A 144179-nucleotide genomic window follows, 5' to 3' on the forward strand; every position below is an offset into this window, starting at 1 on the left:
TAAAAGATACTTTTAAGAGTTTCAAAAGGTAAATCCCAGAAAAGGAGAAAATATTTGTCATACATGTATCCATAGAAGAACTATTCAATAAATCCTACAAATTAAGGAGAAAACAACAAACATTTTTTAAAGAAATAAGTGAAAAACTTGACCAGGCTTTTAACAAAAGAGGATATCCAAAAGGCCAATGAGCATATGAAAAAGTACTCAATGTTATAAATCATCAGGAAAGCACTAATTAAAACCACAATGAGGAGTGGGGGAAGGGATAAATTGAAAGATTGGGATTGACATATACACACGACTATGTACAAAATAGATAACAAATAAGGACCTACTGTACAGCACAGGGAACTCTACTCAATACTCTGTAATGGCCTATATGGGAAAAGAATCTAAAAAAGAGTGGATATGTGTATATGTATAACTGATTCACTTTGCTGTACACCTGAAACTAACACAACATTGTAAATCAACTATACTCCAATAATTTTTTTTTTTTTTAAACCCACAATGAGATACTGCTACGAATCTACCAGAATGGTTACAACTTAAAGAAGCTGACAGTACTGGTTTGTGGCACTTAAATGGATCAACGGTGCTCTCATACATGTCTGGTGTTATTGTAAATTGGTACAACAATTTTATAAAGCTATTGGCACTATTTTCCTTTATGACTAAATATTTGCATACCTTATAACCAAGCAATTCATGTGCAGCAGAGTCATGTACAAGAATTGTCACTAAGCACAATTCACAATATCTAAATACTGGAGATAACCATCATCAATTGTATAACAGAAAATACATGTTATATAATATATTCATGCAATGACCTAGTATATAGCAATGAAATAGAAAATACTATTTCAAGCAATAATACACATAAATCTCATAGACTCATGTTGAGCAAAAGAACCCCAAACACAGAATAGTGCATACTACATTATTTCATGTGTAAAAAGCACAAAATAGGTTGAAACTTATCTATAGTGTTAGAACTCAGACTAGTGGCTACCTTTGGGGGTATGTAAAGACTAAGGAACAGGAACAGGAGAGGCTTCTGGGGTACTTGTAATATTTTATACCAAGATCTCGGTACTGGTTACCCTGATGTATTCACTTTATAAAAAATTAGCAGCCCGCAAACTTAATATTTATGACTTCACTATATATATTTTGCACTCCAATAAAAAAATTACCAAAATTATTTAATAAATGACTTAAAACAAAAATATCGTGTGCAAGTATCTATAATCACTTCTCTTAATTAGATCAAACCACTGTGTAGATGGTTGCAACATTCAGTTCAATAATTAGTGTCCAAATATCTAGTTGTATTAACGAAGATTGACGTGTATTTTGAAGTAGTCAGTTACAGTTCATAAATCAGACAATTTGTAAAACTTTGTCTTCTTAATTTTTCCTTCTTGGTTATAATATTGCAAGATTTATAATCCAAATTTGTCAATTCCCTTTCAATTTTGCATAAATAAAGCAATGTTAATGGAGATCAAAATAGTCTTGATTCAATATTTATTTTGTGAGATAAATTTTTTAATAGAAAGAAAAATTCTATTAACACAAATCCACTCCTTAGCACTTAGTCACACAAGTATGCATTTTAAGCTTACATGCCTTTTCAGATCTGGTGGAAATAATAACAGTAAAATAATTTGATAGAATATTTATTATGGGGCATACACTAGGGCAAACAATTTCTACAATTATCTCCTTTAAAAATCACAGCACTCTGTAATGCAATTTTATTATTGTGTCTTATTTACAGATAAGGAAACTGAATTTTGAAGATGATACATCTGCCAGGTGCTGGTGCTTGGATTCAAACCCAAGCTGTCACTGCAGAAGCTCAGGCACATAACCATTTAGCTCAATGCTCAGTAACTATTCCTTAGAGGTGTCAGCCTTACTTAATTGCAGAGATGGTAGCAGTTAAAGATCAATGGTAGCATTTTGATGCTGTCTTTACATAGCTTTCTTCTTATTTACTTAAGTGGTCTCAATTTGTTTCTTATGCATTTAAGTGCTCAATTATGTTAATGCTGTTCCCAGGGGATTTACTCTTCCCTCTTTCTGCTTTTTGTTTAGGTGATCCCAGATGCTTCCCTTATTTAAATATAGGCTGAATTTTCTCCCTGATGAATTTATCATACCAAGCTTTTGGGGGCTGTATTCTCTGATATTGCCTTCCATTGTAGCAGACATTCAGATATGGGCACCGCTCCATTTCTGAAAATGTAATGGTTCTTTTACAAAATACTTATTAATCGATGCACATGGGTGTGGAAAGGTATTGCTAGTGTCCTTAACGAACAAGGATGGTTTTCACTTTGCTTCTACAGATGTTGCTTTTACGCTCAACCTAGTTAATTCTTTTGAGCAACTTTATCATTCATATTTAGAAAACTGTATCACCCGCCATTTAAGAAGTATTCAGTTTCTAAGGTCTCAGAATGAGAAGATTTATGCATTGTTTGCTTCCTATTGTTTAGGCTGATAATATTTGATTGAATTACAAAACATTTAAAATGCTGAAGGTATTACAGGCTGAAGAGTTAGTGTTAGCCTTGGGTGTTTTGACTGTTTGCTTGTTTGCATATCAGGTATGTACTCAGTGATGATATCACTCTGTCTTTACCTTTCATAAGAGTGTAATGCTGAGACTGGAAATAGCTACGCCAAATACTGGAAGAGCAAAGGAGCTTTTCTCTCTTTATTTTGCAACTAGAGCAGTGGACATGGAATACCAGCAGTGGCAAAAATTAAAATGATTAAAGGTTTGGTTACATCTTAAACATTTTATCCCACGCCCCACTCTCACTGCCATCCTACATCAATTTCCAAAAACGTTGGTGCAACTTTTTTGAACTGGAGACAATTACATTTTTATTGTTAAAATTTTCCTTTCAGCATCCTTACTTACATATTTCTATTTTTGCTCTGCCTCCATAACTAGAATACAATATCCTCAAAAATAGAAACTATACTTTTTTGTATATCTCCATAATTTCTAGTTTAGTCATGTGGTGGATGATATTAACAATAACGTGCCTTAATTAACATGGCAAGTGCATAATATGTCCCCGTGTGAGGCCCTGTGCAGTGAGCACAGCTGCCGCTTCATGTGTATCTGTGGCTTCTCCTTCTATCATGCCTTCAAGCATCTTGAATTCACATTTGTCAGAATACTACAGAGTGTCACATACTTCAGGCAATAACCCAGCCAGGCAATCTGTCCTGGAGAGTGAGGTGAGGTATCCCAGCAAGTCAGTGACTCACAGTTTTAGAGAATCTAGGTGACTTAGCACCAGAAATCTAGACAGCAAAGCAAGCAGTTTGAATTGAGGTTGTCTCTTAGGAGGTGGCAGGAACTTAGCTTCTGGTTTAGGTGTTGAATAGTAAAGGTGGGTGAGAGTTGAGGAGAAGGATAGCATGAAGAGGAAAAGAATCTTATTTCAATCATAAAAAGGCAAAGAAATATGAGGCATATCTCACAGGTAATGACAGAAGCATAGGGATCATAATTGGAAGGGTAAGGTCATAAGAGGGGCAGAGGAATTCAGTGGCAGGGAAAAGGCAGACACTGTTATCAGAGTGGGGTACCAGCTAAGAATCAAATCACAGTGAGGTTACCCTGATATTATTTCATGAGTGCTGGCATAGCTCCTCAAATATCTTTCAAATAAGAGTCAGCACAGGCAGTACAATGAGGCAGGGCTGAGCCTAAATGCTAAAGCCAAGTGATTCCCACTCTAGAGAAACTGATTCAAAGATCAGGAAAATGACAGTGCTGAAAGAAGGGAAAAATAATTATTTGTATTAATTGGAGCCAGGTCAGAAAGAAGTGTTTAAAGCAACTAGGAGCAAAGTTTAATGACCTTGGCCTGGTTGCTTAGCAGTAGTATAGTCAAACAAGAGTAAGAAAATATTCATGTATTCCTAGACTGAAACCTCTTTAAATTTTTCTCTAGTGTACGAGTATCTAACTGTAAGACTTGACAGAAATCCAGTTGCATTTTTCTTGAAGTCATTTACTTTTGCCTTTTTGCCTAACCTCATTCAACTAATCTTCTCTTGCCTTACAGACACGACCACAGATACTTTAGCAACTGCATTCTAGTTACCAGCTGTGGGTGATTTTCTTTTGCAATGGATATGACTTGCTTATTATGAGCCATGCTGACTGACAACACTAGTTTTGTGAGCTAATTCTCCTGATAGCAATTGGAAATAAATTACTCCATCCCTTAGCTATAGGTGCTCAAGACACTGCAAAATTCTGACAGAATTCAGTTATTGTCTGAGTGTTCTGAGTGAATTCAAGGATATATAGATTTACAATAGCGCATGTTGTAATAACAATAGTTTCAATAAAGTAGGAGTGCAACTGGTTTACATTTTACATAATTCATATAGACATTTTTGAATTGCTGTTTGTCAAAGTCTGCAAACAAACCCTAAACCAGTTCTACTTTTTTTAGAAAGCTACAAATTTACATAATACATTTTGGTTTCCACAGCCATATTTGTGAGCCTGAAGGAGGGACTTTAGTATTTAGGAATGCTACTAGAATTTGCAGTATTCAAAATTACTTCACAATTATAAATAGGTTGCCTAAGGTAATCATCTGGCTCGCCTTAATGATAAGAGTCACTCTGTCTCTAGGGAATTCTCAAGGTTGGAAGTTTTCAGAAATATGCTGAGAGAAAGAGAATCTTAAAAATGGAGGCAATCATAGCTTTAGACTGTGGTCCCCAAATTTTAGTGAGCATGAAAATGCCCTGGAGGGTTTTAAATACACATTTCTTGATCCCACCTCCAAAAGTTTCTTCACAGTATGTCTGAGATACAGCCCAATAATTGGCATTTCTAATAAGTTCCCAAGCAATATTATGCTGTTGTGGCTGACCACACTTCGAGAACTGACTTAAGCTTCATTCTATTCCAGAACATAGAATACAAAAGAAAAATTTTAAAGTCAGATTTAAAGAAATCAATAATGTATAACCTACAAAGAAATGAAAGCCATATTTGGGATAATTTGGGGGCTAGACAAAACTGGGTAAGGGTAATACTGACCTATACACTCTTTTTCTTTAATGCCAGAGATTTTCTGATCCAGAATGACCTGCTTATTTTCAAATGGTGATGGGTGTTAACATACACTGCTACAAATTCAGCAGGAATTGCCCTTACAAAATGCATCCCTATTTCGGACTGATATTTTCAAAAGTCAAATTTCTACCAAACTGTTTATAGTACATAAATTACTTCTTTTAATAGAAAGAAAAAACTTTCTTAAATGAGATAATCTTAAGCCAAGAAAAAATTATGTAGCTTTAAGTATAGATTAATTCTTCTTAAAAGAGCTATTTGGAATCAGCAGGATTTTTAACTTCGTGACTGTAATTATTTCATTGATTTGACAGAGGTTCCCACAGCTATGTATCTTGGTCCCCGTGTAGACTTCTCAACATTCAGAGTAAGCTACTGAGTCCCGGCCTGCATGAGGAAAGCACATACTACATTGTAGGAAGTAACATGCATTATACAGTCCCCTCAGTGTTGTGTAATGTGTTTTAAGTTTCTTTCCTCTTTCATCTTTCTCCCTCTCTACTTCTCTCTCTTAATATCCTACCTGTCCTTTCTCAAAAAGAAAGATGAATACCCTCCACCAGATAGCTGCACTAGACATTTCTTTAATTCTGTCTTTCCCTCTTCCCTGCTTTCTTTCATTATCCTGTCCTCATCTTTGCCTTTCCCAGTGACCAACCGCTGGCTCTGACAGGTGTAGTGGTTTATGGTTACTTTCATGATTGGGGCAATCAACGCAGGCAATTAAAACTCTACTTTGATATTTATCCCTATATAGCCACCTTTAATGTATTTCCCAAGGGACCACTGAATTACAAGGTGGTGGGAGTCTGTGAAAATATCTGTAGCTATTCCTATATGTATAGATCTATCTATCTATACATATATATATGTATGTTTTTAGAACATACTATGTGTGTTTGCCTGTGTGCTCATGCATCTGTGTGCAGGTAGCTAACACCTCATTATCTGCATCGTTAATATTGCTGATTTTTTCTTTATACTTAGTTTCTTTCAAAGAATTAAGATAATTTTATTAAGATACTTATATGATAAATGAATCTGATATCAGATTTATTTGCATTTGCTCTGACTTTATGCTAGAGGATTGATTTTTTTTTTTTTTTTTGCAGTACGCGGGCCTCTCACTGCTGTGGCCTCTCCCGTTGTGGAGCACAGGCTCCGGACGCGCAGGCTCAGCGGCCATGGCTCACGGGCCCAGCCGCTCCGCGGCATGTGGGATCTTCCCGGACCGGGGCACGAACCCGTATCCCCTGCATCAGCAGGGGGACTCTCAACCACTGTGCCACCAGGGAAGCCCAGGATTGATTCTTGATTTGAAGAACAATAGCACATGGATGAGACCTTTTGCTTCAATTCTTCTCTTTCAACGTTCCCTTTTACTGGGTTGGATATCTGTTCTATTTTCCTACTTCCTTTTTCCTTCCTTCCCCTTCCTGCCATGCATTCCTTAACACTAAAACTGTGATCAGCAGAAGGCAACTACTGGCCTCACTTGGAAGTTTGTCGTGAATGCAAAATTTCAGAACCCCTCAAAGACAATGAATTAGAATCTGAATTTTAACAAAATCCTCAGGTAACACCTACAGGCACTGAACCGTGAGAAGCATTAATCCATTATATCATCTATTGGCAGCCATCACCAACAGGTCCCCCACAGGCCACACGTGGCACACAGGCATGTGCTCTTCACTTTAAGCTGTATTTTAAAGTGTTTTAATTATTTGGGAACATATGAAAATTAGGAGAAATAATGTTGGAACATGCATCCCCAATTCTAGTAAAAAAATTAAAATATTTGAGTAACCTAGGCTAACATTGCCACATGGAAAAAATCTGTTTAAATTGTTGAACTTGTTCCTATTTAAATTGCTATATAAAGTACAAGAAGTCCAGTTAAATTTTAATTTCAAGTAAACAAAGAATACTCTTAGGATAATTATATGCCCAATATTGCATGTGACATGCTCCTACTAAAAAAAGGTATTCATTTTCTATTTGAAATTCAAATTTGACATCCTGTTTTGTTTTTGTTTTTCTTAAGTATAGTAATCCTATTCTCTATTGATCAGCATGTGATCATGAGAGAGTATTAAGTCACTTGATAAACAAATAGAAAGAAAACATCTGCACACAGGAAGGAATTAACAAAGTCTATTCTTTCCTTTTCCTATATAATTCTCCTGCATACCTGTGTCTTATAGCATCTGCAAAACCAAACCTAAGTTTAAAATAAACATTTTATTAAATTATATAATTCTGTGAAAACAGGAATGCTTTTGAAGCAGGAATATGTTTTTGCAGCAATTTGTACAAATATAAACAAAATTTATCTCCACTGTAGAACATTTGAAAACCCAAGAAATTATACAGAAGAAACATGAATCACACATAATGATGAAAGATAAATTCTACACACTTCAGTTTCAGTTATTTTCTATGACTATATATTACTATCAATTTGATTATGCCAAAAATACAGTATTAAATTCTATTTTTTAATCTAACATGTCAGGAACAGTACAAATGCTGATAGAATAAAAATATTTAATAGCATCCTATGGGTGAAATTAATTTGTGTAGTTACTTCTTATTGTTATTTAGGCTGTTACTGGCTTCCCAAATAACATAAAAATGTAAAATGTATAATATTAAACCATTAGAAAAAACTTCAATAACCAGTCTTTAAAAATGGTTATATATTTGGTTTAATGATATGAAATTGCTGATATTCAACTATTTTGAGATACAAACAGCAATTTCATATGGTTCAATCTAAAAATTGAGATGAATTCAAGGATGGGCTATCATATACCATTAAGAATCCTTAAAAATATTTATAAAATATGATGAAATGTTTATATCACTCTATTAAAACAGAAAAAATGTAAAAAACACCACAAATTTTTAGAAAGACCTCTCTGTGGTGGGTTCAGTGGTGTATTCATTTGGTTGTTTCTTTAAAATTTCTGTAACTTTCTATATTTTTTATCATCAATACATATTCCTTTTGTAATCAGAAAAACATCTCATTTTAAAATACTTTTAGTGACAATAGGAGTGGTTTAAAGTCAAAATTCAACAAAAGAGACTAACCACATACTGTCTGCCTCTGATGTTCTCTGATCTTGTCTACCTTATTCCAGGAATAGAGGTTTTCAAAAGATGAGCATTCTTAGTTCAATGTATGGAGAAACTTGGAAAAAAGTCTTTCCAAAAGTCATACGGTAAGTCTACAGTTGCACTGTGCAAGCAGTTGAGGACCCCGGCAACTCTTTTGTCACTTTCTAGTCTATCTGAGTATAAAACACATGTGTGAGACTCAACGTTTTCTCATCTGATTCATCTTTAACCTATGTGAAACTCAGGGGGAGGCTTATGGTTACCCCTACAATGTACTTAGTGGTACAGAAGTTTCTCCTCTCTCTACTTCCATCTCAGAGGAAATGTGTAGGTGTCTGTGCACAATGATAAGCCTTGAATTGGTTGGCTGAAAGTCAGGAATCTAATTTAACTATCAGGGCACTTTCATTCTTGGACTCCCTGGTGACCTTCATTTTTTTATGGGGATTTTACCAAGAAATATGTGTCTTTTCATATAGGAGCATTCTCAAACTAAAAACTAGGATCCTATTTTAGTTGGTCCTGAATTCAGATCACATTATATCACAGATATTCCAATATTTTGTCTTAAGGCAATGTAGTTGCACAGATAATAGAGTCTTCATTTCACTCTGGCTATTTAAGTAAATTGATTTCTTGACATCTTTCAGCTCTGAATATTTTATTCCAATTTTCCTTCTTTCTCTCAAATTATTTTGGAAAAGCTGTGCACTTTTTCACCTTTTGTTTTTCTTAACAATAACATTATAATTAGGCAAATTGATTTAATGCACATTGTAGATTTTAAAGTTCAGAAAATAATGAATATAAGAAAGTATTATAAATTCCATTTTACAACTGAGTAAACTAAGCAGTGAAGTGATCTTTCCTAGGACTCATGTACTAATAATTTACCACCTTAACCCCAAACCTTAGCACACTGCCTCACTATAGTAAATGCTAAAATAGCAGTTGTTAAGTTAATAATACTAACAGCAGTGCCTCAAAACAAAGGTTTTCTAATTCTAACTTGTGTTCTTTTTCATATATTCACTCAATAATTTTATTGAACATTTATTAAATAGGCCTCCAAAGAGATTTCAAGACATAAGTCAAGGTTACAGATGCAAGATTCAACTGCACAGAGGTGGTAGTTGAACCCATATAAGCGTATGCTGTCATTTAAGATGATCCCGTTAAAAGAGATGAGAAGAGGAACAAACGCATGATTTCACCAAGCGAGGACAAAGAGAAGTCACTGAAGGATACTGCATAGGATATAAACCAAGAGCAAATCATAAAGGTGGAGATATCGCCAAAAGAAAAACTATAAAATACATTCTTACATGTCAGTCTGCTTGAGTGGGATAAAAACAGATAGAAAGCCCAAAAAATGTTCACCAAGTAGATCACTGGTAGCCAGTGATAGGAACAGACATTGGACTCCAGGGAATGTAGACTACATATAAGAGATATTTGATAATTAGCTGATAAAAAAAATAGATCAGTAATTTAACAGATAGTAGAAGTCAGAAAATTGGGAATTGTTAGTTTTTTTTGTTTCTTTTTATTTTTTTGAGGGTACATATTTGTAAGCCAAGAAAATACAGATTGCCTACAGTACTCATTTGACTGAATCATTCCTCCATAATATCTGATAGCTCATAAGGACAACTGAAATCCTTGTTTGATGAGATTCATTCTTAGTAAAATATGGCAAACAAACAATATATGATCTAAACGGCAGCAGGTATAATGAAGAGAATATTATAGATTTGTGTTTTTCAGATGCAGAATGATGGCTTCACAAAAAAAATCACAGTCAACACAGTTAAGTGGTGAAAATGTAAAAGAAAACATAAAATTACATATTATGGACATAGATTGATATCCATAACATATAAAGAGTACTAATAAATAAATAATATAAAAACCCCTTTTAAAAATAGGTAAGGGAGATGTCCAAAACACATGAAAAAATGCTCAATATCACTAATTATTAGAGAAATGCAAATCAAAACTACAGCGAGGTATCATCTCACACCAGTCATAATGGCAATCATAAAAAATCTACAAACAGTAAATGCTGGAGAGGATGTGGAGAAAAGGGAACCCTCCTACACTATTGGTGGGAATGTAAATTGATACAGCCACTATGGAGAACAGTATGGAGGTTCCTTAAAAAACTAAAAATAGAACTACCATATTACCCAGCAATCCCACTCCTAGGCATTTCTCTCCACTCCCAGAGAAAGCCATAATTCAAAAAGACACATGCATCCCAATGTTCACTGCAGCACTATTTACAATAGCCAGGACATGGAATCAACCTAAATGTCTATCAACAGAGGAATGGATAAAGAAGATGTGGTACATATACACAATGGAATATTACTCAGCAATAAAAAAGAACAAAATAACGCCATTTGCAGCAACATGGATGGACCTAGAGATTGTCATACTGAGTGAAGTAAATCAGACACAGAAAGACAAATATCATATATCGCTTAAATGTGGAATGTAAAAAAAAAATGGTACAAATGAACTCATTTACAAAACAGAAGTAGAGTCAGGGATGTAGAAAACACTTATGGTTACCAGGGGATAATGGGGGGGGGGGGAGGAATAAATTAGGAGATTGGGACTGACATATACACACTACTATATATAAAATAGATAACTAATAAGAACCTGCTGTAGAGCAAAGGGAACTCTACTCAATACTCTGTAATGGTCTATATAGGAAAAGAACCTAAAAAAAAAAAAAAGAGTAGCTATATGTATACATATAACTGATTAACTTTGCTGTACACCTGAAACTAACACAAAATTGTAAATCAACTATACTCCCAGAAAAATTTTTAAATAAATAAATAAAATAAAAATAGGACACAAGCAGATAATTTTTTAAAGATTTTGTTTAAAAATGTGAAGACATATAGCTTCATTCACAACCAAAAATATATAAAATGAAATGAGAAATCATCTTATTTCTCTAATCAAAAAATTAATGATTTACTTTTTAAGAAATATTTAGTTTCATTTCCAAGTATTCTGTAAAAAAATTTTGCTGCCATTCCTTCTTTTATGATGAAGAAATTAAGAATATTTTCCAGCACATACAATCTTGTAATAATCACTGTCATACACCTAGTGGAAGGAAAATTCACATTTTCTGCAGGAAAATGTAATAGGTACCAAAAACTATGAGTGAATTTTTCTTATAATAATTTTCTCCATCCATATCATGCCCTCAAAACAATGGTTGTTCATCATAATTTTATTTATATTAATATGGTTAAGTAAACTATGAAATGTTCACACTTTGGAATACATCCACAATAGCTGACATATATATTCCTATATTTGGACTATCCGTTATAGGAATAAAGCAATTTATAAAGATGACATAGATGTAAATTTATTGACATGGAAATATGACCACAGTATTTTGTGTTGTGGGAAAAAAAGCATTCAAAGCAATGTGTACATTATTATTCCATTTTTTCTAAAAAGCCATATATGCCAGAAAATACATTTGGAAAAACATATACAGAATCATTAACAGTGATTATTTTTAAGTGTGGTACTATTATAAGCATTTTTTTCTACATTCATCTATTTGGTGTGAATTTTTATCAACAAGAGTGTTTTTCAATAACTACAAGCAAGCAAACCTACTATTATTTGGGGGAAAACAAAGAATTAACTTCCTTGGTCATTTTTATGATACGTTCATTGGTATTTTCTTTTTTCTATGACCAAATTTAGAAAAAACATAAAACATACTACTACCTCCGCAATTTATTCAGAACAATCAACATCCATTAAAATTTCAAGTTGGAGTTTGTGTGAATAAGAGTGGTCATATTACCATGTCATCTCTTACCTTTGTTCAAAGCCTAGAGCATCTATGGGTTTGAGTTCTTATTGTTAGAAATACGGAGGTTAATATTATTGTAATTAATCATTTTCAACAGAGAATTAAAAATAGGTAAGAAAAAATTAACCCAGTATTGATTTCCTTTAAAGCTTATCATCTTACATTTGCCTGAGATTATTTTCATAAGATTTATAAAAAATTAATTTTAAAATACTTATTACAGTAACAATCAATAAACAGTCACATTTTTGTCTGAAATCATGTAAAATGTTATGTCAGCATTTCAAAATTAATGGCCTTTCAGCAATCTTGTTATGGACAGTTCTAAAGCAAAGCTGTCATAATAAAATAAGTATCATGGGCAAATCGTTTAAAATGTGTTATTTAGAAGGTTTATATCAAGGCATCTCCCATATATTAGATGACTTTCAAAATGATGAGCTGCATTGCAACTAGCTAATGATAAGTGTTAGCAAGAAATATTTTTTCTTCATAAACTCACTTTTTTTTTTTTTTTTATGCCGTACACAGGCCTCTCACTACCGTGGCTTCCCCCGCCGCGTAGCACAGGCTCCGGACGCGCAGGCCCAGCGGCCACGGCCCACAGGCCCAGCCGCTCCGCGGCATATGGGATCCTCCCGGACCGGGGCACGAACCCGTGTCCCCTGCATCGGCAGGCGGACCCCCAACCACTGCACCACCAGGGAAGCCCTAAACTCACTTTTTATTGAGATTTCCACACAGCTTTCTGCCTGATGGGATCACTAAGGGTTGGAGTGTATGTATCTATATTCTCCAGTTACTACTCTTCCCCAAGAAGTAAGAATGGCTGATCCAAAAGTACTAGCCACTGGGCCACATTTCTAATAAGCAGACCAGTGTTCTCTAGTGCCCTGTTGTCACTGCTACCTCCTCTGTCACTGTCTTCCCATGACTCATTAAGATAAGCTGAGCTTCTAATAATTGTTCTTAAGCTGTTTAGGCTCTAAGGGAACGTATGATTGTACAGATCTCAAGGTTTAAATTGGGGAAGTAGAAGTTCTGACTCCAGTCCAGCTATTACCCAAGAGCTCTGTTTTTTTCGGTGTTACTAGTTAGGTCCTCCATTCTCTCTGAAGCCATTGTTATCACTATCCCCACCTCTCTCTTTCCTTGCTGGCTCACCTACATGCAAAAGATGTTTCCTCTGTCTGGATAGTCATTACCCAGGTATTCACACTTTACTTCTCTGTTCAGGAGATAACAAAGAGACCTACTCTGCCTGCTTTCTAGAAGAGTTGCCTCCTGCCCCATCACACTCTGTTCTCCTTAAGCTGCTTTATTACTTTTTCACAAAATTTATCATACCTGATTTTTTTAAAAAATGTTATAATCACACAATTGAATAGTTTGGCAAATGAAAAGTGAATGTTATGAGTTAATAAAGGGGTAATGGGTTGACTAGTTATTAATAAAGCAGGTAGTTTGGTCCATGTTTTCACTCTGGTTTATCTGCATGCCTTATTCATAACCCCTAGGAAATTTTTGAAGTATAAATTTAAAAAGTCATAAAGGGAAAATAAGCCAAGGTAGGATAATAAGAAATACACTGCAGGCCTGGGTTAAATGTTGGCTACCTAAAGGAAAAATTCCTCCTGTAAAAAGCTACCCTACCTGAGGGAAGAAAAACTGAGATAATTAGCATAAACAATAGGCGCTTTTGTATTTAGATGTCATAGATGTCATATCTCTTATCTTCCTCTTTATAACTCAAGGGAAGATGTTAAGCACATATATCTGTTCCAAAAAGCAAAGTATGGAAGAAAAGAAGGAGTTACACCTTTATCAAACAAAGAGTTTTCTTAGTGGGGAAGGCAAGAAGCCAACATAAAAAACAAGCAAAGTATTATAAAAGCATAGCTAGGTTGGCTTGAAAAGAGAATGCAAATGGCAATGGGTAATGGGATACAAGAGGCCCATCTCTGAATTTCCAAGAAAGCAGTAGTGTCTCAAATGCCATGGCTTCCTACAAATATAAAAGCCTTTTGTGAAAATGAAAATCTTGATTGTAGATTTTTCTTAGATGGGCAGAAGTTACGAGGTTTTTTTTTTCCTTTGTGCTTCATCTAGACATTGCACAAACTGAAGAACATACTGGCAGGGCTAAAACTTTCCTTTTTATGCATTCTTTTCCCCTTTCCTTCCCATATAACTCTGTTTCTGGATTATAAAAGCAATACTGATCTAGCTTGGAAATATAATTTGTTTGGAGAATACAATTGCATTTGGGATAATAGACACAGAAATTGAAATTTTTATTGTGTCTTCTAAACGTTGTTTGGATGAAGAACTTGCTCTGATGTTCTTATTTATACCCATCCTCTAAAATTTAGAAACATGAGTAATTTAGGATTGACGTAATTCAAATTTGGAAATTGCTAAGGAAACTCCTTTCACTCATTGGAAAAAACAAGGCTTAACCTTTTGTCCTGGGAAGAAAAAACTCATACTTGTACGAGTAGGAGGATAAACCTTAGCCTATTTTTATGCTTATTCATTCAGTAATTTATTCTTTTAAGAAAGTATGTTCAAAAGTAACAGAGAAGAATGAAACAGGCTATTAAAGCATATAATCAAGGTTCATACATGTGAACTGTGGCTATAGGACAAGGCCAGAACTTCACTATTGGAAAATGTCTCTTTAATAGTCTTTCAAAGAAGGAATTATCAATGGACAACAGCTAGCCAAAACATATAATAAAGAAAGTCTGAATTTGACACATCCATATACTCTGACATCTACCAAAATTGCTGTTGACCTAGAAGGAACAATAGCCAAGGGAGGTGTATTCATTTCCTATAGCTGCTGTAACAAAATACCACAAAGGTAGTGGCTTAAAACAACACAGATTTATTGTCTTCCTTTTCTATAGTTCAGAAGTCTACAATGAGTCTCACTATGCTAAAATCAAAGTGTGGGAAGGGCTACATTCTTATTTGGAGGCCCTAGGGGAGAATCCATTTTTGTGCCTTTCCAGCTTCTAGAGTCTAACTGCATTCCATGGTTCATGCTCCCCTTCTGCTATCTTCAAAGCCAAGAATGGCTGGCCCTGCCTTTATCACATTTACTCTGACATTCTCCATAGTCACATCTCTCTCTCTCTGAATACCTCTTCTTAATACACTGGACCCACCTGGATAATATAGAATTAACTCTCAAAAGTCAGTTGATTAGCATCTTAATTCCACCTGCAATCTTAATTCCGCTTTGGCATGTAACATAACATAATCATAGGTTTCAGGAATTATTAGGCTGTAGACAACTTTGGGGGAGGAGAGGACACTTTATTCTGCTGACAGTCACCAGCAAAGCCCATTAATAATTCCCAGGAAACAAATATAGTATCTGGGTAATAAAGTCGGACCTTTTTTTTTTCCTCTGTGCTTCATCTAGTTTTACTTGCTTGTAGGGTACAGAGGCCTTACACCCAGCACTTCAGACCAGAGTTCCTAGTGCAAAACCACTGTGCCTGACACCTTAGCTCTGCAGTCTGTGTGCAAAGACACCGTGCTGCCACTGTGACCTGGAGTGCTGTGAGAGGCACAATTGCGCAGATCTGCGAGAACTCTGCCCCCTCCCTGCTGACAAGAACTCTATAAAGCAGCCCTGCCCATGGCCTTTGGAGTACCCTGTAGGAATTCCTCGAGCTTTTAGCTGTCACCCGCCAGGAAGTCTGAAAACTCCTCCCTTTCAGCCAGAAGGAGGAAAGAGAACACCCTGGCCTCAGACAGCTGTGCCACCCCCTAATGAACCAAGTTGATCAGGAACTAACACGGCCAAACTGCTCTGGACTGGAGGCGGTCCCGTCTAACTTCCTGTGGGATATTCTAACTGAGGAGAGACTAACTGTCTCAGGCACGGGCTGTTACAAATTCAAGGGGGACCCCCAGTTATATCTTTTGGTCTTTCGAGGAATCCATTAACAGTTTGGTGCTGGTTACAAATTTCCTGAAATAGAAATCTTATTTGGGTCTTCCCCAATCTACACAAAGGAAGCATTAGACAAAGCCTGAAAACGGGGCTTCAAAAGAGATCTAGGAGGCCATGTGTGGCTAGTTAATGAACATGGGCAAATTCCTTTCCCCAAACTGCAGCTTGTCAAGCCATCAGGGAGGCTCATCAAGGAACTCACCACAGGAGGGAAGCCCTATGTACTTGGTTAGTTGAGGTCATGGTAACTCCTGACATAAAAAGTATAATCAGTCGAATTAACCACCCCAACACCAGACCCCTCAGAGGTCACTATATAAGGCCCATTCCGACAAGAGGGACATATCCTGGCCAAGACTGGCAGACTGATTTTCCTGTCCTGTCGAGAATACGGGGCAATTTCAGGTATCCCTTGGTGCTAGTAGACACGTTTTCTAGGTGGATAGAAGCATTCCCTGCTATAACTAAGACAGCAGCTGAAGTGGCTAAGGTTTTACTAAAGATAATAATCTGCAGGTTTGGGCTCCCCGGATCCCTACAAGTAATAATGATCCAGCATTTGTGTCTCAAGTGACGAAGGGGATGAGTGCCCTGGACATAAAATGAACCTTGCACTCAGCCTGGAGACCCCAATTGTCAGGGAAAGTAGAGAGATCCAATCAGGCCTTGAAACGGGCCTTAGCCAAGCTACGTCAGAAAACTCAAGAAAATTGGATTAAGTTGCTTCCATTGGCTTGCTCCACATTCATTTAGCCCCAAGGGGTAAGTTAAAGTTAAGTGAATTTGAACTCAGGTATGGTAGACCCACTTCCCATGCCCAAGAGAAGGGACATCTTAACCCCCTTGAAATGGAACAACTCAAGTATGCCCTCGAGATAGGAGAAATCTTGAAAGCTCTCACTGAATATGGTAACCAGATGCTGCCTGCATCCACTGACCTGGCCCTCCACCCCTTCCAGCCAGGAGACTGGGTGAACTTAAAAACCTGGAAAATCAGCAAGCCCAGGAGGTCAGCTCACTCCTAAGTGGAATGGGCCCCACTTGGTAATCCTAACCACCTACTGTGCCCTGAAATTGCAGGGATAACTCTGTAGCCATATCACACTCAAGTGAAGAGGGCCCCTGAGCCCCAACCTCCAGAGAGACAACCTGGGGCAACGGACCCCTTGACTACTCCTGTGAACCCCTCTCTGACCTGAAGCTTCTCTTCTGGAAAACAACAAAAGTATCACCAGGGAGATTCAGGCCACGGCAGTGAGCCTCAACATCAGGGCACACTTTTGCTTACAAAAGACCTAGATACCTTCATTTTCGGGAAAAAATTGACATGTGACCATTATTCTCTTCTAATATTTGCACCATTCATCTTAAATTGTCTGGTACCCTTTGTCTCCAAAACGTTAGACAAATGGTTGTCGCTCAGGGCAAACAGGGCTAAGGACTGGGGACAAGCAAACACATCTACAGGCAGCTGGAAAGTACCGCTCCTCAACCTGGGTTATGACGATGCCTCAAATCAGCAGACCCGCGTCCCTCAGTGCCTCTCAAGAATGAGGAACAGGACAAACAACAGAAGGCTTTGTCACCAGCAAAGTCCATTAACTCTCCTCTGGGAAACATAGAAACTGGATAGTAAAATATTGTATTTTTTAATAAAATAAAAAAGTCTAACCTTTTTTTTTCCTTTGCCTTTGTACTTCGTCTTGTTTCACTTGCTCTTAGGGCACCAAGTGCAGAGGCCTTGAACCTGGCACTTCAGACCAGAGTCCCAGTGGGAAGTGGCTGCACAGGATACTTCAGCTCCAAGCGGCGTGTTCCCAAGTGCTGGGCAAACACTGTGATTCAAGATGGCGGCGGCGAGCCGTGTGCAGAGGTGCTGAGTCAGAGGCTGCAATCAGGAGTAAGTGCTGGGAGCTGGAGCAGCAGCAGCACAGCTGTGCCGGATTCCCAAGAACTCCGCCCCCCTCTCCACTGAAAAGATCCCTGTAAAACAGCCCCGCTGAGGGCCTTTCAGGGAGATCTTGTACTCTGGAGCACTAGCTTGAGCCTCTCCATTCTTTGATCAAAGAATAAAGCTTTCCTTTGCTTCTGAACCAAACTCAGTCTCCTTCTACAGGCTCAAATGACACTGGGTAGGAGGACTCTTGTAACACAACCACAGGAAGACTGTCCATATTGGGGGAGATTTGTGTGTTTACAGATAAGACCAACTAGAACTGTCCCTTCCTGTTTGAAGATATATATATATATATATATATATATATATATATATATATATATATATATATATAAAATGTCCTTAGGAGAGACGTGAACTAGAGCACCTTTGTGATCCAGGCAGGCTTAGAAAAAAGAAGGCTCTTAAGATTATATAATCAGTATTGAGTTTTCCTGTGATAAGCTAATATGTAAATATCCTTTTGATATGCTGAGTTAACCAAGGTATAAAGACTTACACAGGCTTCCATATTTTTACCCTAATATATTATTAAACTTAATGCCAGTATTCCATAATATAATTTAGTAAAAGAGCCAAAACAGATAAATAAATAATAATGCTACAACACAAGCTATTTCTAAAAATGCAAAAATGCTAAAGTGTTCTGGAGCATTTAAACGGTAAGATTCTACTTGATTGGTAGCCTCAACATCATTAAGGAGCATTTTAAAGGGGTAGTTCTAAGTAATTTTGTGCCATTTTTGATTAGTTCAGTTAATTAAGGATTGAGAGTCAGCCTACTTTAGTGGAAAGAGCAGAGACTTTGAAGTGTTGAGAAACCCTTGAGAATTGAAACCCCAGCTGTTCTAGTTTTACCTGGTCTCTAGCAAGTCTTAACCCCTTCCCCAAGCCTAAATTCATCTTATATAAAATCAGAAAAATGATATGTAATCCCCAGGATTGTTTTAGAGATTAGATTAGAGACAAAGTGTCTAAAGCATCTAGAATACCACTTGCTATAAAATAGATTCCCACTGAGTAGTAACTATTATTTTAAGCTGCAATCTAAACCCCACTGTACTGGATTTTTAGTCCAACACCTTGAAAATATATATGCCTTTCACAGGCACTTATTATCTTCTCTATGAATTTTTATTTTTTAGATTACATATGTGCAATCATTTCACTGGAAACGTGTTTTCAAATCAGAGCATGGTTCTAGATATAAAATCTCACAAAACACCTGATTCCTTTGAGAAGTATATTGATTTAAGGTTAGATTGTATTCTTGTACTCAAGATGTAAGTATTCATAGTTAAAGCAAAACCATTAGAGTACATGAGACTTTGACATATTTAACCAGTACAATAATATCAAACATAGTAGGTGATTACATGTCTATGAAATAATTTTGAAATGTAAAAATAAAATAAATGAAGAGAAAGTGAAAATAAATTCTAATAGAGCTAGAAGTGGCATAATGCACAGGTGCCAAGTTTCAGTACGGCAGTTGTCTTTGGATCCTCAGTGCTTCTTAATAGAGCCTGGAATATCTCAGATGCTTAAAACTAAGTTTATGGAATTGAAGTTAGTGTTTTCATCATGTTCATTACCTCATCTTATTTTTGCATTGGTATTAATTGGTGCCTAACTAACATTTGTGGGAATTGTGACTAAACTGAATCAAATTTGATAGTTATATTTAACTTCTGGCCTTTAAATTCCTTTCACAGTTTCCTGATTCTGATTCATTATTACCCTTTTACCATTGATTTTTAGTATATGTGTTTCATTAGTACACCTGAAATCCTATGTTGAATTAGACTAATTCCCTCAAACAAATTAACTTTCAGGTAGTATTCTTTCAGGTACAGCTTAATTTCCATATCATCTCTGTTAAATAATAGCATTGCAAAATTAATAATATTTTATGGTTTCATGCATCTTTTGTGTTCTAATAAGGGGACATATTTTCTGTAAGCATGAGTATCCTGTTTGTCCCTGATACAAAGGAACTAGGAAATAAGTTTTAATGGCTTGGCCACTACCACTCATAGTAGGCTGTATTATCACCTCTGTGACTTTCACACTCCTCTTGGACACACTCATGGGTAAAGTGTACGTAGAATTCTCTCAGCATTTCAGGATGTGAAGAGACTACATGAGCAAATAATCACTTTCTGCAGTGTAGTGCAATTTATGTAGATTATGGACATTTTCTAATTTTCTTTTTTCAAGCTCTGATTTTTATCCTTTTTGTCTCTCATCCACTTTGTTATGCTCCTTTGCAGCTTCGAACCATGTAGTATCTAATTTGTGAAGCAGAGAAAACAGGTGGCCTATTTGAATTGTGGCTTTGAAGTCAGGTCTGGTGAGAAAGAGGGAAGCCTAACAACTGCTGTGGAAGGAGACTTGGATTAGGAGAAACCAGTTCAGACAAGAAATGTATGTGCAAAGTAGTCATTAAGCAGGTGTCTAAAACTGTCTTCCCATTAAGAGATAGTTTGTTCTTATTTGCAATGTATATAAGCATGTATTGTCAAGGGAGTCACGTTTCAAAGCAATTAAGTCTTTGAACTAGTATTCATTTATTTGTTCATTCACTCAACAAATATTTATCTAGTACCTACTGTATGCTAGTCACTCTTCAAACACCTGGGAATACCACACAAACTTACACAAAACAAACATGTCTGCATCGATGAAGCTTTTACTCCAGTGCAAGGAGCAGAAAACAAATATATCAGTAATGATAAAGGTTACAAAGCAGAATTAGAGGATGGAATCTGTGGTTACCATTTTAGATACAGTGGTCAGAGAAGTTCATTGCCTTTCATATATAACTGGGAAGAAAGATCTAAATCTAGTCTTTTCTACTTTCCAATGAATACTGATATAATTTTTATTAATAATTCTTAAAGATTTTTTGAAAAGTGCTAATGTCACTCCCCTTATTATGTGTTAGCTTTCTGGGGACACTCACCATTCCCTATCAGGTTTTGTAGACAGCCTGGTATAAAGTATTCTATTTTCCCAGTAGTCCATAGAGTTTGCAATTCAGCGGCTGGCTAACCATGGAGAAGATGGCAGGGACAGTGTTCCTGGGAGGAAAGAGATGGAAAGGTGAAAAAAACTCAGGACTAATTTGACAAGCACTTTAAACTAGGGAAAGAGACCTGGTCTTTTAGTGCACCTTAATCCCTAATGTGTTGCTACACATTCCCTTCCTCTGGCTTTCAGAAATCCTGTCATAAAATGAGAAAATCCAATCATTGAAACAGACCTATGGTCTTCTTGGTTTTCAGTGTCTTAGAGATGTGGAACTGAAGAAAAAGAGCATTTTTGTCAGGTGCATTGGATCAGTTTGTGCTCTTATAATTCCAGATTGGGACTGGAACTCATATTCTAATAGAGATATTATTATGCAAGCTACTGAGAATGGGTAATAATATTTGCCCACTTTTAAATTTATCTTCAAAATTTTATATAATTTTATATATTCTAGAATATATATATATATATATATACATACACACACACACACACACACACACACACACACATTCTCTTTGGGTCCCCAAGAGTTTAAAAAAATAGTAAAGACTAACTTGGAAAACTACTTTAAACCACCATACATCATATTATTTATATGGTGAAAAGGAATACCAGATTCCAAACAAATGACTTAACAATGCAGAGAATCCCACCTATTAAGTTGGAAACTGCTTTAGAGTGAATCTTCTGAATAGAATTCTACTAAGCTCTTTAAGAATGTTGTGAGACAATTACCCACAAAGCTCTCAAAAGTACAATATCATTCTGTACAGAAGGAAGAAATGAGAAAATGACTTAATAATTCCCCCCATACAAGTTAAAATGATAGGCTATCGTATATCTGCTCCCTTACTTTTTTTTCCCTTCTAAAATTTGTTTAAAACTGTAATCTTAGGGATAAAATATCTCATAAAAAGTTTAATATCGTGAGTTATTTTGTAGAAAGGAAATTAATTCACATATATTACCAAATGAAAGTCCCAAATGGTAAAGCTCTTTCTGGAAAAGGTTATTGGTAATGACCAAATTCGTCACTCTTTGGAATCTTGTAAAGGTCACAATAGAAGGTTTTCACTTGTTTTAAATAAAATTCTATATTTTAAAAATAAATATGCTTTTCTTCCATTTCATAGAAATATCAACACTATTTGTACTATAATTTACTTTCTGAGCCTCTGACATTTACCCAGCTGACTGTCTTTGGAGAACAATCTCTTGACTGAGAAACACTGTAGGTAAGAAAACTGTCAATTACAAATTGCTCTTTGATGCATTGCAAAGTGCTGGAACTCTTCAAATTTGAAAAACGACCTTGTTAAATACTTTTGTGTCTACTACCTCTACCTTAAATTTTAAACAGCCTTTGTATAAATGCAGAGTAATGTAACTAACAAAGATATCATCTTTGATAGTCAACAAAAAGAAAAATTCTGCTACAAACCTATTAGAGTATTTCTAAGTTCACAAAATGTTGAATCAGATTTCAAATATTTTGAAAACCTCAGTATTATAGGCTTATCCTATTATCTTGAGGGAAATATACTTTCTTCATAAGATGAATAATTGAAATCATGAATTGAAATAGTATTACTGTTTACAGATATAATTTGAATTAATAGTGAAATTGATATTACTTTTAATAATAGAACAAGACTGAATATATAAATTATTGTTTTGTGCTTTTGTATTTATTTTGAAAATATTTTAATACATATACTATATCAAGTCTTCAAAAGTAAAGTAAACATTTTCCAAGAGTAATTCAAAGGAATAGTTAAAAAGAAAAAAGCTAATGTACACAAATTGTTTGTCAAAGATGAATGGTTTTACTAACGTAAGTGTCAACATTGTAAATTATATATTTACAAATGTATCGTATAACACACAAATCTAATTAATGCATTTAGTATCATATACATTCATCAAATTTTTATTGTATCATAAACTGTATCTCCCATGTAATGTCTTCAAAATATTATATATTTTATAATTAAGCTCATAACTTTTGCTGAGAAAGAATTTCCTTTCTCAGTGAAATTCAATGTAAGCTCTGAAATGAATAATATATAAGTATTTTTATATTGACACAACAATCCTCTCCAAAGAAGAGAAACAACAATTACATTCTTCTAATTATGGCTAAAGCTGAGTTTAAAGAGTTACTTGGATTTAACCAAATAAGAATTTATGTCTTAAAATGTGTATCTTTCAAGACTTTTATGTTTTGCTTTGGCATAAAATAAAATATTATTCAATATATTTCATTTTTATAGAGCTGAGATAAATAAGATTTTTCTGGATGTCCATGTCCAAGAGAGTAAATATATCATAAGTTTTGTGGTATAATAAATGCTAATGTTGCAGAGATTTTGATGAAGATATATCTATATCATCTATATCTATCTATCTATATAAATACCTGTTAGGATATATGGGAGATATAGAAAAAAGTATATATATATATGTATGTATATACATATATATATATATATATATATATAACCCATACAAACGTGTATTTGTGTATTCCAGAGAGACTGAATGCATTATGATCAGTTATTTTATAGTCAAATAAATGCTTCACTTCAACTCTATGATAGTTCCCAAAATACATGTGTTACTTCAGAACGTATTTTAAATATGATTTTATAAGTCACTATTGGCTTATATAATGAATGCAGATATTCATTTATATCTTCATTAATGTATTCATTCAAAAATATTATGTTAGGTTTTAAACTCTGGGTTATAATTTCAAATAGGACAACTGTTCTGTCCTCTAGGAGGTCATAATCTCATTGTGGCAAGCAAGTAAACAGGCAATTTAGATACAGCATAAGAGGTGATATAAAGAAGATAAAGTTAGAGGAGTATATCAGCGAGGCAGCTGTGGGGTTTAAAGGAGGCTTCCAAGAATGTATGATGTAAGTCAGAAAGAGAAAAACAAATACTGTATGCTAACACATATATATGGAATCTAAAAAAAAAAAAAAAAATGGTTCTGAAGAACCAAGGGGCAGGACAGGAATAAAGATGCAGACTTAGAGAATGGACTTGAGGACAAAGAGGGGGGAAGGGTAAGCTGGGATGAAGTGAGAGAGTGGCATGGACATATATACACTACTAAATGTAAAATAGCTAGTGGGAAGCAGCCACATAGCACAGGGAGATCAGCTCGGTGCTTTGTGACCACCTAGAGGGGTGGGATAGGGAGGGTGGGAGGGAGACACAAGAGGGAGGAGATATGGGGATATATGTATATCTGATTCATTTTGTTATGAAGCAGAAACTAACACACCATTGTAAAGCAATTATACTCCAATAAAGATGTTAAAACAAAAAAGAATGTATGACTTCTAAACTAGATAGTAAGGGATTGGAAGGAATGGGCAAAGCAGATTGTAGTTGGTATTGAAGTAGGCAAAAGTGGTGTTGATATGCAACATTAATAGTTTTGCAATGAAAAGGCAGGTCAAACATAAACAGGTACGGCATTTGCACATTTGCAATTCCCTCATTTCCAGAATACTCCTTATTAACAGCTAAACAGCAAGTCTAAAGTTTTCATCTAAATAAGAATAGACTTTAGGCAAAAATTTCCATGTCTAGACTGCCATGATTTCTGCAGACTCCTGAATTGGCTTGTTGGTTTCTCTTTGAACAAGTGAAACGTTTCTTAGCTCATTTTGTGTTTCACTTGCTAATTCCAGTGAAGAAATTTTCAACTACAATAAGATACTAAAATTTAAAAAAATTCAGATTGTGATTTAAATAACACACATTCTCAAAATCAAGATATTGCTTTGTAAGGGGGACTACATTTTGGTACCATTTCCAGTTGCAAGTTGAAAATTAGAATTTCTCTTTCTTTGGGCCTATATATATCTTGCTATACATAATTCTATATATTGCATACTGTTTCAGAGCACATGATTATTGAAGTCAGATACCTGTCATGTGTTGCAATGTTGTGATGTCTCCTTTCATCTGTTTGTTCTTCCTTGTTATTTCCCTGAACTTTTGTTAGCATAGAGGGCATCCTTATTAGAATGTTCATCAAAGTGAGGTTTCAACACTGCCTATGTTAATAAAATCATCAAGCATTCCTTTATAGGCATGACAGGGAAAATGCTTATCTATCATGAGTGTTTCATTAAGTGGCACAAAGCCAGAAGTTCTAGGAACAATGCCAGATTTTTTTTTTAAATAAGTTTTCGGTAGCATGGAGTTCCCCTCATTTCAAGATCTATGCAATATGTGGAGTTACTTGCTTCTGTATCCTTATAGCGCACCTTGCCACACAGTATACAGGAACTTTGATTAGGATTTTTTGTATCTCTGCTCGGCAAGGATAAAATAACTCAGAAAAATATTCTGTATCCTGTCCCAGACATCCAAAAATGTGCAAAGAGAAAAAGAATCCCCGAAGTTCCAGTTAAACCCATTTTACAAGGTACTTTATGTGAGTTCATCTTTTTTCTATTACAATTTCATTTTTAAGCAAATGTTCCCAGGCATTTTTTGTAAAATTAACCAACCAAAGAGGTTATTGCTGACCAGTTTCATCAAAATCTCTCTCGAATTATATCAGAAAACCCATTCAAATATCTATGTACCACCTAATGGTAGAGCTACCTGAGTTGCACAGTAAGAATAATACTATTTTGAAACAGATAAAGCAAATTGCCTGTCTCCCTTCTCTTAGGAATGATGTTAAACACATCTATAACACTTTAGAGAATGCTTTTGGGCTGAAATGAATCAAATGTGTCCTTCTCCAGTCACTGATGGAAAAATCGACCATAGTGGACCCTCAGGTGATGCCCACAGTAATTTCCCCATCAAGTTTACCTTAAGTAACAAGATTGCCTCTCCCTGATACTGCATGGTGCACATTGTTTTGGATGTACTCTGGAAGTAGCAACCCTTTTGTTCTGGAGACAAATCCTCAACCTAGGGGTATCCTGATAGAAAGGTGGTATTTGAGTGGTAATCCTTCCATTGACAAAGCAGCTGCCAGCACACTCTGGGACAAAAGCTTTGTTCTTGACAAATAGGCAAAGCAGTTGGTAGTTGGTATTGAAGTAGGCAAAAGTGGTGTTGACATGCAACATTAATAGTTTTGGACATATTAATAAATGTCACAAATATCTACTACGGGTAAGCTTGGAAAGTTGCCAGTAACAAGTGTTTCATTTGCCTGTGGAGTCAATAATTAGCCGGGGCAGCATAAAGTTATTTCTGTCCCCACCCAACACCAATCTCTGTCCCTACCACCAATGCTAAAATTATCTATGAAGCTTTCAAGTTAGAAATCAGACTAATGCTTTTGTCTTAGTCTTTGACATTTACACTGCCAGATTAGGAAGTAGATATCAACAAGGTGGCTGGGTAGGATGTGATCCTTGAAACCAAAGATCCCAATAAACAAAATACTCCATATGCCATTTATCATAGGAATGAGTAAAAGACAAAGAAGGAGAGGAGCTGAGTTTCAATTTTGGTTCATGCAGTTAACTTAAATTTGTGTAACATAGTCAGTGATTTAGAGTGCATTTAATCATATATTGTAATAAATTGTAATAATTTGTCATTCTCACCATTTTGTAATTAAAGTTTTTAGCTTTCTCTTTAGACAGTTTTCAGAATTGAGATTTCTTTGTTTATTAATTCAATTAGCAACTAAGTATTGAGTCTCTACTGTTTATCTATGCATGATCCACTCCTCAGGGATGGGGCCCATGTGTCGTTAATCTCTGTGTCTGTAGCTCCAAGCTAAGGGACTGGTACATCACACCAGATAGATAAGTATTTGGCAAGTGAATTTGGTATGCCAAGGGGCCAGCAGTTACTAAATTAAAGAAAATTTAGTCCTCAAAGTACATACATTTTTGCCACAAGTCAGATAATCAAATTGATGCTTATAGTTATAGTTTTGTGACTGAGGTTTACTGCAAAGTGCTCTGGGGTCCTAAAAGAAACTGGAGCATCAGGAGTTGGCATCCTGCAGGAGGTGATATTTTAACTGTATTATATTCAGTTTAATTTGAAAAATCCTTTGAAAAATAAGCATGAATTAGGAGAAGAAAGGGAGAGGCTTTCTCCTGTAGTACAAACACCATATGAATGACCAGAGAAAGGAACAACATAAAGCATTTGGGAAATGTAGGCAGTTCCATTGCCTGGAGGGAGAGGGTGTGTGTGTGTGTGTGTGTGTGTGTGTGTGTGTGTGTGTGTGTGTGTGTGTTTCTATAAATGGCTTTAACTAAAGCTGGAATGAGAGACAGGTTTTATCTGGATCATGAAGGTCCAGGGTTTTTAATTGAAGACATTGGACTTACTTTTGAATGCTAGAGGAGAAATCAAAGAACTTGAACATAGAAAAAGACACAATCTGCTTATCATGTAGAAAGACCATTCTGCCTGCAAGGAGGAGTAGAGCTTAGATATAACCAGAGTGCAGGCAGAAAGACCAGTCAGGAGATTGTTACTTTACAATTAGATAAGAAGTAAAGTGCTTTTTGCTCATCATTCATTTTAATTGTTTAATATAATTTCATTGCTGTTTGTATTCAAACATTTATTACAAAAATCAACCTGGCAAATATTTTAGAATTTCCTGGAACCCCATCCTGTGATAATAAGTTCCTTTTTAATTAGTGGAAATCAACATTCATTTTTGTTTAATAAAAAGGCAATATTATATTTTCAAACTTTAGTTAGAAATAGTGATTAATATAGAATGTACAATTTGCATATTAGATATCCTGGACTAGGTAAAATTTGTAAACTTAACCAGAGCCCTGCCATACTTCTGAATTTTCTTTCAAAGCAAATGTAAAGTGTTTCTTTCAAATTTCTCTCATCAGTGACTTTAATTAGTGATTAGTGGTTATTGCTTGTGGTTTTTGCATCTCCTCTATTAATAAGAGATCACAAACTAATGATTACTTCAAAATGTGCTAAAATGAATCATCCTTAAAAAAATAACTTTTTTGTTACTGTTTTATGCATGCTGCTCTCAAAAACAAGATGTGGGGTAAACCAGGAAAATGAATAATGTTATATTGAGCTTTTATAACCATATTTTTTCCTAGGGAGTAGGACAAATATATTCATCAAAACCACACTCCAAAAGTGTGACAGTACTAGCTATTTCATTCAAAGAACTTGGAGTTTAATATAATGTAAAATGTAAATGATTAGTCAATTCATGTCAGTGTAAAACGGACAACAAAGTGACATTTCAATTTAAACAGAAACTGCTACAGCCAACCTTAATCAGATGTCCTAATAAATGAGCTGAAGGACATTATTGCAAATTTCTTTATCCAAAAGAAAACCAATTCCCATGGCTCTTGTTCAAATACCACACAAAATAGTATGGAAATAATCATGAACAGAGTTGAAGTGAATATCAATGTGTTGTTCTAAGTTACAGATTCTCCTCTATTTTTATTTCCTTTCGAATAGCATTCAATCATTCAAATATATATAAATACATATTATAAATCATATAAATATATTTGAATATATATGATATATATCACTTAATATATGATATATATACATCACTTAATACAATACAATAACTACTTGTAGAACTCTTACTAAGGGCAAGGTGTATAGTATATTTTGATGAGTGACATATACTAAAAGAGGAATTCATCATGTATTCATTTATTAATTGACCAAATATTTGTTGAACTACTATTTTCTATTAAAGACCATGTAACTGCCCTTGGGAAGGAAGAGAGATATTAAACTAATAATCTCACTATCAGAGAAAAATTGACAATTCTGCTAAGTGTTGTGAAGGAGAGATATGCCATATGTAAGTGAGGGGGTCTTCTAGTCAGAAAGGTCAGGACAATCCTCCTTGACAAAGTTCTATTTTAGCTGACACTTGAAGTATGAGTTGTACTTAAGTTAAAGGGAGACGAGGAGAGCATCTAGGAAAAAAGAAATACCATGTGTAAATTACTAGTAGTTGGAGAAATCATGATGATCACTATGAACTAAAATGAGGCCTGAGTGATTGAAGTGAAGAAAGCCTAGTATGGAAAAATCCCAGAGGGAAAGGACAGAAGAATTTTAATCAGGAGTGGATAATTTGGAGGAGAGGGTCTGGAAAGACAATTTCAGATTCTGATTTTTTTAATCTCCCTCTAGCTATGGTGTGGAAAATAGACTGGCTAAGACACAGAGTAGTAGGTCTAGCCCAGGGGAGAAATCTGAGGCAGAGATGAGCATTGATGGTGATTACCCCTCTGAGTGTGGTTGAGATTACCTAGGAAGAGAATATGAAGTGAGAGAGGAGAAGGTTTTGCATTGAACCTTGAGGAACTCTAAATTTAATGGCTAGGTAAAGGAGGGTGAGATGACAAAAGAGACAGGAAAGGAGCAGCCAGAGGGTTATGAGAAAACTAGGAGAAATCATGTCATGGAAATGAAGGGAAGGAAAGTGTTTTAAGACAGTGGTTATTTGGCTCAAATACTACAAAGATATGAAATAAGTACTTTAAACATATCTATTATCTTTATCAACATGAAATCATTAATCACACTGGTGAAAATTACTTCATGGAATCATGATGATTGAAGGCATGTTAGCATGAGTAGGGCAGTGAGTAGGAACAAAAGAAATTGCGACCTTGGGTATAGTTCACTATCTGACCTTCTGGCTATAAAGGAGAGAAGAGAGATGAGCCTGTAACTGGAGAGGAAGGAAAGAGAGAATAAAGCTTGGATTTGTGTTTTTCTTTGTTTGTTTAACTAATTAAATAAATGTGACTATGTTTAAGATCTCTGGGGCAATGAGAAGAAGTTGAATGTATGAGAGAAAGGATAGAATTGTCAGAGAAGGATAAAGTACTTGTGACTATAGGAGTAGATGGGATCTACAGCCAGGTGGGGAGATTTTCTTCAGACTGGCAGATGCAGAACAATTCTTTACTAGTAAAATGGGATGCATGTAGGTGGATCAGGGAGACTATCTAGTGGCTTCTACTTTTTCTTTTCCACAGAGCAGAAGATAAGGCACAGGGAAGATGTATTGATTCATTCAAAGTTGGGCTTAAAATAAAGAAATAAGCTCTAAGCGGTATGAATAATATTAAGAGTGCCATGAAGTTCAAGTTAAAAAAGGGAAAGGAGAGTTGTAAAGATTGATGCAAAGTAGAGGGGTCAGGAAAAGGAAGAAAGGAGGTGTCTATATTGCTGAATAGTTGTAGTGAGAGTACGTGAATAAGTACTCTGAAAGGAGAAAGATAACAAGAAGCTTACAGTTTTTAAACAGAAATTTATCCTAAGAAATAAGGCAATACTTCCAGAGTTCAAGGAAGGAAAAAAATCTGCAAAAGTTAGTGCAGCACTTATGGAGTTGAAAGATTAGACGTATGGTACTTTATTTTATTTTATTTTTTAAATTTTAATTTATTTTTTTAAATAGCAGGTTCTTATTAGTTATCTATTTTATACATATTAGTACATATATGTCAATCTCAATATCCTAATTCATCCCACAACCACCCCCACCCCCGATTTATCCCCTTGGAGTCCATACGTTTGTTCTCTACATCTGTGTCTTTATTTCTGCCTTGCAAACTGGTTCATCTGCACCAGTTTTCTATATTCCACATATATGCGTTAATATATGATATTTGTTTTTCTCTTTCTGACTTACTTCACTCTGTATGACACTCTCTAGAGCCATCCACATCTCTACAAATGACCCAATTTCATTCTTTTTTATGGCTGAGTAATATTCCATTGTATATATGTACCACATCTTCTTTATCCATTTGTCTGTCAATGGGCATCTAGGTTGCTTCCATGACGTGGCTATTGTAAATACTGCTGCAATGAACATTGGGGTGCATGTGTCTTTTTGAATTATGGTTTGATCTGGGTATATGCCCAGTAGTGGGATTGCTGAGTCATATGGTAATTCTATTTTTCATTTTTTTTAAGGAACCTCCATACTGTTCTCCATAGTGGTTGTATCAGTTTACATTCCCACCAACAGTACAAGAGGGTTCCCTTTTCTCCACACCCTCCCCAGCATTTATTGTGTGAGGATTTTCTGATGATGGCCATTCTGACTGGTGTGGGGTGATATCTCATTGTAGTTTTGATTTACATTTCTCTAATAATTAGTGATGTTGAGCATCTTTTCATGTGCCTCTTGGCCATCTGTATGTCTTCTTTGGAGAAATGTCTATTTAGGTCTTCTGCCCATTTTCTGATTGGGTTGTTTGTACTTTTTAATACTGAGCTGCATGAGCTGTTTATATATTTTGGAGATTAATCCTTTTGTACACATGGTACTTTAATAGGTTGCAATAATACTTGAGATAAAGGTTAGGGTGAGTTGTTGGAGGTCATGAAAATTCCAGTGAAGGGAGGCCCAGAAATGAAGGAACAATGACAGATTTTCATATAGAATGATGATCAGTTCAATTTAGCTAAAGCAGAGGGCATACGAAGGGAGCAGTAAAATAAAGTTTGGAAAGGAAGGTTGAGATGCAGATTGGGGAGGGCTTTCAAAAAAACTAGGAAGTCAATGTAAATATTTCATTACAAAACCTTCCATTGTAAAAAGCAAAGGCAGCAGAGATTTCTAAACATATGTGAACAACAAGCAGATCAAAACTAGAATGTATCTAGCCAGATATTTTCTGGATTAAAAATGGCCATCTGTGGATCTGCCAATGAAAACATGATCAAGTGCCACAATAAAAATATCAACACAGCTACACTTTGCTTCATTAAACACTGAGAGCATTGACAAGTGAACCAAAATATTGGCCTTTTCCAAATGGCATGTTGTGTAATTTATGAAGCAAAAATCTGAAATTTGATCTTTAATGTAAAATCATATATATGAGGCATCTTCTAGTTTTAATAATTTTTGTTACAAATCACAGAACGAGGGGCTGCTCTTGAAATAGAAAACTGATATCTTCAAGGTAAGTTTAACCAAGGATATTCTAAAAGTCCTGGATAAGTGACTATTTCTCCTTTTCACATCTAGAAAATATTGAAAATATTTTTGTTAGGACCTGCCCCTTCTGGCTCCTGGGCTAGAAAAGAGAGTTGACGCCGGCCACAGTGAGGAGTCCTGGGAGGCACTGGCTGCTCAGCGGTTCTGAGGAGTGCCTGCCACTGGTGGCCTTTTTGCAGACATATTGCTGTCACTGAACACTGGCCCATTGGAAAGCACTGGAGAAGCTCAGCCATCAGTATGTCCAAGTACAAACTGATTATGTTAAGACATGGAGAGGGTGCTTGGGATAAAGAGAACCATTTTTGTAGCTGGATGGATCAAAAACTTAGCAGTGAAAGAATGGAAGAAGCTCAGAACTGTGGGTAGCAAATCAAAGCCCTAAACTTTGAGTTTCATCTTGTGTTCACATCCATCCTGAACCGGTCCATCCTCACAGCCTGGCTGATCCTGGAAGAGCTGGGGCAGGAGTGGGTTTACATGGAAAGCTCCTGGCATCTCGATGAGCGTGACTATGGAGCCTTGGTCGGTCTCAACAGGGAGCAAATGGCTTTGAATCATGGCGAGGAACAAGTGAGGCTGTGGAGAAGGAGCTAAAATGTGACCTCACCACCCATAGAGGAGTCCCATCCTTACTACCACGAAATCTACAACAACTGGAGGTACAAAGTGTGTGATATTCCTTTGGATCAGCTGCCACGATCCGATAGCTTAAAGGATGTTCTGGAGAAACTCCTTCCTTATTGGAAGGAAAGGATTGCTCCTGAAGTATTAAGTGGTAAAACCATTCTGATGTCTTCTCATGGAAATAGCAGCCGGGCACTACTGAAACATCTGGAAGGTATCTCAGATGAAGACATTATCAACATTACTCGTCCTACTGGAGTGCCCATTCTCCTGGAACTGGATGAGAACCTGCATGCTGTTGGACCTCACCAGTTCCTGGGCAACCAAGAGACTATCCAAGCAGCCATTAAGAAAGTAGAGGATCAAGGAAAAGTGAAATGCGATGACAAATAAAATCTTTCCCACGTGCTGTCTAGGAATAGCTGCAGAAGGAGAGACATGCAGGGTGTTATGGATGCTGATCTCCCTCCCCCCCACCCCACGCTGATTTTTCCAGATCTAGGCTGTGGGGTGGAGTTTGCATAAGTAACTAGGTAAGTTATGTTGGCTCAGATAAAGGCTTTAGGATGCCTTGAGTACTAATGTCATAAGCCTTATGCTTTAGCCCCTGTCGGCCCCTTTTGAATTAGTCACTAAGTTAGTCACCAGTGGGGCTTAATCAATGTCTTAAGTTTCGTTTCCGAGACGGGAGAGAAACAAGTGAAGTTCAAGTTCAAGGTATTCCTCATTCAATAAATCAGTATAGAGTGACCACTGACAGGCATTACTTACTTCAATAGGTAGTTCATGTTTATATTTACTGAGACTTTCTAGGATGATAATAAAGGACGTTAGATAACACACTATACTTAAGTATTTATTACTAGTCTTTTCCTCTAGGGAAAGAGATGCTTTGATAGGTTAAGACCAGAGGTCCATTAAATGGGAGAGTCACTGATGGATTCCTCCAAGACAGCCAACAACAAACACCAAGGCCCTTTGCCTCATGACATTTGGTGGAATTCCTCTTCAGCTGCTAGAATTAGCAGCATATGGACAGCTATAGCTGTTCATGTTCTCTTTTTGTTTCGTTTTTGTTTTTTAAACTTTAATCTTGGGGTCTTTAAAATTAATTTAAAAATAAGTTCTGTGACTGAAAATGGTACCCATTCCAAGTATTTCCATATGATTCATAAATATTAAGTACAGGCTTCTGAATTAGTCTCTGCTCTTATCTTCCTGTAACACAAAGAGTTGTACTTATTTCAACACATAGATATGCCTAATTCTCTAAAAATTGAAGGTCGACTCAGCGGGAAGGTAGAATATAGTGGGTGTAATTTTATTCACTTGAACAGGGGAAATGGTATATTCACATTTGTCACATACATTTGTTCTTTATCTGCTGAGGGCAAAACATTATGGTACATAGTCTATAGTATTCAGGGTAGGCCACAGATGGAATTGACTGCTTATCAGTCTTGATATAGGATGCTTTTAGATGCTGGAGATAGGTAAGTCATCATTTCTTTAAGCTACTGCCTTAATTCAAAGCAAGTGACATATATTTCAATGATAAAATCATGTAAACAATTTACAACTATAATAGCTGTTACAGATACCACCAGTTTTTCACAGTTTTCCATTGGTGGATTGTTTATTTGTATCCATTTTATAGTAAAACTGTCATTAGAAGGAAACAACTACCAGATCTTCCTGGAATTACAAACCTATGGCTAAGCTTCAACTCAGACCATTTTTGAACAGCTTCATCTTTGGTATTGGCATCTGGATTTTCCAGCCCAAGGGGTGACCATGTCTTAACACAGCTCAAGATCCTAGAGTTGGATTCTTCCCTTGTATTGCATCTAGATATCCACCTCCAGAGGACACCTGGCAGCACGATGTGCTCCTGCACACAAAGTTGTGATTACACCCAGTCACTTTGGAATATTACAGACTTCCTAAGAGAGAGAGAATTTTTGCTGACAGTTTCTGGTACAATTTGGTTTTATTGTTTTTGAGATCTTGGTTGAAATAAATGAAGAGATATTTATGAAAAAAAAAGAAAAAAATTTTTGTTGAACTCAAGTTCCTGTGCACAGTGCACAGTGAGGCTAGAGTTCAGAGCAGAGAAAGGTTTATTGCAAGGGCCAAGCAAGGAGAATGGGTGGCTCATGCTCAAAAGTCCAGGACTTCAAATGACTTTCAGACAAGGGTTTTTAAAGACAGAGTTTGGGGAGAGGATCTTAGGATACATGATGAGATCCTGGACCTTCTGATTGGTTGGTGGTGAGGTTCAGGGATTATGTTTCCAGAAACTCAACATTCTGGTTCTAACCAGTCCAGGGTCTCGTGCTTGTGATCAGCATGTACTCACCATCCTCCACCTGAGTGGGGATCTTAGTTTCTATAGAACAACTCAAAGATATGCATCAGATTGTTATCTGCATCCCTTCAGGAGGAACTAGGAGTCCTGTGACTCTACTGTCCTAATCATTAACTATTTGAATCTGCTCTTTGGAACTCTGGGAAGGCCTGGGAGACTAAAGCCCTCCTTTTTTTTTTTTTTTTTTTTGCTACAAACAAGAAACCAGGGACGTGGAGTGGCTTTTGTACCCAAGAGGAACCCACAGGGTCCTGCACAGTTTCAATATGAAATGGTGACGAGGCTAAAAATAATTCCAAAGTCTTTCAGATTTTGTCCTTAATCTGGATGTAAGGAGAGAGAAAAAGATGTAAGTTGAAAGTGAGAGCAGGAAACTGCTACTTTTGTTCTCTCTGGCAAAATGCTTCTGGAAAAAGAAATTGAAACCAAGATTAAAATGAGTCCTTGATAATCCCGATTTGACCATTTCTGATAGGTTACAGAAGATGAATTGGCAGAGTAAATGGAAGCCATGGTTTTGTCTTGTTTTGTTTTGTTTTTTTCTATGTATCCAGAGAAAGCCATTTTATCTCAGGTTTGGGAAGACATTGAAGGTCATTCTTCTGCTCTTATCGTATGATAATGGAAGGTGAATCTATCTACATTCCATTCCCTTTCATCTGAAATAGGTTCTCTTTAAACAGGCATTTAAACATGACCATGCTGTAATATCATTAAAAAGAAATCCATTTCCTTTTTATGATCAGTGTATTATTTATAGAGATATCCCAATATACACTAAAGCATAGGACTTTAACTTTTGTAAAATGTAGAATCCATGATCAAATTTATCTTTGCATTGTTTTTACATAAAATATTTACTTAGCAAATTAAAATATGTAAAACGATTTGGAATGTAAAACCTACTTAAGAGAAGAAACTTCCTTCTAGCAGCTTAGAATGATCATGATCATTTACTTATAAACAGAAAAAGTGCTTAAGTGATCTGTATACATGCAGTGAAGTAAGTCTGAAGTATCTTAAATTAGCAACACTAATCTCTTACAATATTCTAGAGTTTACACATTTTGTGAATTCACTTTGACTTTACTTCCAAATTAAATTATTTGGTTCAGTTTTACTGTATCCTACAGTAAGAAAAAAACTTTTATTCACTAAAATTGATTTCAAAATTCTGTTATTCTCTTGACACTGCTTGTAAAATGACAGCTTTGAAATTATCATTCCAGATGAAGTAATACTCAGTGATGATCTTAATTTAATAATTGTACAAACAAAGCCTATTAAATAAATGCTTGAGATCATTTTATTCCTTTGAACAACACACAAATTTAATAGATTGAAAATCAAAGCTGGAGTTTAATGAAGGAAGCCATTTAGATGTAAACACTAGCTTGATACTGATGTCTGGGGATCTGAGCAGTCTATAATGCAAAGCCAGGAAAACTCTGAAAACCACATGGTTGTCAGTGGCCTGGAGGAACTAAAATAGTACAGAAACTTGGCAAAGAACCCTGCTGCCCAGAGCTGTCAGTGGAGAAAACGGGAAACCACCTTATCTTATAGCACTACCAAACCTCTCAAACATGTCCTCATGTTGACCAGTTATCTCTGACAGGTAGAAGGAGAAAAAATGTAAAATATCATTGCCAATTTCACAAAAATATAACTATTCAGAAAATGATTAATAATCTGAATTCATTTAACCACTGGGCATGTTTACTTCTGAATAGACCAAGGAATTATGTTCACATCTTCCACATATGGAAGTTCCTGTCAGAATAAAGCAATTACCACACTACACTTTTTAAAACCCTGCTTTGGGCTACAAAAAAAAAAAAAAAAAAAAAAAAAAATTAGTTGACAGAGAAAGAGGCATTAAAAACCAAACATACTGAGATTTCTTTGAAAATTTATTTAATCTAAAACAAAATGTTGAAAGAAATTATCTACTTTACATTTTAGATACTCTGGAAAAATTCAGTCATTTAAAATGTCATGAGCATAAGAAATTCTTGCTTTAAAATATTTGTCAATTATTTTCCACTTGTTTCTTTTTTTGGCTTCCAGAGTTGCATTGCTTTGGAAAACCCAGTTCTACTTTGAATGCTGCAGAAGACCCCTTCTGATCAACAAACAGGAGGTGAAGTGGGGGAAAGACTGAAATCAGAAAATTGTGGAAGAGACATTTCTGTGTGTAACGCTGAGAGATTAAGATCATTAGAACACATACATACAAATTGTTTCAGTCACTTATGCACAGCACAGCCTTTATATCATCTTATGTATATGAGTATATACATTTTTTCTTAAATTATCTTGAAGACTAATGCATACACACAACACATACACACATTGAAAGTGGGATTCCAATGATGTTCTTGATTAAAATATAAATTTATTCTATACTATAATTAGGATATTTTACTTTTCAACACAGGGCCTTACTTGACCAACCAGACAACTAATGCTAGAAAGAAAGTCTCAGAGTTCTTGGTTATTACAGAGAGAGATAGAGCATTTGCTTAGAATGAAATGGGAAGGTTGAAGGTGAAGGAGAGTCAGTGTTTCTTTTCTGCCTTCATAGCTCTCTACCAAAGGGGAAACTGAAAAATATCACACTATCATCCCTTCCTATCTCTCCAACCTCAGCTTGCATCACTCTTTCCCAGGGCCACAAAGCGCCAGCCAGATTTTCCTTCTGTGTTTTCTTTCTGTGTGCCTGACAGGACATGTTTTTCCCCAGTTCAGGGGTTTGGAAGACTAATCTTTCCATCATGAAAAACTCTTCTACCAGCCTCTACAATTCAGGTGTCAGCAAATATATCTCCCCATAAGGGAGGTGTTATAGAGTTTATGAAGTTTCCCCTCCACTCCAGGCCTTTCTATATCATTATCCTATTTTAAGGTTTTTTAAAATAATGGCATGCCTGACAGATAGTAGGTGCTCAATACATTTTTTTTTTTTTCAGTGAATAAATAGCCTTTAATGCTATCTTCTGTTCTCTGAATCCTTATTTATTTACTCAGGTTTTGTCTGCCTTTCTTTCTAGACCCAATGGAATATAAGCCACATAAAAACCAAGATCTGCTTCAAAATTTTCACTCATAACTCTAGCACCTAGGATAGCTCCTGGTCCATAGAACATTACCAATACATATCTGATGAATACATAAACTAAATATGTAAGAATGCTAGTCCATTTCACAACGATTTTGATAATTTTAAAATGATACCAGCCAGCTTAAAATAATCATGTGATTTTCTCAAAGACAATGTCATTTTTCAGCTGCATGGATCATTCAGGACTGGGAAATTACCAAGTGAGTAAGACAAAGAGAGGGAGGCAAGTGAGCTCATGGTATTTGCACTGGAGTGATTATAATTACTTGAATTTGGGAGGTCAAGAGAGAAGGGGCTGTGGTAGAAAGTGAGAGATAAATGTGATTAATGTACTGGCAAGGTCAATGTAACCAAAGAATCGTGTTGTTAAAGGTAATTAAACCAGTGAGCTAAAAGAATTGAAACATGTGGTTGGAGAGGGAAATATTTGAAATAGAGAACTCAGAAGTGGTACAATTTCTGCTAATGATAAGGTCTGAACATAGCCTGCCTCATAGGAAGTGAAAGACTGAATGAAGTGGAAGAAATGTTCACTGGAGGTAAAGAAGTAAAGGAATCAAGAGTATAAGAACTTGAATGTTTCGCTTACTAAATATTGAAGTCATTAGAATGGAGATAAGAGTAAGGATGCAGAAAAAGACTATAATTTAAAAATTAAATTCTTCACTTAATGAGAGGAATGGATGAGAGGTCAGAATAAAGGGGCAAAGAGGAAGGGTAGTGAGCAACTGAGGTGCATGGCATGAGCTTCAAAAGGATAAGGAATTTGATGCCATTATTATTTTGATTTTTCTGTCTGTATAAGGCTTAAAGGTGGTGAAATATTTTGGAAGTTGCAACTGGGAGCAAGGATGACAAATTACTTGTCACACTGACTTGAAATATAAGAACTAGAAAATTAGAACAAAAAATAAAACAAAAGACAGCCTCCACAGAAAGGACAGCAGTAGAAATGGAGCCAGATGAAGAGACTATCTGAGAGGAGATGGTGGAGGTAAAGTTGCTGTGGTACCTAACAGCTTGAGGATTGTGTTACCACACATGCTTGGGTGGAGATAAACCAATTTGCTTTATTTACAAAAGCATTAAACACAGAATAGAAACTCAGTGGCCATCAGTATTCTTAGTGCCCTCAAATCTAGGAATTACAAGTCATCAACTGAGGAATAATTGGCATCGCTGAATCAAAAGTTAGTTGCTCTGTTCTTTGTTGGCTACTTATCTATATCCCACTCAAAGCAAAGAATACTGTCAGGCACAGAGCCGGGCCTCAGTAAGCATTTGTTCAAGGAATAAATACCATTTACCATTATCTGCTATTTCTTGATTACTTATTCCTTTACTTTCAAACACCACTGGAGGGGAAAAATGAACATTTTCCCAACTAGTTTCAAAATATTGTTTTTCAGCTCTTTTCATACACCAATAACTCCTTATCATGTAACAGATGCTGTTTCTGCTTTGTGATAGCTATGCCTAATTTTGCTAAAATTGCTATCCATCATCAATTCTAAAAGCCTCATGGCATCTTGTGACATTTGGAGATCAATTGCTACTAGAGTCAATTACAAAAAGCTTTGTTTTAATGGACCTATAATTGATATTGGTATTTTCTATTTTTAGAATTTACTCAGAATATCTATCCAGATCACTGTTTTCAGTCACAGTACATAGAAAACTATATTTAGTCTCAGAAAACTGTTTAAATGACTCTCTTTTCAAAGAACATTTTCTTTAAAGTTTTGAAAATCTGGAAATTGAGAACAATGGACTTTCGTTGAGTACAAATGGGAAAAATTCGACTCAATTTCTTTCTAATGCTTTCTCTTAAAAGTCTTAATTCTCATTGAAATAAACTTTAACAATGACAGTCCACATCATTATTTAACATGTTTTTGTGAGTCTTTGAGAAAACTGACCTCACAGAGTTTGGGTTCATAAAATGATTCCTTGAATTTATTTGTTGCACAGGGGTAAATTACACTCAAAGTATAATCATTCATAGGTCTTTTTACGGTATGAAATCCTAGTTTCTGTTAAGAATTAAGCAGTATTTTTTATATTTAGAGTATTCATATTTACTAAATGCAAAATTTCTGTTACAATCTAGAAGCAACACGGTATAGTGAAAAAGAGAAGTAATAAGGTTTGAATACTGAGTACATTATTTCATTACATTATTTCATTCTTTTAATCAAGTATTTTTAACTGCCGGGAACTACCCAAAAAAGGTAGTGTCACAATGTAGAAAAATGGAGACACAGTTTCTGCCATGAGGAATTTACAGTTTCTTAAAAGATACAAGTAGCAAAGAGCAATTGTGATATGATAAGTTATATGGGACATGTTAGGGTTGCTAGACTGAATATAAGCTTCCCAGTTAAATCTTAATTTCAGATAATCAATGAATAATTTTGTAGTATAAGGATGTCCCAAATATTGCATGGGAGATAAACTTAACAGGCAATCGGTGGAAAATAGATCCAAGGTAAACTTCCTATAGAAGGAAGCCTTCACCAAAGATATGCCATCCAGGTAGGGAAGGAGTTAGACAAGTGATGATGAGAATTGTAGGTAGAAAAAACAGCATATGCAAAGACCAGACAGTAAAGAAGAGTAGAGTGAATTTGGAGGAGTATAGTAAGTTCAGTGAGGTAGCAAAAATGGCGAGACAGGAGGTTAGAGAGTTAAGCTGGGGCCCTATCATGCATGGACTAATAACTATGGTAAGGACTTTTAAATTTATCTATATTTAACTTTTTTTCTGATTTGTTTTCTTGAAATATCATCTGGCTTATAGTGTGTAGTGTAAGTTTAATTTTGGAGGGTCAGAGAACATTTTGGAGTCAATATATACAATATAACGAGAAATGATGATTGTGTATATAGGAGAGACAACAGCAATGTAAGAGCAGAGGAATCAGTAAGGAGAGAATGGAGCAAATTCAGGATTTATTTAAGAGTTATCAGTAGGATCTTGTAATTGATCATATGAGGGAAATAAAGTAACTGGAAGAGTTAAGGATAATACCTAACTTTCTAATTTATCATATAGGAGTATTAAGGTTGAATTCTCTAAGCCAGGGAATGTAGTATGAAAAATATGCTGGGGAGCCATGGCATTGTGATGTGGGGAGGTTTGTAAGGTATGATGGGCATTTGCAACGCCCAAGAGGAGATTTCTATTAGTAATTGTTTATATGTCAGTGAAGCTTACATGAGAGATCTGGGCTTCAGCAATAGATTGGGTACTGCTAGGTCATAGATAAATGTTACTCAAAGTGTGGTTTCAGATGACCTGCATCAAAATCACCACGGGTTCATGTTACAATTCTTGAGCCCCAACCAGACCTGCCAAATCTAAATTTATCACAAGCACCCAGATGATTCTTACACAGTGAAGTTTGAAAATCCCTGATAGAGATGATGGATGAAGGGGTGTACCTGGATAGTATCACCCAAGGACAGTACAGTGTAACAAGAGCACATAGTTCAGAATAATAGAGAATATTACCAAAGGAAACGGAGTCCCTGGAGAAACTTGAAGAAACTACCAGAATAATCATAAAACCAGATGAGGATGGTGTCAGGGAAACCAAGGTTATAGTGTTTCAGATTTAGATGTTCCAAATGAAATCTTTTAAAATATACAGTACTGAAAGTTTGCTTTTTACTTAGATTGTATGCTACATGCTTCAGAGACTGATTGTTTAAGTTCTAACTCTCCAGTACCTAGCACATAAGGTGTATTCAAAAATTTTTGTTTAATGAATGCATGAAAGTATTCAAGCCATAGCAATGACAAATTGTATTATTTGCCATAAATAATACTCTTCCAGATGGAATCTCTTCTGAGGGAGGAGATACATTATAAAAATATAACTTTGTAAAATATTCTATTAAATACGTGAGGTAAATATTGTTTGTTAACTTTAAATTTTGTTCACATGTAAATATTTTCTTATAAAAATGGTTATTTTATATATAAATATTAGGACTTAGATTTTCATAACATTTGAACTGGCAAAAATTGTCATGCTTTCTTATTAAAATGGAACTATCCCTTTAACTATTATTCAGTACAAGAAATCATTTAATAAGATGCTAATATGACTCTTTTACAATGACTTATCTCCACTCTGATTTTCTCTGTTGTAAATCTCCACATTGGATATGAGTGTAGCAGCTTTTCAGGTATACATTAAATGAGTTGGCATACATAACCCAGGGCTTTATATTTTAAAACACTCTTACCAGAATTCATTTTTTGAAGAATAAAAAAAGGAAATAAAAGAAAGAGGCATTAAATGGCTCTACATACTATATCTCTGTCAGTATATTAATGTGCTTAGCTTTTCAGCATCTTCTATTTCAATTTTGATTTGCTTACTCAGTGTCGTTTAATTCATCACTTCTATTTTAAAATTCCACACACCTTTCCAATGCCCACTGAAAGTTTAATTTTTATTTATCTTCATTATTCAGCACATGAAATTGTATCAAAAAACAATGAAGTAGATACAAGGAGGTTATAAAATTTTTGCAATAAATATTCTAGATATCACAAAAAAAAAGATCTCCTGTGTTGGGAAGGAATATTCATGTAAATGAAACTTCCCTATATATATATATATATTTCAGTCAAAAGAAATGACTTATTTTGCCCCGCAGGTGGAAATTCTGAATCTGCATTTAAATGGAAAGACTTGTAATTCATATTTCAGCAACTGGAATCAACAAATAGAAATCAGTTGCCTTTAAAGTTATATTGAATTATATATATGTGAAGTTTTAGATCTAATCAAATGCATCAGGTTAATTCTCTCAATGAAATATCTAGCCCATCTCTAACTTAATCATCAAATACTTGCTCCTAAGAATAGAGTAGTTTAAAATATTCATCTAGTAGTTCATTCTAATCTCATTTTTAAATATTTACTTTAGATTCCAAGGTACAAAGAAAAAACAATGTATCATTAAAACAGCTCTATATGTAAGTCTTGATTTTGTATATTATTTTAATAATGCTGTTCACTGAGAAATCATCTTCTGGAAACCTGTAAAATCATAATGGAAAGCTACACATGAAGGGCCTCATATAATAAGATGCCATTTCTGTTTATACTAATAATATGCCTACTTCAAACTCAAACCAGCTGTCAGTCAATTTAGAAATTATTCCCAGCTCATATAACTTCCACAAGTATGGGAACTGTATGTGAGCTGGGATACTGTCTGTCTTGTTTACCACCTTATCTCTTGCACCAATGAGATAATTCAGCATTTTGTAAGCATTCCATAAAGCTGAGTTTTGAATAAATTAATGAATTAAGGAATAGCTAGCTCATAATTTTCCAAGAAATCGAAATGTTGAAATAAACATTGATTCTAGTAACTCAAGATATATTAGATAGCAAAAGTAGAAGAGGGCTTCCCTGGTGGCGCAGTGGTTGCGAGTCCGCCTGCCGATGCAGGGGACACAGGTTCGTGCCCCGGTCCGGGAAGATCCCACATGCCGAGGAGTGGCTGGGCCCGTGAGCCATGGCCGCTGAGCCTGCGCGTTCAGAGCCTGTGCTCCGCAACGGGAGAGACCACAACAGTGAGAGGCCTGCGTACCACCAAAAAAAAAAAAAAAAAACAGGAGAAGAAACCTTGGGAAAAATAGTTGGTTGACTGTGACTTGGGAAAAATAGTTGTGTGAGAGATTCTGTCTCTCACACAAGACTCAGAAGTGTTTTTATGGCAGGGGCTGCATTTTGTTAAACTCCATATTCCCCTCTTCTAGTACGAAATGGTGAACACAAGTATAGTGCTCAATATTTCCTGATTGAATCAGAGTGGGCATTAGTAACTGCCCCTTCTGAGCTCCCATTTTTATAACAATATTTCGTAATTATGCTTTCACAATCTTTGAGCATACTGTTTCCTCTCCCTTTAATGCCCTCCCTCTGGTCTTCACTTGGTTAATGTCTCATCACTCCTTGCCACCTCTGTATCCTTTGGCAGAGACGATATTTAAATGCTGTTCTTTCATAGGTGTAGACTTGTTGCCTGGAAGGGGATGCCCACTCAGCTTCCACAGTCCTCAGGCCCATTTGGATCTGTGTGAAGCAATGTAACACACTCACAACAACAGAATAGGAGCAGAATGATATGCCATTTATTGGACAAAGTGGTTAAAAGTGCATGTGCCTCCCACCCCCAATCTTTCTTCCCTATCTGTAGGCTAAATTCAGAGGATCTGAGCTCTTAGGAAATTTCTGGGACACAAGAAGAAAAGGTGCTCATTTGGATGTGAACCACCCACCAATCAGAAAATACCATTTAGACTTTATATGCTCAAGAAATAGGTGTTTGCAGTATAAAGTCATTACGAATTTTGGTTTTTTTGTTGTTACAGCAGCTAGTGCCAACTTAACTGATGCATGTGCCATCTTAGGGAAGTCTTCTAAGTCTCTTGTATCAAAGGAAATTTAACTATGTAAATCAAGGAGACCCCTGACCTGAGTGTTAATCTACAAAGATACTATGAATCACTGGAATTTTATCACTTGGAAGGAAGCTTCCTCTTAGGAATAGTACTTATATGAGTGGAAGGACATTATTTTCTTAGCTGCTTGGGGGAGGAGAGTGATGGGCAGGAGGCTATGGACAGTATGCACAAATAGTGAAAGTTCTTAAAATGGCCTCTTAAGAATGGTGGGTCTGATTAATTGCATGTTTTTCTGTTTTGTGGGGGAATGCAAATTTTTGGTCAGAACCAAGTAGCTCAAGGCAATACAAAGAACAAATACTGCCCCAAGCAATCCTTCCCAAACTGATTCTTTGTAGTACTCAGTCTCAATGCAGATTATATATTGTATAAACTTTTACTATCATACTCTAAAGGTGTGCTAAATTTTTGGCCTGGCAAATCATTCATTTGTCTAAGTTTGGCCTTAGTTCTGATGTACTGTGTAATGTACTATATGATATCCATCATACTACTATTACATATACACACAAGTGCATTTTCTGTGTACGAAACAATTTTAGAATCAGCATATAGCATATTTTCTAGAAGGTAGTGGGTTCTGAAATAGTTGTTCATTGATTAACAAGACACTGGGATCATCTGTTCCAATATTGTAAAGGTAAATATACTCCCATAATATAAATTGGAAGTTAATAGACAGAGGGTGTTATTTACCTAAAGGAGGAGACTGCAGTGGGAAACAATATCATTTAGGGCTTAAGCATTTGGTCTTCAGAACAATAGCCAGACATTTTTCTCTGCCCTGTTTCTAACCCTTTTTAACTGTGACCTTGAGGAAATTGCGTATGTCATCCTCAATTTCTTCACTTTAAAATATGAATAACAGTACTTGCCCCATAGTGTTTAATGAGATTCAAATAAGATCATTTAAGTGCTTGGCATACTGAATGCTACCTTATAAACTATCAATACATGTTAGCCATAATTATTTCCTGAAGATAATTTATGGACTCCCAAGTAAACATTTGTTGAAATGATTTCTGTATTTGAAATATGTATTTAAACCCCCAGTCCTTTCCCCTATAAATGTTAACTGTATATATTAATATGAAAATGATATAAATTTATAAAATGGGTTTTTCTTGACCCTCACAATGTGTAAACTCCATTTCATAGACTTTCATGATGTCTTCAAGTTTCTCTTCTGGAGAAAATGAGAAATGAAAATAACACATCTGTTATAGTGACCTATGCTAAAATAGATGGGCTACAAACTTGATTGCTAGCTCCACTTTTGCCATCAAGTTACTAACCATATTTGGACAAGTTATTTTAACACTCCTGAACCAGTTTGCTCCTCTAAAAATGGCAATCAGGGAAATAACTCTTCTCAAAATTCAGCTTAAAGGAAAAACTAATATGAATGATTTTAAAGTGTTTTCTGAATATAAAATGTCACATAATGTTCAGCTATCTATTGTAAAAACTTTGTATGCAGACAGATGGTTGCTAGACTTATCTTGGTGATCATTTCATATTGTATGTAAATGCCAAATCACTATGTACGTAGTATACCTGAAACTAGTATAATATTGTATGTCAAATATATTTCAATAAAAAAGAAAAAAGTTAAATTTTACAAGTATATGTTTCCATTTCTAATCATTATCTGCTATAGTGATTACCAGGAAAATTAAGTTGATTGAGTAATTGATTGATCACTTCATTACATTAATCTAGAAGTGGGAAAAATATGATCTTGTATCACACCTGAAAGATATCTGCATCAAATCCTCCTCCACTTTGTAGTATAAAAATGTGCTTATGTTAAAGTACTTCATTTACAGGCAAAAATAGCTCTCTGCCAGAAAAAGAGCAATGTAACATAATTACTCTTGGCTTGGAAGCCTACTATTAGTTTATTCAATGACTTTCCCAAATGGTGCTGGAAAAATTTGACATGAAACATTTTTGTTAGAAAAAGCATTCCTCATGTTATGTATAACATAGACACACACAAAAAAATAGGAACGGTGGAAGTAAGCCTACATTCAACAGTGACAAACTACTTGCCACAAAATATTCTTAGGTTTAATGTCCCTGGCTCTATTAAAGGGTTATAAGTGAGTGTGGTACACAATGTTACAATACTTTCTGACATCAAATGAGTGGATCTCTCCTGCATGACCATATAGCCAGTTACCTAGCTACTCATACATACTCAAATAGGGCAAGAGAATGGTACCTCATAAAAGGGAGAAGCAGTTGAGACATGGAAGGATCAGGAGCTGGAAAAAACCCAACATCTAGAGTGTTGCATTTTCAGTGTGAGTTATCTGAAGAACATGGTGACGATTCTCAAAGCAGCAAAAACAATAAATGTGTCAACATGAGATTCCTATAGATTCCTGCTAAACAGGAATCTCATGTTGACACATTTTTTGAAGTTTACGGTTCAAGCCTAAGTTCAATACCCCTTTATGAAGGCAGTATAAAATACTTTAGATTTGGGGGTCATATAGCCATTGGTTTAAATACTGTTTTATCACTTGCTAATAATGACTTGGGGCAGTTGAATTAGCCTCCCCAAGTCTCATTTTCTTCATGGGTAAAGACAAAATAATAATGGTCCCAATTCTTGACTTATGAAAATTAAATGATAAGATGATAAAATTTTCTCAAGAGGTTGGTATATATCAATTCACAATACATCATTTTTATTGATATAATTGCTAGTGTTAGGGCAGATAGGTGCAAGGCACAGCCAAGTAGTTGTCCACGTGGGTAAGTTATGATATAGTTTAAATGGGACATCAAAGGGATTCAGTAATAGTGCTTTCAGGATTGGCAAGTAGAAAAGAGAAGCATTTGCCCTATCAAAGCAGCGACTTGAGTGCAAGGGAATGCAGCAGCAGGCCAGTTATTGCAGTCAGGTTTACAGGACAAACAAGTAAAAAACTGATTTACAAACATAGATTTCCAGTGATATAAGAGGTGACAGATATTTATTTCCTTATTTTCATTTTATGGATAAAGAAATAATGTTGTAACAGCAAAATACACTTTCTTCTTAAGTGCACATGGAACATTCTCCAGGGTAGATCACATCTTGGGTCACAAATCAAGCCTTGGTAAATTTAAGAAAATTGAAATCATATTAAGCATCTTTTCTGACAACAATGCTATGAGATTAGAAATCAATTACAGGAGAAAAACTATAAAAAATACAAACACATGGAGGCTAAACAATATGATACTAAGGAACCAAGAGATCACTGAAGAAATCAAAGAGGAAATTTTAAAAACACCTAGAAAAAAATGACAATGAAAACACGATGACCCAAAACCTATGGGATGTAGCAAAAGCAATTTTAAGAGGGAAGTTTATAGCAGTACAATCCTACCTCAAGAAACAAGAAAAATCTCAAATAAACAACTTAACCCGACTGCATAGCACAGGGAACCATATTCAATATTCTGTGATAAAACATATGGAAAAGAATATAAAAAAGTGTATATATACATAAGACTGAATCACTTTGCTGTACAGCAGAAATTAACACAACATTGTAAATCAACTATACTTCAATAAAAAAATGAAAAACAACAACATAAACTTACGCCTAAAGCAACCAGAGAAAGAAGAACAAAAATACCCCAAAGTTAGTAGAAATAAAGAAATTGTAAACATCAGAACAGAAATAAATGAAATAGAAATGTGGCAAAGATCAATGAAACTGAAAGCTGGTTCTTGGAGGAGACAAAATTCATAAACCTTTAGCGAGAATCATCCAGAAAAAAAGGGGGAGGACTCAAATCAATAAAATTAGAAGTGAAAAAGGAGAAGTTACAACTGACACCACAGAAATACAGAGGATCATAAGAGAATACTAAAAGCAACTATATGCCAATAAAATGGACAACATGGAAGAAATGGACAAATTCTTAGAAATGCACAACCTTATAAGACTGAACCAGGAAGAAATAGAAAATATGAACAGACCAAACACAAGTAATGAAATTGAAACTGTGATTTAAAATCTTCCAACAAGCAAAAGTTCAGGACCAGATGGCTTCACAAGTGAATTCTATCAAACATTAGAGAATAGGTAACACCTATCCTTCCCAAACTCTTCCAAAAAATTGCAGAGAGGGGAACACTCCCAAACTCATTCTATGAGGCCACCATCACCCTGATACCGAAACCAGACAAAGATATCACAAAAGAAGAAAATTACAGGCCAATGTTACCGATGAACATGGATACAAAATGCCTCAATAAAATACTAGCAAACAGAATCCAACAACACATTAAAAGGATCATACACCATGATCAAGTGGGATTTATCCCAGGGATGCAAGGATTCTTCAATATACCAAATCAATCAATGTGATACACCATATTAACACAATTAAGGATAAAAACCATATGATCATCTCAATAGATGCGTAAAAAGCTTTTGAAAAAATTCAACACCCATTTATGATAAAAATTCTCCAGACATAGAGGGAACCTACCTCAACATAATAAAGGCCATATATGACAAACCCACAGCAAACATCATTCTCAATGGTGAAAAACTGAAAGCGTTTCCTCTAAGATCAGGAACAAGACAAGGATGTCCACTCTCACCACTATTATTCAACATAGTTTTCGAAGTCCCAGCCACAGCTGTCAGAGAAGAAAAAGAAATAAAAAGAATCCAAATTTGAAAGAAGAAGTAAAACTGTCACTGTTTGCAGATGACATGATAGTATATAGAGAAAAGTCTAAAGATGCCATTAGAAAACTTCTAGAGCTAGTCAATGAATTTAGTAAAGGTGCAGGATACAAAATTAATACACAAAAGTCTCTTGTATTCCTATGCACTAACAACAAAAGATTAGAAAGAGAAATTAAGGAAACAATACCATTTACCATTGCAACAAAAAGAAAAAAATACCTAGGAATAAAACTACATAAGGAGGCAAAAGAAAGAAATCAAAGACAACACAAACAGATGGAGAGATATACCATGTTCTTAGACTGGAAGAATCAATATTGTGAAAATGACTATACTACCCAAAGCAATCTACAGATTCAATGCAATCCCTATCAAACTACCAATGGCATTTTTTTCAGAACTAAAACAAAAAATTGCACAATTTTTAGGGAAACCCAAAAGACCCCACATAGCCAAAGCAATGTTGAGAAAGAAAAATGGAGCTGGAAGAATCAGGCTCCCTGATTTCAAACTATACTACAAAGCTAGAGTAATCAAGGCAATATGGTACTGGCACAAAAACAGAAATATAGATCAATGGAACAGGATAGAAAGCCCAGATATAAACCCATGCAAATATGGTCACCTAATCTATGACAAAGGAGGCCAGAATAGACAATGGAGAAAAGACAGTCTCTTCAATAAGTGGGAAAACTGGACAGCTACATGTAAAAGAATGAAATTAGAACACTCCCGAACACCATACACAAAAATAAACTCAAAATGGATTAGAGACATAAATGTAAGGCCAGACACTATAAAACTCTTAGAGGAAAACATAGGCAGAACACTCTTTGACATAAATAGCAACAAGATCTTTTTTGACCCATCTCCTAGAGTAATGAAAATAAAACAAAAATAAACAAATGGGACCTAATGAAACATAAAAGCTTTTGCATAGTAAAGGAAACCATAAACAAGACGAAATCACAACCCTAAGAATGGGAGAAAATATTTGCAAATGAATAAACTGACAAAGGATTAATCTCCAAAATATACAAACAGCTCATGCAGCTCAATATCAAAATACCAAACAACTCAATCCAAAAAATGGGTGGAAGACCTAAATAGACATTTCTCCAAAGAAGACATACAGATGGCCAACAAACACATGAAAAGATGCTCAACATCACAAAGTATTAGTTAAATTCATATCAAAATTATAATGAGGTATCACCTCACACCAGTCAGAATGGCCATCATCAAAACCTCTACAAACAATAAATCCTGAGGAGGGTGTGGAGAAAAAGGGAACCCTCCTGAACTGTTGGTAGAATGTAAATTGATACAGCCACTATGGAGCACAGTATGGAGCTTCCTTAAAAAACTAAAAATAGAACTACCATATGATCCAGCAATACAACTACTGGGCATATACCCAGAGAAAACCATAATTCAAAAAGATACATGCACCCCAATGTTCATTGCAGAACTATTTCCAATAGCCAGGACATGGAAGCAACCTAAATGTCCCTTGACAGAGGAATGGATAAAGAAGATATGGTACATATATACAATGGAATATTACTCAGCCATACAAAGGAATGAAACTGGTCATTTGCAGAGATGTGGATGGACCTAGAGACTGTCATACAGAGTGAAGTAAGTCAGAAAGAGAAAAGCAAATATCGTATATCAGCGCATATATGTGGAATCTAGAAAAATGATATAGATGATATTATTTGCAAGGGAGAAATAGAGACACAGATGTAGAGAACAACTGTATGGTACCAAGGGGGAAAATGGTGGGGCAGAATGAATTGGGAGACTGGGATTGACATATATACACTATGATGTATAAAATAGATAACTAATGAGAACCTACTGCATGGTAAAGGCAACTCTACTCGGTGCTCTGTGGTGACCTAAATGTAAAAGAAATCCAAGAAAGAAGGGATATATGTATACATATGTCTGATTCACTTTGTTGTACAGTCGAAACTGACAAAACAGTGTAAAGCAACCATACTCTAGTAAAAAAAAAATGAAATAATGTTGTATGGAAATGTAATTGACTTGTCCAAAGTTATACAGTAAATACTGGGTCTAGGATTTCAAGCTAGTAGAAAGAACATATTTCTAACTACCATGCTATAGTGCCCCTCGTATGTAAAGGTGAAATTAAGAGATTCCGGTTTTGGAAATTACAAGGATAACACGTATAAAGTTAATAGCACAAGTCTAGCATGGGAACAAACATGGCTATCCAGTAATCCCTGCTTGTAGTGGAACATACACTTAAGAATTTTACATCTGGAAGCTCAGAAGGATACAAAGAGTGACATATATTAAACCAGAAAATAATAACAATATTACCTCTAGTAGTATTACTATATCTGCAGCAGCTGTTGTTATTGCTAACAATAATAATAATAATGTGACTAGTAGCATTAATAGAAGTATATTGCACACAAAAGGGAGAGGGGATGTTAGTCCTAATTCGCTCCATTGTCCATTTTGGTAGTGATGTTTAAAAGAAAAAATATTCACAAAATGGATGATGATCAAAATTTGATTACCATAATAGTTAAAAGCATGTCGCATATTGCTTGTAGTAGGTTTAATTTGAGCATAATTTTTGATATAATGAACAAGAATTAAGTCTATTCTGTTTTACCTCAGGGGGAAATTTAGGACTAATAGGTAAAGGCTAAGGAAACAAAGTGTTGGAATTAACCTAAATAAGAATGTTCTTTTAACAAAGGGTTTCAGAAAATTATAAATAATAATTTTAAAACTTGCTAGTACTGTGTATACTTTGATTCCGTTATTTAAATGGATTCACCTGGCATGCTAGAGATAGTGTTTAGGGGATTAAGGAAAATGACATGGAAGAGATTCAAGCAGATCTTTATGATCTCTCCCTAATGTTGAAGCCCCCTTCCCTAATTTCACTGACCAAACTTACTTACCGACCCACATCTCTAATACTGTAAAAGTACAAAATATTTTAATTTTTGTGTCATCAAATTAAAATAATATTTATTATAAAGTATAATATTTATGATATATATCTAGTCAATCAGTAATATAATCTGAATAATTTTGCTTGCTCCAAGAGACATATTTTGAGAGCTTCTAAAAGGTACCCTACAACAGGTTAGAGAAGCACACTGGAGTCTCATTTGATCATTCTCTTGGTGAGAATCACTGTCTTCAGTTTGCTCTCAGGAAATCATGCACTCTAGATTATCTTCTACCTCACTATATGCTCCATTTTGTGTCTTTTGCTAGAATGTTTTCCTCTCCCTGAATTCTATAATTTGGAATGTCCCAGAACTCAGCCCCCTTTTTATATCTGTTTACACTTATGCCCAAATGACCGCCTCTGTTTGCAGCTTTAATTCTTATCTATACACTGATGGCTCCCGGCATATCCCCAGTTCCTCCCCCTCCCTTGAGCCTATCTGACAGTGACATATAGATGTCCAAGAATCATGTCAAGCATAGCACTTCCAAAACATAACTCTTGAGTTTTCTCCCAACCCCTTCATTCTCTCCCAGTTTCCCCCATTCTGAAATAGCTCCACTATTCATTCAGTTTTTTTTGGCCCAACTGAGTCATCAGTCTTTATTCTTCTCTATAATCACTATATCTTATCCATTAGCAAGTCCTTTTGACTCTAGTTTCAATGCAGACACTGACAACAAGCACATCTGATAACTCTATCATCATCCTGGTCAATTCACTGTCATCTCTCACATTGATCATCACAGCAGACTTCTATCTCTTTCACTCACACCTCCTATTGCCAGTTTTATACACAGCAACCAGAATAATCTATTTAAAAAATCAGATTGTATCAATCTCCTGCTCAAAAACTCCCATGACTTTTCATAATCTCTCACAACTGAGGAGGAAATCCAAACCCTTTATCACACTCTACAAGACTCCATATGATCTAGTTACTGCTTATCTCCCTGACCTCATCACATTACACTCTCCATCTTATTCTTCTCTAGCCACTCTGGACTCTGTCCTGTTCTTTCTGCTTGCAACACTATTTATTCCCTTAGATCTTCAAAATGTTCACTCCTTTCCTTCACTCAGATCTTTGCTCAACACCACCACTTCAGAGAAGCCATCCTGTTGATTCTTTAAAATAGCACCTCTACCAAATCCCCCTCTATAGCCCTTTGTCATCTTATCCTTCTTTGTCCCATAACATTAGTTATTGCCCAAAATATATTTAGTTATTTATTGCTTGTATTGTCTCTTCCACTAGAACACTAGAATAAAAACTCCAGTAGGACAGCAAGAATGTTCTTTTTGTTTGTTTGTTTTCAACACTATTATTTGTCTAAAGGTTAGAACAGTGCTTGGCACATGGTAAAAATAAATAAAGGAGTTAAAAAGTAATAAGAAATTTGGTGTTACATGAACTCCTACCAGATACTACATAAAAGGCTTACGTTAATGAAAATTTGGGCTCCTAATAGTTCAAGTGGATGTTTGCTTTTCAATCCTGTGTACTTAATCCAATCCCAACTTGAGGAATTACTTGAGGTCCCAGATACCCTTGGGCCAAGAATCTCTGATATCTTGAAAATATTAGGGGCTGATCCCATTTAAATAATAAATAACTTATCCAAGCCTTTACCCAATCTTGCCCAATATCCTTTGAAGCCCAAAGCAAGGGAAGGGCTGATTCTATTATGGAATATATGTCAAAAATGGATCTGTTTATTCTTTATATCAGCACCTATAATATTCTTATATTGCTTGTAGGAAAAAAACACAACACCTAAAATGTATAGATATAGATTTGTGCAAGATGTTAGTGTTATAAATAAAATGTGATCTACTATTTCTCACTGGTCCCAAACCCAAATATCATTTTATTCTCAGTACTACCTAAACCCATCTATTTTAGTATTATGTACTTGTGCTATTTCCTTCTACTATCCTTCTAAATCTCAACAGTCAATATTTATTTGCCTTGTGAGAAAATCAACAACATGCCAGGTCTATTATACAGCAATGATTTATAGAAGCCCTCTTTTACTTCTCTCAGTCAAGACTGAAAAGTTATAACATTTCTTTGTGACTTTTCTCTTTCATAATATATAGATGGTCTTTTGTAAACCCAGAAGATAAAATTAAAATAGTTTCCATTCATTTATTAAAAGCATTAATTCAGGAGAGATATAAAGCCTACAAAGAAATTGCAATTCTAGCAACAAAAGTTCATTATTGAGAACATAATTTATCCCAAGAGGTAAATTCCTAACCTCTAAGAGATTGTACATATCTAGAATTTTTCTAGATCAACTCCAAAATTAACTCTGGGAATTTTTATCACTAGCTAGCAAGGGTATTGAAGGTATTTTGTGTCAAATTTTTCTAAGACTTCATCTCATTTAGGTAATTGATCTCTAAGTCTTGAATTTTATTTAGGGGAAAATAAACATGAAAAAGCATTTGGTAAGGGCAATTCAAACTAGTTCAATGGTCAACAACCCACAACTTTAGGGTTGCCTAATTACCACATATCCTTTTGATCATTTATATTCTAGTCAGACACTAGATGTACTTTGATGGTATAACAACTGAAGTACATTCCCCTTTTTAAAGAGATATAGTAGCAGCTACAAAGCTTGTGGAATCTATGGAAGACTTAGTTCTAGGATGCCTCTTTGTTGTTTCTTCTTGCTGTACAGACTACCATTAACAGAAAATGCTAAGGATTTCACAGTTAGTCAGCTTACCTCCTATGAAATACTGTTGCCTTCCATTTTTATATATCACTATCCCTTATTATAATCCTAAACCCAGCAATTCTCCTTCCCCTACCTGAGGAAGGAGAATCCCATTGCTATCTATTGTTAGGTAACAATCTAAGTCTTTTTAAAAGCTTTTGAAAATTCTTTCAGAAAACGCTGATTTAATTTTATTTGTTGATGCTACATACTTGAAAACAAATTCTGAATATTGTCAAGCATGCTATGTTGACTAAATCAAATTAACATTATACAAAAAGGTTCTCACGTAACTTAATTCAGCTCAAGTGGCTGCGTTGATTACTCTAACGTAGATTTGCCAGCCATTTGTTAAAACATTTATAAAGCACACTATTGCCCTATCTTCACACTAACACCAAGAAAAATCCTAAGACTTAAAGGTGGATCATTTTAAACTAGGAACGTGTAGTCTGGCTCAGGGTCTCCACACTCATCTCACCCATTCATTAACACTTTGTTCAGTCAACAGTATTTCTTGAGCATCTACTTTATACTGTTGTTGAAAGCTTCAGAACATAAGTTTCCCCCCCCGCAGGGTTATTGAGATATAATTGACATATAATACTGTATACATTTAAGGTATACAACATAATGATTTATATATCCAAATATATATTGTGATCACTACAATCAGTTTAGTTAACATTTATTACTTAATGTAATTACAATTTTTTTCCTTGTGATGAAAACGTTTAAGATCTACTCTCTTAGCAACTTTCAAATATACAATCCAGTATTGTTAACTATAGTCATCATGCTATACATTACATCTCCAGAGTTTATATACCTTACAACTGTAAGTTTTTACCTTTAGACTGTTTTCATCCCATTTCCCCACTGCTCACCCCTGCCTCTGGCAAATACTAATATGGTCTCTGTTTCCATGAGTTTACTTTTTGCAGATTCTACACATAAGTGACATTATACAGTATTTGTCTTTCTCTGTCTGACTTATCTCACTTAGCATAATGTCCTCAAGGTCCACCCATGTTGTTAAAAATGGCAGGATTTCCTTCTTTTATATTAATGACTGAATAGTATTCCATTGCATATCTATATATACAGCACATTTTCTTTATCCAGTCACTTGTTAATGGACACTTAGGTTGTTTCCATGCCCGGGCTATTGTAAAGAATGCTGCTATGAACAACGGTGTGCAGATATCTCTTCATGACAGTGATTTTGTTCCCTTTAGATATATACCCAGAAATGAAATTGCTGTGGAAACTTAGGTTTAAAGGACTATCTTGAAGATATGTTTGTTTAACAAAGATACTAGTTTTACTTAGGAGGTCTGTTTATTTGGGATGGCTCACAGTGCCAAATGGCACTCATGGAGGAAATTATATAAGATTACTAAATCTTATCTACATTCCACTCGGCTGTGCCAACACTATGTGCAGTTCCGAACTAGGTTTAGAAAAGTGAACCCAACAAGAGATGGCCCAGGCCCATGTGGAGTTTACTGAACTGTTTTCAAGTTCCCACACGGGTTGACTCATTTGGAAACTCAGAATTTCTTCCAATCTGAAGCTCATATTGTCATCAAATTGCTGGTCAGTACACAATCCCCATCCAACCTCTTGGCCTTACTCCGTACTCTGTGACCAATCATGAGAGTCAGTTATATTTCTGTAAAGAGCTCAGGATAAATCCTAGGCAAAATGCCAACATCTGTCTATCTCTTGCTGTTATTCCTGGAAATTTTCCCCCAAGACCTCCCCATTTGCTTTCCACTGGGCCTTTCATAAGCACAGAACCTACACATCTTTAAGAATATTTTATGAGGCAGTTTTTACAAATGAAAATCTTTCATGACTGTATGGACTAGATATTGATTTTTAAACTGAATTTTTAGCTAAATAGCAATGTTCCTCACTGTATCCTAGAGGTCAACAAATAGAGGACAGTAACTAATTAGGAAGTCATTTTGATTTTTTAAAATGTAGTAAGTACATTATTTCACAAATGCATATTAAATTAATTCTGAATGAAAATGAAATAAAAGAGACTTTTTGAACCCAATTTAATTTATAAATATCCATATGTACTTAAATATTATTTTACAAGTGTCTAATATTAAGTGAATGCCAGAATCAAAACAAAGCCTTCACTTGAAACTGACAGAAGTATAACCTGAAATCCAAAATACGTATTTATAAAATGCATCTTTAGAATCATCTACAAAAAGAAGCTGAGGAACATAGTGAACGATGGATGGTATCCCATGATCATAATTCTCATCTTTATTTCTATTTTTAGAAAAATAACTTAGCAATTTAATCATTATCATTAAAATGGATCCCTATTAATTCTTCTATAACTAATAATAAGAACATTTATACATTTTGGCTACGAAATGATTATAACTAAAATTTGTTTAGGCTGGGCAGAGCATCTCCATTCTACACATTAGGAATATACTGTCATGGCATGCACTAGGTGACAAATTGCTAAGTGGCTTGAGTATGCTCTGCATTCACTCTCCAAATTGTTATTAAAATTTTATTGCAATCATATATGTAAGGACTCTACCCTAATAAAGTAAATGGAAGTATTTCAATTATACTGGGATGTAAGACAGTAGAGACTCTGCTTTTTCTTTTGTCATCTGGGAAAGCCATACAAAATGGAGAGAAGTATGAGGGGTAGAAAAATTTTGCTTAACTGTGTAGGAAACTGGTTTGGTAGTTCAATGTGCAAAGTTATATGCAACATGAGTAAAAGCATTGAAAATAGTACAATGTTTAATAGAGGTAAAATGTCTCATTTTCCCTACTTTTGCTGAGAGATTAATGGGCTAGATTTCCATGACTTTTTGGTAGTTCAGCAGATGATTATTCTGATACAAATTTGCCTGGTTAAAAAGAAAAAATAAAAAGAGAGAGATTAGAAAAGACCTGTTTTTGCCCCAAAGCACAGGGGAACTTTAAATGTTTACAACTGAATATATTTCTTCCCTTTCATTCATCAGTATTTAGTTGCATATTTTATCAGACAAAATTTTCTGCAGAAATAAATAGTTAAAATGCTCTTCATTTATAAGGACATTTTCAGCTACAGATATATTTATACGAACATATATTTATACCAACAGACTCAACTTTGCAAATGCCTAAATTCCACAGATGTCTACAGTATCTTTATTTTCTCAGTTACAAACATATCTCTTTTTAATATTAAAGGCATAAGAATTAATTTATAATCTATTTTCCAGAATATGTTTTTGCTATGTAAGCATTTTTAAAATGCATGCTGAACTATTATTGCCTTTCATTTGATGGCAAAGTTTCCCTTTACTCTACGCAAGTGATCCTCTTTTGGTAGAAAATTATTATTTTTATGTTCATGGGGACTTAAACTGGAAAAGACTTTACACACACATAACTGTTGGCTCCTGAAGATCACTGTCATATTATAATTCCAAAGATATTTTTCCTCCCTGATGGATTAGTCCAGATGTGTCCCAAAACTGTCACAAATCAGAAAAAGGTTAAAGACTGTGTAATTTCTGTGTTGGACCCTCTGTCAAGTCATGTTTACTGTCACCAAAAGGTTACACTAGAGAAGAAAAGAATAAGGTTGATGAATAGTGCAGAACGTGTGTCAGTGTAATGAAAGAGGTGGCAGGCACCTGTTTTCAGCAGTGATAAGCCATCCAGATTTTGTCCTGTCACTTTTAGTTTTTCAAAAGCACATTGCTTTTAGGTCTGGATCCTGAACATGCCTTAAGGCACTGGGACCTTAGAAACAAATAATTCATTAATATGTTTCATGCCAATTCTTTGAAGATGTGGTCCTTTCCCTTTGTTGATATGTTTGCCTCACTTCACTGCATATTACCATCCCCGAACCTTTTTGAGTGAACAGCTACAATTATGTTGGTCTCTTTTTATAAGAAAATGGAAGTAAGGAAAAACAGAAAACAGCGAAATTCATTTTATTACTGTTCATATGTAAATGTGCTCTAATGTAGAAGTCTTCAAAATACAAACCAAAATAGTTCAGTCTTTCATCTTTTCATATCTTGGTTAAGAATTTTTGCAAAACAAAAAAGTGAAAATACCTACAATATGAGAACACATTTTTATGTACAGTCATAAGTATATAATAAAATGGTGAATTTAAAACTATGGGGTCTCTGATAGAGCTGAGCTCATTCTCACGTGATGGATGAAAAACAAGATTGTCATGTCTATATTCCAAACAGTCTTAAGTAAATCTAAGATTTTCTCCAAATAGTTAGAGGTGATTTTGGCCAGAGATGAAGGTTAATTTTTCCAAATCTTTACAAGTGATTTTAAAACTGAGTGATTAACAAGTATAGCAGTTAGTAGTGTAGTGTAGTTAGGTATACAACTTTCTTCCTTCTAAAAAAATTTGGTTTTCTTCTAAGTGTCTCTCCTTAACTGCATTGTGCTATTTCTCTTTACTCTCTTTCTGGGATTTCTCCTTATGTCAACTATCATTGTGCAGATAATACTCAATTTATTTACATAAGCTTCAACCTCTCTTAAATTCACCAGACTGTATACTTTTCAAAAATGTATCTTATTCACCAAAGCACAGTACCTGGCACAGTTCCAGGGACAATATAGCCTCTGAGTGGGGAGTAGATTCTGAGCCAGCATCATGTTTAGAGTTAAATCTAAGTTGAAAAGAGAAGAATGAATAAGATAAAGTCTCATCCTGGGACTGGAGGATGGTAGAGCAGAGCAGGGATTTGGGCTGATTGGAGATTATAAACAGAGCTTCTACTTAGCTATCAAAAGTCAGGAGGAGTACAGAGGAGCAATTGGGCCTTAGAAAGGTACTGCTATTGAGAGGGGTGTGAGGGTGTCGCACTCCATCCAATCTTAGGACTAGGGAAGGAACAGCTAATTCATTGGATTCTGAGAAAGATGAATTTCATACTGAATGGTCACTTTCTTTACCTGCAGGAAAGGAGTGGCACTCTAAAGGAATTGAAGTAACTGGCAAAGGATTGTAATACTAGTATATTTGAGTCCAACATCAATTTAATTTCTTACTGTATATAAACGTCCTCAAACTTCAGTCCCAGACCAGAAGCATCAACATCACTTAGGAAATTGTAAGAAATACAAATTATCAGACCTTCATCACAAACCTACTAATCAGAAAACATAGGGGTGCAGTCCAGGAATCTGTTTTTTAACAAGCTTTCCTGATTATTCTGATTCATGCTGATGTCTGAAAGCCACTGCACTGTACCAAGCTGCATCAAATACTCATTGAAAGCCTGGAGGTTCTTAGGATACAGAGACAAATAAAATAGGAGATCCGCCCTGATGCCAGAAAGTGTTATGGGGCTTCAAAGGAAGAAAATATAAAATAATACTTTACCAATCACTTCCATTAATTGAGCATTTACTATTTGCCAGTTGTGTTTGGGAAGTAATATTATAATCTCATTTGATAGATCAGGAAACTGAAGTGCAGTGACAAAATATAAGTTGTCTAACTTAACTGGTAAGTGATGGGAATCAGAATCCTTATTCTTTGTTTCATATTGAAATGGGCATAGGTAGATCTATCATAAGATAAGGGCACAACTTAAACATTTTCACTGTATGTGATAGTTTCAGGTTATGCAAAAATGATGTCATATATTATAATGGGTTTTTTCTTCTTCACCCCATCCACTTTATTTTGTGCTAATCTGAAGCAATGTTTGACTTCAAAGCTAAGGATTGAAATCAAATTATACTGCCTCTGGTTCAAAAAATTTTGAAAAAGCTTCATGGAAAACCTTGTGTTTGAAAATGGGTTTTTTTTCTAGGTAAGGTCTTTTCAAACTTCAGATAAGCATTCTTTCCTAATTTTCAGATTATTTCATCCACACAAAAGGAAGCCATGTTCTTTAAAAAAAATGAAAGCCTGAATAATTAAGTAGCTTCAAGGTCAAATAAAGTGAAAACTTAATATTATGAATCAGGTTGTGAGTGATTTTTAAGTTATTACTAGTTCTAAAATGCCACTTACAAAATCTATGACTTTTTAAAGGATGCATTCATTATTTAAAATGTAATACTAGATTTTATTTACACTATTCCACAATGTAAATCCAATTGTACACCATTTGTAACAACATATCTGTTAGTTGATATTTTAAATGATATGTCTATCATTTGAGAATTTTCCTTGCATATCTGAAAGCAGAAATATTCTTAGTTATATTCATTGTAGGCTATAATATTTAGATGCACTCTAACACTATCAGAATCTAATTAAAACAAAATTTAAGCTATTTCTTTAATTTGGAATTTGTCATATTCACATAAACATTTATCACCAATGGATATATAAAATATTATGAATACTATATATATTTCTACAGATAGTTATATAAAATGAATTATAAAGGTTGTATCCACCTCCTATCCAGGAAACTCATAATAACTGAGATTTATTATGGCTTAAGAAACAGTTCTGAATCTGGGTCATTTTGGTGAGTCTGATTTCCCTGGAATAACTTCTTCTGACCTATGGTTCCTATTTCCTACTACCTTGTGGTAATGTCTTTACTTACTAAAGTTTTATGTAGAGGTTGGTTCTTCAGAAATATACTCTTCAATATGCGAGTTATGATTGTATAACATTGCTGCCCTCTATTTATCTAATTTAGGCATTCTACTTTGCTCTTTTTTTCTTTTTGTTCCTCTGACTGGATAATTTCAAATGACCTGTCTTTAAGTTCACTGATTCTTTCTTCTGCTTGATCAAGTCTGATAGTGAAGCTCTCTATTGGATTTTTCAGTTCAGTTATTGTATTCTTTAGCTCCAGAATTCTGGTTGGTTCATTTTTATAGTTTTTTTGTTGTTGTTGATATTCTCATTTTGTTCATGTATCATTTTCCTGATTTTGTTTGGTTGTCTATCTGTGCTCTCTTGTAGCTTACTGAGCTTCCTTAAGACAATTATTTTGATTCTTGTCAGGCAATTCATAGATCTCCATTTCTTTAGGGTAGGTTGCTATTGATTAATTTTTCCTGATTCTTTATGTTTCTTGTGGATTTGTATTGGTATTTGTGCATATGAGGAAGAAGCAGCCACCTGTTCCCGTTTTCATGAATTGGCTTTGCAAGGAAAGACCTTTACCAATTCAGCTGGTTAGAGACTGTGGGAGTTTCCAAATCCCCTTTTTATTTTATGGCTGTGTATGTTCCACTACTCTCCCTCCCTTCTGGGGGAGAATCCTCAGAATTATTCACCTTCTCCAAATCCCACAGAGCCATGCTTTGTGCTAAGAGCCACCTACCCCTTTTCCCTTGGGCAGTGCACTGGAATGTTAGGTGTAAATTCTACTTTTCTCTCTCCTACCTGAAGGAGAGAACTCAGGATTGTGCATCTTCTTTCTATGCCACTGAGCTGAGCCAGCTGCTAAGATCATGATGGCTGCTGAAGTTCAGAGGCCTTCTACTTTAGTGCTTCCTCCATTAGACTATGAAACTTGTGTTACTGTGACAACCAAGATGATGGCAAAAGCCTTTAAAACAATACTAGACAGAAATCTGCAAATGTCCAGCACATGACACCTTCTTTTTTATATAATTAAATATCTTCAAACAATAATAGCTCAAGATTAAAGTATTTAATCACCTCATGGTGAATATCATATGAGCTGCTCAATAAACAACTATTCATTATTTAGTTTATACATAGTATATCCATTTCATAATATTATAGGACTTTAGTTATAAAAAAGATTTTGGTCACATTTCCATGTTTATATATCAGTGCTTGTATACTCCTATCTTTCAAAAGTCATGTTTCAAATAGTACTTCATTTATTATCATGTATGAATATTTAGTTGTTAAAATAATGACTATGTTTATATATATTTTTGGAATGGGCATATTCAAAGTTAATTTTTTTTAACTTTAAGATGCAATTTTCCAATACTGGAGAAGAGCTCATTCTTGAGGGTGATGCTAGCATAGCATCACCATCATTTCATAGCAGTTCCTGCAGTTGCATATATCATGTATCTAAAGAAAATAACCATTCTCAAAGGAGCAAATTCAGGCAAATTCAGCTATTCAGAGTTATGCCAGAAATAGCATTCAAATGATTCAGCTGGAGACTAGGAATACTATAGTAAGCAATGGCTGCTTCTCCTTCCTGTTAATGACTACAGTAGATAATAAGCTCCAGGAAATAGTGTGGCTTTTTAAAAATGAGTATGGGTTTTGTAAACACAGGCCTGGGATCAAATCCTAGTTCATCCATTTACTGACTAGGGAAACTTCAGCAAATTACTCAGCTTCTATGAGTTTCATTTTCCCACTTGTCAAATAAAAAATGCTGCAAGTGTTGAGAGGATTTGTTGAGGCAATGAACATATAATACCTACTTATAAACTTCACAATTTCTTACAATCCACTCTATTTCCATGGCTTTGAACTTTACATAGAAATGGTCCAAGACCACTAGAGAGTGACTTCTTAAGGCCTATAGCTCTGGAATCAGAATGTCTGCATCTGAATCCAGGGTTCAAGTCTTGCTGGCCTTTTGATTCTGTGCTCACCTCCTAGGACTGTATGAGAATTAAAGGAGAACATGCAGAAGTAAAGGGCTTAGTGCAAAATTGACACATACAAACACTAATTCAATATTGGGATTGTTATCACTGCATTCTTCATGTCTGGGCTGAAATGTTCTGCCTATCATGTGGCTTAGTGAAATAACTATAGTTGCTTTATTGTTAGTACATAATTCACAATGTTGATTCTCAAAAATCATCTATGATGGTCACTGTTAACAAAGATAGCTATACATGTTGAGTATTATTTTACCTGAGACCATTATTTGGCAAGTCTTACAACATCTCATCCTCAGAACCTGTAGTTTAAAATGGTAGGTTATTAAAGTTGCTAGATATTTGACTGGTCTGAATTCATGAAAATAAAATTTTCCAGCATGTCATTCATTACAATAGGTAGCATGCATCTCTTTCCTTCTTTCTTTCTTCCTCTCTTTCTTCCTTCCTTTCCCCCTTCTTTCCTTCCTTCTTTCCTACTTTCCTCTTTTATTCACGCATCCACTCACTTATTTAATAAACTCTTTCATGCGAGCTCTGGAGTGGGATGTCCAGGGTATGAATCCTGGCACCAACTTAATTAATTTGGTGACCTGAATAAGTTATTTAACCTCTCTAAGCCTCAAATCTCCCTCTGGCAAAATTATATAACACAAGCATCTATTGTCAAGGATTGTTTTAACAATTAAATGAGATAGTGAAAATCCTCTTGCACAGTGCTTGGTATAAAAGCTCTGGAAATCTTAGGTATTATATGTATTAGTTTCATTATTGAATAATTTTATTATTCCTCCTTCTCCTCCTTTCACTACCACCTCCACTACTTGCTAGCAATCCACTAGATGCTGGGTCTGTACTGACAGAAACAAACAAACAAAAGCAAACAAAACAAAATCATTGTCTCTGTCCTTATGGAATGCACATTCTGTGAGTAAACATATAAAATATGAAGAAACCAAATTGTAAATAGAAAATTATAATTTTTGATAATTGTTTGAAGGAAAAACACTTTGGGGAATAACCAGAGGAGGTCAACTTAGAATGTTTGGCAAGGCTCTCTGTAGTTCTGTGGAAGTCGTATTTTAGCCAAGACCTGAAGAGAAGCCACAAATATGAAAAAATGGAAGAGCTTGGATGTGTAAGGCAGGGAAAGCAAATTTAGTAGATGGAATGAGAGACAGAGTGTTAGGTCTCAGACAATGCAGGATTCATAGGTAGAGAAAAGTGTTGGATTTCATTTAGAATATTTATTTGAAGCATTTGTCCTTATTCTTGAAAGGATTGGGCGTCTGTTGTTTATGTTATAGATTTTGCTCTTCTTTTTTATAGTCTTTAAGCCTACTGAAGTGTTTATAGGGCATTCTACTATACTTAACATGTACAAAATACAATACCTGCCACAAGAAGAGAAAGATAAATACATCAAATATTAAATAAACAATGTTAAAATCTTCAAACTGTGCATCAGTTAAGATTTTAATTTACTAAAGCTGTTTTCTTAATTCTGTAGGCTTTGTTCACAGATGGCAATATTTAAATCATGGAGTTAACATAAGGTGATAAAAGAAAAAGATCTTGGTGGTGTGATATATCCAGTAAATCAGAACTGTGCAAATTCACCAATTAAATTTGACAACTCCTTAAAAGATTCAATCCCACAGATGCAATATGACAATCCGAAAGTGGGAACAGTACATGAAATACTGCATCCTGCTCATTCACTTAGCTGTTCTTTCTTAAGGCTGCACAATCAGAATTGCATTTAAGGAGTAGACAGAGGAAAATTCAGTTAGTACACAGACACCGGATACAAATCCTTGTCTTTGTCACTCGGAGGATGTAAATGAAAATCTTTGGATCTTAACCACTTCTTATAGCACTGTTTTTATTTCTTCTTGCCATTTTCTTTTTCATACTAAAATGTGACAGCAATAAGAATAAACCCCTTTCAAATGATTTAGCAAATTGCTATATTTCTTTGTTTCTGAAAATAATTTCCTAAAATGGAATTTAAAAAAAAAAACATAATTGTGTTTTGCTATTACCAGACAATAATCTCTGTATTTGAAAAGCTCTTTAATTTAGCCCTAGGGCTTAAATTAAACTTTCTACTAGTAGTGGTTTTACATTCTTTTCAGGTAGACACCTTGTTCAGGGCTGTGACTAATTGGGAAAGCCTGATTCCTTATATTTAGAGGCCACTTGTAAGTGGAAGTGAGAAATGAATTGTGCCAAGAGCCTTCAGTTCTATTTTATTAATAGAGTAGATTACATAGATCATGAAAACAATCTTCTAATTTATGAGTCAATCTAATATCTTGTTAAACAAGAGTTATTATTATTGAGCTTAAACTATTGAAGTGTGTTATACCAAAGGGCCACTTCCCACATTGAAGAATATTGCCATGAACACTAGCATGTTAACCACATGCTAATGGGCTCTCAGCAGCCTGATGAGTTATTGATTATCTCAGCTGGCATAATTCGTATCAGGAAGAGACAGCGTATTTAACTGGAATTTAACTTCTTTGTTTTTGCAACTTGAAACAGACTCACATGCTCATCAGTCACTTTATTCAGGGCCATGGTAATGGAGAGGAAGCTTTGTCCACAGGTGAATGGGTATTTTCAGAAAGGAGGAGTGCTGAGCACCATCAAACTCTGGCCCAGAAAATTTCAACTCCTATTGTACCTATTAATCTAAACAGTAACTGAAATGCCAGATGGAAGAGTAGTTCAAAGCCACTTCCCATTGTTCTCTTGCTAATGTGAATGATAAAATTATCCTGAATTTTGTATTTTGTTCATTTTTACCAAGAGAGAAATAAAATGGAAAACGATAGAATATATGTGATTATAAAAGGCTATGTTTGAAAAAAGCATTCACATGGTAACAGTCAGCCATATTATTTTAAAGCATTTCTATAGAAAAGATTTTCCATTGTGAATAATATTTAAACATATGCAAAAAGTAATTTTACAGAGGATTTTCCCCAGAGTTGTGATCAGTGTGATTTGTTATGTTCACTGGAAATTGGAACCCATACAACCTGTGCTTCAGCTGACACCTTTCTCCTCATATTACTCCTTTTTATAATGGGAAGAGAAATGCACGTTGAAAAGTGTATAGAGGCAACAAAATAGCTTTTAAATAAAGAAATATATTATTGTGAAGTAACGTAGGCATTGTAAATTGGCAAGATTTCATGACGCATTGCTATGTCTATTCATTTGTGGAAAAGTTTGAAATTGCTCAAAAGGGCTTGGTTTCATGCTTTGGAGGAATGGTTAAGTTTAGTGTGACAGTTTGTTAAAAGAGGAATAGTAAGAAGAAAAAGAATTTCTGTTCTCTTGGTGAATAATTCCCCTTTTAATAGGTTTTCTCCAGACATATTTAAATTATGTAATATTTCACCAGATAGAGGATCACATTTTAGTTTTAGCCACTTATGACAGCTGGGTGAACAAAGTCTCACCTGGCATTACTCACTAATTCCAGCTAAGTTGGTTGCGCGATTGTTTTGCTCAGAAACTTTTTTCCTTTCTCCACATAACTATAATAGCAGTCACACAAATTCTTATGGAATATGTAAACTGTTAAAGTGGCAGCATGTCTGAAATAATGAGCCACTTAAAGTAATACAGTATGTTGATTAAGAGTTTGGGTGGGCTTGGCAGCTGGATATGCCTGGATCAAACACCAGCCATGTGGCCTTAGGCAAGGTAATTCAGCTCCAAGATACTCCGCCCTACCCCCAGTTTGTTCAACAATAAAATGGAAATAAAATACCTATGTGATATGTTGTTTTAAGAATTAAAGGAGATACTGCATGTGACGTGCTTAATGAGGCATTTAACATGGATTGAATACATAATTATATTAGTATTACTTAGTCCCACTTTCTTGAGTTAACAGTAGAACTGGACAAAGTACTTGTATTTAATCATAATTAACCATATAAATAAAAACGATTAATAGCTATATCAGAACTACAAACAAGCCTCTTAGAACTAAGTTTCATTTTATACGGTTCTACCCAAGAAATGCGAGATCAAGTACTTCTTACTTATGTGAGTACACTGTTTTTTTTTACACCAAAATATTTAGTCATTAGTATATATATATATATATATATATATATATATATATATATATATATATATATATATATATAATTTTTTAATTATCTGTGACTGGTTAGGCTAATCTAAACCATTTATTTCTTCTGTTATCTTGGTACAGGTCCTCATTAACATTGCTCTTTCTCCTGTCCAAAGGCTCTACTCTTAACTCAGCCTTTCATTGTTTGCAAAAGGATATACAGTATCTTATCCCTAAGTCTATCCCCACTCCTGGGAACACTCATCCTTTCCACTGCCAGCCCCAACTAGGTAGGAGTGTTTTGTTGATATGTGAACATTTCATTTTTTACTAATGAAACTATTAATTCTGTTTATGAAGCTTTGCTCCAAAGACTGTAGCAAAGGATGTGAATTTTTATTATCATACCTGTTGTTCAGCTTAAGTCACTAGTGATGAATAAACCATAGCCTTTAGTCAAAATCAAAGAAACCAAAACTAATTTAGGCTCTTTAATATAGCTAGAAAATGATGGAATTAGTGAGTTCAGCTGACATTATAATAGCATTTGAACTTTACAACTTGTAGCCATCCCTGTTTCACAGATTAGGAACTCAAGATTTAAAGTAGTTAAATTAATTGTCCAAGGCCCCATACATAGTAATAGGGCAAATATTAAGGTCCATATGTTTTAAAAGTTTGTGGACTCAAATTCAGCACTTCTGGCTGGCACAAGTTCCTGGATTACCTCTTCTCTACATTGGGTTATTGAGCTACTTACTCCAGTACATCATCCTTCACTTTCACAAACTGAGGAATGCCATGTCAATAGAATCCAAGTGACGTGGAGGACAACTTAAAATGATATGTTTAGCACCTATTTTATTTTGATACTTTTCAGCTTTATTCAGTATCCATTCTCATATTCCTTTCATTCATTGGCATAGATACATAAATCCATTTAAAAAATCTAAACCCTTTGTCTAAGATTCTTATCTCACAAATAATAATCTCTGAACCTATATAAAATGTACTCTTTCTTCATGCTTATCCATCCTCCTGGATGCTAGAAAATATGGTTCTATTTTGTTTAAATGTAGAAGTTAAGTACTATTTACTGGCTACTTACTTTCCTGTAATAGTTAAATCATTAATTTAGGTAGTATTTTGTATTAAGAGGACCAAAAGGAAGAACAGGAGATAAATTAAATTTTCAAATTGTTACAATAGCTTTTTCAGATCAACAGTTTTCTAAAATAGCAGAAAAGTCAGAAATGAGAGAGATTTTAATTCAATAAAATTGGCATGCACTAATGGTTAAGAGCTTGAGGTATTTCATTAATAAGAGATAAATTTAAATACTACCTGTAGGAACTTGAGTAAATTTTATTAAGCTGCAGATTTCTAATTTATAAAAAAGGAATACATAAGTGAATAGTCCATAATATTCTGGCTCTCACTTTCTCTTCTTTCTTCTCTGTGGAGTTAAGCAGGCCTAGGTCATCAGTACTATTAATGCTGTGGATTTGGACAAATTACATAATCTATTTTGACTCATTGTTCATGAAAAGTTGTTGTTAGAATTAACTGAATAATGTAAATAAAGTCTCTAATGCAGTGGCCAGAAAACTATGGCCCTCAGGCCAAATCTATCTTGCTACTTATTTTTTATAAATGAAGTTTTATTGGAACATAGCATATTTCTATGTTACAAGGGCAGAGTTGAGTATAGGGCAGAGCCCATATGGTCCACAAAGTCTAAAAAACTTACCATCTGACCCTTCAGAGGAAAAGTTCAACCACTGCTCTAATGCATTGCCTAATGTGTTTTTTTTTCCTCTCTTCCTTCCTTCCTTCCTTCCTTCTTTCCTTCCTTCCTTCCTTCCTTCCTTCCTGCCTTCCTTCCTGCCTTCCTTCCTTCCTTCCTTCCTTCCTTCCTTCCTTCCTTCCTTCCTTCCTTCCCCCTCTCTCTCTTCCTGGAAGAAATGTATTACCCACTATGTGAGACAAGCTCTAAGCTAAACCCTGAATACATCAGTAAGACCCAATTTCTACAATGTAGTTGTGGATAACAAATAAAAGACAATTACAGTACAGTAAATATTATGATGAAATAATTGCATACAGATAGGTCTCCCAACCAGGGCTCAGGAATTCAGGGAAGGCTTTCTGGGAGGAAAAGATCTGGAGGTGAAATCTGGAAAATGAGTGGACCTTAATAAGTAAGGAGGGAAGGAGGAGAAGAATGTTCCAGCAATAGGGATAATAATTGCAAAAGCATGATCACTGAGAACACTTCTTTCCAGAACTTCAATAGTTCAGTGTGGGGAGCATTATGCAGAAGAAGGCAGAGAAATGCAGTTAGAAAGCTGAGCAGGGACCAGCCTATGCACAGCCTTATAAGCCATGGTCCAGAAAATTGAATTTATTATACCAAAAGTAGTGTGGGTGCACACAGAGGAGGTTTTTTTTGCACCAAAGTAAGATAACCAAATTAGTCATTAAAAATATTAACTGTTTGCAGTTTTAGAAAGTGGATAGAGGCAAATACTGTTGGCATGGAGACAAATTTGATTATTTGGAATACTCTGAAAAAGTAAACAAATTTAAGAGTAAATATCTGGTTAGAAGTAATGTTTAGATGGGGTTTCCTAGGAATTTCATGGTATTATACAAAGAACTCAGGAATTATCAAATCCTCTATTTCTTACAGGCCCAGCCGCTCTGCGGCATGTGGGATTCTTTCAGACCGGGGCACGAACCCGTGTCCCCTGCATCAGCAGGCGGACTCTCAACCACTGTGCCACCAAGGGAAGCCCTCAAATCCTGTATTTCTAAAGAAGTTGCACAGAAGAATTTTAAGCAGGTATGTGACATAATATGATGCATAGTTTTGTTTTTTTTTCTTCTTTCCCTTCACAGAGAGGTCTTGCACAGATTAATTACATTTACTTCCAGGTACCTAACATTTTATAACTATTGTGGATTACTTTTTTAAAGTATTAATTTTGATTGTTAGTTCTGTAAATAAATGCAACTAATTTGTCTCCAGGATTTTGTTAAGCTAACTTACTGATTGTAATAGTTTGTACATTAATTAGAATTTCTATGTTCAGAATCATAATAACTGCAAATATGATGGTTCTGTTTCTTCCTTTCTAATCCTAATAACATTCGTTTCCCTTATTTTATGGGATAGGTAATAGAAGACATTTGTATCTGTATGTATTCTATATTTCCACACTCAGTTTGGTATTGGTGGTAGATTTTCATTAGTAGCCTTGAGTTTTCTTTTAGAAATATTTTAAATTATTGATTTGATTTCTTTAATAGTAATTGAATTATTTGTTTTCCATTTCTCCTTTTCTCAGTCTTGGGAGATTGAATCCAGTAAAACCTGAGAAGGCAGTTTCTACTTTATTGGTATAAAGTTATACATAATATTCCCTTATTTATGTATTTTTTAAATTTTGTATTACCTGTGGAACTATTTCTTTTTGTAATTTCAAATACTATTTCTTCACTTTTTATCATTGGTCTTGCCACAAGTTTACCAACTCATTACTTTTCCAAATTGGCTTGTTGAGCCTCTTTACTGCATTTGTTCTATTTTATTAATTTTGTTCCTCATATTAGTGTTATATTACTCCCATTGTTTTTGGAGTTCATGTTGCTAGGGTTTTATTATTATTATTATTATTTCACTAAACAAAAGCTTTGTTCATTATGTTTTCAGACTTATTTTCTAATAAATGCATTCAAGGTTGAAAACTGCATTAAATACAATTAAAACAGTTCCAGCAATTCTTTATTATAATTGAGTTAAAATATTTTCTAACTCCCATTATGATTATTCCATTGCCCCAAGGGTATGTAGAATATCATTAAAATAAAAATCACCAAACATATGGGAATTTTCTAGTTATATATTTTTCTTTTAATATGTAAAAACAGTAATAATGTCAAAGAATACTTTATATATGATTTATATCCTTTGAAATTTTTTGAGATTCTGGTTCAGTATATTTTTTTATGATCTATATGGCCTTTAAAATGGGTAATTTTCCATTGTTGTGTACATTATTTCCCATATATCTTGTAAATTCAAGCTTGTTTATAGTAGTATTCAAATATTATATATTTACAGTTTCTGATATTTTGCCTGATTATAAATTTAAACTTAATAAATAAATAATTGTGTATTTTAGCTCATAAAATCTCCTCCTTATTGCTAATTATGCTTTTTGTATCATACTTTTTCTTTAATATTGCAATAGCATTGACAGATCTCTTTCATTATTTCCATATTATATACTTTTTATACTGTTTTTGGTTTCAACCTTTCTACATCCTTTTATAAACTGCTCATAGTCTGATTGATGTGTGTATGTGTGTGTGTATGTTTAAATTCAATCTCTTAAACTGTCATTTAATTGGAAAATTTCACACATTTATATTTAATGCAAGTACTGATATACTTAGATTTAATCTGCTTTATTTTGTGCTTTATATTCATCCCATCTTTTTATGTTTCATTTTCTCTCCTTTCTTGACTTTTTTTGTTGTTTTTGTTAAATTTATCATCCTAGGTGGATGTTTTCCGCCATGTTAGATTGTAAACTACAAAACTGTTTTTAACTTTTAGAGATTACTCTGAAAGTTACAGTATTCTTTCTTGATCTAGTGACTGCTCACTTTTTCAAGCAAAAATATTATTTCTTTACTTATTTTTTTCTTGAACACAGAGCAATAGTACAATTCCCAGGCACTCTTGCTGTAGATGGCATCATGGGGCTGAGTTTCCTCCAATGGTATGAGAGTGGAAATTTTGTGTATCTTTTCTAGGCCAAGGCTATTAAGTAGAAGGTGTGATACAATGTGTCTTTCTCCGTCTGCTATTTAGATGCAGATGATAAGTTCTCAAAGGGTGGAAAATCCTCAAAATCAGAAAAAAATACAACAGACTGGAAAACTGGTTATCTGTGATTTTCTAGCAAGACATTAAGTAAGACTATAGCTTGGAATCATTTTGAAGTCCAACAAAATTCCTCACAGATTCAGAAAAAGTCAAAATGCTAGTACATAATGATTGTTATTTGCTGTGTATAGCAAGATTTTTGGAAAAAAAAGGAATCATTTAGCAAAAAAGAATACTGGCCAGTTTGCAAGGAGAAGTGAAAGAGTAAATAGGCAGTACTGATTTTTCTCTATTCTCCTTATCTCCCTTACTTCTTTTCTTTCACTTTTACTAGTAGTATGTTGTTATTTCATGTGTTAATGAATCTCATTCTTTCTGCTACATGGAGAATGGATCAGATTGGGGGCTGGCATGGAAGAAAAGAGACAAATTGAACAGGATTTCAATAATAAAGACTAGAGAAGCTGATCACTTAGAAGACGTGGCTACAGACGAGGGAAGAAATTGACTGATTTGATATATACTAAGGAGGTATACTCTATAGTGTAAGACCCATAGGTTAATTAAGTATGGAGACAAAAGAAGGGACCAGGAAAGTAAAAGGATTATTGCCAAGATTCTTATGAGCAACTGGGTTATTTATGGTGCTGCTTCCTAAGGGGAAAAAAAGAGAGAGATGCACAGAATCATGGAAGAAAATTGAGAGTTCAGTTTTGATTTACATGTGTCCTAAATTCCCTTAAGTCCAAACCCAACTGTCTTATAGTACTACCTTCTAGCTGCCTGTACGGTAAAGGAACACAAAGCAGGGAATAACATGTTAACACAAAAAAGAGGAACCAGAGGGCATCATTCCTGATCATGCAAAGGGATTGTGCCCATTTGTGAGTAGGGATCAATCAGCAGCCTAGACCGTTCCATCAGAATTATAATACCTTTTGTTTGGGAGAAGGGAGAAATGATAGAATTATCTTCCGTGGGTGAGCAGAGAGGCAAAAATATCTCCTCTGCTATGAAATCTAGATGATTTGGGATTGGGTTTCAGGGATGAGGGAAGAATAAGGGAAGATGAAAAGTCAAGTTTGATTCTGGGTCCCTTATTTGGATTAGATGTGCTGAACTGAACAAAGAAGACATATAGTAAGTGCCATGGCAGGGTAAAGATGAAAACTTTCCTTCAGAACAGGCCCAATGGAATATTATGTGAAGCTGTCAGTGGTGTTAGTAACTGGAACTCTGAACCAGTCTCTAGATATACCTATTTTAGTTCAGCATATGAGTAAAAACTGGGATCTGGTATATTTTTTGACATGGGTAAAAAATGAAGATGGGTAGCAGTTAGAAAGGGTAGGAGTATGTGGTATCATGACAACAGGAAAATGGAGCATTTTAAGGAGAGATGAACAACATTTAAACATAACATTAAAAGGAGAGATTAATAATTACATTCTTTGATATTCTGAGTGTGATAAACTATGTGTCTCTTGCTTTTAGCAACAATTAGAACTATAGTGATCTTTATATATTATTTTTATTTATTTTATTTTATTATTTTTGGTTGTGTTGGGTCTCAGTTGCGGCACACAGGATCTTCGTTGAAGCATTCAAAAATCTTTCCTTGTGGCTTGCAGGCTTCTCTTTAGTTGCAACACGTGGGTTTTCTCTCTCTAGTTGTGGCATGCAGCCTCCAGCCTCTGTAGTTGTGACATGCAGGTTCCAGAGCACGTGGGCTCTGTAGTGTGTGGCACACAGGCTCTCTAGTTGAGGCGTGCGAACTCATTAGTTGTGGTGCACGGGGGTTAGTTGCCCCGCAGCATGTGGGATCTTAGTTCCCTGACCAGGGATGGAACCTGTGTCCTCTGCATTGTAAGGCAGATTCTTTACCACTAGACCACCAGGGAAGTCCCCATAGCGATCTTAGTAAAAGAAAAAGCTTTAGTGTTGGGCTGGGAGTTTTAGCCAGATTCTTATGGCTTGGTGATATTTTTGAATTTGAAGAATAATGTAAAGGTGAATAGATTCAATAAATGCTAGTTGTTCCCTTTCTTTTTTTTTTCCTCCTGGGCAGTAACAATGTTCAGAATTGGTAGGAGAAGAACCTTCCCCATTCTCATTTGTTTCAGATGTTCCCAAAACCTAATACCTCAAGTTCTGCAGGTGAGAGCAAATGATTAAAAGGGAATGAACAACTGCCTAAGTTTTCCTTAAAATCTGTGTGTCTTAATAAAATGATCACTTTAAAATCTCATAACATGTTGAAATTTATTTACAGTATTATACTTTAATAAAAAAATCTTATTCCTTCCCTTAAAATCATTTTTTTAATATTTTGATTTGCATTAGAAATTGCATGAGTTACATTTATCTCCTTTTCTCTTTATTGCTTTCCCACACAAACACAAAAATAACTCTGCTGTGATTACATATTACTGACTGTTTGTAAGGGAGCAAATCTGCTCCCTAAAAATTCTCAGCACAACTGCAGGGAGCCATGTATACACTCAGAATATTTTTTCTAAAATGTACTTTTATTTAAAATATATGTGTTACACATATATTGTCTGTACTAGGATTAGTTGAGGACATAGAATTTAAAGTCAGTACAATAGCTAGATAAGTCTCTAAGGGCTTTATCGAAGATAATAGCTCAAACTACCTTATAACATTCCATTAACAATTTTCTTTGGAATAAAATTTTTAAGCCATCATGATTTCTTACAGGCACTTATCTTTTATCTGAGAAATCATACTTCTCTTTTTTTGCTTCATCTGACTATATATAATTTAATTTTAAGATGCAGCTTTTACCTTAGAAGTTTTCAGGAAGTAACTTGTAAATTTGAACTAGCTGAAAGCACCACTTTTTTTCAATTCACTGGCTTTTTAAAATGTTTTTGTGATTTTATGTTTTCCTGAACCACCTAAGTACATTTAACCCAACACATAATGCATCCTCTTTTTTTTTTTTTTCATCTGAATAACAATGATCACATTTCAGTAAGTTCTTTTCTTGTAAGGTATATAATCTTTTCTTTTCATCCTTTAACCTTACCAACATCCAGGACAGTTTATAGCCTTCTTTGATGCAAGATACTTTTAGCTACAGAAGGAGAAAAGTGAAGATATATTATACATTCCATCCAGGGTAATGAGCCTAGAGTTCAGAGTATGGAATATATTTTTGTCTTGTAGGAGAACTTTTAAATTTGTTTTACAATAAGGTAAAATTTGTCTTTCTAGCTATCTGACTATAAAACAAATTTGAAAGCGATATTTGCATGGTGGCCCAAAATGTTATGCTTTTGTTTATTCAGTTAGTTTTTCTTTTACTATGCCCATTTTATAACAATTCATTGAACATTTTAGAACCCCTGAGTCATGGTGCATAATTACTCTTTCTTGGCACCTATTAATTCTTTATGTGAACTTCTGAACTTCCAGTATTTTTACTAAAAGTTTTGTGAATTCCAAGAAAATATACAGATTATATGTTCTCTTTTGTTAATTTCATGACTCATGAGATATGGGTTTACCTTAAGCCATTAATAATCAAATGTCCTTTTAATACTCCTTATCATTTTGACCACCTTGAAAACTAGATATATTGACAAATTTTATTTGAAACTTGGTCTTAATTTATCACTTACTACCTTGTCCTGCTTTGTCTTCTAACCTTCTGACCACTGTTTCAGTCTTCTTCTGTTTTGTTTTCTCAAAAATTCCTAAACAGAGGAATTGCTCAAAAATTTTTTTCCAGTCCTCTCTTCATTTCTCTCTGCATTCTCTCTATAGATAATTGCATCCACAACAGTGATTGGATAGGCAATGATTTCTTAATTACTGTATACCTCTAGCCTCCCCTTATGTTTTTTAGTTCTACACTCTCATTAAAGTACTACTGGGCATATTTGCCTTAATATCCTACCTGTATACACCTGCTAATCCTCTTTCCCGTGTCTATATCAACTTCATAAAATTGTAGAAAAAATATTAGTAATACATTGAGGAACCATGGGGACATGCTTTTAACTGAAAACTATAACTTGAATAGTCTTTCCTCTTCCAAACTGAATTTTGTAAATGGTCATATTCTTAGTACCAAATTCACCAACCCCCCCCATATTCATATCTTCTGCCATTTTTACATGCTCAGTACACAAATTATCCAGGTTTCTATTTAAGATCAACCCTTCCGCTTGTGCTTTGGATACCATCTAATACCACCAACTCAGAATGCTTGTTTCTGCTATTTGTTGTATCACTTCTATCAGCCTAGGGACTTGTTCATGTCTTAAAGGAAAAGAGCGACTCCCTTGATACCATGTAACTCTATAGGTACCTTCTAATCTCTCTGCTCCCCTTTGGAACAGAATACCAGAGTTCCATCTACACTCCATCCTGACTACCTTGCCTCCTGTTCACCCTTAAATCACTCCACTACAGCTTTCATTTCCCATACTGAAATCACTTTTGTCCAAGATGCCAATGAATCTACCCTGTTGAAACAAGCCTTTAGATAATCCTCTTTCCTCATTTTACTCAAACCCTTAGCAATTTTCAACCACCAATCTTTTCCTCTCAAAGCACTTTTTTTCTCTTTGACAAGACAACACAAGACTCCTGATTTCCCTCCTATTTCACTGAGCACTCTATTTTTTGACTTTATTGCCTCATCCATCTTTTTCTGACCTCTAAATATGACAGACTTCCAGGGTCCCGAGCACTTTCTTTCTATACTTACTTCCCAGATGGTCTCATCTAATCTCATGGCTTTAATCATCATTTATCAATAATAATAATAATAATAATAATAATAATGATGATGATGGTGTAATGAGCACTGTTATAATTAATGTAAATATATTGATGAATTTAATCATCAGAGCAAAATTAATTTTACTTTGCAGGTAATAAAATGAGTACTAAAGAAATATAATATCTTGGTCAAATTTGCAAAGCTATTACATAGTAGCTTAGGTTTTCAAATTCTGGCAGTTTGTCTCCCAAGCTGGTAACAATAGCCATTACACTCTACTGAACGTATATTTACAGTCCTGACCCCTCTGTTGAGTTCCAGAGTCTTATTTCCCAACTTCTTACCAAACGTCTACATTTGAAGGCCTCAGACACATCTAAAAACTAAGCATATACAAACATGACTTTTGCTTTCCTCCCAAACCCATTTTACTTATCTTCCCCACCTGCATGACAGAGCCTCTATATTTCTAAACTCTTCTGCTATTCTGTTTCCAGAAAATGGGCCTTTCTGACTATAATTCTCACTTATTCCCAAATCAGGTTCTTTGCCCTTATTCCTTCCTCCTCCAGAAATGTTCTTCCCCAAGACTTTATATGACTTGACCTCTCATTTTATTTATTTAGGTTTGTGCTTAAATGCTATCTTCTCCAAAATAACACTCCCAGCAGTAAAATAGTGAATGCACTGCCCTTTTTCACTTAGTCTTTTTCTGTCTGGCTGATTTTTCTTTTTCTTCATAATACTTATCACCATCTATAATTCAATATTTGTTTTCAGTTGCTTATCATCTATCTCCATTGAAATTAAAATTTTCTCTATTAGGAAAATCCTGGTCAAATTATTCCCCTGCTTCTCTAAAGTGTATTGCTGGACTTTTTCTAAACTCACTTTACACTTTTTGGTCTGTTCTTGCATTCTCAGTTTCTTTCTCTCCATATCCTATTTATCTATGGAAGTTCTAATAGAAATGATATAATGATATTTTTTGTTACGAAGCTGTTGATGATTCCTTCAGTTAAAATTTTATCCTTGTATTTTTATACAAATCCTCTTTTTGAACTTTTATCATGGATTTTAAAAATCATATTCTGCCTAGTGGTACAATATATGTGCCACTGTTTTTCTCCCTCATGAAATTATGTTTAGTTTCCATTCCAGTGAACAAACATTTGTTGACACACTTCACAACTCCTTTGTGTGGCAATGTTGTCATCATTTATATATCTTCCAAAGGTCTGACATAGTAACTTACATGTAGCAGCCGCTCAACAGATGTTTGTGAAATTGATGATTCTTCTGGTTCCTGGAAAAATACAAGGGTACTGTAAATTTTCATTATTTTGAAAAAATCTGTCATTAATATTATGGTAAGGCAAATAATAATGCTCTTTCCTCTGTTTACTTTACATGTTTGTTTTGTTTTGTATATTGGATTTTCTTATAGAAGGAAATGCTTACAGCTCTCACTGACTTTCCATCATCTACCTTCCCTGGTAGATTGCTTACGGTAAATTGAAAACCAGATAATATGTACTCCCCTCTGAGATTATATTTGTTAAGTGACCAACATTGAGTAGATCAGATTCACAATCACTATTAAAAACCCAGAGAAGCCCAGGAAGCAGCACTTCCTCTGTCTTTAGCATCTGCTTTCCTAATCTTCCTTCCTTTGGCAGTGACAGGCAGGCTACTAGGAAGCCTCCTATGTCCCTTGGACTTGAACTTATACTGACAATAGCCTCACAGATTACTTTGGCATAAATAACAGCTCATTTAGCCTCTCGTGATATAATTTTTGACAAATTATCTGATGTCTTATCTAAGAGGCAGGAATAGAAATAACATCAAGAGGGGGATTTCATTTTATTTGTTGAGCTAGTGGAATCCAGGATTTGTGTATAATCCAAAAACATATGTCAGAAATGTCAGATATTTGCCCACAGAAACTAACAATTTCTCTTTCTAGGTTTATTATATTTTTCCAAATCTCAAAAAAGTAATAGTTTATTTAGTCTACATATACAGTTTCTATTGTGTGTTTAATATAATAAAAACCAGCTACAAATTCAGAATAACACAATTATTGATTATACATTTTTCATCCAATAATTCAGATCATATCTCTCATTGTTGGGTTTGTTGAGGACAAGGATGGAAAAAATTGTAAAATGTCCCAAGTTATTTGCCGGTTAAAAAATAAAATTCTTTAGGCTTTTTTGGTTCTCCTGTATCTTTCATCTCATTAAGAAGTTCCTTATATTCCATAAATGCAGTCTTGGAATGAATTATCATTTTGGCAGTTGTACCACACTGTTGACTCATACTGAAAGTGCAAGTCAGTAAACGCTGTGTTTTATCTGTGTCTTTCTTTTAAACAAAAACTGCAGTCTAGTCAGATTTTCATAGATTATGCTTATGTAACTGATTTGTTTTAACCTAACTTCAATACTCTCTTCTGTTCATTTGGGTCCATCATTCTAGGCAGCAAAAATTACTTTGAAATTTAATTCTGTCACCTAATGCAACGGCCACCCCCTTCTGATCTGTATCATCTAAAAACCTAATACATAACAAGGAAAGCTTCCACCCAGGACTTCTACAAAGTGCCAAATGGGAAAGACATAGGACACAAAGCTTGGAGGAACCACTCCAGACTGATACCAATATGCATTTGTTGGATTACTGGAAGGGAAGCCTCCAGACCTGCTTCTACCCTTGTCCTGGATCTCTTGCTGCCGATTCTCTAACTTGCATCATAGTGACACAGGTAAAGCAGAAGCTCAATCATGTTACTCCTCGTTCACAAACTTCTCATTCCTGGAGTATTTCTCTTCCATACAGCCACAGTATCATTCCATTACCTCCTTCATGGCTCTGCTAAAAGGTCACCTTCTCACTGCAACCTACCCTGACAACCTCATCTGAAGTATCAAACATTCCTACCTCACACTACCTTTCCTATAGTTTCCATCCTTTTTCTTTTTCTGCAGGACCCATTATTTTCAAACAGGCCATATAATTTACGTACAATTTTATTGTATCTTCCCATGAAAATAAGGATTTTTGTCTGCTTGGTTCAGTATTTAGTTTATTTGGCTAAATGGTATAAATAAATACATGAATTAATTCCTGTAATGTCTATAAAATGTGGAGGCATGGAAGATCACCTCATATCTCATGTTTCACTATTATAAGTAAAAACACAAAATAACACATATTGAAGCTTAAAATGTACCAAGCGTTGCATGAAGTTCCTTACATACATTGACTATAACTACTGATGGCAAAAATCTGTGAGTGAATATTTTCCTGATTTTGCAGATGAAGAAATAGGCACAGAGCATAGTTTTATTTTTGTTACTTCCTAAAATGTGAATTAACATTCAATAGACTACTTTAAATCAAAGTTAGTATATTTACAAGTAAATATTTAGTAAAATATTCCTTGTGGTAAATTTAAAACAGTATGTGACTATTCCTGCTCAGTTTTTTTTTAGTGAAAAATTACGATATTCAGATGAAGTAAGGTTATATCAGGACTGGGAATTTGTGGATTACAGACTATAGATCCTTTCCTAGATGAAAGCCATGTTACTATTGGAATCAGGTAGATTGATGTAAATGTTAAAAATTTTCTGATTTATTTTGTGTATGAATATGAAATAGAATGTGAATTATGCTTACCACTTAATATCAAAACCGATGTCTTTTGGTTATTTTTGTACTATTCATTTAAGATTCATCAATCGGAAAATTAAAAGAAAAGGAAAGGATGAATTCTGGAAAAATCAAATGCAAAAGAAGCATAAATTTAGATTTAATTTGGTCAAATTGAACTATATAAATTGCCTCTGGTGGGGAAAAAACAATCCCTTATGTAAATATTTTAGGTAGATGAGTTACCTGTGGGATGCTCTATGAAAACATTTTACATGTTTAAATAACTTTGAGGAAAGTTTACTGTCTCTCCCCACTTGAAGGCCCTCAGTGCATTATTACATCCTGGAATAAGTACATCTGTTTAAAATTGTGTAACTCAACAACAACCAAGATCTAAAAACTTAACCTTTTTTCCTCCCATAGAAAATCTATCCATGTCATCCAGAGACAGTGTTCTGAGAAAGTCACTGTGGAAAATGCAGGTTTGTCTATGTGAAATAATCTGACCAAACGTAAAATGCAGGCTAATCTATTTTACATTAAATTAATGAAAATACACATCATTCATTCTTTCAGATTCTAGGTCTACCTTGGGTTTATATGTAATTCATAGGGAGCGTGTTTGACAATACATGAGCATGTAAAACCTCCCACACATGTACAATAATTTTCAGACATCAGAGCATTTGCTTAAGTAACTACGCAGATCGTGAAAAAGTCTCTTCTTCTCCAAAGCAAAATTAATCAGAATGTTATGTAGCTAATGTACTACAGTGGACAGCTGTGTAGAATCTACAAAAGGAAACAATGCCTGGGCCTCTGTGCATAACTGTATTTATACACAGGAAGGTAATATAATGTAGTAGCAACAGCAATGAATTTTGTCAGGAAACCTGGGTTCAGATTCTAGCTCTGCTGAAAATTAGCTGAAGAAACAGACAACTTAACTTCTCAGGGCTTCAATTTTCTAATAAGCAGGAGGGAGTTGGCAAACAAATAACAGTGAGACCATGATTATGTTTAGGATCAACTTAAGATGGCATTTGAGAAAAAGCTGGTAACTGTAAAGCACTGTACAAGTTGAGCTGTTTATTTTGCATGTCTTTTGTTAAGTGGAAAATATTAAGGCTAGTTATGAAATCTGACATATTTTACAAAAGGAAAATATGCCTTCTCATTTTTAATGTTTGACCATACCACTGACTTGAAACTTTTAGATAAAATCACATTATCTCAATCAAAAATAAAATGTGTTGAAATCTTTTGTTTCTTACCAAATGAATGATCATTTTCAAAAGCTGTTCATGACTCCTGTTTGTAAATTAGAGACAAAGAGAGAGAGAGAGACCATTCAAAACCATTCAAGTATAAAAGATATGTATCTCTGCTAACCCTGCCAACACCCAAAAGTGGCATAATAATCAAAATGAAGAATACAGGTAAAATAATGTTGCAGAAAGTTTTAAATGATGTGAGAATAATTGCCTAGTACACAAATATTACTTTCTATCAACAGGAGGTTTATTACTCATATTTCTGCTGGAAATATATTATGGCTATAAAACAGGTTTCCTAGCGGGAAAGGAAGTTATATCTAAAAGCAAAGTAGGAGTCTAAAAACATAGGAAGACTGAAAATAGGGAAAACATTTGATATAATTAAAACATAGCTAAAAACACATATTTTTGGTGCTCCTACAGAATTCTAATTTCTCTTTGTTTAATGTTTTCTATTTACCAAGCCCAGTAAAATTATTTTATGACCCATCTTTGAGTCTTTGTTATATGACAAATATATATTGGTTTGCTTCTTGCTCTCAGTGAACTTATAATCTAGATGCAGGTGAAAAGAAGTTTCAACAAAAAGCAAAATATCTGTTGAATTTGTCTGGCACAGAGTTTAAAAAAGATTTAAGAGTGAAAGAGTACAAGAGAAAAATAGAGCTCTAGATTATTTTATTTATAGCAATCTTCCATGCCAGATTTTTTTAGTACACTTATACTTCTAAATATTCTACTTTACTCTTCATAAAATTACATTAGTGACCAGATATGAGGTTCAGAAAAATGTTCACCAAAGGCAAAAAAATAAGGGGCCTAGCTGTTCTGTTCACTTGTATGACCTTCCACAAGTCTCTGGACCTTCATTTCATCATTTTTAAAATAATAATTGTGTTTCATCTTGGGTTCTAGCTCTGATATCTTCATTGGAGTGTGCCTAAAACAGTACATTAAGGAAACTAAGGCCTTCCCTAGGATAAATGCAAAAGTATGCTGCTGTTATTAGTGCCTGCCATAAGTGAAGAAAGGAAAGCTGCTGTACAAAAAAATACATATTTGCCAAACAAAATGTCTAAGTTGCATATGGCCTAGAAATTCCACAGTTCCATAATGAGTAATATAGAACTGCAAAAGTAGTCAGAAATCACTATTACAAGCATGCTCAAGGAAGGTTTCTAATAAGTAATGGAAATTAAGCTACAACTGAGAATAAATAAAGTTCAGAAAAGAACAGAGAGATAAGAGTAACATTACAAGGGGAGCTTCAAAATGGCGGAAGAGTAAGATGTGGAGAGCACCTTCCTCCCAACAAATACATCAGAAATACATCTACATGTGGAACAACTCCTACAGAACACCTACTGAATGCTGGCAGAAGACCTCAGACATCCCCAAAGGCAAGAAACTTCCCACGTACCTGGGTAGGGCAAAAGAAAAAAACTGAGACAAAAGAATAAGGATGGGGCCTGCACCAGTGGGAGGGAGCTGTGAAGGAGGAAAGGTTTCCACACACTAGAAGCCCCTTTGCGGGCCGAGACTGCGGGTGGCAGGGGGGGAAGCTTCAGAGCCATGGAGGAGAGCGCAGCAACAGGGCTGCGGAGGGCAAAGCGGAGAGATTCCCACACAGAGGATCGGTGCCGACCAGCACTGACCAGTCCGAGAGGCCTGTATGCTCACCCGCTGGGGCAGTTGGGGGCTGGGAGCTGAGGCTCGGGCTTCAGTCGGATCCCAGGGAGAGGACTGGGGTTGGCTGCATAAACACAGCCTGGAGGGGCTAGTGCACCACAGCTGGCCAGGAGGGAGTCCGGGAGAAAACCTGGAGCTGCCGAAGAGGCAAGAGACTTTTTCTTACCTCTTTGTTACCCAGTGTGCAAGGAGAGGGGATTAATAGTGCCACTTAAAGGAGCTCCAGAGACAGGCCTGAGCCATGGCTATCAGTGCGGACCCCAAGATGGGCATGAGACGCTAAGGCTGCTGCTGCAGCCACCAAGAAGCCTGTGTGCAAGCACAGGTCACTCTCCACACCTCCCTTCCTGGGGGCCTGTGTAGCCCAGCACTACCAGGTTCCCATGATCCAGGGACAACTCCCTGGGAGAACGTACGGCATGCCTCAGGCTGCTGCAAAGTCATGCTGGCCTCTGCCGCCTCAGGCTCGCCCTGCATCCGTACCCCTCCCTCCCCCCGGCCTGAGTGAGCCAGAGCTCCCTAATCAGTTGCTCCTTTAACCCCATCCTGTCTGGGTGGGAACAGACGCCCTCAGGGGACCTACATGCAGAGGCGGGGCCAAATCCAAAGCTGAACCCCAGGAACTGTGTGAACAAAGAAGAGAAAGGGAAATTTCTCCCATCAGCCTCAGGAGCAGCAGATTAAATCTCCACAATCAACTTGATGTTCCCTGAATCTGTGGAATACCTGAATAGACAACGAATCATCCCAAATTGAGGAGGTGGACTTTGGGAGCAATGATATATATTTTTTCCCTTTTCCTCCTTTTGTAAGTGTGTATGTATATGCTTCTGTGTGTGATTTTGTATAGCTTTGCTTTTACCATTTGTCTTAGGATTCTGTCTGTCCGTTTTTGTTTTTTTTAGTAGAGGTTTTAGCACTTGTTATCATTGGTGGATTTGTTTTTTGGCTTGGCTGCTCTCTTCTTTCTTTCTTTCCTTTTTTAAATTTTTTTAAATTAATTAAACAATTTTTATAATAATTATTGTTTATTTTTTATTTTAATTACTTTATTTTACTTTATTTTATTGTATTTTATCTTCTACTTTCTTTTTTTCTCCCTTTTATTCCAAGCCATGTGGATGACAGGCTCTTGGTGGTCCAGCAAGGTGTCAGGGCTGTACCACTGAGGTGGGAGAGCCAAGTTCAGGACACTGGTCCACAAGAGAACTCCCAGCTCCATGTAATATTAAATGGCGAAAATCTCCAAGAAATCTCCATCTCAATGCCAAGACCCAGCTCTATTCAATGACCAGCAAGCCACAGTGCTGGAAACGCTAAGCCAAACAACTAGCAAGAAGACAGGAACACAACCCCATCAATTAGCAGAGAGGCTGCCTAAAATTAGAATAAGGCCACAGACAGCCCAAAACACACCACCAGATGTGGACCTGTCCCCCAGAAAGACAAAATCCAGCCTCATTCACCAGAACACAGGCACTACTCCCTTCCGACAGGAAGCCTACACAACCCACTGAACCAAACTTAGCCACTGGGGACAGACACCAAAAATAACAGGAACTATGAACCTGCAGCCTGTGAAAAGGAGACTCCAAACACAGTAAGTTAAGCAAAATGAGAAGACAGAGAAAAACACAGCAGATAAAGGAGTAAGGCAAAACCCCACCAGACCTAACAAATGAAGAGGAAACAGGCAGGCTACCTGAAAATGAATTCAGAATAATGATAGTAAAGATGATCCAAAATCTTGGAAATAGAATGGAGAACATACAAGAGATGTTAAGCCAGGACCTAGAAGAACTAAAGAGCAAACAAACAGTGATGAACAACAAAATAAATGAAATTAAATATTCTCTAGAAGGGATCAATAGCAGAATAACTGAGGCAGAAGAATGGATAAGTGACCTGGAAGATAAAATAGTGGAAATAACTACTGCAGAGTAGAATAAAGGAAAAAGAATGAAAAGAATTGAGGACAGTCTCAGAAACATCTGGGATGACATTAAATGCATGAACATTCAAATTATAGGGGTGCCAGAAGAAGAAATGAAAAAGAGAAGGACTGAGAAAATATTTGAAGAGATTATAGTTGAAAACTTCCCTAATATGGGAAAAGAAATAGTTAATCAACTCCAGGAAGCACAGAGAGTCCCATAAAGGATAAATCCAAGGAGAAACACGCCAAGACACATATTAATCAAACTATCACAAATTAAATACAAACAAAAATATTAAAAGCAGCAAGGGAAAAACAACAAATAACACACAAGGGAATCCCCATAAAGTTACCAGCTGATCATTCAGCAGAAGCTCTGCAAGCCAGAAGGAAGTGGCAGGAAATATTTAAAGTGATGAAGGAGAAAAACATACAACCAAGATTACTCTACCCAGCAAGGATCTCATTCAGATTTGATGGAGAAATTAAAACCTTTACAGACAAGCAAAAGCTGAGAGAGTTCAGCACCACCAAACCAGCTCTACAACAAATCCTAAAGGAACTTCTGTAGGCAAGAAACACAAGAGAAGGAAAAGACCTATAAGAACAACCTGAAACAATTAAGTAAATGGTAATAGGAACATACATATCGATAATTACCTTAAATGTAAATGGATTAAATGCTCCCACCAAAAGACACAGACTGGCTGAATGGATACAAAAACAAGACCCATATATATGCTGTCTACAAGAGACCCACTTCAAACCTAGGGACACATACAGACTGAAAGTAAGGGGATGGAAAAAGATATTCCATGCAAATGGAAATCAGAAGAAAGCTGGAGTAGCAATTCTCATATCAGACAAAATAGACTTTAAAATAAAGACTACTACAAGAGACAAAGAAGGACACTACATAATGATCAAGGGATCAATCCAAGAAGAAGATATAACAATTGTAAATATTTATGCACCCAATATAGGAGCACCTCAATACATAAGGCAAATACTAACAGCCATAAAAGGGGAAATCGACAGTAACACAATTATAGTAGGGGACTTTAACATGCCACTTTCACCAATGGACAGATCATCCAAAATGAAAATAAATAAGGAAACACAAGCTTTAAATGATACATTACACAAGATGGACTTAATTGATATTTATAGGACATTCCATCCAAAAACAACAGAATACACATTCTTCTCAAGTGCTCATGGAACATTCTCTAGGATAGATCATATCTTGGGTCACAAATCAAGCCTTGGTAAATTTAAGAAAACTGAAATAGTATCAAGTATCTTTTCTGACTACAAAACTATGAGACTAGATATCAATTACAGGGAAAAATCAGTAAAAAATACAAACACATGGAGGTTAAACAATACACTACTAAATAATCAAGAGATCACAGAAGAAATCAAAGAGGAAATCAAAAAATACCTAGAAACAAATGACAACATAAATATAATGACCCAAAAACTATGGGATGTAGCAAAAGCAGTTCTAAGAGGGAAGTTTATAGCAGTACAATCCTACCTTAAGAAACAAGGAACATCTCAAATAAACAACCTAACGTTACACCTAAAGCAATTAGAGTAAGAAAAACAAAGAAACCCCAAAGTTAGCAGAAGGAAAGAAATCATAAAGATCAGATTAGAAATAAATGAAAAAGAAATAAAGGAAATGACAGCAAAGATCAATAAAACTAAAAGCTGGTTCTTTGAGAAGATTAACAAAATTGATAAACCATTAGCCAGATTCATCAAGAAAAAAAAGGGAGAAGACTCAAATCAATAGAATTAGAAATGAAAAAGGAGAAGTAACAACTGACACTGCAGAAATACAAAGGATAATGAGAGATAACTACAAGCAACTATATGCCAATAAAATGGACAACCTGGAAGAAATGGACAAATTCTTAGAAATGCACAACCTTCTGAGACTGAACCAAGAAGAAATGCAAAATACGAACAGACCAATCACAAGCACGGAAATTAAAACTGTCATTAAAAAACTTCCAACAAATAAAAGCCCAGGACCAGATGGCTTCACAGGCGAATTCTATCAAACATTTAGAGAAGAGCTAACACCTATCCTTCTCAAACTCTTCCAAAATATAGCAGCAGAGGGAGGAACACTCCCAAACTCATTCTCCAAGGCCACCATCACCCTGATACCAAAACCAGACAAAGATGTCACAAAGAAAGAAAACTACAGGCCAATATCACTGATGAACATAGATGCAAAAATGCTCAACAAAATACTAGCAAACAGAATCCAACAGCACATTAAAAGGATCATACACCATGATCAAGTGGGGTTCATCCCAGGAATGCAAGGATTCTTCAATAAAGGCAAATCAATCAATGTGATACAGCATACTAACAAATTGAAGGAGAAAAACCATATGATCATCTCAATAGATGCAGAGAAAGGTTTTGACAAAATTCAACACCATTTATGATAAAAACCATCCAGAAAGTAGGCATACAGGGAACTTTCCTCAACGTAACAGCCATATATGACAAACCCATAGCTGACCACATCCTCAATGGTGAAGAACTGAAACCATTTCCACTAAGATCAGAAACAAGACAAGGTTGCCCAATCTCACCACTATTATTCAACATAGTTTTGGAAGTTTTAGCCACAGTAATTAGAGAAGAAAAAGAAATAAAAGGAATCCAAATCATTAAAGAAGTAAAGCTGTCACTGTTTGCAGATGACATGATACTATACATAGAGAATCCTAAAGATGCTACCAGAAAACTACTACAGCTAATCAATGAATTTGGTAAAGTAGCAGGATACAAAATTAATGCACTGAAATCTCTTGCATTCCTATACACTGATGATGAAAAATCTGAAAGTGAAATTAAGAAAACACTCCCATTTACCATTGCAACAAAAGGAATAAAATATCTAGGAATAAAACTACTTAAGGAGACAAAAGACCTGTATGCAGAAAATTATAAGACACTGATGAAAGAAATTAAAGATGATACAAATAGATGGAGAGATATACCATGTTCTTGGATTGGAAGAATCAACATTGTGAAAATGACTCTACAACCAAAAGCAATCTACAGATTCAATGCAATCCCTATCAAACTACCAATGGCATTTTTCACAGAAGTAGAACAAAAAAATTCACAGTTTGTATGGAAACACTAAAGTCCCCGAATAGCCAAAGCAATCTTGAAAAAAAAAAAAAAAAACAGAACTGGAGGAATAGGGCTCCCTGACTTCAGACTATACTACAGTGCTACAATAATCAAGACATTATGGTACTGGCACAAAAATAGAAATATAGATCCATGGAACAGGTTAGAAAGCGCAGAGATAAACCCATGCACATATGGTCACCTTATCTTTGATAAAGGAGGCAAGAGTATACAATGAAGAAAAGACAGCCTCTTCAATAAGTGGTGCTGTGAAAACTGGACAGCTACATGGAAAAGAATGAAATTAGAACATTCCCTACCACCATACACAAAAATAAACTCAAAATGGATTAAAGACCTAAATGTAAGGACTGACACTGTCAAACTCTTAGAGGAAAACATAGGCCAAACACTCTATGACATAAATCACAGCAAGATCCTTTTTGAACCACCTCCTAGAGAAATTGAAATAAAAACAAAAATAAACAAATGGACCTAATGAAACTTAAAAGCTTTTTCACAACAAAGGAAACCATAAACAAGATGAAAAAACAACCCTCAGAATGAGAGAAAATATTTGCAGATGAAGAAACTGACAAAGGATTAATCTCCAAAATTTACAAGCAGCTCATGCAGCTCAATATCAAAAAAACAAACAATCTAATCCAAAAATGGGCAGAAGACCTAAATAGACATTTCTCCAAAGAAGATATACAGATTGCCAACAAACACATGAAAGAATGCTCAACATCATTAATCATTAGAGAAATGCAAATCAAAACTACTATGAGATATCATCTCACACTGGTCAGAATGGCCACCATCAAAAAATCTACAAACAATAACTGCTGGAGAAGGTGTGGAGAAAAAGGAACCCTCTTGCACTCTTGGAGGGAACGTAAATTGATACAGCCACTATGGAGAACAGTATGGAGGGTCCCTAAAAATCTAAAAATGGAACTACCATACGACCCAGCAATCCCACTACTGGGCATATACCCTGAGAAAACCATATTTCAAACAGAGTCATGTACCAAAATGTTCATTGCAGCTCTATTTACAGTAGCCAGGTCATGGAAGCAACTTAAATGTCCATCAATAGATTAATGGATAAAGAAGATGTGGCACATATACACAATGGAATATTACTCAGCCATAGAAAGAAACGAAATTTAGTTATTTGTAGTGAGGTGGATGGACCTAGTATCTGTCATATAGTGTGAAGTAAGTCAGAAAGAGAAAAACAAATACTGTATGCTAACACATATATATGGAATCAAAAAAAAAAAAAGTTATGGAGAACCTAAGGGGGCAAGATGGGAATAAAGATACAGAGCTACTAGAGAATGGGCTTGAGGGGAAGGGTAAGCTGGGAGAAAGTGAGAGAGTGGCGTGGACATATACACTACAAAACGTAAAAGAGATAGCTAGTGGGAGGTAGCCACATAGCACAGGGAGATCAGCTCCGTACTTTGTGACCACCTAGAGGGGTGGGATAGGGAGGGTAGGAGGGAGGGAAATGCAAGAGGGAAAATATATGGGGACATATGTATATGTATAACTGATTCACTTTGTTATAAAGCAGAAACTAACACACCATTGTAAAGCAATCATACTCCAAAAAAGACGTTAAAAAAAAAAGAATAACATTCCATGTTGCTATTAGTGCTACAGTAGTCACAAGAAAGCTTAAGAAGTGCTGAATGAACATTTACATTCAAAGTTCATTGTAGATAGTATTTAAGTTTTAAGGTTCTGGAGAACCTCTGCCTACATTCACATACTATTTCTACTAGTTCTGCGGCCTTGAATTTGTCTATGCCTCAGTTTACTCATCAAGAAAAAATAAGAAAATAGTAGTACTTATCCTAGAATAAATGGATTAAATAAGAGAAGAGGATTAAATGAGATACTAAGCACTTGAGTAATGTTGTTTTCTGTAGAAAATCAGTACAAGTTGAACATATAATGGATATTTTAAAAATCTAGCTAAATAATGATATTTTATCCCCATTTTTTGTGTTCATCACATTCTGTATTGTTGAAGAGTGGATATTAATAGCTTTACTACAAAAACTCTGCATATTATAATGATTCTTGTAATGGTGAAGTTGCAGATCACTAAACATTTTTTCACTTGTAGATATTAATTTATTTCAGCCAAATAAAAAGCATGAAGGGAGGATAATTAATAGCACTGAAAAAATTTTATAAAAAATGTCCATGTTCAAAAGGAAATCCCCTTTGTTGCACTATATCCACCAATTAGACCTTTATTTGTAAGAAAGTAAAATGTGTTAGTTCATTGTCCAGGTACTAGACACAAATACATAGTGGGAGCCAATCCCGGCTGAATTATCCTTTTCAGCATCATTAGGTTACCCAACTTGTCAAATCTCAATTTCAAACTTCTCTTTCTATCACCATAATCTCCTATCATTCAGATATCTCATTCAGGTATTCTATACATAGTTTTCTGCCTTCTTCTACCCTACTCTTCATTGATTACTTTATTGTTACCCAACTTACTAGCCTTCTTCCATCTTTTTCCCATTACAGAGGAAACTTCATATACTTTTTGATTTTTTATTCTTCCATTACATACTTCTGGTCAAATCTTAGGCTAAGATCAACCTTACTGACCATGTTTTTTTCTCCAAAACTCAGGCTTCAGGGAAAAACCACACAACCATACATGTTAGTGCCAATACACTTTATGCTTAAACTTCAACTGGGTCTTTGATGTAAACTGTTTCCTTTATTAATCTTCATATTTCATACTTTCTATATCTTCTCAAATCCCTATGCCATCATTTCACTACCAGCCTTACATGTAACACTTGATCAAATCTTTCACTTAACAAATAAAGATAGTAGACATGAGAAGGAAAACTGTAGAACTTCAATCCATAGAATTTTACTATCTATTGCTTCCCTGTGTCATTTCCATGTATTGTCTATGGCTACTTTTATCTAGAATGTACTCATTATGTCACTGCAATTCTTCCTTCAAAATTGAAGTTGGATACCATCTCCTTGGGGGGTGTACTAACTTTGAAATTATTGTCACAATTTTGAATTTCCATAAAGTCCTGTTCTGATGGGTAACCTTATCAAAGAACTTGCTAATTGTGTGTGCATATGTATATATTTGCTTTTGATCCCCTATCCCTCACTAGTCTATACCCACCTTGAGGGCAGAAATTATATCACGATATCTTCCATATACTAGATACTCAAGCAATATTTGTTGATTGAATGAATGAATGAATAAATTTTGCTTTGTGAAGATTCTTGATTCTCCCATATCTTAGACAACCTAAATGCTCTGATGACTATTATTTATATATAATGTTCTGTTCCTTCTCTTCCTTCAGAGTATTCTCAAAATCCTTGCTACTTAAAATGTGGTCTTCACACCCTTAATGACATTATCTGGGAGCTTATTATAATTCCAGAACACCAGCCTCCACCCTATACTTATTGACTGAATTGCATTTTAATATAAGTGACTCATACACACATTAAATATTGAAAAACATTGCTCCAAAATACGTTTAGTAATCGAAGTCACTTGGGAATACCTGTCAAACCGGAAGCTTATGAAAGAGTTGAATGAAAAGCCAAAGCATTTGCTTACAGACCATGATACAACAGCAAATATTATTCTCCAATATCAGGTACTAGTCGTTAATTCATTTAGTCAATGAATATCTCCCAGAACAAACTATGCACTAGAAACAGTTCTAGGCACTGTGTTAAGAACTGAAAATCAGAGTATGTAATAAAACAAAGTCTGGGAACTCACAACACAGTAGGCTATTCCTTTTCTTTAGAAAATCTCTTCAACTGTTTAGGACTGTTGTAGAGAAGTCATAGTTAAATTAACTGGATAAAGAGGCCCTTTTAATTTCAATATTAATTATTGAAGGTGGTGGGGGATGCAGGAAAAGAAAAGATATTTCTTCATAATACCAGTTGTGATAGTTAATTTTATGTATCAACTTGACTGGGCCACAGGATGCCTTAATATTCAGTTAAACATTACTCTGAGTATGTCTGTGAGGCTGTTTCTGGATAAGATTAACATTTTTGTCAGTAAACTGAGTAAAGCAGGTTGTCCTTCCTTATGTGGATGGGTCGTATCTAATACACTGGTGGCCTGAATAGAACAAAAAAGGATGGGTTAGGGATAATTTATTCTCTGCCCAAGTGTGTTTGAGCCAGGACATTGATCTTCTGCCTTCAGATTAAGACTCACTGTAATTTTATTATGTGCTCTCCTGGGTCTCCAGCTTGCCAAGTGCAGATAGTAGAACTTCTCAGCCTCCCTAAGAACTGCATAAGCCCATTATACATATATATATGGAATATACGGTTACATATATGAAATATGGATTCTGTTTTTTTGAAGAACCCAGATAACATACCAGGTAAGTATGTTTAGGTTGTTTTCACAGAGAATATTGGATGTAGGAGAATAAAAATTGGTCAGTTAAATCATTTGACAACCATCTGAATGAAATTAAAATATGAGGACTGCTTCTTTTGAGTTCTTTCACTTGTCATGTATCACCATAATAGAGAAATTCATGATGAACTGGACAAAGAAGACTTCAGAATCAACCAACAATGTTGATGACATTTGTACAGACAGTTCAAATCTGTACTAATATTGTAGCAACTAATTTTAGATTAATATTTAAATTAATAAAAATTACTAAATAAAAAAATTCAATTTCTCAGTCACACTAACCACATTTCAAATTATCTATAGCCATATATGATACGTAGCTATCATACTGAACAGTAGTGATATAGCACATTCCATCATTGTGGTAAATTCTGTTTGAAAGTATTGATCTAAAACATCAAGGGGACCATGAGTACCAACAGCTTTCTTTGAAAATATGGTTTGGCTTCAAATCTTAAGGATAAAAATAAGTCCCCCCAAATTTATCTTGGTATGTCTATATAGAGAAAGTAAAGTATCTTCAAATGATTTTGGCTTCAAATGTAAAAAAATAAAAGCAAATCATGTAATTTAAATTAAACTGCTTTCTGGTGTCTCATTTTTTCCGTACCAATCGCCCACATATTGACACCATTTTTTTCACAATTTTATCGAAGGTGATGGGAGAAGTAAATTAGAATTATAAATATAATATTCACTTACATTACTTAAACTTATGTAAGTGCCATAAGTTTATCAATAATTATTGATAGTTTTTCTAGAATTTTTTAAATAGGATAAATCATTTTTTAATAATGATAGCTCTTGTATTTTAATTAATGAAAACTTAATGCCAGTTCTGTCTCGCCTCTTTTCTTGCTCCACTAATACAAATATTAGAAAGTATCACCTTTGAGCTTCAAGGCTTATAAAGTAAATTATAGAATTTAGACACAGGAAATATAAAGTTCAATTTGTGTTAATTAATTATAATTTGGGGAGGGAAGTTTAAGAGTTCTTTCTTAACTATAGCATATATTCTGCCCTAAATTTTGGAAGACATGAAAGAAAATCCTATGAGGACTCTTTAAACTCTTTATAATTTTTTTCTGCAGTGATATTTTCAACAAATTATGATGTTTTATTTAGAAATACTGCATGATGCTAAGCAGGGAAATGTTTTCTAACTGAAGAATCATTTCTTTATTTATGTATAAAATGATGATCAGTCATTGGAACTTTATTTTTTAAAATGCAAGTCAATTCAATGGAACGTTTCTTCTGTTGCTTTGAGTAAGAACAAATATCAACAATCTCAAATTCCTTATATTTCTGATGAAGAATGAACTATAATTGTTAATAATTTCTTAGTAGATTCTATACTCAAAGGCTCTTTTTCCATTGCAGTTTATCAGAATCCTCTTTGTAAATTTTAGACCACAAGCTTTCCACTTATCTATTATGCAAAGTACAGTTGTAATTCTTAGAGCCATTCATTATAGATTTATTACCACTGGCTTCTATTTGTCTAGACACTTAAATACCTATGCCTTCTTATGCTGCATTTCTCAAGAACTCATTACATTTCTTTTATTTGTTTGGCACATTGAACTCAGCTCTGGTCCTCACTTCCAGGTTCTGGCCTTTTAATACCCAATTTAGCTAGAGCAGAAAGAAGACTGACAACTTTCATTTAACTGTCAGGTCCTTCTGGGGTCCACTAGCTGCAATAAAATGAGTCTACATTGTATTTAACGAACCATGAAGATACTGAAACCAATTTTTAAAAAAGTTTTCATGCCCTTAGAGCTAGAGACTGGTCTCATCTTCTATTAAGGCTGTTTAACAGCCCACAGCGACTGCCAGACAAGGGGAAAAGGTGAAATGGCTATGTAACTGAGCTACTCACCTCCCATAATGAAGCACCTGTTCAAAAAATATAGATTGATCTCTCCTTCTGAGGAACTCACAAGACAGAGGTGAGCCAAGTAGTGAAATAAAGACTCAATTAAATAAAACCTGCCCTGAATGGAATAGAGGAAAGTAGGTTAGAAAGAAATAAGAAAATTAAGGGAAGTATTTCAGCAATTTAAATATTGTTCATTAGTGAGAATGAAAAGAAGTACACAGCTTACCTACTGTTACAGCAATTAGGTTCCACGCAATTTGGAAAGAATAATATTAAGCAGTAGATGAATCTTCTGTTTGTTTTATATATACAATAAAATTCCTGCATCATTTCTACCTAATATTGGAGTTTGACCTCTCTCCCAAGAATTATATTCTCCTCCCTGTGTTTGGACATAATGCCTATTAGTTTAAAGGAAAGAAAAAAAAAAAAAAAAAACTTTAGTAAGAAAGCAGTTAGGATGGTTAGGCTTTATAAACACAGTTATACTCATTTTTCCAGAAAGATTTTTAACATCTCAGATTCACTTCAGATTTTATGGTTGTGTCCAGTTCGCCTTAAAGCTAAAGTAAAGAGTTCACTGATTTTCTTACACAAAAATATGAAAGAAAGGATTAATATATATTCAGTTTATATGTTTTAATAGATAAACCAGTAAATGATAACCAGTATAAGCCTATGGTATCCACAGACCTAAAAAAAAATTGCCACATTGGCCTACTTCAGTACATAAATTTCGCTACTTACAGGTTTGATTCTTGGGATTATGAAAGTAAGTTTCTGAACATCTGTTAAGATGTTGCTACTTTCAGGAGATAAAACTCATTAGATTGAAGCTATTTTTTTAAAAATTGGGGTGTAGTTGCTTTACAATGTTGTGTTAGTTTCTGCTGTACAAAGAAATGAATCAGCTATATGTATACATATATCCCCTTCCTCTTGGACCTCCCTCTCACACATCCCCCATCCCACCCATTTAGGTCACCACAGAGCACGGAGCTGAGCTCCCTGTGCTATACAACAGGTTCCTACTAGCTATCTGTTTTACACATGGTAGTGTATATATGTCAATCTGAATCTCCCAATTCATCCCAACCTCTTCTCCCCACCCCCGTGTCCACATGTCCATTCTCTACGTCTGTGTCTCTATTCCTGCCCTCCGGATAGGTTCATCTGTATCACATAAGGGTATTTTGCAGAAATAGATTTCAGACAATTATGGTAGATCTTATGTAGAAAACAGAGGTAGGTTATAGAGGGAAGACGAAAGCAGGGCCAACATTGACATGGCAACTGGAAGCTGAATGGAATTCTGCTCATAATTGACCCCTTAGCTGGGTATCATGATACAGGGCACAATCTACACAAGCTAGAACCTAAGCGGTGACCCCAGGTGAAGGGATTTGTTTAGAGCCTGAAGTGCTTCAAAATAGGTGAAACCTGAGTAGAAGTGCTGCAAATGGGGCCATGAGGTTGTCAGGCCTGACCAACAACAGGAAATTGATATTAAAAATTATCTTCCCCAGTAAAAGATGGAAGGATAAATGAGAGAACCAATTTGGTAAATAAGAAGCTATCAAAGGTTAATTTTATTTCTTTGTTTTTTTGTTTGAGTCTATGTCACAGTTTTGCCCTGGGCTCACCCTATGGATGTGTGTTCCCTTCCTGTGGAGTTTTCACTAGGGAGATTTATTTAGGAGAGCTTTAAAGCACATTGGCTCCTTCAAAAATGATAGTATGCAGAGGATGCAGAGCATATAAATACTAACAATAGCTTGTTATTAGGTTGAGTAAATGCATTTTAATCAAACGAAACTTCTCATTTTTCTCTTTATGAAAGTATCTTTGAAGCATCTGCACTTAGCTTGCCAAAACAAATGCAAAACATCTATTTTACTTATAAGGAAACATCAATGTTTGTGGCTACATACATCTCTCTATTTGTATTTTAACTTTACGTTAAGGGAACTTTCCTTGGAGGATGAGAATTGACTATAGCTTAAAAAAAATGAAAGGCATTTTGTAGATTTGTATGGCATATGCCTGACCTTTTAAATATGTATCCAGAGATTTTGTGGGTTATGTTGCTTATGACATGTCTGTCATAAAAGTTAAGCCTGACTGGTACCTTAATGAAGAGATTTGACCCAAAATTCATATGCCCATCTAAAAATGCAGTGTATTTAAAATATCTCTTTAGCTCTTGGTTTGAATAATAATAAATGTTTGTTTTATTGGCCTCTAGCTATATAAATATAGTCAATGTTATCTGCCTTTTAAAATTCTTAACAAGAAAACCATTCACCTAATTTATACTGAAGCATTGTACAATGGACTCAGTATATAATCAACTTCTAGTTCCACAATAAATAGATACTATATATTTGTAAGATGTTATTATTAATCATCAGCTTCTTATAATGGCTCTGCTTATGTCTTTCTAACAGCTTCACTCTGTCAATGAAGTTATTGTGGACTGAGCTAAGAATTTCATTAAGTGCCTGTTTTTTAGAAGGAACATTTTTGTGAAGAACATGAAGACATATGCACGTAGGCAATATATAATTGCCTTATTATTTCATTGCCATAATTCTATTTCAGAGCTGGCTTTAGATATTCATCTTTAAAATTAACCACATTAGAGAAAGCTTGAGATTCACTCCCTTTTAAAGTGCATCAAAATATCATATAAAATAGAAAAGGCTTATCAGAACACTAATTCTGCTTTAATTTGAGTCTCAGTCTTTATCCTTTCAGTTGTATCCAAGCAGTTAAATTGAAGGAAGAGTTCTGAATGCCAACCAATGCATTTTTACCCAGTGAATTAAAAGAGCCAAAGGAGATAAGATTTTAAAAGACAAATTAAGTTTTGTCTATTTTAATGGAGTAAATTTGGACAAGCACAAATAATTTCATTCCATTGATTTAAGTCATATCATTTGGTAAATATGGAAAGGCCACTCTGAAATAACTTCATATATATGTACTAGGGACCAATTCTGTATTCAATATCCTGCTACATACTGTATGAAGGATGGTAAAAGATATTATCTAGACTGTTCCTCAAAAAATATGGACACAAAACTGATTTTAAATTATAAGTGACTAGGTAACATACAAGTAAGTTTCTATTTAATTCTTAAATTTAGAAATAAATCCATTATTATGAGAGTTTGAAGAAAGAAATGATCACTAGGTGTGGAGTTATTATGAATGGTAGATATATGGGGTAGATGGTCATTGATTAGTTAAAATATTTGGATGAATAGAAAGAAAAGCCCTGGCCAAAATCAGAGATTCAGAAGTGCTGTGAGGAGATTGGCCAAGTCTGCAAGCAGTTAAGCAGTTACTGGCTTGTACTAGGAAATTGTGAGAAATGTGACACAAATGGGAAGGAGAGCCCTCACCCTACCAAAAAGAAAGAAAGAAAAAATTATTGAGAGAGAGACAGAAACGAAGAAAAAGAATTAAAGACTGAATTCTCTACTAATTTATTCATAGCCTAATTTAAAAATTAAACTTTTAAATAATTAGAATGAAAGACACTAGTAAGAAAATACATAAGTTCTCTTTTATTTTTAACAATACATTATTTGGGTTATTTTTCTATCTTTCCAATGACTTATCACTGTTTCTGTATTTCTTCTCTAATAAACTGTGTAGTTTTTTTCAAAACTTAATTTTTAATACTGGTGGGTTTTTATATTTGTACTTACATTTTCTTTCTGAGACAATCCAATGATTCACATTCCTTAAATATCCATTTCTACTCTTTTTTATAAGAATGTCTAATTTTTTTTTTTCTCTAATTTGCAACTTCACTTCAAGCACTAATCTAAATTCCTCTTCAGTGGGTGTTTTTCATTGAGTAGAATGCTTCCATTTAAATAGGCTATCACTGTCTCTAATTCATCAGGTATAAAATGAAAATTATTATATTTCCACAATGCTATTCAATAGCTCAACTTCTTTATTTTTGTCAAATCTTTGACATTTTATTTTTCTTTCCTATTTGTATTTATTGAATCATATTTTCCTATACATTGTGTCATCAATAGACTTAGTATACTCATCCTTGTCTAGGCTTGCCCAACATTAGTCCTATACAAACAACCATGATCACTCACAATATCATATATAATAATGGAAATATTACACTTCCTTAAAATGTTCTAAACAAATTTCTTATCAAAAAGGACTATATGGAAACAAAAGAGCAACACTTTGTAAAGGTAATTGTATCATGTCAATTTGATTACAAATTGCAATGAAGTGAACAGATTTGATGAAGTCAAAGCCCATTAGTTATATTCATATAGACTGCTAATTAGAGAAACTCCTAAACTTTCAACACAATTGAATGAAACTAATTTCTTTTACACTTTGGAAAATATTTTGGTACCCTTTCAAATTTTGGTATCAACACATTTGACATACATATCTCAAAGACAGCTAAATAATGGAACAATCATATTCAATATTACAGAATATTTCAAGATATGGAAACATTACATCATGATCAAAGACTCTCTCATTAGTACGCTTACAGAAAATCAATTTTCCATTTTTACTCCACTGTTTTGTGGACACTCCTACACACTTGGCAATGTGCTGTCAAAGAAACTGAGCTGTGATAGTCATCCAAATTTGGCTTACCTCATCTTCATTCCCTCATGCATGTAGCAATTGCCAATGACCATTTGTAAACATTAATTCTTGGATTTCTATTTTATTTTACATAAAAGTAGTTGGTTCTTGTAGTATGTCCAAAATTCTCAATGTTTTCCAATCCAAATTAGGGTTTTTGCTTAGAGAAAATTGTTATGTATTAACAGCTTTTATGAAAGCAGGAGAAGTTTTTAGAAATCAATGTAAAAGGAAAACAAAGCAAAACAAAATCATAATTTTTATCCTTCCCTGTTGTGCTCTTTGTCAGTAAGTCTATCTAAATGGCACCTTTATAGAAAGAAATTTACTGTTTGTGACGTGTAAACACTCTGGAGATTAAGAATTATCAAGAAACTTTGAAAGTGAAAGTGGAAATTTATCTTAAATTTGCTGTAACTCAAGCACTACTCAATATGGTGCAAGCCATTGAAAGTTCTCAAACTCAAGACAAAAGTGTGGCATATTATCCATTTTTCTCACAGGGTCAAAAGTGTAGTAACAAGATTCCTTTGTTTTCCCCAAGACAAAAAGTTAAAGTGGAAGGTGAACACTGAAAAGTATTAGTAATATGAAAGATTGTTCCAAGAGCAGGGAAAAGATTTGATAGTAAAGAGTTGAACTGAAACCACCAATGAACAGTTCATCAGAGTTATATGGTTTGATTCTCATGGTTATTCAAATCTTTCTCATGTTTTCATACATATTGGAAACAAATATGTACCTAACCTGAGTCCCTATTTTCTAATACTTTGGATATGTTCTCTCATAGGAAAATTATTGTACTTAATTCACAAATTAATATCCATTATTTAGCCTTTAAAGCTTAATGTATTTGGACAATGTATACTACTTTACAATGTAAGACACTCTATGAGATAAATAAGTTCTTCTTATTACACAAACCAACAAAGCAGTGATGAGTGAGTTTGAATCCCAAAGAAATCTGCAAACCTTTTTGCCACATGTGCACAGTGAATAAATCATATTATATTTTCATCAAAGGACTGGGAAATCCTTAGCAATGAATAGATGCTTGGCAGTTTATACTGCTCATTAGGAAACAATGGTCAATGCCCCAGCTGGAAGAGTAGCCAGTTGAACAATATAACTTACTACAATGTGTGAATAAAGCATCTTTCAAATAAAACAAACCATGCACGTCCTTTTTAGCTAGAGGCATAGCTCTCCAATCAACAAAACAAGGCTCTAAGCATTAAACTAAGATTTAGCAAACATTTCTATTCTAAAGTAATTTAAAATTAAAAATATGAAATATGGGCTTCCCTGGTGGCACAGTGGTTGAGAATCCACCTGCGGATGCAGGGGACACGGGTTCGTGCCCCAGTCCGGGAAGATGCCACATGCCGCGGAGCAGCTGACCCCGTGAGCCATGGCCGCTGGGCCTGTGCGTCCGGAGCCTGTGCTCCACAACGGGAGAGGCCACAGCAATGAGCGGCCCGCGTACCACCAAAAAAAAAAAAAAAAAAGAAATAGAAAATCAAGGCTATAAGAAAGTGATTAGAGAGTGTAGTATTTCTGTTAATGGATTCTTATTTCAACAATTTACATATTTATAAACAGGTAGGTTTTTGTGAAATTATTTCAAACATGTAACAGGAAACTCTGGAAAAGTATTCATTATTTATTTCTAAATAAAAGAGACTAGAGTAACACTCTACAGATGAATAAATTTAGATTAATTTTTAGATAATTTTTTGACATATCCCAGAGACTCACTCCCATATTGCCCTTGGTGAACATGCTTTGTTTGCACATAATTAACTGCCTTCAAAGTAAAAGATTAACAAAAATGCAAAGAACTCCTTAGTCAAAACACTTTGATTTATTAATCTCTATGACCCCTCCTATGCTTACCCTTGTACAAACATTACTATAATCAGTATCACATACTACTTTGTATTCTATTTTGTTCATTTTCCAATTACATACATCTTCTTGTACTATGCCATTATAGATATTTAACATTTTAAAATAATTATATTATCCCTAAAATATACTAATAGTTACTAGCAGTCCAGGCAGTTATCTCTAAATCTTTCTTGTCTCTTACCCATGACACATGAATCTATCACTAAAGTTTTTCTATTTTACTTCCTACATAGCTCTCTCAGATGTACCTTGTCCTATTCACCCCACTCCCCATTGTCCTTCATTTAGGCTCACCATCATCATCTCTCACTGAGAGTTCCTTATCTGCTTTTTGTTTATTTGTTTTCAGCTTCAGTCAAATCCCCTCAAATCCATCCCTTGCTCAGTGACTAGAGGGACTGCCTATTTCATAACATATAAAAGTCCACGAATTGTAAACCATAATGTTATTATGAAGAACCAAGAGAGTGAAAAACATGCTGCCAATTAAATAACAATACAATATGTTCTAATCAGCAAGAATGTTTATACCTACTATGATATTTTAAACTTATTTATACATATATTTTTTGTCATGCTGCACTCTTGTGTAGAAAAATATGTGCAAAAACAATTGGTTGCAGAATTCTTAAATCATCTTCACATTTACAATCCAACTCTTCTGAGTCAAATTTCAGTTCATAGCTTTTGAATTGGTGCTTTTCCATTCAGTGCTAAATCTTAAAATCTTAGTTGAATTTTTATGTGTCTATTAAAACGTGTGGGGAGGTACATCATTTTTGAAAATTCTTCTAGGTGAAAACTAAGCGAATGTTGTCAAAAAACCCTGCTTCTCTAAATCCAGTGAGTGAACCTGGCAGTTAGATTATTTTCTTGAGATAGTTCTTGCCAATCCCATTTCCTGGACTAGATTTGCCATTTCACTCCCATTTGCCCAGGCCACCATTGGGACTTTTATTGCAGATGATTATAAATCTCTGGTTTCTGTAATACAGTTGGGGAACTATAATAGCTTTTCTTCATGCAAAGCATGCCTAGTTCCAAGAACCAGTACACAAACTTTTATAATTTAACACTTTTATAAGTATGAGACTGGTTCTTTTGTGTATCATAGGCCTACAAAAAGTCTCCATAAACAGTATCACCCTGTTTTGTAAAATTTCATATCTCTCTTTTGAGAAGGCAAATACCATGTGCTCAATATTAATGGAAATTTTAAGTCAACACATAAGTTACTTTGGTTAAAATGAATTATTTTAAAGAGTTTTTGTATTCCCCCATGTTCTAAAAGTTAAGAATAGTATCATATTTGATTAATGATATGTTTAAGCCTTATTATGCATTACAGTCAATTTTCTTCCTTCTCTCCTTTATTAATTTCATTGGTAAATTAAAATAGTAGCAATTATTTTAATCTGTATCTTTTCATGTCAAACATATGCTTTGTAAGTGAAATAAACAGAGTAAGAGTTACCTGGTAAATTAATAAATTATTAAATTTAACTTCCATAGTTAAACAAATACAGCATTCACACCAATAATGATGAAACTAGCATCGTTTCTACCTAGATTGTTCATTTTTAAAATGCTGACTTTGATATACAATAGCATGTACTTAATTACCTTTAAAGACAAAGTTCTTTTTAACAGCCAATGTGGTTAAAATTAATAAAAATGTTTGTAAATATCATTAGTTGGGAATTCTCAAGACAGAGAAGTTAAGAATAGTATCATATTCAATCAAATATTAAATGTAAACCTAAGACTGCAATTTATTATTGAATTAAAATATGAAAATTGTTTTCACAACAAATGACTTGACAGTTCTTTTCTTGGCCTAACTCAGAAAGGGATAAGAATTATTTAAACAATTTGAGTAGGTGTTTGGCATTTTAATACCTGGTGAAGGTTTATCTGACATAAATATACAAAATAAGTTAAATGGAAAGGAATCTGGAATCACAAAGGTAAATAAAGATATCCATGATACAATTAATGTTGAAAATAATGAGGGGCTACAAACTAGAGTCTAGCAAGCAAAATTATATATTATATATCATATAATAAATGATATATAAACATTGGTAACTGGAAGATATGAATATAAATTCAAGTAAAGATATTTGACTATAAAGTAACATTAGAAGCTTAATGTTTGATTTTGCTTGTTTGTGTAAATTGTAAAATTAGAGAAGTTGGAATTAGTTCTGTTTAGGAAAAGGATTGTTTCTATTATCTATTCAACATTTATCTTTTAATAATGTAACATTTATAATTTTATTTCACAAATGTTTATGTACTAAGTACTAGAAATTAAAAAATGAATAACATACCTAAGTAGAAATTTTTAACAGGTAAGACAAGGGTTCTAGAAATAAAGATTTGAAGGTGGGGATCTGAAAATAGGAAGAAAGCTAGGCTAGCCAAATGATAAGATAAAAAGAAAGCCAAGAGAAAATGCTGAAATACGGAAGACGACAGTAAACATAGAAATAAAACCCCCTGCTTTTGGCAAAGTATAGGCTCTACAACATAATAATAGTGTAACCACTCTGAGTCTGAATAAATACATTAAATGGATCAGATAATAATGAAGTTGTTTGGAGACTCAAACTAGGTATTCCACTAAAATGTTAAGCATAGTGTCCAGAAAGTAAATTCTCAGAAATTATTAGGTTATTTTTACAGAGGCTTATTTCAGGAAAGTAGTTATGAAAAAGTCAAGTCTGATTTTCTTACATATTAGATTATTTTTAAACATCTTAAAATACTCAGAAATTGTACTTATTACTAGTGACATTGCCAATGATTCAGATGTTTTATACGAAACTTATACAGGCATAAAAGTCTTTGATAATGTGTCATAAGATTGGTTTAATACGCAGAATAGTTTAGAATGGTTTAATACACAGAATTGAACCCTTAGTGACTCATAGTATTAAACCAGATAGTTGTTATAGTTTTACCATCTCAGAATAATAAAAAAAATTGGAGAAATATAAATCAAAATCAGCAAATCAAAAATTCATCCTGATATATTTCTGTAGGATTTTATTTGTGTTAAGATCTTGACTCTGTAGCCAAAGTAAATTGCTTTGATAGTTTGGGTTTTCCATTCTTTTTTTTTTTTTTTTTTTTTTTTACGGTAGGCGGGCCTCTCACTGTTGTGGCCTCTCCCATTGAGGAGAACAGGCTCCGGACACGCAGGCTCAGCGGCCATGGCTCACGGGCCCAGCTGCTCCGCGGCATGTGGGATCTTCCCGGACCAGGGCATGAACCCATGTCCCCTGCATCAGCAGGCGGACTCTCAACCACTGTGCCACCAGGGAAGCCCCAGGGAAGCCCCTGGGTTTTCCATTCTGACTCAAGCGTATTAATAGTCAAACTATAGCTAATAAATGTTTGTGCATATTTCTTCCCAATTTAGAACTTATATAAAAAAAATTAGTTTACAATTCCACCTCCACAACTCCACCTACAATGACTCAATAGCCTAGGTATGCTCGTTATTTCCCCACCATTAGGACATAATTCTTTCTAGATCCTAGAAATTCTGTTTTCTCTCTCACAACTTCTTTGTCAAATTTTATTTTCAAAATACTTAAAAAGAAACCCAACTGAACTATATTAATGACTTAAACTGTTAGGTGGTATTAAGATTTAAGATTTGTACTGAAGTTCCTCCATTTCCTATTACTTGAAAAAAACACCTATCAATCATTCTTTTTATTGTTTCCATTTAAAAAGAAAAAAAAAAGATAAAAAAGGAAGTAACCACCCTATATTTAAACTAGCTTAAATTATAAGTTATTTGACAGATGCCAACAAGTTAAAATTTAAGGATGGTATGTCAGCCTTCTTCACTTTTGTGTTTTGCCATTTATTAATGATAGTCATGACATATCCAATGAGTATGCCCTTTCTTAACACAAAAGACAAACTTCATCCAGAATAATCAGAAACTGGATCATGACACAGCTTGATATAAACTCCATATTTTCACATTGCATTCTTCTTGCTCTTTTATTATATTCTACCATGTATTCCAGTTTTCCTACTCATTTATTTCTTGATATTAAGTAATTAAATAATTAAAATGCTTTTCAGCTTTGTTTACCCCTGGAACTTACCAGAATATCTTTGCATAGTCAATGTCTGGTGAGTATTTGTTGAATGAAGTAAGTAGTATGCCCATAACTCATGGAGGCTGACAGTTAATACACTAAGCTGTGTGTTCCTTGAAGGTAGGAACTACACATTTCTGTATCCCTGGCATTTCACAGACTAGTTGCAAGATAGAGTGGTACAAATATATTTTTTGGCCAGAATAAAAACTGCTTTGATGGGAATAAAATACAGGGTCTTTTGAAAGTAGTCATGGAAGTTAAAGTTCAATAGGTACATTGGATAAAATTTTAAGAAGTTTTCAGATGCTACATAATAAAAGGGTATAAGTTTAAAATTGTAGATATTGACTAATATTCCAGTTATGCCACTTAATGGATACATCAGGATAAAAATCACTTCACCTCTATGAGTCTTACTTTTCTCCATTAAAATGAGAAAGAAAATAACATTTCGCTACATGTTGAAGGTTATAATTCCAGAAGTTTTCTAATCAGGCCATACCTGAGCCTTCAGCAGGTTCAATCTATCAAGCCAACTACTTTGGGGTAACTGAGTATGTGGTAAGACTAGTGAATACTCTTGACATGAGTATCTTTACCAACTGCCTTTTTCATAAAGTTTCTTCTTTAATCAGATATGATGTATATGAGATAAAATAGTAACATGTAAGGAATTATCTAAATCTATGAAAATTGGTGTTGATAGAAGTGTTTTGGGCTATTCTTATAAAGTACAAAGTACTGCTCAGCCATGATGAAAGCATTGAAAATAATCAACATTTCCAGGTAGATGCCTGCCTGGATTCCTAGAGAATAATCCAATATTGGGGACTCAGTCTCTGAGATTAATTTGTTTGAGGGGGAGTCTCTATTGTCAAAGACATACACAATCTCTACCATGGCCAATTTGTTCATGGACTCATTAGGTGAAAAATATGACTTGGGGAAAAGCATACACTTATCCAAATGATGGATCGAGTTGTCTACTAGATTACTGATAGCTTACACCAATGTAAACTTTTTCCTAGTAGGAATTTAGCAAGAACATGTATGTCTCCGCACTATGTCCATTCTAAAAAGTCCATCCATATTCTTATTCTCCAGATCTCCTTGGAGAGTATTCCTACCTTGTTTTTTGCTTTGTTTTGCTTTGTTTCAAGTCTGTCAGGGACTTGGATAGCCAATTCATTAGCCACTCTTCCATAAATCATTGTAGATGCAAATTTTAGGTCATCTCTCCTATAGGAAGTGAAACATCAGAAAGTTTTTACTTCACCACTATTTTCAAGAGCTTTCACTGAGTACAACTGTAAACAGTGGAAGTCTACTTCCAGCCAGTAACAGTATATCTTGGAGATCTAAAAGGAAACCAGACTCAAACTTTTTGTACTCTATTAACTGGTCATGGGAAACACCCCATGAGGTCTATCTGTAGTTTAGGGAGAGGCAGTGAAGCAGTAGAAGCAGGTACCATGGGAGTCTGAGCCATCTGTTTATACTGTATATTTGTGACTTGCTGGACATACGTGGCCAAGTCTAATATATACCATTTTCATTTTACAATGGAATGTTACCATGCACATCCAATTTTATGGTTCAGTGAATCAGATCACACAATTCATGATGTGCAATACAAGTTGCATAGTTGTGGTATTCCGTGAACAGGTGTTTACTTTACAAACTCACAGTAACAAAGTAGAGCTATATTTCAAATGGAGAATAATTATTTGTAGATAAATGCATAGTTTTATTCCAAAACTTTAGAGGTCTACATTGTTATTCTTTTATGATGGTTTTCCAGAAGTTCCACTCTACTGCTCCATCTACCAAATACTTCACTACCATTGGGTCTACTAGGTCATAAAGCCCAAGTAGCTGGACAATTTGAACCAGTGTAGAACTGAAGCAGAGTCTTTTCTTGTTTGGAGATCAATTCAGTGCTGAGCCTTTCATGTAAACCAGTAAATGAATCAGAGCAGCATTCCCAAATGTGGTACATGTTATCTTAAAAATATGAGACACATGAAGTCTGCTTTTTCATTTGTGTCAGGGGTGCAAGGTACAGCAATGTATTTCACACCTTAAAGTAGATTGTCTTAGCAACAGATAACTGGAAAATTTGAAACTTCACCTATGGGGTAGACTCCTAAGGCATGTGGAGTTATTTCTATTTCCTGTTCACTAGATCCTATTAGTATATTATTAGCTATGTAATGACAAGCATGGTGTTATTTGAGATATCATGGAGCTCAACATCTCTCCAGTCTACATTATGACAGAGATGGGGGGGGGTTCTTTGACATAGCCTAAGGCAAGTCTTTTTGCCCTACTATTATTTTTGACTATCTATTATAATAAGGATGAGAAGAAGAACATTTTTTCTGGGTCAGTAACTAGATAATGGATACTAGGGGCCATGTTTATTTGCTCCTATAAAGATACCACATCAAGAATTACAGCTTTGATTGGCATCACCATCTGATTGCATTTTAGACAATCTATAGTTATTCCCCATGAAATACTAGGCTTACTCATGGGTCAAATATGGAGAGAAAATAAGAATAGGATAGGAATCACAACTGCATCTTTAATTCTTTAATTTTGGTACTTATATCTGTAATTTCCCCCAGAGATACAGTATTGGAATCTTAGAAGTGGGTAAGTGTGGCAGGGTTATTTCAGAGCCCTATACTAGGCTCTTCCTACATCCTCACACTAGTAGGGTAACTCATGTGGATTTTTTGGTCAGTTATTGCCAATCTACCCACTGGGGCTTTGAAAAGGCCATAGGATTGGTCTGTGATCCCACTAAACTTACTGAAAGTCTGACCTGAATGACAATTCCATTGATCTCCTGACACCAGAAGTCCCAAGATGACCTGTGGAACACACAATGGTTTTTCAGTTCTCTAGAGATTAAGGTCAATATATTTTATATCCTGGAAATTCTGAGTACTACTTTTCCCAGTGTAAAGTCACACTATTAAATGACCACAGATCTTTCTGGAGAAGGTCAGAGAGACAATTCACAGGGTTTACTTGTGGCCAAGATAGGCAGGAATGTGTTCTGATGTTACTGAATTTTATACATAAAGATGTATGCATCTTATGTTAAACACTTATGAGAAAGAATATAATGGACATCAATTTACCGCAAATCTTTTTGACCTTTCTTCCCAGAATGGCAAAATCTCATTTTCCCAAAGTGAAATCTATCAAACTACATTGTCTGGTACCCTAGCAGCTAGGATGCATTTGAGTAACTTGGGTTTTGGCAATCATATGCTAATGTTCATGACAATGACTCAGAGCTGTTTTATGGGAAAAGAGGCACACAATGAGCCATCTATTTTTTAGGTAGACTTTATTTTTCAGACAAGTTTTAGGTTCATTTCAAAAGTAAGCATAAGCAACAGAGATTTCTAATAAACCGCAGCCCCTACATATGTATCACCTCTCCCTTTACCACTATTTCCCACCAGAGTGGTACATTAGTTGCAACTAATGATCCTCCCTTGACACGTAATTATCACTCAGAGCCCATAGTCTACATTAGGGTTCACTCATGGTGTGTTACATCCTATAGGCTTTAGACAAATGTAGAATGAAATACATGCACAATTATAGTATCATACTGAATAGTTTTGCAGCTCTAAAAATCCTCTGTGCTCTGCCTACTCATCCATCCCTTCCGACAACCCTGATCTTTTTTCCATCTCCATAGTTTTGTCTTTTCCAGAATGTTGTATAATTTGAATCATACAGATTGTAGTCTTTTCAAATTGGCCTCTTTCACTTAGTAATATGAGGTGTTATTGTAATTTCAAATCCCACTTCCTCATTGCTGGTATAAAGGATACGAACTATTGTATATTAACATTAAATCCTACAAACTTGCTATAATCACTTATTAGTCCCAGGAGTCTTTATATAAGTCCTTTCAGATTTTCTACATAGACAATCATGTGGTACATGAAGAAAGACTGCTTTATTTCTTTATTCCCAAACTTTATAACTCTAATTTCTTTTTCTTGTCTTGTTGCATTAGCTAGTATTTTCATTTCCCTGTTGAAAAGAGGGGTGAGAGGGGCTAAAAGTCACCCTAGGAAGCTCCACCTGGAGTTTGTCTCTTTAGCCCTCCCATGATTCAGTGACTTATCTATATATCCCTAAATAATGCTTTTTCAGCTTAAATTTGAGTGGATTCTACTGACTGTAAGTAAGGACACTAAATAATAAACAACTGTTTTTTCATAACTGCATATTCATTTGTTTTAGGCCTGAAAGTGACACAGCAGTGATTCTGCTGGACATATGATCTGAAACAATGTTAGGTTGTATTAATATTTGCAAATCATATTTGAATTGGTAATTGGACTTTTGTGACACACTTTAGGAGGACATTAATAAATAGATGCATTATCTATATAATAAATATCAGGTACAACTCAAGATACTGTTTTTCAAGAAAAGGTGGGAAACTTAAAATATTTAACCTAAGTAGAACTAGTATGGATTTGAACATTGTTTTCAAATACTTAAGGAACTAACATGCAGAATAAATATAACTTAAATCTTGTACTTTGATAGACAAAGAAGGATCAGTAAGGAATTCAGTAATTTAAGAGCCAGTCGAGGATAGATACAATTTCTTTCTTATTTCTTACTCTATCTAATCATAGTGTTTCATGTAGTACTTCAATATACTAGACCTCGAATAATATCCAAATTGAATTAATGAGGGAGTATATTTTGAATTTAATATAATAGTTGGATCTTTAAATAATTTTAGCAGCTATTTGAGACAAACTACTCTTCCCAGAGAGCTCTTCCTGTCCATGTATATGTTCAAGCAGAAGCATAATAATTACTTACTCTACAGAGTAGATGCCTACACTTGTAAGATGTGTATTAGATGATGTAAAAGCACCTAGAGACTAGACAACTAACTCCTTGACTCCATACTCAAGTACTATTGGGAATTCCTGGGATGATTTTTGGGGAGATTTTATAGTGAAAAAACGAGACATGTCTCATATCCCTGTTATCTTGTTCATATTATAGACTATGACTCTCTATGGTTATCCATCCTAATCTATCTCAATCTTCCTATTGATATATATGTTCTATAGTCTCACACAACATCACATGATCTTCCAAATTTGTCACTAAATTCTCTGCATTGCCTTGACTAAAATGAAACAAAAATTTTCTATGAAAGCAGCAATGTCTTTTTTTTTAATTAATTTTTTTTCCCTTTTTTTTGGCTGTTTTGGGTCTTAGCTGTGCGTGGGCTTCTCTCTAGTTGTGGAACACAGGTTTCTCTCTAGTTGTGGCAGGCTCCAGAGTGTGCAGGCTCAGTAGTTGTGACATGCAGGCTGTCTATTGTGGCACGTGTGCTCAGTAGTTGTGGTGCATGGGCTTAGTTGCCGTGCAGCATATAGGATCTTAATTCCCCAAACAGGTATTGAACCCACGTCCCCTGCATTGGAAGGTGGATTCATAACCACGGGACCATCAGGGGAGTCCCAGCAGCAATGTCTTTAATGTATAAAACCACCTGCTCAGTTTCCCAAATTAGAATTCTGGAAGATCTTTGATTCCTTGACAACAATTACCCACACATTAGTTACCAAGTCTTACCTATTTTTCTGTTTTCCTTTGTTAATACCGCACTGTCTTGATTACTGTATCTCTATAATAAATCTTGAAGTTGGGTAGTGTTAGCCCTCCAACCTTGTTTTCTCCTTCAATATTGTATTGACTCTTCTGGGTCTTTTGCCTCTATATAAACTTCAAAATCAGTTTGTCTATAGTCCCAAAATAATTTGCTGGGATTTTAATTAGGGATTAAAATTTTAATTAGGATTGCATGGAATTTATAGATCAAGTTGGGAAGAACTTACATCTTAACAATATTGAATCTTCCTATCCACGAACATGGGATATCTCTTCATTTATTTAGTTCTTCTTAGATTCCTTTCATCAGAGTTTTGGAGTTTCCCTCATATAGATCTTATGCATATTTGGTTAGATTTATACCTAAGTACATTGGTTTCTGATACTAGTGTAAATGGTATTAAATTGTTGTTTATTATAATTTTCACCAGTTGTGACTGTCTCCATGGAGCTCCTTATGCCACCATTCCAAAGTGCACCTCTCAACATTTGACGTTTTAGAGGTAAATCAACCTTACATTCTTTGGATAAATGTATTAATGATTGTGATGTTTTATCCTTTCCTAAAACTTATTTGGAATTCACTTTGCAAAACTTATATTTAGAATTTTTACATCTATGTTCATCTGGGGATATTGATCTATAGTTATTTTTCTTGTAATGGCTTTGTAGGATTATTAGGGTAATTATGGCTGCTTATGCTACAGAAGGATCCCCACCTTTTAAAATTTTTGCCAGAGTTGGTATAGAATTGATATTATTTCTTTCCTAAATTCATGAAGGTAATTCATGAAGCAATTTTAAAGTGATTTTTTTTCTTTGCAGAAAGTTTTAAACTACATTTTCAATCTGTTTAAGAGATATTTAAATATTCAGGTTATCTATTTCTTCTTGAGTAACCTTTGGGTGGGTTGTATCTTTCATGAGTTTATTCATTTTATTTATATTGACAAATTTATAGGAATAAAGTTGTTCATAATATTATCTTGTATTCATTTAATATCTGTAGAATATACAACCATTTCACCTCTCTCATTCCTGGTGTTAGTAACTTGTTTCTTCTCCCTTTTTTTTTTTTTTCTTGCCAGTTAAGCCAGAGGTTTATCAACTTCATTGATCTTTTTAACAAACGAGCTTTTGGTTTCATATTTGTCTGTTTTTCCCCACTTCTGTTTAATTTATTTCAGTCTGATCTTTATTATTTCTTCCTTTTACTTGCCTTAGGATTGCTTACTTTTTCTAGTTTTAGTTTTTCTTTTAAAGATGAAACTGATGTCATTAATTTGATATATTTTCCCTCTAAAGTAGGTATATAATGACATAAAATTTCCCCTATGCACTACCTTAGCTATATCACATATTTTATATGTCATGTTTTCATTTTCACTATATTTAAAACATTTTTCTGATTTATCTTTTAATGTTCTTCTTTGACCTTTGGTTATTCAAAAGTGTGTTATTTAGTTTCTAAATATTTGGAGATATTTTAGAGATATTTCCATTATTGATTTCTAGTTTCATCTCTGAAAATTTTTGGTTCTTTTATATCTTCCACATATCTACTCAACTTTCTGAACATATAAAATGTAGTTATAATAACTGTTTTAATGTACTTGTCTACTACTTGTAATGTCTGTATTAGTTCAATAGCAATTTAAATTGTTTGACTTTCTCCACATTAGGAGTAGTATTTTCCTGTTTGGTAATTTTTTAGTGAATTAATACATCTTATTTTTAAATTATTTTACTTTTTTATTAAAATACAGTTGATTTCAATATTATATTAGTTTCAAGTTTACATCATGATTCAAAATTTTTATAGATTATACTTTATTTAGAGTTATTATAAAGCATTGACTATATTCCCTGTGCTTTACAATATTTCCTTGCAGCTTATTTCTTTTCTACATAGTAGTTTGTACCTCTTAATCCCCTACCCCTATCTTGCCCCTCCCCTCTGCCCTCTCTCCACTAGTAACTACTGGTTTGTTTTCTATATCTGTATCTATCTATGTTTCTCTTTTGTTATATTCATTCATTTTATTTTTTTTAGATTTCACATATAAGTGATAACATACCATATTTTTCTTTCTCAGTCTTACTTAATTCACTGAGCATAATAACCTAGGTCCATCCATGTTGTTGCAACTGGCAAAATTTCTCTTCTTATTTATGGCTGAGTGATATTCCACTGTATATATGTACATGTGTGTATATATCTATATCTATATCTATCTATCTATCTATATATATCACTTCACATCTTCTTTATCCATTAATCTGTTGAAGAACACTTAGGTTGTTTCAATATCTTCATTATCATAAATAATGCTGCTATGAACATTGGGGTGTATGTATATTTTTGAATTAGTGTTTTCATTTTCTTTGAATAAATACCTAGGAGTGGAATTGCTGGATCACATGGTAGTAGTATTTTTAGCTTTTTGAGAAACTTCCATACTGTTTTCCATAGTGGCTAAACCAATTTACATTCCCACCAACAGTGTGCTAGGTTTCCCTTCTCTCCACATCCTTGCCAAAATGTATTTTTAGTCTTTTTGATGATAGCCATTCTGAAAGGTTTTCATTGACTTGCATTTCTTTAATGATTGCTGGTGTTGAGCATCTTTACATGTGCCTGTTGGCCATCTGTATGTCTCTTTGCAAAGATGTCTATTCAGGTTTTCTGCTTATATTTTAATTGAGTTGTTTGTGGTTTTGATGTTGAATTGTATGAGATGTTTCTGTATTTTGGGTATTAATCCCTTATGGGTCATATCATTTGCAAATATTTTCTTCCATTCAGTAGGTTGTCTTTTCATTTTGTTAATGGTTTCGTTTGCTTTGCAAACGCTTTTAAATTTAATTAGGTCCCATTTGTTTATTTTTGCTTTTGGTTCCTTTGCCTTAGGAGACAGATCCTCAAAAATATTGCTACGATTTATGTCAAAGAGTGTTCTATATTTTCTCCTAGAATTTTTATGGTTTACAGTCTTACATTTAGATCTTCAATCCATTTTGAGTTTATTTTTGCATATGGTGTGGGAAAATGTTCTAATTTCATTCTTTTACATGTCACTGCCCAGTTTTCCTGGCACTATTTATTGAAGAGACTGTCTTTTCTCCATTGTATATTCTTGCTTCCTTTATCATAGACGAATTGACCATAAGTGTTTGGGTTTATTTCCAGGCTCTCTATTCTGTTCCATTGATCTATGTGTTTGTTTTTGTGCCAGTATCACACTGTTTCGATTACTTTAGCTTTGTAGTATAAACTGAAGTCAGAGAGCATGACAACTCCAGAACTTCTTTGTTCTTTTTCTGAAGTTTGCTTGGCTATTTGGGACCTTTTGTGATTCCATATAAATTTTAGAATTGTTTGTTTTAGTTATGTGGAAAATATCATGGGTATTTTGATAGGGATTGCATTAAAACTGTAGATTGCTTTGGGGAGTATGGACATTTTAACAATATTAATCCTTCCAATCCATGAACATGGGATACCTTTCCATTTCTTTGTATCATCTTCAATTTCTTTCATCATTGTTTTATATTTTTTACATTATACGCCTTTCTTGTCCCTGGTTAAGTTTACTCCTAGGTAGTTTATTTAGTTATTTTTTTGATGTGATTTTAAATGGGATTGTTTTCTTGCTTTCTTTTTCTAATGGTTCATTATTAGTGTATAGAAAAGCAACATATTTATGTATATTAATATTTATTCTGCAACTTTTCTGAATTCATTTATTAGTTCTAATAGCTTTTTGATGGAGATTTTAGGGTTTTCTAGTACTATGGGATAAAATACATTTTAAATTGTACTTTTTATAAGTATTCTTGAAATCTTTTTGTGTAACTTGGTTAAGATTCTTTTAAAGGGTTTCATTCTTCTGGAGCTTGTCTTTTAGAATTTTGCTAGGAAATAGAATATTGCTCAATCTAGACCAAATTATTCCCTGCTACTTAGGCAAGATCCATTCATATACTCTACCCAATGTTTGAATAGTTATAAAATTTTCTTTTCTATGTGGTAGAGCAAGCAGTATTCCCAAATCTGCATTAGTACCAGATACTACTACCTGTAATACTTTTTGTAATTCTTTCCCAAGACTCTGGTAGTTTCTTTACATACATGTGTATATCAGTACTCAGTGGACTATTTGAGAAGGATTTTCTTTATGTCTCTGAGTTCTCCTTCTAAGCAGCTGTTTCTTTTCTGGTACTCTGCTTTTCAAACTCCAGCTGCCTTGATCTTCTCTGACTCTCAGCTCATCTCCTCAACTCAAGGAGTCTGCTGAACTCTCTTCATGGGTTTATCTTCTATTCCATATCCTGGAAAGTATCTCATAGCAGTAATAACTGGATTCACTTAATTTGTTTTCCATCCCTCAGTGATCACTGCCATTCACTGCCTGATATCCAGTTTTTTAAAAACCATTGTTTCAGTCTTCCCTGGTGGCACAGTGGTTGAGAACCCACCTGCCGATGCAGGGGACACAGGTTCGTGCCCCAGTCCAGGAAGATCCCAAATGCTGCGGAGCGGCTGGGCCCGTGAGCCATGGCCGCTGAGCCTGTGCGTCCGGAGCCTGTGCTCCACAGCGGGAGAGGCCACAACAGCGAGAGGCCCGTGTACCACAAAATAAATAAAATTAAATTTAAAAAATAAATAAATAAAAACCATTGTTTCATATGTTTTGTTTATTTTTGTTTCAGGTAGGGAGATATATCAAGTCCTATCTTGTCCAGAAGCAGAAAATGCAAACATTTTAATTGAAATTTTATAGAGAGTGATAAATTTTATTGAGTATTTTGGTAGTGGACTCATTGAGCCAATATAACTGCTTGACCCATTTCATATTAAGTACTATTAAATAATTTCTATTTTTCTTTTTTCTTATTCTACCAAAATATATTTAATCAGGATTCATTATTCTCTATGTAAATCATAATTAAGATTTGATTTATCAATTACTTTTTCTCTATCCAAAGTTAGCTATATTAACTTCTGCCACAGAGAGTTTTAGCTTCTGGCCATTATCAAATGAAGTTAATTTTTTGCATGTTAAATTATGTTAGAAAGGTTTAATACCTTAGTCACTTTTTACTCATTTGGTTAGTTCAGTTTCATTGAGAGATTTGCATTTGTCATTTCAGTAACATGTATCATGATCTAGATCAGTGAACAATCACATATACCTTTTGTTTCAACTTATCCATTAGGAAAATGTCAATAATTTTGTGGGACAGAACAAATGATAAAGAGAGACAAAAGACAGAATGGGACAATGAGGAAGGAAGACGAAAAGAGGGAGATAGCAATAGCAAAAGCAAAATTCTATTTGCTGCTGAATATGGACTGCTAAACTCTAAATTGCAGACAGACTTCATACCTTTGACCTCAAAGTAGCTGAGGAAACACATGTAGCTTTGGATTAAAATCCTACAATGTTCCCCTTTGATCTAAAGATGAGGTCCACCCTTTTCATATGGCTTAAGAAGATCTGCATTGTATGGTCCATACATTTTCCTTTAGACTCTAGTCTGATTCTGCCCTCAAGTATCCTCACCAGAGAATTCATTAGAGTTTCCCTAAATATGATTTCTCACATACTCAGGCCTTGCCTATAATAGATATTTCACTACTTTGAAGATCCTACCTTCTCTCTCTTTTTGTCGATGTTTTCTGTTTATTCCACAGGTCTCAAATTAAAGTAATTTCCTCTGGGAAACTGTCCCTTACAACTCTCTGCTCACATGAATGATTTAAGCATCTGGAGTATATGTCACCATAGTACCTTCCATTTCCTTATAATATTAGATATCACATTATCTTGTGTGCTGACTGGGTATTTGTTGGTTTCCCTCTGTAGACTCTGGAATCTAAAAGGCCATAGATTCCTCACTTTCATCACTGAACAGTTAGCACTCAAGGCAGCAACTGGCCTAAAACAGATCTTAAAAAATTTATTTAATTAAAGTTGCTTCTCATTCTCATATTGTATGATGTCATGATTCTAAGACTGAATTAATATCTAAGTACGTAGTTGCATTGTTAGGATCACATTTCATTTATCACTCAATTTCTCTACTAATTTAATTAAGTAAAATAAGGGGAAGTTTTGCCCACAGAAAATCTATTTTTCAAAGAAAGACACCTAACTTGTTAAAGGGAAGAAATAGTTCTTGTTTTAATTAGTATGTCTTCTCCAGATAGAAAAGTGATCTATTAGAATACAAAGTATGGATTTTAATGAAACAGCCATTTCCAAAGGATACTCCCCTTTGGCACATATTTATTGGGTTAATCAGTGTTCCACAAAAATGCATGTATCTAAGACCGCGTCACTGCTTTTCCCACAGAGGTTTGTAACATTAATGAGTATCAATGACATCGATGTATGATTCACAAAGAAGTTGGTAATTTAAGCTCTAAATCTAGAGAAGAAAAAACCAATATGATTAGAAGGAAAGAAAATTAACTTCCCAATGTCTCTGAAGTCTTAAGTGTGTTCCTGCTTGTTCTGAATAAGCCTCATTTTCATACACTCATATTTCTTAGTTGCCATTAATAATGAAATAATGAAGTTGCAAAGGCAATCTTATGAATGAAAGACTAGAGAATTAGAAAGTGCTGTTTATGTTCAGGTATCCGTAATACATTTAACTGGACTGAACCACACTACTACAACATATTTAGCCAAGCCCCCAACATCTCAATGACCTCATGGTTTCTGTAATACTCTGTTGAAAATACCCCTAAGAGAGAACCTGTGAATCAAATATTTTATGGCTAAAAGACTGATGGTCTGTCTCTTTGACTTAAATTTGTAGGTTTGGTTTCTTCCATCTTTTCCAATTATATTTATGAACAAAGTCTCAATAAACTAAAAGTAGTTTTAATGAAGGAAGTCCAGGCACCAGCCAAAATATAAATATTCTATTGTGGGAAGAGTGGGCATTGAAACTTCCTGGTATCCCTGAAACCACATGTCAGTATCATCTCTGTTTCTTCAACACAAATAAAACTGGTTTTTCTGAAATGAGCCCCAGGAATGGTGACTTCTAAATTTTGAACTCCAGGTTTATTTTATTTTTTATTAAAAATTTTTTAACATGTTTATTGGAGTATAATTGCTTTACAATGGAGTGTTAGTTTCTGCTGTATAACAAAATGAATCAGCTATACATATACTTGTATCCCCATATCAGGTTTATTATCTTAGTCAAAATGGCTGAGTTCTGACATCTGGAAAATAAAAGCAGTATTATTGGATCCTGGATACCTACAAACTATTTTTATTATGATATTTCTGGCAACACACACTGCATGCATATTCATGACTTTGAAAATGCTTCCTATTTCTATAGATTCCTTCCTCATTTGCAGGTGTGATTATAGATTCATGAATGCATCTAATCACTTCTAATATGTACAGCAATCTAGCCACTGCATTGAAATTTTCCTTGATTTTTTGATGAGGCTATGGCCTTGAAGGAAGCTCACTGAATTATACAAACCAGAATAGCCTTTAGGAATAGTGAGGGTGGTACATAAAAGTTGGCTAATTTGCAGTTTATTACTGATTACTCTTGATAAGGACTCTAGAACTGTCCCTTATACTACTCTCACTGGCCTTGCCACACACACACGCCTACACTTCCACACTTCCCATAACTTCTTTCCTAAAAAGAAGAGACAAAATGGAGTAAATTGTGAATCACTGTTATATACCTATAACATATAATATTGTACATCAACTATATCTCAATAAAAAAATAAATCTAGAAAAAAAAAAAAGAAGAGACAGACATGTTTCCTCCATCTAAAATTGATATCCTCTTCATTTGAGGAACAATAGAAACTTTCATCTTCCTTCGGTTAACTAAGATTCTGTTTCCCTAAAGTTGAACCAAAGCTACTGCAGGATTTGTGCAAAATTGTTACGTCAACTTATGTTTGTTTCTTAATTGTATCAAGAAAAAATATTAGAAATTTACTTTTCTTCTCTCTGATGATCAACGTGGGGATTAAACTTGATTTGGGGAGAGTACATATCTCAATAAAAGGGCATCGCACAGATAATTTTCCCCCCTTATCTATAGTGCACATTAGAATCTTTGAAACATTTGGAACTTTTAGAATGAAATGTATGCCAACAATGAAAAATTGGTACTCTGGTGTGAAAGGAAAATGAGGAAATTTGGGGTGATTGTGTGACTTTCTGACACTACAGTGGACCCAGGATTTTATAGATGCTGCTTCTCTTGTTAGGTGTTGGGCACCTGATAGCACAGCTGCCAAAGAAGTCACAGACTCCAGGATCATTAAAACTAGGTTTGAGGCAAGAGATGTCAATCTTCATAATTAAATGGCTCTAGTGATTGTTTCCCCAGGTGCAGTTTCCAGTCATCTCACCTGCTTTCCTAGATATCTCAACTTGGCTTCTGTTCTTGGCTCCTTTTTTGACTAGTTTCTAGATCAAACCACACTTGACCATGGTTTCCCCCCCTATGCCTCTTGGATTCCAGCATTCACTCAGTTCTTCTCTGACTCCTGTCTGATTTCAGTGTTACAACACCCCATATCATGACACCTCCAATATAAAATCTCAACAGAGGAACAGAAAGATTATAAGCATGAATTTGTAGTCTTTTAGTTCTTTATAATCTCATAGATTTTTGACACAATTTTTGATTTTGTAAGTTAGAGTATTTATTTTCTAATATTTTTCCCTCATGTTCCTGGCACACCGAAAAACCCAAATATTTTTATTGTTGTTATTATTGTTTTTATCATTATTATTTAGGGATAAGCAAACTAGAACCAAAAACGTTAGTAACTACCTTAGAGCCACACAGCTAAAAATGATGGAGCCAAGAATTGACTCTGGAGACTGAATATTAAGTTACTTTAAGCTCACCATGCCTTTTTTTAAAAAACTTTTTTTAATTGGAGTATAGCTGCATTACAACATTGTGTTAGTTTCTGCTGTACAACGAAGTGAATGAACTATATGTATACATATATCCCCTCCCTCTTGGACCTCCCTCCCACCCCCCACCACCATCCCACCCATCTAGGTCATCACAGAGCCCTGAGCTGAGCTCCCTGTGCTATACAGCAGGTTCCCACTAGATATCTATTTTACACATGGTAGTGTATATATATCTGAGCTAGCCCAAGGATGTCAATAAGAAATAGAGGAGTGGATGCTACTTAAAAAGGAAGGAAAGTTAGCAGGAAGTTAGCGTTATCAAACTCTGGCAGCAGATAGACAGTTCCCAGTCACCTGGCTGCAATTACATATCAGAACCACTATCCTCAGGTTGGGGTGCTGGGAAAATTGAAGCCGGTTCCTAGTCTGCAGGAACTTACATGCCAAGCAGATCAATAAAAGGACTCAGGTACAAAGATTAAAAATAAGGCAGATGTTGAATTTCCTAAATAGGGATGAGGAAAAATTTACTCTAGTAGCAAGAAGCACTTTGTGATGAGCTTCATAGGTTCAGAATAGATTTCTTTGAGCCCTTGTGCTTTGGATCAGGATTTGTCATAGGAACTGATAAGAATGAGACTGTGGTTGTGGAGAAAGGAGGACTGAAAACAGTTAACAAAATCATTTTATACAACGTTATAGAGATTTTCTACAAGTAATACAGGACCTACTAAAATGTGGGCTCCTTTGAGTCAACAGGGGTCTTTAATTGAAGTAAAATACTGTTAATCTGTGAAATATTTATGGATAATTTATTCTTATAATATTAAAAAGTTTAACTAACTCCGTTGCTTCCTCCCCTAAACAAAGAAATGCCAGGATATAGAGAAGATCAACAAAATTTAAAAACCAACAAATAAATACATAAAAAATAAAAAATATAAAGAAACAAGAAATTGAGCCAGGAAACACCAAACATTCAAAACTCACATTGTAAGCCCACTTTATAAAATAAGAAACATAAACATGTGCATGAAATTGAAAACCTTTGATTCAATTCTTTTGAAAAATGTGGAACCCTTTCTATGTGACTACCTCTCTGTGTTAGGCAAAATAAACACAAAATAATGGCTCCACCAAACATGTACACACCCTCACCCTGGAACTTGTGAATATGTTACATTAAATGACAATCGTGACTTTGCAGATATGATTAATTTAAGGATTTTGTGATGAGATTTCCCTGGAAAATCTGCGTGACCCCAATGCAATCACAAGGGCCTTTATGAGCAGGAAGCAGAAGAATCAAATTCAGAAACAACGATGTGCCAGTGGAGGCAGAGTTTGGATGAGTAAAAGAATGTGGGCAGCTTCTAGAAACCAGAAAAGGCAAAGAAATGTATCATCCTCTAGAGTCTCCAGAAGGAAGGCAGCTCTGCTGACAATTTGATTTTAACCAGTGAGAATTTTTGACATCCAGAACTATAAGTGAATGAATTTGTATTGTTAAGCTACCAAGTTTGTGGCAATTTGTTACAACATTAAACAGAAACTAACACTTCTCCAGAGGTATGATTCATGTTTATCAGAAACAGATGGTGTGAAGGGATAAGATGTGCACATGTGTAATTCTAACAAAGCAATACAAGGCAGAAAATGATAGTGAGATAAACTGAATAGTTTTTTTTTTTTTTCATTTCAGATTGCAAGGAAGAAACAAAATATGCTTTTAGTGGTCAACAAAAGGACAGATCAATCCCATGCAAAATTAACAAGAAACTGCGGAGACAAAAATGCAACAAAGAAAAGTGAATACCTGCTGTACTCGAAATCGCCATAGAACTTAGTTTTATCATTATAAAATCCGTTTTAAAATTTACTAAAATCCTCCACTTATAAGGCTAAAGACTAGTTACTGACTATAATATTAATATTTTCAAAAAGAAACAAACCCTAAAAATTGAATATGTCCCTTTTGTACAGACAGGTGTAAAGTAGTTGGGTGCCATTGCCTGTCTGCGTTACTTCTACTACATATTATAATTAAGCATGGTGAAAACACTCTTCTTGCAATACTACCTCTCCAAATTCTCAACACAAATGACAACCGAAAACCTTGCCTTTATTTCAAATATGCAAATTTCAAAAATCCATATATACTTACTAATTTCTTAGAAAGAGTCCCTTCAGGTCATCTAGAATGGTTTGTTGAACACCAAATCTCTGAAAAAAATCATTTTTTTACTAATGTAAAACTGAAACACACACATACGTATTTGGAACTGAGAAGTAGTGTAACTGAAACACACACATACATATTTGGCAACAAATTGATTCATAGTCAGATGAGATCAATGAGGCTGCTTGCCAAATTAAACTGGATCATCAATTTGAGTCCCTGCATAATTTCTTAACTGATAGATCTGCTCAGTTCATGGATTGTTGACTTGCAGAAAGCATGCCATATGAGACCACTGTTAAAACTGATGGTTTGGACAATGAAGGCACACATGATGAATGAGAAAAGAAGAAAAAAGTATTGTCTGCCTCTTCACCAAAGGAAAATGTAAATAAGTCAGAGCTGTATACTTAAGGTTGATCAGGTGCTGGCTATAACTTGAGGTTTGGGGTCTGTTCTAAAAGGCTTTTGGATTTGGATTATCACATTTTCTACTATTATTGGTGGCTGTTGGGTTAGGGTGGCAGAGAATACGTTTCCACTACTGTCATCATCTCCTTTCCAGAGACCTCAACGAAGAACTTTGAATCCTTTGACTAGTCATTTTGCTTTCTTATCTCGCTATGATGAAAATGTAATTGGAGATATATTTACAGTTTTAGGTCACTGTAAAAGAGTCTGAAGCTAAGAGAAGGTTGAAAATAACCTACTCCTTTCCTCTATCTTGGATAAGGATAAAAGTCATTTGTTTCATGCTCCCTGAAGACATACTTGATAATACCTTTGATACAGATGTAGGTCAAACAGGGATACTTCCACGCCAGCAGGTTCTGGAGGTAAGCTTACTTTTTACTTAATCTCTGACAGGAAATTCCTTTAAACTCATTACTCAGACTTCAGTTTTGAATTTTCAACCACTACCACTAGTAATAATTGTTATCTATAGTAAATGATTTGGCATTGTTGAAACCCTCACCCATTCACATACTGCTGCAAAACTAAAATACCCAATAAACCTGCATGACCCTATTAGACATTAAAAACCACCCAAAGCCATGCACCTGAGACACAGAAAATATATGAGTTTTGTAATCCTAAAACTTCTTTTCATCCAATTTTGCTGTTTTCATTAATAGACTATGTTTATACTGCCATTTACAGTTGTGCCTGAGTACATTGACAAAAGCAATAAATTAGAAAATAAAACTATCTAGTAATTCAGGCATCATTGTGGATCAGAAATCCAAACTGTTAAAATGTAAAACACTTGGAATTTTTACATGAATTGACCAAGGCATTCTAGATTTTTATGTCCCAAATCTTTTTATAGTTTATATAGTTAATCAGTAACATTATCTGAATATTTTAATGATTACTCACATAAAATTGTGAATTTTAAATCTCAAAATGTATAAATACCTGATATGCATTAAGAAAGGCCAAGGCAAGTTTCGTACATGTAAGCTTACCCTTTAAACTGTAGTGGTCTTGATATTTTAATAACCTAAAGTGTCATGAGAAGTACTATGGATATAAAGTTAGCAACTTATTTGTATGATATTTACCATGTTTTTACTTATTTCAATATACTCACACAAAAATGATAGTAAAATATATTTTTCCATAGATATATAAATTATGTAATTTTACACATAAGCACAAAAGACCAAAATAAGGATTCAAGTTCAAGATTCTCTGAATTCATTATAATGTTGAGGTAAACAAGTTGATGTAGCTCATTAAAAGGAATGTGGAGTGGATCATTAAAATCCTTCCAAAATTTATCCATTTATAACATATCCATCTGTACTGACAGTCATTCAGCTACATGTTTTGCCATCAACATGTGTAAATGTGGCAAGATTTAAATTGTTTCTCTACAAAGAAAACACAATTTTGTTCTAGTTTCCTGATTGTATATTATATTCTTTCTGAAAATTTGTGTTTCGTCCTTTGAGTGGTAATTGGCATTCATCTCTCATATGTTGTTTTATCATATGCCTTTATCCTGGTGCTGAATTTGGCTATGAAAAATATAAGATTCTTAGCATCCAATCTTCATATTTAGGGGATGATAAACTTGGAGACATATTAATTTGTATTTAATATTTATGTTTTGCAGCTTGACTTCATCAGTGATTTTTGTTACTTCAAGAGTTAGAGCACAGGAAGCTTTCTAAAATTTCTTTGAAGTAAGTGAAGACAGCGTGGTTAATATTGTTACTTAAAGAAGAATATAGTGATATAAAGTGAGAAGGTGCCATTACAAGCCAGAAAAAGAAATAGAATAGAATCTTCATCATTAATAGTTGTTATGATTTGTCCACAGGACCATTTTCTCATTACACAGATGGCATACCTCAGCAATATGAATCCTCCAGGTTTTGCAAATAAATCAAGATCAGCGAACTGAAAAATATATATATTTGTCTGCTTTGAATATAGGAAATGATAAGATCCAATAATAACTCATTAATTAAAAAGCAGAATTTAATTATCAAAAGTGCATATTATAAATATTTTTGAAAGATAAATAAATGTTTTCCAAGATTTTAATGCTGGCGTGTATATGAGAAATGAGAAGATACAATATGGTAGTAAAAATACAAATCATAATGGGATACTGCTAAATTTGTAGTCAGGGATTATCAGCTAATCTTGAAAACTGCTTTCTAGCAAAATTTGAATAAAACTTAAACTACTTATTGGAAAAGGTATTGGGTGATATCAAAGAAATATTGTTCACCTCTCCTGTAAACTATATTTAGTTGTATAGATGTATTAGGCTATTTAGTGGTTCTCTTAATCTATAAGCCTCTGAAAGCAAATTCTGAGGATAATTCTTTTTTTCCATTCTTTTCAGCATTTAGAGTATTGCTTTTCAGAACAAGAGACATGAGATATGTTTATTTGTTGAATGAATAAATGAATGAATCATGTCAAGTAGGAACATTTTCAGCCATTATTGATTCTCTAAACCATGAAATCTCATAATACATTATTTTCTAGTCCACAACTACTTTGTAAATTTATTTTCAAAATATGTATGATGGACAATTCCCTGGCGTCCCAGTGGTTAAGACTCTGCACTTCCACTGCGGGGGTGTGGGTTCTATCCCTAGTTGGGGAACTAAGATCCCACATGCTGCGTGGTGCAGTCAAAAATAATAAATTAAAAGAAAGATAGAAACAAAAACCAAAATATACATGATGATTGCTGCATGGCTAAAAACACTAATTATCTCTAACCATCTGTATAACACAATGACTAAGAGGGTGGGCTCTGGAAACAGACAAACCTGAATTTAATTTCAAGACTTGAATGTTGTGGAAATTAGGTAAGATATTCAGCCTCCCTGATTTTAAGTTTTTGTGTTGATAAAAAGAAATGAATATAATAGCAACAACTTCATAGGACATTGTAAGATTTAAATGAGAGCTATTAAGTCAAATGTTTAGTACAGTGCCTACTACATATTAGGTATATAACAAAAAGTAATAATTATTGTTATTTGATTTCTTGTCTTATTCTTAAAACTTTTCAAAACCACTCCAGTAAAATAATTCATAATCTCTAAAACATTTGAAGACATTTTGGAAAATAATATCACAAGATAACAATGTTAGTCAAGCTAATCAATGTAAATATATATTGACCCCTTATCATGTAACAGGAACAATGGAGGATGTCAAAAGAACACAACCAAAACTTCAGAAGTGATTGATCCAAAATATCTATAGTTTTACATTTCCTCTCTCTGAAAGTCTTCAAATTGCAAAATAAAAAGAGCCAAAACTAAATAATAATTTATCTTTACTTTAATTAGAAAACAGTCCCACATTTACTAAATAGAATACAATTTGGACCAAGTAATCCAAGAAAAATTCTTGTGGTAACTAGGAAGAACACTTAAGGAGATCTCATGCATATGATTTGGGGAAAACTGTAGTCTCAGATTGAATGTTCTTAATTCAAAAATGTTAAAATTCACTACAAATATATGAGTTCATAGACAAAGAAATGTTGATTATGAAAAATTACTAAATATGCAAATTGTTTATAATAATCAATTTAATCCACCTCCCGTAGAATTTGGCAGATTGAGACAAATTAAAATGAATGACATTATAGAAGATTTGGACCACAATTCATTACCCATTGTACACTGTCTAGGATTGATCAAGGGCTGAAAATCGGAATAATTTTTAAAAACTGTACTAATGGTTTATGCCCTATTCTTTGACCATAGTGGAAAATATATAGAAATAAATAACCAAAAATAGATTAAAATGATATGATCATACATAACCATTAAAAGTTAAGTTATTATTTGGACAAAGATACAAAAATGAAATTATGGAAAAAATTTTAAATGTCACAATGAGTATGTGTAACATTAAACCTATGAAAGGCAAATAAAATTTTATAAAAATAAACATATGTACATTTTTTTTCAAAATAAAATATGGATGTTCAGAAAAATAAACAAGAAAAAGGACAACAAATCATAACCATGTAAAATTTAACTTAGGACACTAATAAATATAAATCCATAAACTGATTAAATAAAAAGTAAAAAAAGAATATCATATATAAATGGCACTCAGTGTGTGTTCTGTGACAACAATAAGTAATACAGACAAAATTACAATGAAGGTTTTTAGGGGGAAAAATAAAATATGTAATATCCATAATGTCTACCATTAGGAATGGGAGATGAGACACGACCACAGATATATATGAAATAAAAATATAAAAACACTTTTAGATAGTAGAATTCCAATTCCAGCCATAGCAGAGTAGATAGCACTAAGGTTCCCATTTAAACTATAGAAAATAGGTAAGGTAAAATACATATTTAAAAATACATCTCTATGAAAGTCATTGGGAGCATCCAACACAGATAAGAATCTGAAGGGTTAGAATCTATAAAAAAAGGGAAGCACATATAGTGAGTTCCACAGTCATCTCAGCACGTTCAACAAAGCCTTTTTCTATATCTTGCAGTGCAGCATATTTGCGCCAAGTAGAGAGAAACAGTCCTACAGAACTGGAGATTCTAGAAATTCAAGTCTGGGGTAACCAAACTTGTAAGGTCCTAAAGGTCATGGAAAGGGAACAAAAACACAAAGAAGCCCAATAATATGAATATAGGTTCCAATTATGTCATTGTTCAACTCTTAAGCTGGACATTCACCTGAACAGGTTCTAAGAAATCCAAATCTTTGTAGGTGGGAGCTGAGTGGAGATGAGAGAAGCCTCTTGACCCACGAAAGGGGGCGTTGGATTCAAGTCACAACAAGGTAGAAGAAAACATCCTGGATTTTAGTCAAGAACCCCAAAGGAGCATACATCCAAGAAGTAAGGGCCATGCCCTAAAAGCACTAAGTATGCCTACCAAGACAGCAAAACTCAAGACGAACTCTAAAAAATTCTAAGACCAGGTCTCAATAGATAATCCACTAGTATTCTATCTGCTGCTAATAGAAAAGTTAATCTCATTTGGAGGAAATATAACAGTATCCAGAATATTCAACACCTACACAACAATTTAAGCATGCTAAAAACTGTATCTATTAAATTAAAAAAAACAAAGAAAAAAGATAAAGGAATACAACTCACAGCAATTAACTTATTTACTGTATCAAATATGGGCTTAATAATTATGATGACAATGAGAACTTAAAAGAAATAACAAAATAGATGAAGAGGCGAAAAATTTCAATAGAAAATTGAAATTTTTAATAAAATAATCAAATATATATATTCCAGGTCTAAAGTAATATATCTAAAATTAAGAATTAATAGTGAAATAGGAAAGGGAAATTAAGAGGTACAAACTTCCAGTTACAAAATAAATGAGTCACAAGGATGAAACTACAGCATGGGGAAGATAGTCAATAATAACATATTATCTTTGTATGCTGAGAGACGGTAACTAGACTTTTTGTGGTGATCATTTTGTAGTGTTTAGAAATATCAAATCACTATGTTGTGCACCAGGAACTAACATTGTGTTGGAGGTCAATTATACTTCAAAAAAAACTCATAGAAAAATAGATCCGACTTGTGGTTACCAGAGGCGAGGGTGGAGGGGAAGGAGAACTGGATGAAGGTGGTCAAAAGGTATAAATGTTACCGAACCAAGTTTGTTTGCCCAATGAGCATCAAGCCAAACACTGAGACACCGAGGTTTGCAGCAGATAAAAGGTTTATTCACAAGGCAGCCAAACTACAAGGCAGAAGAACAAATCTCAAATCTGTCTCTCCAAAGGCAAGGGGCTCAGGATACTTATGAGATAAAGCTGAGACATAGGAACATGGGGAAAAGTAACTGGAGATAAGAAAACAGTGAGATAAGTGTGATTCTGTGCAGGCACAAGTAAGCTACAGTCTTCTTCATGGGATGCATTTTCAGAATATGGCCACGGTAGCATATTCTGAGGGTGGAGTTTTTGGTCCTTTGACCTTTTGGTCAAAGAGCCACTGAGTGGATAAACACACATGTCCAGTTGCAGGGTAAGTGATCCTAACCAGTCTTAACTGGATCGAGCTTGGACTGGGCACTGCTGATCCCCAGTTTCTGAAAAACAACTCAGGCAAACATTTTATTGTTTAGGCTACATGATGCTTGGAGGACATGCAAGTTTTTATAAAAACAATTAAAAGGAGCTTGGTCTGTGAAGGCAGGTTACAGTTTATAATATTTTTCCTTTTATTTATTCATTTATTTATTTATTTATTTTCAGCTGAGTTGGGTCTTCGTTGCTGCACGTGGGCTTTCTCTAGTTGCAGCGAGTGGGGGCTACTCTTTGTTGCAGTGCGTGGGCTTCTCATTGTGGTGGCTACTCTTGTTGTGGAGCACAGGCTCTAGGCGCAGGCTTCAGTACTTGTGACACGCGGGCTTTACTACTAAAGCTCATGGGCTCTAGACTGCAGGCTCAGTATTTGTGGTTCATGGGCTTAGTTGCTCCGTGGCATGTGGGATCTTCCTGGACCAGGGCTCGGACCCGTGTCCCTTGCATTGGCAGAAGGATTCTTAACCACTGTGCGACCAGGGAAGCCCTACAGTTTATAATTTATTTATGGCTAACTGATAACTACCTTCGGTTTCACAAATTTACAGTTATAAGATAAATAAGTACTAAGGTTTAATGTAAAACATGATTAATATAATTAACACTGCTGTATTATATATGAATGTTAAGAGAGCAAGTCCTGAGACTTTTTCCTCAAAAGGAAAAACTATTTTTGCTTTTTCTTTTATTTTGTATCTATATGAGATGATGGATTTCCCCTAACCTTATTGTGGTAATCATTTCATGATGTATGTAAGTCAAATCATTATGCTGTACAGCTTAAACTTATACAGTGCTGTGTGCCAATTATATCTACATAAAACTGGAAGAAACAATTCACCAGACAGATATAAGAGCAGACTGAACATTTCAGTGGAAAAATTAGTGAATCTAAAGTCAGAGTGCAGGAAAATACTTAACCTGAAGGACCAAGAGGAAAACATAGGAAAATAAGGTAATAGCAGACTAGATATGAGGAACATAGGCAAGGGCTAAATATATGTAATAGAAATGGCAGAAGAAAGAGAGAATACAAAAAAAGAAGTATCAGAATATATCAATGCTGAGAATTTTCTAGAGAACCTCAACAAACTCTATACAAAGAAAATCACATTGAGGCACTTTATCATCAAAATGCAAAAATCTCAAAGAAAAAGAGGAAAAAGTCTTAATGGTTGTCAGAGGAAATATGACATGTTTCCCTCAAATATCAATGAGTGTGGGTAACTTTTCCACACAGGCTATAAAAGCCAGAAAATAATGAAACAATATCTTTAAAGTGATGACTGAAAAAACAACTTCCAAGTAGAATTCTGTAACCAGAAAAGTACCCTTAAATTTAAAAAAAGATGAAATAAATATAAATTTAGACCAAAAAAAAAAAAAAAAGCAAAGAGAATTTCTCTCCAATGAACTGTATTACAAGGTAATCTAGAGGAAATTCTACAGACTGCAGGGAACAAATCCAGGATGGAAGCATGAAACTGCCGAAGGAGTGAAAAGCATTGAAAAGATAAATATAAAAAGAATATTGAATGTTTAAAGCATACATGGTAGCTATTTCTTTGGGAATGTATAACATAAATACATAAGTAAAATATATTTAAAATAGCAAACCCACAGGAAGTAAATGAATTTAAACTTTATATGGCCTTACATTGTTGGAAAAGCAGTAACAGTACTAATTTACAATAGATTGTAATAAGCCAAAGATGCACATTATACTCTGTAGGTTAGGATAACTAGTAAAATACTGTACAACAAATAAATAAATAATAAACTACAGAAAATACTTGGTTAATCCAAAAGAGAAAAGAAATAAAATTAAATCAGTACTTACATGGAATTTACTAAACTACATACTCTAGGTAAAATATTGAGATAGTCAAAATGTATAACAGCACCCAAAACAAAACTATTTGCTGTTTAAATGAGACAAATTTTAATTATAAGACAAAAAGTTAAATGCAAAAGAAAGTGGAGATATGTACCGTAAAAGCACAAAGAAAAAAACTATGTGGCAAAATACATGGTAAGACAAAATATTTTGAAAGCTAAAAGGGGGCATTTAACATTGAAAGAACGGTCAGTTTAACTAGGTGATATGACACTTCTAAATATCATGCAACAATTACCATAGTTGGATAATTTATATAATATATAACACACAAGTTGATCAGATTAAAGGAGAAAAAGAAAAATTTGAATAGAGCAACACATAAAGAAATGAAATTAATAATCAAAAATCAGTAATTAAAAAATCTTCTTATAGAAAAAAACAGGCTTAGATTGCTTTGTAGGTGAATTCTACTAAAATGGTAAAGAAGAAATAATACAAACTTTTCCCAAAAAGTTTCAGAAAACTGAGAAGTGAACATGTCTCAACTTATTTTAAGAGATCAGTATTACCCTGATACCAAACCAGACAAAGACATCACAAGAAAACTATAAAACAATATGCTTCATAAATATAGATGCAAAAATATAAACAAACCAAATCCAGCAAACATAAAAGGGATTATATACCATGACCAAGCGGTGTTCTCATGGGAATGCAAGGTAAGAGTAATAGCTGAAAATTAATGTAACACATCATATTAACAGGTTAATAGGTAAGAACTATATGATCATTTCAACAGATACAGAAAATAAAATTATAATATCCACCATCTATGTATGATTTGTTTAAAAAAGCACAAAAACCTAGAAATAGAATGGAACTTCCTCAAACTGATAAAGGATATCTATAAAAACTCAAAATTAGCATTCTACATAATATTGAGTGCTAAATGCTTTCCCCATAACTGAGAAGAATACAAGTATATCTGTCTCACAACTTCTATTCAGCACTGCATTGAAATTTCAGTGCAATCATGGAAGAAACAGAAATAAAAGGCATCCAGATTAGAAAGGAAGAAGTAAAACTGTCCTATTTATACATGACATGAAACTGTATGAACCTAGTCAAAGAAATACACAAAGAAATATACTACAATATATAAAAAAGTTAATCCAAGTCACAGAATATAAGATCACCATACATTAGTTTGATTTCTACATATCAATAAAACATTTTGGAACAAATTTAACAAAGAAGTCAAAATTTACACTATTAAAACTACTGAACTTTACCTTAGAAAATTAAAGAAGACCTTAATTAATAGAAAGATGTCTCATTTTTATAAACAGAGATACTTAATATTGTTAAAATGGTAATACTTCCCAAATTGATCCACAGATTCAATGCAAATTCTATCAAAATCCCAGTTGGCTTTTTTGGTAGAAATTCTTTGAAGAAATTGAAAAGTTGATCTTAAAATTTGTATGGAAATGAAAAGTAGCCAAAAATACCAATATGTTCTTAAATAGAAGAATAAAGTCAGAGAACATACACTTCCAAATTTCAAAACTTACTACAGAGTGGTAATAATGAAGAAAGAGAAGTACTGATAAAGAATAATCATAGAATTCAATAAAATATAATTGAGAAATCAGAAATTCATATGCAAAAAGATGAATTTAGACCTTTACCTCACACCATACAAAAAAATTAATTCATGATGGATCATAGATTTAAACATAAGAGCAAAATTGAAAATAAACTCTTAGCAGAAAACATAGAAGTAAATAGTCATGACCCTGTGTTTCTTATATAGTTTTTTAGGCAATGGTTGTAAAATATGACTATGAAATAAGAGCTAGAAGAAAATATGTCAATTGGACACAAGGAAAGACTGCAAATATTCTAAAATTGGATTGTTGTGATGGTTGAACAATTCTGGAATTTACTAAAAATATTACATTGTGTACTGAAAACTGAAAACAAGTGAATTTTATATTATGTGACATACCTCAATAAAGCTGATTCATTTTTTAATATAGTTCATAGGGAATATTAGTAAATTGATGGAGCAATCGGATAGCACATAAGAATTCATTATATTCTTTACAACATTTTTGCAATCCTAGCAAAATTCAAAAAAATTTCATGGCATATATACACTACCATGTATAAAATAGATAACGAATGAGAACCTACGTATAGCCCAGGCAACTCTAAGTGCTCTGTGGTGACCTAAATGGGAAGGAAATCCCAAAAAGAGGGGATATATGTATACGTATAGCTGATTCACTTTTCTGTACAGCAGAAACTGACAAAGCAGTGTAAAGCAACTATACTCCAATAAAAATTAATTTAAAAATTCAAATACTTCAAAATACTTAAAAAATAATATTGAAAGAAAATATATGTCTTAAAATGTTTGATTGCTTTCTGAGAAAGGTACACAATTTTTTTCCACTAAGAAAACATTGGTGATTTAAATATTTAAAATTCCTGTGTGGCTAATGACATTAAAAATGAAATTAAGCAAATTACACTCATGGTGTTCATTACAACCAATTTCTCATGTGTCTTGCTGTACACAGGGCCTGTAATATGCCTGGTTGTTTCCTTGAAACTAGGCCTCTGGGTGGGTTTGGTTTGTACTATGCAATTGAACTTAGATAAGGACTGAATTCAGCTCTCAGTTAAATGCAGGGTGAGACGGCCTGGGGTACCAGAGAGAGCATGGTTCTGGACTGAGGTATAGAGTGGCTGCTTTCCAATTCAGCAAATCAGGTTATCCAGAAGCAGCAGCACCCATGGCAGTCCAGCTTGGTAGTATGCCTCTGGGGGTCGTTCATACAGCTCATGCTTCAGTGATGTTCCTAAGCCCTGACAAAAGTAAGGTCTTTGTAAGTCACAGAAATCCCTTTCTCATTTATCCCGTTAGTGTTGACACTTTCTGCCACTGAGTTCTGAGTTATATACTGGAAAAAATGATATTTAATTTACATGGCAGATAGTTACTATTTTTAATGTATAAAGAACTTCCGTAAAGCCATAAGTAAGAGATAAATACCCCAGTAAAAAAGAAGCAATTCACTTGAGAACATGTATTTATAAGGATTAAGCATATGAGAAGATTTGTAATCGCACTCAAATTTTAAAAAATCAAATTAAAGAGATAATGTGTTATCAGTTTTCACCTTTCAAATTGGCAACATGAAAAAGAGGGATACTATCCACTATGAGCAAAGGTATGGAGAAACAAGCAATATTTTATATTATAATAACTATGTAAGTAGATACTAACTTATGAAGGATTTGGTAATATTTTGGAAATTTTTAAGTAATCTGGAGTTTGATCCAAAAATATCTTTTTAGGAATTTAAATAAAGAAACACTTCACTCTCTGATCCTTGTACCCTTGAACAGTAAGTACACATTCCCTGGTAGATATTCAATAAATACTTTTTCATACTGTTTGTGAAAAGGTATATTTACAAAAGCCTCATTAAAACAGTACTGAAAAAATAAAATGTTGGAAACAAGCAAAATATAAAACAATAGGGGATCAGTTAAATCATATTTATAATATATTGAAATACAATCCAATCATTAAAACCAATCAGGTAGGTCTCTATGTGTGTATGAACACTCGTTAAGAATCAGTTGGTATAATAAAATCTCATTTGTTATCAAACACAGAAATCATAAAGGAAACTACTGGTACATTTTAAATTAAAAAATTACATATGACAATACACACACACATTCAAATACACTCATAGACACACCAAACCCTCTAGAATAAATGTAAGAAAATAATTGTGATATATATACTTGCAAAATATAAAGCAGATAAAGAATTGTATGTCTAGGGCTTCCCTGGTGGCGCAGTGGTTGAGAATCCGCCTGCCGATGCAGGAGACACGGGTTCGTGCCCTGGTCCGGGAAGATCCCACATGCCGCGGAGCAACTAAGCCCGTGAGCCATGGCCGCTAGGCCTGTGCGTCCGGAGCCTGTGCTCCGCAACGGGAGAGGCCACAACAGTGAGAGGCCCGCATACCGAAAAAAAAAAAAAAAAGAATTGTATGTCTAATAAAGTTCTATTTAAAAGCAATAAAATATGTAGCTCCTACCAAGACGGCAACATATGTAGATGTTTCTGAATTCTTCATCCTCCTAGCTGCCTATTCTCCCTTCTGGAGTAAGACTATCACTTGGATAAACACACTAGCAGAAACCTGGGAGAGTAACTAAATAGGTCCATACAACGTCAGGGAGACAAAGACAATGATATGTCATTCTTCTTTTATCCTGGTGGGATCTGAGGGTCCTGAAGCTTAAAAGAGAGCTTATCTAGCTTTCAGACCATGGACAAAGCTTTAAGCAGAACCAATATTATTCCACGTGGGACCTTCCTGAAAATTAGAAAAAAAAGCTGGCTACACTCCTTCCTTCTTGGGTACATGGCTTAGCCAAGAGGGGCATGAGCTGGTTTTCTGGCCCTACTCATCTCCTCAGTAGTCATTTTTGTGCAATGTGATTCCTGCATAACCACAGATAATGTCCCTGGGCATGAATTCATTGAAAGAGCTCCTGGAGACAACAGAATACTGTCAATAGTATTGAGGAGACCTACCCTGGCTTGTTTCCCAGTCATGCTTGCAAATGATTCTGGAAAGGGAAGTCCTTGATCACTTGTGAACACCTGGAGGAGGATCACTGGTGATCTGAGTTCAGTCTACATGGGTCACAACTGGTCCACAGACATAGAAATTGCTGTGTTGGCCACCAAACACTAATGGCCTAGTTTGCCAGGTGAGGACACACAAAACCATAAGCAAGTAAAGAGAAATAACAACTTCAAACATTAAAGAACTAGAGGAAGAAAGGAAAAGATAAATCCCTAGAAAAAGTAAATAAAGCTGATTAAGGATGCAGGTGAGATTTCCAACTAAAAAACCGTAAAAAAAATCTCAACATTAAAAAAAAATAGTGTTGTTAATATATTTTTAATATCTCTATAATTTAAGATTCAATCAACAAACTAAAAATATAGGATGATCAATATTGAGAATTAATGGATTAGAATGTCATGTACAATGCCAAAACAGGCAGCAAACTAAAGAAAAAAAAATAGAACTAATAAAGGTAAAGATGAGAAACCTAAAGAATAGCTTTAGAAGATATAACATCTGAATGTGGACATTCCAGAATGAGTAAGGTACAGAAATAATAACAAGTAAGCAAATAATAAGATATTATTTATCTTTATAAGAAAAAAGACTGGCTTCTTCAGATTGAAAGGGCTCATTGAGATTCAAGTAAGATTAATTTAAAAAATGAGACCTAGACACATGTTTTTGAAATTCATGAATAACAAATATAAGGAGAGAATCTTACAAACTTCCCTACAGAAGGAACAAGATTCTTATCAGGGAATGATGATCAGATTTTTCATATCAGGTACAGAAAACAAGATGATGATCAAATAACGTCTGCAGTCTACTGAGAGCAAATGATTTGCCTTTCAAGAATTCTATAGTCAAGACAAGATACCATTCCCCTATCAAAAAGAAAGAAAGATAGTACTATGCAAATTGTAGAGAGACTGTCAGCATACTTGATGCATTCTTTTAACTAAGTAAAAATTGAATAAGAACATAGATCTCAAAATGCAGGAGATAAAAATAAACAAAATCATCTATACCTGTGTATATATGTGTATGAGACTGCATAAGTGTGTGTGTGGGGGGGTGCACGGACACGTATGAAAGAATGGCACTAGTATTTAAAAAAAAATTTTTACTCTATCTTTTAATTATCCTATCACCTTGGGATGAGTTCAATCACCTTGTTGACAGTAAGGAGCAGAAGATTTCAAAGTAGCAAGCAGACACGTGGCTAATAAAGCAAGTCATATCACAAAATTTACTATTCCCAGTCCCAGCGTCTCCCCTTATGCAACAAGTCCAGTTGTTCATTTACAGTGACTTGAACCATACTATATGAGATGCGATAGTTCTTCGATAACCAAGAAGTTCTCAAGCTCTCAGCCTTAAAAATAAATTCCTCTTATTTAAAACTCAAAGCACTTCCTTATAATTTCATCATTTGTCTGAAGCGCTCTCATATTTCTCATAGGAATTATCCTAACATGGAGCTAGTCAGACAACCGATTTACCATACCAACAGTCCCTTGTGGTTTTTTGCTTCTCTTAACAAACCGTTATTTACATGAGGAAGAACCTGCAACTCAGGCCACTGGTAATGCGACTTGCACTTGGACTTCCCATTCTATTTGGTTGAGCTCTATATTCTTGACCTACCTACTTTTATGTGTGAAAGATTGTAAACCAATGTGGTATCTTCCCCAGTAATGGTCTGTTTTTCTTAATGTTTCCTTATTTCCAAAAAATAAACCTAAATTTTCTTCCTTAAGAAAAATAACTTTTCCTTCTGATTTCTAATTGCTTACAAAAATGTTATTTACATGAGATATGTGAAAAAAACAATACTAGCCTAAACTAAAAGTTTTAATTTCAAGAAACAATTCATAAGGGTGGGAAGGTAGGCAGAGACAGTACTATGTATTGACATCATTTCCTTTAAGCACAAGTGAAAACAATATTTTCCAGAATGTCTTGCAGTTATAGTGGGGCCATGTGACTAATTCAGAATGATGAAATATGAGTGGAATTGAAGTATGTAAACATATTCTTTGAAGCTTCAGCTTTTTCTTTCTCTGCCACAGCCATTGAGGGGGCCACAAAGTGAGATGGTCGAGGCAAAAATGAAAACACCTTAAATCACTGAATCTCCATTCAGAGGGAGCTTCCCTTAAGAGCTGCTAAAGCTCCTACAGACTTTGCATAACTGACAATAAACTATAATGTGTGAAGTAACTGATATTCTGAGATCCCCCATATAGCCTAACGTAGCTTACCTTGAATAGTACAGGAAGCAAAAAACAGAAGTGGGAAAGTTAATGTTTTCTAGAGCTTTTATCTTGGATTGTCGTTTAATATGATAAAGAAAAAAAGGCATATTAAATTATGATTGTTAGAATGGGAAGATAAGCATAACCATATTGAAAAGCATCGTAGCACATAATTAGCAAGGCAGAAAAGGAAATAATACAAGTGTAATAAAGTCAGAAAAGTAATAAAAAGGAAAAAGAGAACAACCACAAAGTAAAATAAATAGCCAACATAAAATAAAATGCAAGTAATAAAAACAATTATTATAATTGTTTTTAGCATGTAATTTAGCATGTAAACATGCTAAATTTCTTGTTAGAATGGGTAAAAACAAAATCTACACATATGTTGTTTACACAAAAAAAATTAAAATAAAATAAAGTGATAAAAACAAGTTAGAAATAAGAGATGGGCAAAAAAATCCTAGACAATAATGAACAATAGAAATAAAGACCTGACAATATTTCCAGCACACTGGAATCTATGTACAAAAGCATTCAACAAGGCAAAAAGCACTATATATAATATAAAAAGTTTAAATTTTCAAGGAACAGACTTAAAAATTCAAATATTGAACAAGATAGCAAATATGTACATAAACTTTCTTTTTTAATAATATTAATGCTTACTTAAAATATTCTAAGTTTTTTAGACATGAACATTGAATAGATTTTTTTTATTGTGGTAAGAACACTTAACATGAGATCTACTTTCTTAAATTTTCAAACACACAATACAGCATTGTTAACTATAGACACAATGTCATACAGAAGATCTCTAGAACGTATTCATCTTGCATAACTGAAGCTTTAGCTCCATTGCACAGCAGTTCCCCATTTCCCCATTTTACTAGTCCCTGGCAACCACCATTCAATTTTCTGTTTCTACAAATTTGATTATTTTGGATACCACATATAAGTGGAATCATGAGTGATTATCCTTCTGTGACTATTTCACTTAGTGTAACGTCCTTCAGATTTTTCCATGTTGTCACATATAAGATTTCCTCTTTTTTTGAAGCCTGAATAATATTCCACTGTAGGCTTATATCACATTCATTGTAGTATTATTCACAATATCAAAGATATTGGAAATAACCTAAATATCCATTGACAGATAAATGGATAAAACAAATTTGTATAAAGTTTATTTCTGAAAAATAATTGTAATTGGGAGAATTCAACACATCTCTTTCTCAATTTTGACAAATCTTATTTATTAAAATAGAGCAGCTATAATGGATTTGAATGTCACCGTCACTATCAATAAACAAATATTTTCACAAATTGAATAATTATATTAATGGAATAAATCCTTAGATCCATGAAACAATTACAAACATTAAGTCACCTACTTGACCATAAAAAAACTTATTAATTTTGTTTTAAGTAGAGAATTCATAGGCTATATTCTTTGAACATAATATATAAAATTAAAATGAATTATTAAAGTATGACCCCCAAATTTCAACTTCTAAAAAATACTCTCCTAAATAATCCTTGTATAAATGAGGAAAACAAAATAAAATTATAAATTAACTAGAAAATTATAAGAAAAAGTATACTTTGAAGTAAAACTAATGAGATTTAGAGCAGTACTCAAAACATAGGGTTTTCATGTTTTCTTTATTCAAATTAAAGACTAATAATAATAATAGCTAACATAATCCATTTATTTACTATGTGTCAGGTATTGTTCTAAGAACTGACCAGTATAAGTAACTCTTACCACAAATCTAAGAGGTAAATACTGTTATTATTCCCATTTTACAGATGAGGAAATTCAGACACAGAAAGATTAAAGAAACTATCCATCATCACAGAGTTAGCAGGTTGTAAAACCAGCATTCAAACCTAGGTGGTCTAGGAGTAATGAAATAGATAAACCATTAGAAGTCCAAATGCATACCCAAATTTTAGAATGGCATATGTTTTGATCAATTAATTATATTTTTAGGTACTGATGCTAACTGCATAGTTGGATGATTGTAGTCGCGTGCATCTCTCAGGATCCTAGATCATTAAAAATATTGGCAACTATTTAAGTGTCCATCAGTTGGGGGCTGGTTAAAACGGCGATATCATAGCCACAAAATGGAAGACCTGACATAGAACAATAGATCAAAATGTAGATATATAGTTATCACAATTGAAGTGCACCTACAATTTGTTTCATAAATTAATAGGTTACAAGCCTCATGTAAAATATGGTCATTTAATAATTTCTATGTACATAAAAGAAAATATCTGAAAGTATTTAGATGATAGAATTTTTAGTGACTTTAAAAAATCTTCCTTTTAATTCCTTTTAGAATTTGAATTACTTTTTGGTGTTAATATTACTTTTATAATGGGAAAAAACACTTCACTTTGAGAAACAGGAAAAAATGTCATGAATTCTGGGCATTTTTAACAAATGAACAGAGAAATGTTGCAAATATTTTAAGGTTATATACTCATCACCTTTTTATATAATCCAGTCTTAGGAAACACAATCAAAGAAAGGGCTAAATTTAGATTCAAAATCATTAGATGAAACATTAGTCATAACTTTTTGCTTCATAGCAAGTTTAGCTCATTATCTGCTTGTAACAAATGCAAAAGGAAGGCAGATACGGGGTTCTTTGCAGAATAACAATTAGTAGCTTCCTAATAATTAAGCTTGGCCTACCAAGCAGAGCTTAGAAAGTAATTTAACTTTCGGTTCACTCAGAACTTTCTCCACTTCTCTCATATTTCTCCACTTATTTCCGTAAGTTCTAGCATTAAAAAATATTTCATATTAATATGTAGGCATATTTTGCAAAAATAGAATTTGTATTAACCCATTAACTTTAAACCAATTTATGATTTTAAGAAGACATTTAAACACAACGAAGTTGTCAAGATAATCTGATAAGTTTAAGTATACAGAAACAGTTGGCTGATAGACAGGGATAATTAGAATTTACTTATCTCCCATATATGGCAACTGTGTTTCTGAAGTCTCTGTAAGAGGCATAATTTTACCTTCCTGATGCTAAGATAGCCCTGATTCAGGATGGTCTCTGTGCACTATTTGAAAAAAATATTCTTAAAACGTTTCATATCTGTCAATTAATCTTTAATTTAAACTATTTTGACCTATCCTTGGTAAATGTGACAACAAAAAATAACTCCCTTGGAGAAGACAGTAAAAATAATGAGGTAAAAATCTGACTATCATTTGGATGTTAATCTAGTCAACCTAAATATATTAAGGGCCTAAGGGAAGGAAATAATAGTACCTTTTTCTCAAACATCTTAATAGAAATCCGAGGAGAACAATAATATACTATTCATTATTATAAGAGGGAATCATAATAATTTTTGTAAAAATACATTTCTAATATAAAACTCCAATAAAAAGAAGTGATTTATTAAGTAAACATATACTGGATACATGCCTTGGCCAAACAATGTATATAATGTACCTGTCATCAAAAGAAAACCAGTCAATTCAGGAAAGTCTGACTTCAGATTCAACAGTTGACTTCTATCAGACATGGCGTCTTGTCATTTTTAGTGGTGATTTAACTTCTCTGGGTAAATGCCACATCAAGGGAAGATTTATATCTCACAAATAATTTATTTTATAAGCCAAGAAAATACTATCTGTGTCAATACATTTTAATTAATTTATAAATAAGTGTTTTAAAATAAATGATAAATCACAGCAAATTTTAAAATCTATCTCTTAAAGGACATAAAAGCAAAAATAAACAAATGGGACCAAATTATACTTAGAAGCTTTTTATTCAAAAAAACAAAAACATTAACTCAAAAAGATACATGAATCCCAGTGTTCATAGCAGCATTCTCTACAATTGCCAAGATATGAAAGCAAGTTAAGTGTGCATCAACAGATGAATGGATTAAGAAGATGTGATATATATATATATATATATATATATATATATATATATACATGTAATTTTACCATTTGCAGCAACATGGGTGGGCTTGGAGGGCATTATGTTAAGTGCAATTAGTCAGAGAAAGACAAATACTGTATGATATCACTTATACATGGAATCTAAAAAGTACAACAAACTGTTGAATATAACAAAAAAGAAGTAGGCTCACAGAGAACAAACTAGTGTTTACAAGTGGGGAGAGGGTAGGGGCAATATAGGAGTGGGAGAGTGGGAGGTATAAACTATTGGGTGTAAGATAGGCTCAAGGATGTACTGTACAAAATGGGGAAAATAGCCGATATTTTGTAATAACTGTAAATGGAAAGTAACTTTTAAAACTGTATAAAAATATGAAATAAAGAATTAAACTTCCATCTTCTTAGTTTTACAAAATGCCTTCTTTCAACTCTATATCACATAAGGATTGGTGGAGAAGTAGCATATGAAAGATATATATAATGTGCTGTTCATTGTGGTAGGCAGAATGCCCCCACCCCTGCCAAAGTTGTCTAGAACCTGTGAATGCACTATCATATGGCAAAGCGGAATTAAGCTCACCTTAAAACAGGGAAATTATCCTTGGTTATTTGAGTGGGCCAATTCAACAGGGATCCTTAAAAGTGGAAAAGGAAGGCAGAAAGGGTATATGAGAAACAGACTGATGATGGAGAGGAAGAAGAAATTATAGAAGGATGGAAAAAGGAAGAAAAAAAGGGAGGGAGGGAGGGAGGAAGGAAAAGGATGTAGGAAGGAAGGGAGGAGTTACCACACATTCTAAAAGGTTTAGAATCCCTTCACCTTCCACCTCTGATTTATTAGAAATTCATTTTCAGTTCAAGCACAGTCCCTAAAGTATGGCCACTGTAATTATACATTTAGGAAGTTGTCCCCTCTACAGATCCATTTGGATGAAATAATGGCCACAGTGACAGGAATGCAAAAGGTGTACTTGAACGAGATCCTAAATGTAAATGGAAAAGGGAAGAAAATGTGAATTTGAAAGTCTTACATAATACATGAGTTCCCTTCTTTACTTGAATTAGTCAAGTGGCTGAGGTTTAATTTGTTTTCAATAAGATTTTTGTTCTAGTGTTACTTTATTTTTACTGAAGTATAGTTGACATACAGTATTAGTTTCAGGTATAAAACATAGTGGTTCAACATTTATACATATTATGAAATGATGTGTAAGTCTACTAACCATGTGTCACCATACAAAGTTATTACAATACTGTTGGCTATGTTCCCTATGCTGTACATTATATTACCACACCTTATTTATTATATTTCTTGAAGTTTGTAACTCTTAATCCCCTTCCATATTATGTGAATCTCCCAGCCAGTCTCCTCTGCCAACAACCAGTTTATTCTCTGTATCTATGAGTATGTTTCTGTTTTTTCTTGTCACTGTTCATTTGTTTTGTATTTTTAGATTCCACATACAAGTGAAATAATATGGTATTTGTCTTTCTCTGCCTGATTTATTTTGCTTAGCACAGTACACTCTACATCCATCCACACTGTCACAAATGGCAAGATTTCATTCTGTTTTATGGTTGATTAATATTCCATTGCATGCGCACACGCACGTGTGTGTGTGTGTGTGTACCATTTCTTCTTTATCCTTTCATCTATTGCTGAACACTTAGGTTGCTTCCATATCTTGGCTATTGTAGATAATGCTATGATGAACACAGGAGTGCACATGTCTTCAAATTAGTCTTTTCATTTTCTTGAGATAGATACCCAGGAACGGAAATGCTAGATAATTTTGA

At 34.4% G+C, this 144179-nt stretch overlaps 1 long non-coding RNA gene and 1 pseudogene across 1 annotated transcript; one reads left to right on the forward strand and one right to left on the reverse strand.

Moving 5' to 3' along the window:
- Positions 1–21074: 21074 nt before the first annotated feature.
- On the reverse strand, positions 21075–82482 carry LOC131754397 (uncharacterized). The gene is made up of 3 exons (XR_010842329.1): positions 82444–82482; positions 78762–78812; positions 21075–21132 (listed from the first exon to the last, which is right to left on the reverse strand). It is a non-coding gene; the product is annotated as an uncharacterized lncRNA (long non-coding RNA).
- On the forward strand, positions 32279–33110 carry LOC131754391 (bisphosphoglycerate mutase-like; annotated as a pseudogene).
- Positions 82483–144179: the final 61697 nt, after the last annotated feature.

The sequence above is a fragment of the Kogia breviceps genome, chromosome 1, assembly GCF_026419965.1.
Source record: "Kogia breviceps isolate mKogBre1 chromosome 1, mKogBre1 haplotype 1, whole genome shotgun sequence".
Lineage (NCBI taxonomy): Eukaryota > Metazoa > Chordata > Mammalia > Artiodactyla > Physeteridae > Kogia > Kogia breviceps.